Here is a 141,713-nt window from a genome sequence, read left to right on the forward strand (position 1 = left end):
GTCATAAAAATTTGTTTGGAAGGGATCTCTGGAGATCATCTGGGCAAAACGCCGACTTAAAGCAAGAATATCACCAGCGTTGCAATGGTGAATGGAAGCACCAGCTGTCTCAACTTCAGTTTATTTGTGTGTGAAATTGGGAAGCTGAGTAACTGTTCAGTGATGTATCTCGAGATCTGTAGGTGAAAAGTATTGCTTTAGCGTGAAGGACTTCTTAGACCATGCGATACTGCTTTGTGCCAAGGGTAGGGTTTTTCCTGGCCTTTGTGTAGGCTTTGTGATATATGGACTAAAGTTTTAGGTACAGTGCTAAGTTTGTTTGAATATTAAGGTTTCATAAGCAAGGCACATGAAAAAAATACAACAGTATGTCATTGAAGAAGGGATGATGCACAGACCCATCTGTTTCTCAGGAGGCTTAAAGATAGTGGGTTGCCTGGAAGCTGCTCCTGATGTGCTCATGGCTGTCATGTTTGTCTACCTAAACACAGTGATGTCAGAACAGAGGCACCTTCATTGCTCCTTTACAGTAGCTGCTTCAGACTGGATTGGTTGTAATCAGTTCCTTTAAAAAATATTTGCTTTTCAACAGAGGTTTATGTAACATGTTCTCCGTGTTTCGGCATAGTTTAAAACATGAGAGATGGAAAAGAAGTTAATGAACAACATTTCAGTCAACAGCAAAGTGCTTTCTTTCTTTAGTAAATACCCATCATGTTATGATGCAACCATAAGAAGTTCATGGCCAACCACTTTCAGTTCACTCTTCAGTACATTTTTGAGACCACATACAAAAATCCTGCACTGCCCATGAAAGAGTTAACTGGAGACAGGGAGCATTGGTACATATATATATACTTTAGGACGACCTTGATCTTATTATAGAGGTCTGGGGAAGAATTACATTAGGATATTAAAAATAAGTGAAAATGAGGGAGAGCCTTTGAATCCTCTCTGGAGGAAGAGCCTGGTGACAGTGAGGTTCTTGTGAAAAAGGACTTCCAAGCTGGCAAGAAAGCAGAAGGGGGTGGATAAGTAAGAAATACTAGAAGGCTGAGGATGCTGAGTCCAAACTGGAGCCTGCTGGCTGGTTTGAGGACTTCTCAATTGGCTGAGCAGCTGAGTATGAGTTAACAAGGGGACTGAGTTCAGAAAAGAGCTAGGTTTTCATAGACATGCACAAGGAATCTGTGGTCCCTGCAAGGGACAGTCTGTGTCAGCCTGCTTTGAGTGATGCATCTTTTCACTATACCAGAATATGTAGCCTTGCTTTGACTGCAACAGGAATTAACAGCAAACAGCCTACATTTCCCTTCCCTGAAGAATATGAAAGCTGTTGGCAGAGGTGGAAAAGAGAAATTATCACAGCAAAACCTGGAGAGCTCTGTGCACTTTCATGGGGGGAGCTGGGATTTAAGGGTGAGGTACTTTTGACCCTGAACTCTTAAGAGACTGAACACGTGAAGTTCTTTATCCCAGGCATATCTAAGTAATGAGCAAATGGGATACCACACTGTGATTGGAGAACAGCAAATAAAAATGAGCTATGTTTAAGAGTAGTAACTATGGGGCTGCTCAACTTGTACCAGTAGCATGTAAGGCTTATGAATAAATTTAAGAGGAAAGAATAGTATGAAAGTGGGAGGGAAGGAGAGAGAAGTGAAATGCAACAAATTTTTATCAATGCTGGGTCTTTTCACACTTATTTTTAAGACTCACCATTTTCCTAGCCAAGGAAAATGTGGCACATCTCCTAGGTTTTATTAATGTATCTGATATCTGCTACATGGGGAACTACTAAAAATGTTACTCACATGTGACAGCTCTGCTGGCTCAATGAAAGACAAAACTGTGTACCATAGAAAGGAAAAATATCAGCTTGCAGGAAAGCTAATAGTGAAGTTTCTCCTACATCTTAGGTTATTCTTAAAACAGATCCTGCTCTAATATATTCATTAATGTCCTCAGCAATCAAGTGGGGATTTCAGCAAGTCACTGGTAACTTTCAGAGGGCACGATGGTAGGGGAGGATTGGAATATTCTACATAATGGGCCAGGTGACCTTGACAAGGAGAGTAACAGAATAAAAACAAAGAAATAAAAAAGCTGAGCCATGTGGCTGGGGAGTTGGTGCAGGAAGCTCATCAGAAGCATAAATGACTGGACAGAAAAATCTGAGCATTTGGTCTGGATTCAGGATGGTTAGATTGTCAGCAGAAGGCATCTGAAAAAGAAATTCAGTGTCTGATCATGTCTTGAGGAGCAGCAGACAGGGAGGTGTCTGTTGGTAGTGAGTTGCAGTTAAGGGGGGTGTAGGGAAAGGCTTCTGAGATGAGCAGAGCCCCTTATACACAGACAGACCAGGGAAATATTTGCTTCTTGCAAAATGAAGGAGGAGCACAAGCAGCAACAAGGAACGCTTTAAAATATATGTATACATATGTATCCTTTCAGACATTATTAGTCACTGAAAGCTGGACAGACTGTCTGTCTAAAATGAAGTGGTTCATCCCTACTTCCTCAGCCCATGTTTGCATTGTGCAGTGATGGGGAAGCTGGAGGTGCAGGCCAGTCCCTGCAGGCCCAGCAGCAGCCATGGTTGTAGCAAAGGCAGTTCTGATCAGACCTACCTTTAAAAAAAATAAAGAAAAACAGCAGAGATAGGGAGCAGCAATGTGATAATTCCATCTCCCCTGTGTGGAAGGCCAGCACACAGTGACTGCAGAGCTATTACAGATTTGCCTATGCATCCTTTAAAAAGGAGACTTGGAGGATGCTGATAAAATAGCTTAAACTTGAGATCTATTGCAAAGGCTTGTTCGAGATCTGCCATCACAGATGGAAAAAACCAATGGATGTAAAGTGATATGAATGTATGCCCTATGCAGATCCTATGGCAAGGCAGTTTGACACAGCTGTGTCTGTACAGTTATGTACCTAAGTCAGATGGAATTGCAGGAGGAAGGCTGGGTTGCAGTCTCCATTTTGCAAATGTGAGTCTGGAGTGGCTGCCGGTGTCAGTGAGGTTATACCAGTTGGCTTCCAGCCCAGCACTTTGGTTTGCTTGACCAACTGTCTTTTCACCTTTGCTCACAAACAGCAGCAGATAAAAGTTGGCCTCCTATGCGCTCTCGTTGGTGACTTAATCCCCAGCACGGGCTCACTTATCAGCCCTCTGTACACAAGGCAGAGTTAATTGGCTCAGATCCACCCGAGCGGAGGTCCCTCGAGCTATGCTGATTTTTACCAGAGAAATGCTGTGACCTCGCCGCTCCACTTCTGTATGTGAAAAGAGCTCGTCAGATTTTTCAGTGAACTTAAATTAGTGATAAAAGATCTTTCCTCTGCTCATCGGTGGGGAACGCATTTGCTGTTCTGAGTACTTGCTGGGGAGGGGAGAAGTTGTTCCCCAAGCAGCCCAACACGTTTGCTCCACCTCCCCTGCTCTCAGCCCAGGCTCACACGGTGTGTTCACGTGCAAATTCCTGCGTGTTGATGTCACAGCCTCTGCTTAAGTGGCCTCTATTTGTATTAATCCTGCCCTACAAGGTAAATAAATAATCTGGAAAAATAAATAAGCAGCCCAAAAAGCACGAAAAATTGCTGAAGGTGCAGTACTGACTTACCAACGGTAGATGGTACTAATACATCTCGGTAACATTTTTCTGGTGCATTTTAAAGGGCAAAAGAGGCTTAGGTCTGAATCCGCTAAAAATCCTAGAAGCCAAAGGCTGTAGAATATCATCTCCTCAACATCAGAGGCTGTTTAGCAGCCCAGTCACGGCCATATGTCAGTCTGTTGAGCTTTGCTGAGTTCTCAGCTGAAAAACGACCATTCCGGAGAGTGGCAGGAAGCAGACCGGTTGTTAGGAGACTTTGTGAATTTTAAATCCATTTTCAGGAGTTCATAAAAAATTCTCTCTGGCCTGCACTGGGAAGCACTCTGAAAAATTATTGCAAAGATCTGAAAGGCCAGAGTGGAAGGCTTCTGAGATGCAGCAGCGTAGGTTTTTACTCCTTACTTAAACTCTTCTTACCCTAATGATGTTTCTGTTCTGTATCTTAATTATCACTGAAGGAAATCCTAATCTTTCCTTCCTATGCTTATAGGATCCTGCAAATGTCATTATGTCACAATGTTTCGCTGCACTAGGGAGCCCAGGGAGCATTTCTGCCATCCTTATGCATGTGATTAGCACAGATTTTTGCAATGGGTAGCAGCTCACCTGGGCTGGTTTCCATGGTGCCGTTAAGCTGCAAGTGTGGGATCTGGCACTCATTTGCTAAGAGCTGATGAGGAGTTGAAAGGGATTTTTCCCTTTGACCTCTTCGTTCAATGTCAGTAGTGCTAATCAGTTTCCTTATTGGATTTCAAGCATTCAGGTACTCTTCTTTGATACACCCTCTGCAATTTGCAGTAAGGACTGATTCAAAGGATATAATCAGTTTTGCAATATAATGATTTCTTCCAGCAGCCGCTGATACTTGCTAACCTGTATGAACCACTGCTTCCTTACTGACAAGGTGAGCTGTGTTGTATTCCTACCAGCTAATGATGCTCATGGACAGTATAAATAGAAAGGGTTGAAGATACTACAGCACAGGTTTGTTTTTGGCCAGGAATGGTTTCAGTACAGCTGTTCCAGCCTTTGGGCAGGGACCTTATTTCAGATTCTCTCTTATAGCCTATTTTATAAGTTTTATAATAACCTTCAACTGTTCATTAAAACATGAGACATGCAAAATCTGCTCGTACTTACTGTGGCAGTGATAGGAACAAAAGGCATATTTTGTTAGTCTATCACTGCAGGCTAATAAAGTTCTGCACTGTGAAAAGGTGCCCTGCTCACGTGCACAGTAATTGTCAGAGATATGGTAAAGTCAGTTTGCCATTGCCTGCTGACTGCTGTTCTGAGCACGTTTTTGTATTGCCCTTCAAGCTGAGATGGCAGAGCACTTACAGCATGGGTTCCTAGCTTAAACACCTGTCCAGGTATGAGTGGCTAAAAGTGTTAGTGCTCTAAATCAAAGCTAGCTATCAATCCAGATCCCAGTGAAACCAACGAATGGTTTCTGTAGATTGTACGAAAGAACAGGTTTGACTTGTACAGTCTGAGCAGATACCATTGAAATCAATGCAAGGATGCTTATCCACTTCAGTGGGTGAACACAGTCAGGCTCTGTGTTTTCTCTGTGCATACACCCTCACCTCTGCACCCACATGTATGTACATGCACACACAGAACTACAGAAGACAGATCCCTGAAATCTATTCAAAAAGATTTTTGAGGTTAAGATTCGTCTTCAAGGAGTTTTATTTCCTCCTAGAACAGCCAAAATTAATAAACTTTTTGTCTAAGAACATATACCAGATTTCAGTTTAGAGGTATCTGTCAGAAACAAATGCATTTCATTAGGAATTTGGGTTCTTTTTTTTTCCAGATCACTGTGAAATAAATAATGTAAATATCCTCACTTCCAGACAGGCAAAACATATTTAAGAAATGGTTAAATATACCCGTGAGAGAGCTACCAATCAACACTTTTTTTACTAGTTTTGTTTTGCATTCTTTTCTGACTAGTGTATTCATGACCAGCTGTTTTTAGAGCTAGTAAAAATTCTCAAGCTCACATTAGGAAGGGTTTCAGTTACATGATCTGTAGCTACAGTTGTTAGAACACTTGGCATGGCATTTAAAAATGGAAAAATTGTTTTTGTTGAGTAAAGCACCAAAGCTCTGAAACAATATTTCAGTGGACTTACAGCAAATGTTTTTGAACTTTGCCACTAATGACCAAGTGACAGGCAATTTGGTAGGCAGGGAGTTTCCAAATGTGACTTGAAGTAATGTCCACTTAATTTTTGTGAGCATTAGAAATTTCAGCGCACTTTCATGGGAAGGACTTGCACCAAATTGCCCTTATCCACATTAACATGCTGGCTCTTTTCTCCCAAGAGTTGCCTTCATATCGGTGGTCATGCAGCAACAATCTCCTTTGTGTTCGAGGGTCACTTTAAATGGAGAAACTAGAAAAGTTCAGTCAAATTCTACCAATTTTTGCTCTTAAATGTGCACTGGCTAATAATATTTCTTTTTTCTGGGCAGAAAGTACCTATCTTGTGTACCATCAGTCTCTGGCTGGCAGCTTGCACAAACCCCCGTCTCCATTACAGAAGCGAGCACAATAAGAAGCAGGTTTGGACTGCGCTGATAGAGGAACTGGGGCTTATAATGGGGCAGCAGCTTGGTGCTCTCTCAGATTACTTCAGACTCCAGAGGGAAAATAAATACTGAGAGTTAAAAGAATGTATGAAATTCAGAAAGGCTACAGGAAAAACCAGCCTGCCATTCTCAGAGCAGCAAAACTAATGAAATAAGGATGGATGATTGTATCTACCTCTGAAATTCATTAAGCAGGATCACGTCAGGACTCCTGATACAGGATGGAGGACACAACTGCCAGTGTTGTGTGCCACTGTTTCCCTGGGGAGGGGCTGGAAAAGGAGGGAAGGAGGAGGCAGGAGTGACCTTTCCCATTTGAGGGCGAGGATGTGTGGGAAGGCCCTCTGTGCATGCAGCCAAAGCACACTGCTTGTGCCCACAGCCCTGCTCTTCAGCCTGCAGCTACTCTAGCACTGGGTCATTCCTACCCTTCAATCCCAGAACTTGCTCCCCAGCCTGCTGCCTGAACTGCTGGCTGCTCGCAGACCAGGCCCTTCTTGCTGGTGTTCCAATCCCCATCTTCCCATCCTTAGACCCAGCACTCCACAAGCACTAGCAGTTTTTGGAGTGATGCTTGCCCCTGGGTGGGCTGGCGAAGCTCCAGCTGCAGTGCAGCCAAGGGGCTGGGAGACACTGACAGCATGGAGAAGGGCAGCTCTGCAGAGCTGCTGTTTGCTGGCTTGCTGGCCCTGGGATTAAATCTAAGCCCCAATATTTGCTCCTTTAAATGATTCCTGGTTTTATTCCGCAGTCACTGCCTCCATATCAAAATTTAGAAAATAAAGCTGTAGAGCCAAAGCAGATCAGCTTGAGTAGTGTCAAAGAATCTGAATGGAGGTTTTATTTTTAGGGTAGAAGTGGTCATTGCTCTGCACATGAGTGAACAGAGGATGCAAAATCCATAAGGAAACCAAACATTTGGCTTCACATTCAGACATCACACTGTGTCTCTTAAGCAGTATTGCAACTAAAGGCATCGAGGAAGTTAAACACTGGTAGGGCTGGGTGAGATTTTTTTGTGGTTGTGTAATGAGAATTATGGCATATTTCTGCTTTTTTGAAGGGAGATTGAGCTGGAGTCTAAGTAACATTTGTCATGGTACCACCAGTCAAGTTCAATATGCTGGAGTGGAACTGGGGGTGGGGGTGGGTGGGGAAGCAGGAGGAATAATTCAGTCCTACAGCTATTACTTATGGGCTGGAAGCAGGACAGCATGGGGACGTGACAGTTCCCTGACAGTTGCTTTTGTCCTACCCCAGACTGTTGTAACAATTACACTTACACTTAATTACTGCACTTAGATTGTGGTAGGCTAAAGCATTCAGTAGCATAGGAGGTGTAAAGAAGCAGAATGCATTTTAAATTTAGAAAATCCCCTTGAGAAATATCCTTATTTCACACTTATTATTAGTAAAGCCAGCTTTAGAGAGAACATTTTTGCTTCCATGACTGGAACCAGTGTCTTCAGCAAGAAGCAGGTGTACAGAAATCTCTCGTATGGGGACAGCGATGCTCCATCTGTTCTGAAAATCTAGTAGCTGCTGAGTCATCTCCCATGCTGTGTGTATTTGACATATTTTTTAAAGGTTATTAATACTGGGGCACTGAATGCCTAACTGATATGTATGTTTTTTACATTTTGTTTCATTTTCCTGTGAGCCTGAATGTAAATACTTGTCTGATCCTGCCACTGTTACACTCAATGACTGAACTCCTTGTTTGTTCCAGTGGTGGAGATTTAATGTTGCAGCGTATATAATTGAAATAAGTGACCCACAGTGATACAAGGCTCAGGTCCAACAGACAGGGCATTTTCTTCTTAAGCTGTTTATAGGTGTGAATTAAGATGCCTATGAAAAATGCTTTACCATTTCTTCCAGATTCATCCTTGTAGCAGAATACATGCAGAGCAAGCAGAGTTTGTAGGGGGAGGACTGGAGCAAAAAATTACAGCCTGCATCTCGTGCTGCTCACAGCCTTGGTTGGGGCTGTCAGCACCCAGCAATGTCTGTGCTGCTGCTTATGGCCGAGTTGTCAGTTTCCTGTGCTCGTGGTGCACCTTGTGTGCTGGGTGTCTTTGGAAATGTGGGTACTTGTTTTGCTGCCTAATTGGAAGCAGAACTCATTTGAAAATGTATTTCTTTCCCTCCAGGGATGGTACTATACCAAAATACAGAGTATGCTTTGGCTTAATTTAATAAGTCATAATCTCTTCTCATATTTTATTACATTTTAGTGAGAGGTGATTTTTTCCAGAGATGACTCAAAATAATACAAAAGAAACAACCTTGTCCTGTGAACAAAGCATGAATTATGGCTGATAAAATCAAGATAGTTTGAAGGCTTGCCAGCACAAAGAATGAACTCCCTTGGATTCCTAACGTACAGAGTAATGTCAGCAAGCCCAGATTTCCTGAGTAATTTTGAAGTTTAAAGGAACCTTAAGGACACTCAAAGGAAATCAGTAGAAAGAAAAAGTTTCATATTAACACGGAAAAGAATTACTGTGAAATGAGGAAAGGAACGAGCTGATTTCTGCTGTTCTGATGAAGACCCACAGCCTGCAATGCTCTATGACACACTTAGCTGGTGCCTTCTGGATGTGGATGTTGTGCTCATTGTGAACTGCCATCTCGAGGAAGTATGTAATGCTGTGTGTGAAAGGGGCAGCATCAGCAGAACGAGGTGTTCGCTTGCTTTTGTGAGTCTGTTCCACACGGGATATTGGACTGAAGCTCCATTGCCTGTGTTATCTCACAGCTCCTTGCCAGGTGCAGTTCAAGACATGAGCTTTGGCTTTTAGTGCCATTTATGGGTGGAATACAGCATATTGTACTGGCTCAGACAGGAGGTGTAAATCCAGCAGGTAGCTATAACTGAACCTTCAGAGATTTGCGTTGTGAATCTCATATATTTGGTAACCTGGTGGAGCTGCTGTTTATTTTTATGTTGGAGAGCATCTTTCTGTCAGGCTTTTCTACAAAAGGAAGTGGAGCTGATTCAAAGAATGAATATATGGGCTTTTACGATATACTGAGCTCATGTTTAAGGTTCCCAATAAATTCATAAAAATTCATCCTATAAAGACCCATAGAAGAGTCTCTCATCAGCTTCTCTGTAGCAGAATGCAAGAAATCAACTGGCTTCAGTGGAGAGTATATCTCGTATGCTAAAATCAGCCTCAGCTCAGCAAAGAACAAAATAATGTATGTGAACATTTTTACACTGGGGACGTGCTTCCAGGTTTTGGATGCAGGTAGATGTGTGCCTGCATTTTTCTCAGTGAGTGTAGGTATGAAAGAGCTGATTGCACAAAGCATGAGAGACTGTCTCACGTCTCACACTTCAGTGTGGTCTGAGGAACTTTGTCTCTCACTGAATGAGCACACGGGATGTATGGTCTTGGTGTTTCTGGAATGACAAATAATGCAAAAGGCTGCTCTTACAGCATGGCAAATCATTCATTTTCCTACACAAGAGTTTTCAGAAGGCATCCACCAACTGTGAACCTCAGTGCTGTGTGCACTGTTTGAGATTTGTAATCACAGTGCTTCTCTGCTTCGTGCTTAGGAGTTGTGTTCCTGAATGTTCCCCACCGCTCTGATCTCAGTGGTTTTTGGTTTTATGGTACTTTCTAGAGAAGGACCTCTTCAAAACTGTACTTCTCAGAAATTAGACATGTTATGCCAACGGCGCTATTTAAAAACAATGCCTGAAGATCATATCCCAGGTTTTTCCAATCTTTTTTCAATCCTGGTAAAAGATCTCGTTCTGTGCATCTGTGCATTAAGCTCATCTGGACTGGCATCGGTGTTAGGAAGATAGCAAAGGTTTCTAAAACCTCTACGTGGGTTATAATTTGCTTTGCTTGTAAGTTGTTACCAATAGATTGATACTTCTTCTATGGCACAGTGAGAACCAAAGCTAGACCTGTGTCTGGGTGTGCTTATCAATGCTGCTTTTGTGATGGAAGTCAGTACCATTTGTTACAGAATACATGGTGTCGACAGGCTAAGTAAAGCTCTGTCTATGTGGGAATTAAACTGATGCACACATTTAAAGATAGATGAAAATTAGTTTGAACATACTTGTTCTGCTGTATGAGAGGAGTTCAGCTTAAAGTGGGATTCAGAGAGACATCACCTCCAGGTATTCTTCCACCCTGCAAAATTACTGAGTTAACTATGCTTTCTCTGCTTACTGTTCCAAAATTGTGGACCTGGTGTGAGGTCCACAAGGGGTGTGCACTTACCTAAGGGCAGTAAGTGCTCTTTTCCTGTCTGAGACTTTGCTTGCCCAATTGACTCCGGCTATCTGCTGTGATAAGCCATGATCAGACACCTGATTCTGAATACAGTTGTGCTGAAAAAGCCCAAGGGTTGTCTCCCAATCCTTCCTCCCCTCGCTGACCCCTCCCAGTGGTTTCTCACTGTCTCCTGCCAGATGTTATCACATCCTCAGATTGTTTGCAGAGATGTTCAGAAGAGTGCCTTTAAGATGCTTCTGCCCAAATCCTCTGGGTTAGTGAAGAGCTATTACTTAAGCCTTTTTAAGTAAACCTGTCTTGTTTTGATTGATAGGGATTGGGACTGCTTAAGTGATCCGCTTAAAGGCTGTCCTTAGTGCCTGCTGCTCTGGTGGCAGGGCCGTGACAGGTAACAGGACACAGTGAGCACTCCATGTTTGCAGACCACAGCTGCCCAGCATCCCAAGAAACCCCTCAGCCTCAGTGACACCCACCGTTGTGGAGTCAACCACTCCTGACTGCTGGCACTGCAGCCCCGCACACGGACTGTCCGTGCCTCTGTTCCTGCATGCGTTCACAGCCATCTTCACGTGAGAGTTCACTGCAGAGCCGTTTGATCTCCTCGGTGCTGGGTTACGGGCAACTCGTGCTACTTCTGCACTTCGTACAAGTTACTTTTTTTTCTTTCTCGTGTCTCAAGTAAATGAGAAGGGAAATTTGTATTCACAATGGGAAGCTATACTTCACTTTGAAGGATGTTGTTTATGCCGATGACTCACTATTGGGATAGCTGCTCTGTTAAGTGGCCCAGCAAGGAATCCTCCTTCTCAGCCCTCCTCAGAACAAGCACACAATTCCCACAAACAATGTGTCAAACTACTTTCTGTCCATACAGAGGGCTAAAATCTGTTGTCTAGGTGTTCTAAGCCTGTAATGTGGTCTAAGTAACTCTTCCAGAGGAACAGTGAGAAGTAGAATACTGCTTCTCTGGCTGGAAGGATCCAGAACTGAGCCCTTAAAATGAAAATTAACGGTTCCTTGGCGATGTGGCAGAGGTCAGCGTGCAAAGTGAGTGATTTGGTAATACTGTTAGAGCCCAGGAATTAAAAATCTATTTTAAACCAAGTAGCCTTCCAGAAAATTCTCACTCTTCAAATTATTTTAAGATGCCTTTGGTTCTCTCAGGATGACATGATGGATGGTGAGAAAAGCAAATTAAACATACTGAGTTTAAGCTGGTTTACTGCTTTACTGTGTCCTTCACTGGGTTTACTGTTTTTTATTTTAAGCTGCAAAAGAGTTATTACCATCTTAAAGCTTGGGAGCTGCAGTCTCCAAATCCGTATAACATCATGCAAAAGTAAATGGGACAGTTAACTGACAGCCACTGACATGACTTACTGCTGGAAGCTCACACAAGCTTCTGACATGAAAATCCTGCCCGTGAAGGCACAGAACCGAATCCTGTCACCACCTGAGGCAAGCACAGCTCCAGCACAGCAGCTTCGGGTGCAGCTGTGCCCACAGCACCGAGCAGAGGAACAGGGCCTGCCCTTCCCTGCATCCTCATGGAGCTCAGTGGGCTACCAACAGCTGGGACGCCGTGGGCCCAGGGCTGCTCCTTCTCCAGCAGGGTGGAGCCAGGGATGGGAGCCGGGGCAGGGAGGGCAGCACGAGGGGCCTTTCCCTGCTCCTCTTGCTTTTCTGACACATTGCTCCTTGCTCCCTACAAAGGCTCATTTTCTCAGGCTGATTTCAGAAGCAGTGGGAGATGCCGATGTGAAGCCAGTGCTGTGAAAGCGTGCAGAAACCTAGCTTAGACTTGGAGCCTGGCCTAGCCAGATCAGCAGTAAAATTTTCAAAAGAAAAGAGGAAAAAAGCTATTTCCCATCACAGGAGCAGTGGGGTGTTTTCCATGGGAACAATGATGTTCTGGTTAAGTTCTAAGAACTTTTCTAATTATTAGGCCAAACCAATGTGAAAGCTGATGTCAGCAGGAAGAGCTGATGGGAGGAATTATAATTCTGTCTGGGGCCATATGAAAGCATTATACCATGTCTTGCTCCAGACTTTGCATGACTCATTTTCCTCCTGGTCAGGATCTTGTATTGAAGTGCAGACTGGCAGTTCTCTGGATCTTTCCTTGTGCCAAAACTGCTGTGAAGCTGAATTTGTTTTGTTGTTTTCTTTTCCAGTGCCACTGTGAGAAGTACCATCAATAGAATTTCTTTGCTGTGGAGGGAGCATCAAGCAAAGCATCACACTGTGTGGGGCAGTAATTGCAACACTCGCTGCTGATTTATTGTCAGCACATTCTCTTGTGGAAGGAGTCCTTCCTCTGTTCCATCTGTAAAACTCCACTGATTTCAGGAGCAATTATGGCTGTGTGCCGCTTCTCAGTATCTGCCTCTGAGCATTTAGATCTTTATTGTGTGTAGATTTTCTCTAGGAATCTATTTGCTGCTGAGACTCACATTAGACACCGCACTGCACAACTCTTTGAAATTAAACTGTAATCTTCCAGCTGTAAAACGGAGATTTTGCCCCTTGATTAGAAAGCATTTTTCAGAAGCAGGTCCACTGAGTGATCTATCTCTTTCCTCCCCTTTCAGCTCATCCCAGCGCTCACTGCTGTCACTGGAGAAGTACCAGCAGGTACAGTTAGACTGGATTCCAAGATACTCTGAGGAGACTGTCTCCACCTTTTTAATGATGCTGTCAGTAGGTGAAGCAGGTTATAGGACTGTAAGGCTATGTTTTGCAGAAAGCAACAAAGCAAGGAATTGCATCATAGAAAATGGGCAAAACCTGAAAATGATCAAGTCTTCAAATCAGAGAGGAAACCTTCTCAGCTGCCTTGAGATCTGTGCCACTTGTGTCCACCTGGTGAATGAAGGCACCGTGCCAGCAGCAGCCACATTCATTCACAGGTGTATGGCACTTCATCCTTGGGCAGTCTTTCTGGTGTGTAACCTGGAAGGCTTTGTTATATGTCAAGCCTGCATAAATGTTCACATGGTTAAAACATTCAAATGCTTCTGTCACACCCAAAGAGCACTGGCAGAGCTTCCCTTCCCTGACCCTCTCCTAGGTGGCTGTGGTCAGAGGTGTGACTTCTCAGCCAAGGTGGGCATTCAGTGCCTGCCCTGCCCATCCGTGCTCAGCTCTGCTATGAGGTCTCCATTCACACTTGAGAACAGATTTTCCCAGATTCAGACACGTGGATACTCAGAACTTCTCAGTTTATGCATGTGAGAATAAATAATTGCACACAATCCACTGGCTTTGCACAGGATTTGAAATACAATTGCTTTTTATTCAGTAGGACAAAAATATGGAGCAACAAACAAAAATAACCCACACCTACTGTATACCTATGATTCCCACTTCTATTTCTTTACTGCCATGGGTGTTATTCAGAGTCCTGTAAGTTGATCAGGTTTTCTTTGCAATTCATCATATGCCTTTTGAATCTGCAATCTCTTTCTGCTCTGCCATTTGGTTTCTACCTCAGCTAAATCAGAATGTGTACAGTGCAAAAGCATTTCTTTCTTCTTCCTCTTCTTCTTCTCCAAATCTTCTGTGTGCTGCTGCAAGTCTGTTTCTATTTCCCAGAGACTGGTATATCTTGATTTATGTGTTTGGTTTTGATAATTTTTTGTGCTGCAAACAGCAGTCCTCTGCACAAGAGCTGGAAGAAATGACTTCTCCTGCTCCGTCTTATCTTCTCCTGACGATGCCTCCTCAAACAGATAAGACTCTTTCCATCACTCCTTCCCTGTTTTCTGATGCAAATTCATAAAACTGGAATTAAAATTCATCCTGCTGCAGCATGTGGTGGTTTCCCTCTCGACAGTTTTCTGAGTGAGAGCAGCAAGTGTGAAGGTGTTGAAAAGCAGCCTGCAGTGCGCCATGTCAGCTGTAGCTCTCTAGCAGGAAACACTGCCGTAGTGAGATCAAAACCTGATATTAGCATGGTGTCCCGGGTAATGCTGCTGTTCTTTTTTGTTCTCTTACAGAGCACGCTATTTTCTTGCTTCACTGCATCTGCAGCACTCTGGCCGTGGCAACTGTCATTATTCAGGGATGGTCTATCATGCTTTTCAGTGGAAAATTGGATTCTTGACAAAATCATTTTACTTAAGTTTTGTCTTTGGTAGGAAATCTTCACTTTTTTATCAACAGCCTTTCAAAAAGGATGTTGCTTTTTGTTGTTGTTTTTTCTTTTACCTGGAACTTCTAGAATTTTTTGTCCTTAATTTATTGTTGTTAATTTTTCTGGAACATAGGGACAGATGTGTTTATATTTTCTGTCTGTTTTTCATGGCTTATAATAGCACTGACTCTTGTGGTTCTTCAGAATTCTGCTTAAGCGCCAAGGAAGGAACAGAGGGCCAGTATCTATTTCACACTTTTAACAGGGTAAATCCACGCTAGCGCCACTGGAGCCGAGGGAGTTTCTCTGTGTATGTGTCAGTCTGTCCACAGGGCTTCTCGACTGATGGTGCAGTGGGTCAGAGCTCCCTGGTGGAGACACGGCTTATATTGGCAGGAGAACAGTAATCTTTCGCCAATAGACTTCAAACTAGTTTCTGGTACTGCATAAACTATGTCTGGATGAAAACTAGTTTCTGCTGACACTGCTTTTCTCAGAAGAAGTATAATTTCCATCTTCTGATGGGGACAGACAGTCCAAGGAGCAGATGTGAGCTCAGATGCGGTTGCTGGTCCTGCATGTCTCTGGATGGCCCTGCAAAGAGGTTTTTGCTCTTGTTGCTCAGTTGTGGCAAAAGCAGGTAATTCCTTACCTCCCATTGCTCACCCCGGGGGTACTGGGAGGAAAACTGTGAAGGAGCAAGAAGATTTGGTAGGGAAAGCGTTTCCTCCTGCTAGCCTAGTGGACGTCTGTGTTCATCGCTGTGACCCATCAACAGTCTGTCCTCTGGGCAATAAGCCACCGGGCCCTGAGGTGCTCCTGGCACCTCCCGAAGGGCAATCTAAGGTACGTGTCAGCACTGATTAAATGGAAGCTTTATAGCAGGCGGTTTGGGCCTTGATTATTTCAGAAGCACCAGTAGTCAGGGAGCTGTCAGCTGCGTGATTTAGTGCGATTCCTATAGGGAGTAATGAAGGTTGTGATAAACTGCAGTGTAAGAAGCCGGTAAATAACTTTTATGGTAAGAATGTATTTGGAAACACTGAATAATGGTGACCGGTGTCACAGATCTTATTGAAAGGTGCTTTCCAGAGTTATGTATTTAAATGGATACAGTGGGCCTAAGCCATCTCCTGGAGCTCAGCTGAAATCGATAGAATGACTCCAGGGTTGATTTAAAAAAGGAAAATGCCATCTGTAACGTTACGTTTTTATTGATAGCACAAAGCAATTAACTCCATTGGAGAAGTGGAGTACATGTGTTTATATTAATACTGATTTATTACTTTATTATTTCTCTAACACAAAACAAAACTTCCAAACCCTGGCATACACTTGTTTCTCTATCTTGGCCTGTTTATCATTTCTTTTTATCATGAAGCCCACACAAATGAAGAGAGACATTTATTGCGTTCCTTTATTTTGCAGTGCATAATTCAAATCTGGAAACACTGCTTTCCAGAAGAAAAGCACATTTATTTTTAATACTTTTCTACATTTGTATTTTCAATGGCTTATTTTAAGAAATGGACACATTTGGGTTTTTATTTTTATTGTTTTTAAATTCAGCAAACTCTGTAAAGCGCAGTGAAAAACTGAATCTTAGGTTCTTGTGCTAGGTATAATTACATCAATGGATTCTTCCTAAAAATAACACACGAGCCCTTTTATGATTTCAAGTGGCTTCCAGTCAACATTCTTAGCTTTTCTAGCAATATTTTCATGGTAAATAACTGAAGTCACTCTGCAGTGCTATTTGCTTTTGGCATGTTGAGCCATGGATGCCATACATGGGACAGGCGCTGGTATTGACTGCAATTAGAGTTCGGTTTGATGACACTCAAAGCGTCTGCCCATGTGGAGCTGATGTCCTCAGAACTTCTCTGCAAAGGTCACAGTGCTCTTTTCTCTGCTTCCTGTGCTTCAGGCGCTTACAGAGCACAGCAAGCTGGCTTTCTGGTTGGTTGGTACCTGCACTGACTGTGATGTGTGACTCGGGCACACTGACAGATGAAAAATTAGGAAAAATCCTCATCTGTCAAAATTGAAATGATTCATAAAGTGGGATTCTTTTCCACCACTCTCCTAATTCAGCCAGAGCACACAGCTGCTTTTTTGGAATTCACATGACAGGATGTTTTGACATTTTTGAAACAGAAATCTTCATATTTTCACTTCAATTGAAACTGCTTTCTACTGCGAGGTTTTAGAAAATGGAAACCAGAAGTTTTAAATGAAAGAAATAAAATAAAATAGGAACAAAAAGTTAAACAAAGCAAACCAACAAAACACCCTGAGTGGCCCAACCTGAATGCTGCTTTCAGCTTTCAGTTTGCTGGATTTCTACGTCTTCTTTCCTTCACTGCAACACAGAATGCAAAGGATTGACAAAGCAGGGTCCTTCGATTAATGCAGAGGCTCCTCTTGCTCTACAGCACACTTGTGAAGCTGTGATGAGGCAAATCACTAGGGCTCAGATTGTCGTCTGGGCTGTGTTCTGACATTTCCAACTGCTCTGTGAAATTGCAAGTTTTTCCTTTCTGTGCCTCCCTTGCAATGCTGCAAATTATATCTTTCAATCAAATTAGCAAAAGGCTTTTTGTACGTGCACAAAGGGGTTCAGATAGTGATAGTGTATTTATAATGCATGTAAAAAGATAAGAGTTTAAGAGCAGATTAGCAGATTGGCAATCACAGTCCTAATGCTCTTCATCCGTTCCTTCCCTAGGAACTGGCTGAGGACTCCTCTGCCATGTCAGAAGTGCTGGTGCTGCCCATGCAGGCAGCCCCGTGCCCGACCAGCTGTGAGTTTCTGAGCTCCTACATGGCTGAGCTGCCATGTGGAGGGCTGATGTCCCGGCACAAGGACATGCTGCTCTTCCTGGGGTGGATGCAATTGCCAGCCCCAGAAAACCTGTACACAGGTAAGGTAATGCAGCTATCCACTACTGTGGGTTATGCTGTCATTCTGTATTAAGACAAATTAGTGTACTCGGAAGCAATCAGAAGTAATTACTCTTGAAGAAACAATAGGCATCACTCTGTGGCTTCTGTCTGACAGCTAAAGAACTCAGCTTCCTGTGAAAAACCCATACAGCTTAATCTTCATGTGTCGGATCATATTTCTCTGTCTTCTCTTGGTAAATGTTTACATTGCTGCAGCAAAAGGGGCACTGTGTGATCTTGACTAACAGGGGACTTGTGTGCTTAGAGATAGTAATGGGATCCAGTATCTGCGTGCTATCTCTCCCAAGATGAACACAAAGGTACAAAAGGTACTGAATAGTACCACTGCAGGGACTTGAGGGATCCCACTCAGGACTAAATCCTGGATCCATGAAACCACCTCCTGCTTCTACATGAGCTGACACTGCAATAAAACAATGATAGGAAATGAAACAACAATGAATGAGCACAGAGACCTGGCTGTTCTTTTGCTCTTTGGGTAAGAACATGAATGATGTTTCAGCTGGTTCACTTGAGGAGTGTAAATATTTGCACTGAATCCCGCTTCTGCCACCCACCCCCACTGCTGCATTTTCATGCCCATCACCCGCCTGACATTTTTAGATGTTCTCTTAAAGATCAAACCCTTTCTGAAGGCTCCAGTGGAATCTTTGAAATGTTACAGAAATCTGAAGTCAGTGTGTGTGAGTAGAGCCTGTTTTATATTCTCTGGGAGGAAGTATGGGATTCATCTCAATGAAGACTGTGCAAAATAGCAGCAGACTGAGATGCAGGTGAGCTCCATACTTGTAGTGCTTATCAAGCATGCCTCTTTCTCAGGTTGTAGAGAGAATCTAAATTTCAGATCGTGGAAAATCTGTTACCTCTCTACTTCCTTTTAATTTTGTTTTCATCACTGGTGCTGCCCACAGAGGGTTGTTCCAGCCTTTTACAACTTACATTTGTGCTAGGCTGTGGAAATGGGAGACTAAGTAACAACAAAGTGATCTTGTGTTTAACACAGTCAAGCAGTGTATAGGAAATCTGCGTTCAGTTCCTGGCTTTGTTTCGGATGTCCTGTGTAACTGAATATGCAGTTTCTTTTCACTTCAGTTCTCCTTCCATCATATATTACCATCAGTCTGATTGTGAGGATGTAGTCACTGATGAGAGATTGAAACATTCCACGTTACTGGGTATTTGGAGACAAAATAGCAGTAGGACAGTTAAATACTGTTCTGTAATTGGGTTTTGCTGTATCTGTGAGAGCTGACAATGAGACGTGACTGTCAGGATGGGTCTCTTTCATCAGACTACACTTTGGTTGACCTTAGTTAGTCTTCAGGAGATAGTACAACTCTCCATAAACTGTTTTTCTTGTTTTCTTCGTGATGAGAGTGGTGTAGCATTGGAACACCCAGAGAGTCTGTGAAAGCTCCATCCGTGGGCATTTTAAAGATGTGGCTGTGCCAAGCCGTGGTGGACCCAACCTGGTGCTGGCAGTAATTCTTTACTGAAGGGGAGGCTGGGAATCTCTGGAAGTCTCCTCCAAACAGTGGTTCTGTGATTCCATGGTTTCCATAAGATTTGCCTTACATGGAAACATCAAGGTTATTTTAGGAAATATCTGCAGATGTGAGCAGTGAAAGCAAACAAAATAGGAGTTTATTGTCATTTAGTACTCGTATTAAATAAGAATTCTAAAAAAGACAAACACTCAAATAGCCTTGCGTTCTGTTTCTCACAAAGTAATACTAACGATAGGTGTTAGGAAGTCATATCCTCTTTTTATGTTAGAGCTACTGGTTACGTGTATCACTTCATACTTAATTTGATAGGTCCATACTTTTGTCACTTCTGTATAATAATACTGAGACAAAAAATGGCCAGGCATTAACTTTACAATCATGCTGCAAAATGCAGCTCAAGTAAGTTTCTTATGAGGATAGTTGAGGCTGAAATATCTTCCTTACCTACAGAAATTCCAAAATAACACATAAATGCTGTTATTATTCCACTAATAGGAGATATTTGCTCTCTCTTATGTTAAAGTTAAATCATTATTCCTTATTTCTGTCTTAAGCTCAAGGTCCAAGTAGTCCTCTCTGTGTAACAGAAACCAGCAGAACTTCATCAGTCCTCTCAAAACTCCGAGTGCTTTGTGCATAACGCCCTGCAGCTATTAGCACTGAAAGCTCCCATAAAGAACAAAACCTGTACTGTGGTAATGACACCAGGTTCTCATTTTATATTTTTGTGTTTACTACTTGTTACTATTTCATGTACACGACATGATATAAAAAGATAATGTACATGCATATTTACAAGGATGCGCAATATCATGGATTCAAAATGTTCTATTAATGAGATTTTAAATCCTGGTTTTGACTGTGAAGGGAAAGCACTGCATTTTCATCCGTTATGTCGTCCTCATCCATATATGAAAAGAAAATGAATGACAGGAATTAGGGAAATGAAAGACAGAGAAACTCAAAACACCAAGTGGACATTTCTTATTCCTTATGTTATCTTGCAAGTGCTGTATTGTACCCATAGTAACTACCTGAATTTCCCATTAGTACAGTGTCTGTCCTGAGAGAGAAAAATAACTGTATTATAGTGTAATTATTTTCCTTTGATGTTAATATGTTAATCTCTTGTTCCTTTAAAGCTGCCTTGTTACTCTGCATGTGTGTGTGATGGGAGGAGGTGGAAGGAACATCTCCAGTTCCTCCTGGGTACTGACAGGGGATGTCAGGGCTGGCAGAGAAAAGGAGCAATAACAAGAGCATTTGGGCTGATATTCTGGGAGCTCCAGAGCTGACTGTAGGACCTGCCATAGCATGAGCTCCAGCCCAACACTCTCAAGTGGAACTGCAGTAGATTTGTTTCATCTGTACTCTGGATTAGTAAAGCACACTGCCCAGGGGATCCCATTATCAGCTCTTCCCTCAGCCTCCAGAAATTTTGAAATGCAGGCAGTTACACACTGCTGTCCTGTGAGGTACCCAAATTCAGCAGACTGATCCCAGCTTGGAGAGGCAGCAGCAGGGGAAAGTACTGTTCCTGCCAGAGCTGCTTGGGCTGACTCTGGAGTGACACCTGAACATAGAAACCCGTGTTGCTCTGCTTGGTAGAGGTCCTTGCACTGTGCTTTTTGCCACAGCATCCAAAGGCAGTGGTTTCAGCAGCAGAGTTAACAGCTGTCTTCTGTCATTTGCTGTCTTGTTCTCTGCCCAGGCAGGCAGTAGAGCAGCTTGTTTCAGCAGGAATTGTCTGTCTAACTGTGTACTCTGCTTGTGTTCATGTTGGAAAAAGAAAGATCAAAGTGTGCTTTGAGTTAAAAATGGAAGCTGTGTGATTAGGGACTTCATCGTATCACCGTCACATGTGTGTGCACATGTATGTACATGGATGAACCCGATGCTCCCCCATCACCACTGGAACCTGGGGTTGGAGAACATTCCCTTAGATGGCCATCAGAGGTCAGGGCTGCCACTGAGGGGAAGTGGACTTCGCCTTATCTGTGACTAATTAGTTTTCTGTTTGCAATGAAGAGAGACTCAAGATCAGGTGATGATAGTGATGCTGTTGAGTCAGAACAAAGCCCTGCCCAGCCTGGTGTCCTGCCGCTGAGTGCCACGCTGGGAGGATAAGAAAAGAGCATAAAAGAGAACACAAAGACAGGAATTCTTGCTCTGGTGTATATTTCCACCTTCTGGTGCTCTGCATGGAGGCAATTCCTGAGCTCCAGACTGCAGCTGGACTGCTGTATTTAATGGCTGTCAGTGGATTGCCACGAATTTATCTAAATTTTTGAACCCATCTGTTCCTTTGGACTTTGTCCACTTGCACATCAGTGGCCTCCACATTCAGCTACCCATTGGGCAAATAGCCTTTCCTTTTTTAGGCACTCTGATAATTTCATTGACTGTTACAAGGATCAAAGAGTAATTATTCTGTTTCCTTTCTCCGTTCTCTTCCTTGTTAAATATCTCAATTACACCCAAGTTTAGCTGTCTGTTTGATAAATGTTTGAATCCTTGCCGATGACATCTCTTCAGTTACAGAAGTCATTTGGTACCTCTGACATTCTTGCTGCCTCTTTTAACTCTGCTCACCTCTCTGAGATGGCGTGACCAGCATTGCATGCAGCACTCAAGACATGGGGACACCAGGGATTGATAAAATTGCAGAGTGATGTTTTCCATTTTGTCATCTCTTCCTTTCCCATTTGTCCTTAGCATTGTGTGAGCGTTAACAAGCAGCTCTATTGTTAGCAGAGCCCATAGGGAGAGCCTCGCAGGCTCCTCCTGGAGGAAGGATGCGGGTAACAGGACATGATTTATCTGTTTAATTTATGTTGAACTGTTTGATTTTGCAAAATTAACTTCCTCCCTGAAGAAAGATGTCAGATGAGATTTTCAGTTGAAAGGTGCAAGGGGAGGGTGAGAGATTAGTGTTCAGAGCAGTGCAAAGCTGTGTGCTTTGATCCTTCTTCATACTTGCTGCTCTGCTTCACTGTGTCTCTTGCTACAGTAGAAAATTTAGGGGCAGGACTGGGGAGACCACCTTATCCAGAAACTGCCAGCCAGATTGTTTCCCTTGGATCAGGCCCTATCGCAGCAGTTATGTCCTTGGCTTTTCACATACAAAAGAAGCACTTTATTAAAATAAACAGGATACTTCCCAGAGTCTGACAGCTTGCATTTTGAACTATCACCCCTAACAAGGGACCTTAAAACTGACCCCAAGACGTTAATTTAACCATTACAATTCCATTAGTCTAATTTGTCATGAAACATCTTTAACTAATTACCTGCATTTGTAAGTTAGTCCACATGTCATGAGATAAGAAGTCAAGCATAGTCATAGGTCACTGCTCTCAGCTGCCATCACATAACACAGACCCTACATGAAAGGGAATTCAGAGTTGATAGAAGGAATCTAAGTGACAGCTGCTCAGTCAGTACAAGGCACTCAAGGCTGTGGTGCAAAAATTGGACCACTGTTTTAAGAAATAGTGTTTTGGAAAGGAGGGGCATGCCCTCATTAGCAGAGTAAAGTCTAGGCATCCCTATAAGTATTTGTCTTGAAGGTGGCAATTTGATAAATACGGATCCCCACTAAAGCCATTTGCTAAATTTGGCAGACAATAGTATCAAATGTTTATGACTGAATTTAAAACTGTCCCTTTTCAAAGAGACCTGATTATGTCCTAAACGTTGCTTTGGAAAGCTCGTTTGGGAACTGCTGCAGGTTTTCTTATATGACAAATGCTGAAAAAGAGGGAAAGACCAATTAGGAGTCTGATTAAAGGGTGTTCCAGCCTTTCACTGAGTAGTATGTTTGGATTCAGCTCTCTGTTACTGTTGGAAATCTGCCCGTGAATTTATAGCAGGAGCTGCAACATGCTGCGTGCCACAAACACTTTTCTCTCTTAGATTTAGGCAGCTGTAAACTTCCCTTCATTCCTCAGTTCCCATGGCTGTAACACTCCCCTAGAGACCAGGCGAGGAGAAGGATGTGGTATGTGACTAAGGCAAGACAAAGCATGCCGAAGATTTCCTCTTTCTTGTTTCTGTTTCCTTTTTCACTCGAGAGGAGGTGCAGAGGGAGGTGGCTGACAGGGATTCTCCCCACCAGGGTACTGAGTGTCATCACCACATTTCTGTCTTCGTGTGCTGGGTGTGAGGGGTAATTAAATCCCTGCCTCCTCCCACCCCTGCCCCTTAGCCCATCCTTACAGGCAGTAAATGCAGTTGAATTCTTTGATTCCATCACTCATTTGATCAATACAAAGGGCTAGCAATGACACAGCCCTACTGGTCGGGCCAGCCCTACCTTTGTAGTCCCTAAGTACAGGCTCTGTCCAAGCTATAAATCACAGCTTCTCCAAATTACAGAGGCTGCCAACACATCAGAGGGGTGGAGCGGGAGCTCCCAGTGATCACAGCAGGGAGGAGAGGGTAAGAAAGGCTCTGACCACGCTGTCTTTGCTGTAGTCAGGAGCTTTATTCAGACAGCAGGGAACAGAGTGGGCCTAGGAGTCCCCGTGCTTCTCTTGCAGGCATAAACCTGCTGCAGTGGCTTAGCAGTCTTTGGGTATTACCTGCTGTCCTCAGGAAAAACTAAAATCCTCTTTCTACAGGCTCTTTGCAGTCACTGAGATTAAGAGGAAACTTCCCCTGCTGGTTTATTACCGCCGACTTCACACCTTCCTACAGATATCCTTTCCTGGCATCCCTGTGGGGCGTGGGGGCTGGCTGGTTTGTGTCTGCTTGCACTGCATGTGCTCAGCCCACAGCGAGGAGCAGCTGCATCCTCAGCCCCTGCCCATGGCAGCAACAGCGTGGTGGTATGAACACTGTGGCACTTCTTTCCCGTGTGGAAGTTCCCCCGTTGTTTTCCTACCGGTATTCCTCCAAATCTTAAAACAAAAATGAACCTTCAGGCCTTCAGATATGCCTGTGATGGGCATAAGGTATCTACCAGTCTGCAGTGAAAAATCGCAGACAATCCATCCTTTCGATCTCTTGCTTTTATCCCAAGCTGATAAGGGAGGCCCTTCTGCGCTTGTCAGCTTTGCATTCTTGGTGTGTGCTGCATAGCTGTGTATTGCAGATTAAAGGTGAAGAGTTGAACATGGAAAAAAAGCAGGAGTGAAGCAACTGCTTAATGAGATAGAGAGGCTTTCCTCTTGAAAACCGCTTATCTATATCCTGTCTGTTGGTAATTACAGAGAGTATTTTATTTATGAAGCAAGTTAGGGCTGTTTGCACAATTTAATATATTTTACCCTTTTGCGGGATCATCTTTTCACATTGGTAGCATTAAATCATTCTTTACAAAGATTTAAGCTACCCACTATGTGTTTTTTCAAGCTACTTAGTTCTGCCCTGTGCCTCTTTTGTCTTAGATTTACAACAAAATTCATATGCACTGAGGAGTCAAAACCTGGATGGTCTCAGCCTGCTCCTGAGTGTGAGCCCATGCAGCTCCAGGCTTGGGAACTCATTTTCACCCAAGCCTGTCTCAGGCTGTAACATAACATCTAACGTTACAAATCCAGATATCATGGACCTGACTTATAATACTAGGATGTGCTATGCTGACACAACCAAACCCTGGAAAGATTAGCTTTTTGGCAGCTGTTTTAGCTTTGTCATCTCGCTGTCTTTCTGCTGGAGTTATTTTCATTTTTGCAAACTTCTCCCTGTTCCTTGCTCTGCTTTTAGGTAGATCCTTCTCTTCCCTCAAGTGGGACAACTTTGCCACTGTATCCCACAGTTCCATTCATGTCACCACTTGCTGGAATTCACCTCCAGAAAGAGACCTAAAAGTCCATCATTAAAAAATGTGCATAACCGCATGGGAGCCAGAACATTTAAGTAAGATGACTGGAAAATTGTTAATGTATGTATGCTGTTGCTGCCCATGCTGCTCTCTGTGTTGGTCTCTGGAGAGGTGCTGGGAGAGTAACTGTTGCTGACAGTGAGAAGCAAGAGAAAAGAAAGGATGCATCTGTCAGGAAGAGATGTAGTCATGGCTCTGGCTTAGCATGATAAACAGCATGTGCCGCTCAGAGATCTGACTGCAGACAGGCCAAATTCCCCTGATCTCTCCCCAGCTTCCTTTTGGATTCCTCTGTGATTGATATGAATGAGTGAACATGGTTCTGTGCGTCACCTCCACACAACTGGGATCTGCCTGATTGCAGACCAGCTTTGAAGCAGGGACAGGATTGGGAAGAGACTGGTAAAGATACCGGGTTTGAGATCTGGAACAGGAGAGAGAGAGAATCTGTCTCCCAAGGACTGAAGGAACTTATGAGGGGGATATTCATGCGGGTGTCCCTCTCTCATCCTGTGCGTGAGACATGAAACTGCATGTGACAGTCTCAGTTCTGCTGAGGGAAACATGGCAGCTTTGTTTTCCATCTCACCTTCACCTCCCTGCCTTTTCACTCGTCCGTACAGTATTGCATACCCTATGGCATCATATAGTTAAAATAGATGATTATGCAGATGTGAATGGATCCCTAAAGAAGCCTAGTACATAGACAAAACACCACAGGCAAGATCTAACTGATTATGTAGCTATCAAAAAGTTTCTTCTTTTTAAAATTAAGTGGTTTTTGTTTGTTTGTTTTGTTTTTAATGGTAAAAACTGAACATTTTCCTCTCCAGGTAAAATCTGAAATGGAAGAAAGGGAGCTGAGACTGAACACAGAGCACCTTATGGAAGTGCAGGCTGCAGCTTTCTGGGCTCCAGAGAGCACAAAATCTTTCTTCCTATTTGCAAAACCCCTCTCCAGCACAGGCAGGCTCTGTATGTTTGGCTTCCATATCTGTGACACCCATTCTCCTTTTTAACACTGTGAATTTTCTCCCTTTCAAACACAGATTCCATCTCTCCTAACCTCCAAAAACATTTTGGCACTGCAAGTGCCCAGGATTTTTTTATTAACGTGGAAGCTCCTTCTTTCATTCTATTTCTGCACTGGTACCCTCAGTTCATGATTTCTGTTCCCTTGCTCTCCCTGCTAACACATGCTGTGCCTTGAATGGAGCTGTTTTCTCTGCAGTTTCAATGGAACACAGCTGTGTGCTGCTGACACAGATAAGGATGTTGGAGGGACTTCAGCCTTCTTGCAATACTGTTTATTGTTATGTAGTGAAGAGGTACCAATTCTTCCCTCTCCATCATCAACCTGATTTAATTTAACCTGATTAATTTGCTGTTACCACTGAGTAATGCCAGCACTACCAATGTTACCTTGTCCCAGGGCTTGATGGATACATTCAGTGCCCACATTTCTCCATTCTCTGTAGAACATCTATGATAATATTGTCTTTCCAAGCCACAGCTGATCTTAGGAGACTTCACACCAGTCAGTTCAGCCTCTTTTGGCTTCTTTCCCAAAGGTGTAGCATTCTAAAAGGGGAAAACTTATTGAGTTGATATTTTCTATTGCTATCAGTGGATTCAGAATTTTTTCCTTCCTTATTTACAGGGCTGCCCATTCCTTCTCCAATGCTTTCAGCAGAGAGGGCCAAATTCTGCTTGCAGAATATAACTGTCATTTTTAACACAAGTAAGAAAGAAAATAAAGAATCTGAAGCAAATCTCAAAGTACAAATCAGTGGTGCTGCCCTAGCACTTGTGCTGCCAATTAAAGGGCAGCGTGTTATGTAAAGAGGAATACATAGACTTCTCTAAGATCATCTTGCACTGTAGCATTACTATTGTGTGTGGAAGGACCAAGGATCAACTGATGCCTGAAGCAGAGACTGTGCATACAGCATCTTTGACAGCCTTCCTCAGGGCAGCATCAAGAAATCTGGCAGACCATGGCAGAACTTTTCTGCCTCATTATGTGCTGAAAAGCAACTGGTTTCTACTCATTAGACAGTAATCAAGGTCACCCCTTTGTTGCTGAGTGCTCTGCATTCACTACACTGTTGGCAGGAGGGCTTGCTCTGCTCCTGTGTGATCAGCAAAAAAAGCAAACCAAACCAAAACAAAAAACACACAACACAAAACCAAATAAAACAAAAGGACACAAAATCCTTTCGCCAACCATCTGTTGGAGCACAGGCCGTGGGTACAGTGCAGATCCCAACGCCTGGCTGCATTCTGCAGGTGTGCCCTGTGACCCATCTTTCCATGGAGGAATTCAGTGGGAAAACAGATTGCATGAGGCTACTCCTGCAACCGCAGTTAATCGCCTCATTTCTCTATTACTGCTACAGGATTAACACAACCGTTGCTCCTTATTTTCAGGCTTATCAAAGGCAGCAGCACATCTCTCTAATCTCCTGTTTCCCTGCTCTCTTTAAAGTATTTAAATGAATGCAGTGCTGATGAGCAGGGATGTGGTGCCAGCCAGCAGGGATGCTGCCATTTAATGCCTCACTATTTATGCCATTTAATGCCTGTGTGGCTTTATGTGTCGTGAGTGACTTGCTAAACATCTGGTACCCTCCACCCTTTCCCAGGACAGACGGAGGTGTACACAGCATCTCTTTGTCTCCAGTCCAGAGAATGACCAGCAACAATAAACTGCAATAACAGTGCAGTTCTGATGTGCCTGTTCCAGCACAGCCTGCATCTGCTGTCACTGAAAGATGGAGCTTGGAGGCCGAGGCTTGGTGACCCCTGATAGTAGGCAGTTGGGATATGGGTGAACTATGGGCACATAGCTATGTTGAATTGGTTGGCTGCAACCTGGTATGCAACCTGGAGTTTTCTTCCAGCTGTCAGAGGCCTGACAGTATCTGATCTGCAGTAGCACCTGTTTGTGCACAGTTCACTTGTCAAAAGGTTTCAGAGAAGCTGGAATCAGCAGAACTGTGTGCATCGCATCGGCTTGTCCTAAGAGCCCTACAGCTGGATTTGCTGTATCATTGAATTGCAGCCTGAAGCTTTAGCTTTATGACTTCACTAATCACAAATAGTTGGGTTGTGTTCTCCAGTCTGCTAGGAAGTGGGCCGAGATCCACCCTACTGCTTTCACACCACTGTCAGCTGGCATTTGACTTTCAGTCATTTTCTCCTTGGATGCCAGATTGAAATCAGTGACCTAGAAGTAGAAACCCTGCATTTTGTTAGCAGGCAGTCCCTGGAGTTGGGCAGGCTAAGTTGGCATGTTCTCCAGCTAGCTCTTTTGTATGTCTCACTGTGGTGATTGTACTGTAATTAGCAACAAGCCTCTTTGGTGGCACAATTTATTAATTCCTTTCCACTTTCTCCTATGCACTTCTCCTTGAATCACAGCGAATTAAGGACTTCCTTTAGTTTTTGAGGAATCACAATCTCCTGCTGTAAAGCATTCATTTCCCAAAATGACATTTTCAAAGATTATATTACAGCTTCAGTGATATTTTGCAAGGAGAGTGCACTGGAATCAGCGTGTTTGGCACTTGCTGCACTGTCTGTCAGCAGTACAGCTGTGGGACCTGACCCTGAAAGTGCTGAAGCCTGTGAGAGTATTCGCAGAAGTAAGGACTAGTCATGTGCAGAGCATTTTCACAATCAGCCTTCATGCCTATGGGATCACTTGTGGACAGTGCTGACAGTCTGCTGGGAGGTGCTGGCTGCCCTTTTCGGTGATATTGCTGAAGGTTCATTTTATTCAGCATTTTATGGAAGTGCCCAGTTCACAGTGCGGCTTTAATGGAGGCTGTTAATATGAATATCACCGTGGGTTGATTTTTTTGTGCATTGAGATTCAAGGTCAGATCCAGCTAGCCACTTTATGGCAGTACCTAATGAATTGCCAGCATCTCAGGAAGTATACAATTTGAGATTAGAAGCAGCACCACCTTATTACCGTGACAGTCAATTGCGAGTGAAAGTACAGTGGAAATAAGGCCAAGGTAATGTAACATGTGAGTGGAACTGCACTCAATCTGTGTATTATGAAATTGTCATTCCCTGCCACTCGTCAGCGTAAATGGACTAATCTGCAGTTTGAAAATGAGGAGAGCTTGACTGTTAAAGAATAGGTCATTTGGCTTCTGGCAACAGTAGAAGATGCTGTAATATTAGCTCTAAGAACTTGTGCATTCTTGGTGAGGAGATAAAAATGATTAAATTGCACCGCTTGCTTCTCTGTCTTCTGAAGTAATTCATATTTGGTGCTGGATTCATCTAAGCATTTGCATAATTCCTAAGGCCATTCAGACATGCATTTCAACTTGTGCTTAAACTTAAGCAAGTGCTGAAGTTTTGTTCAGTTTCTGGGGTTTAAGTTTTGCTGAACAAGGTCTTGGCCGATACCTTAAAATGTTTCAGTAACTTCTGAGATTGCTGTGCTGTAGCATATGGAAGCTTGCTGCATTTGTTGTATTACAGGCTGGATATTCTTTCATGACTCAGTAAGGTTAACGGTGAACATCCTGGGGCCCTGGGGAGGATCATTTTCAATAGAGTCCTCTGTTAGAAATCCAAGAGCGAGAGAACTGGGGTCATGACTCCCAAGAGTTTCATGGGTTGTGCAAAACTGGCAGTCACACTGGCTGCCTTCCTTCCGCTGGGTTCTTCCTCAAAAGGAATGAGCAGAGCCAAGGAGAAGGTTTTTGGGGCTCTTTGGGACATGGAGATCTTCAGGCCAAATTCTGTTCTGAATTATGTTTTATTATTTCAGAGTAACTTAACTTTGGTAGGGCCAAGCCAGGTGGTAGCCATTGTCGACACAAATTGCAGTACTGTTAAATTTTTGTTTGAAAAATTCCAATATTTTCAAAGAATCATAAAATATCCTGAGTTGGAAGGGACTCACAAGGGCCATTGAGCCCAACTCCTGGCTCCATACAGGACTACCCAAAAAGCAGACCATATGTCTGAAAGCATCATTCAAACACTTCTTGAACTCTGGCAAGCTCGGTGCTCTGGAACTTCTCAGGGGAGCTATTCCAGTGCCCCAAACTTGGGAGAGGATGAGGAGAAGAACATTGAGATGCTGATTTTTTTTTCTTGTGTGGGTATGGAAAGTTCAGTACATACTGCCCAGCATTATCGAGCTAGTATGTGTCAGTTGAGTTTAGCATCAGAGCACATCAGGGATACAGCTCAATTACTTCATGAGGACGTGTGGGAACTGAAAATTTTAAACTAGGGTTGACCCCAATTGAAAATGAAATGTTTGGTTGCGGCTTACAAAAAAAAAAAAAATAATACAATGAAACAATTGACTTTTTACTTTTCTGTTGGAAAAAGTCATTTTCTAACATTTGGTAGAAAACCCTCTACAGAATAGACTTACGGCCTGAAGTCTCATTCACAATGAAACTGGTGGGAATTTTGCTGTTAACTTTCACAGAGCCAGGATTTCACTGAGGTTTCTGCTGTAGCAGGAGGGGCTGTGTGGCCCTTCATTTGGAGGTATTAATTGAGCTTCAAAGCCTCTTGGCTCACTTAAGAAATAGAGTTCTTATGTATCTCATTGATTTGTCAGTGCTTGCTCCATTGAACGTAACAAGGTTTTGTTTCTATTACAGAGAGCTCTGCCTGTATTTGCTAAAAAGGAGACCAGTAACGTGTTCTTCTAACACAGCAGCAGCAGAAGAGAGGGCAGATGTCCAGGCTAGCGCTTCGCTGGGCTGTGTTCAGAACATGGCTGTGAAATGTTCGTTCTCTGAAGGGGAATCACTGCAGGTTCCAGATGTAGGTGTTTTCAGTGGGACCATATTTCTGTTTTAATGTAGTGCTGTGCATCACGCTGTCTCTGTTTGCTTGGTCCCTGTGTGCAAGATGATTCACCTGCTGCAGAGTTTCTCTGTCTGTATAGCTGATTTTATTAACCCACGGAGAGGCCTATTTGGAAGCTGATTTTTCATGCCAGACTGGGATCCCTCGATTAATAATGTTTGTGAGTCAGGAGTAGTTCGTGCCATTGCTTTGTTACTTTTTAACCTGAGACAAAGTCTCAGCAGTAGTGAGAGAAGGAAGAGAAAGTACTGGAAGAGTCAGAGAAACGGAGGAAACAAATGTTTCTAAGCAAAAAGGAGTTTATTTTTGTAAGCAATTCTCATTTGGAGATTTGCTAAAATGTGTTTGCAGTGCTTTTTGTAAGCAACATTAAATGAAAGTACAGTTAATGGTTTACTTAATCCGCCCCACTTATCGTTGGATTTAAGGCTCACTCAGAGTAATTTTCCAGTTTTGCACTTCAAACCCATCTCTACCTGTTTTGCCAACAGGTTTCGCTGCACTGAGGACAGACACAGCAGACACAAAAAGCAGTGCTTTTCATGGAAGATGTGGTTCCATGGTTTGAAAAGCACAGTGTTCTAAAGAAGGGCCTAGTTTTTCCAAAGGGCTGAACACCAGGCACTCCTGCTGAGACAGATGGCTGGGTATTTCAAAAGATTGTGCCATAAAAGCTGGCTGGAAATTGTCTATTCTCTTGTTTTTGACAGGAACTTGGGTCTTCTATGAAAAATAATAATAGAGCAGAATGGGCAGATTTCCTTTCAGCCTTCTATTTTTTATACGGTCTTCTGGTCAGAGAAACTCTCACTCCTGTGATACATTACTTTGCAACTTGCTGTGCTAGAAGAGCCGTGTGACAGCAGCCCTGTGGAGAAGGGCTTGGGGATCCCATCCCTGCAAGTCTTCAAGGCCAGGTTGGATGGAGCCCTGTACAGTCTGACCTGGTGGGTGGCTGGCACCACTGAGGGTCGGGAGCGCTCAGCCCTCTGGATGCTGAACTGTGTTAGTATGGAGCTGGGGACACAAAAATGGGTCCAGGAACTTGAGGCTGTTTCACAGAAATGTGTGCATTAAGGTTTCCATGGTTTAACTCTCCCATCAGTAAAGTGAAAGCAATTCTTCATCTGCAGCAAAGGACTTATAAATTTCAGTGTTTATGCACGCAGTTTTAGAGAAGCAGAAATTAAAAAAAAAAATCCTTCTTTTCCATCTGAATGTCTCAGAGCTCTTTTAAACTGTTAATTAATTGAGCAATCATAATGATGTGCCTGTGGGGATGAAGGGGGAGGAATAATTTACAGGTGGGAGAAATGAGGCATGAATGACTTCCAGCCTTACCTGTGCCATGCTGTTAGTCTGTGTCAGATCCAGACAAATACCTTCTGTCCTGTCTCCTTTTGCATCTGTGATAAGTGGCTGGGAACATCAGCTTCCTCCCCCCTTCCTCCTCTTCTGCAGAGAACTTGTTTCCTTACTTGCAATCTGCTGCTTCATTGTACATGCAAGGAGTCCACGTGGCCCACATCTTCTGGGGAGCAGGCTTGGAAGCTGGGACATTTCTCCAACTCCCAAGTGCCAACCTCTGGGTGGGACAGGGCCAAGAGTCATTTCTACTGCACAGGAGAAAGGGAGTCAAGAAATGGAGCTCCTGAGTGCTCTTACAACAACCTCCCCTTCTGCTCTGTCTCCCTTCTCCTGACCCTATGTGCAGCTGGGTTATAACCTATCATCCTCCCACAGTAATTTGGGTTTTATATTTGCTGCTCTTTCTATCTTTGCTGAGTTTGTGGGAAGGGTGCGGTAAAATACTGCTTAGGAAAAGGTCCTCCACAGTTTCACCGTCAGTTTGGCTGGGAATCCTGTTTAAATGTAGTTTTTAAACACAGCTGTGAAACTCATGAAGATGTCACGTTGGTTGCTCACACAGCAACCTTTATGTCCCCCTGGGAAGGCAATACAAACAGCAATAGTGAGCAGTAACAGGCTGCTTTGCCTCATTCTTCTGGCTGCTCCTTGTCATGCTCCCGCAACTCAAGACATGAAGTTCTTCTAGCCAACCTGATTCCAGACTGTATCTCCCTGTCAGTTATTCTTATGTGTAGAGGAAAAGAAAAATACAGATATAATTTGCTGCTCCTTGGAACACCAGGCTTTTTATCTAAATGACAAGGCTTGCAGTTACCTTCAGCCATAGCTTTTTGAAGCATTTTTGCTGGACAGCAGTGATAAACCCTCTGGGAAAAAACAGTGGTAAGTGTTGGCTCATGATATACGTTTTGTACTCTTCTTTATAGTAGTGTTTGCTATTCCTTTTTATTTTATGTATCTTGTGAAAAATGTCTTGTAAAGCTCCTGCTCCATATGTGGTGAATTTATGAGACACTATTGATAGACATATTAATATGTCTATTGATTTCTAGCTTTCCTAATTGCATTTTACAGACCTCTACCACATCTGGGACCAGCGCTTGAAAAGTCCTTTTTAGTGCAATGGATTGTCTTCCACAGGTCACTGACACGCTATATTCTGCTTCATCTAAGCGAGCCAACCTCCGGTATTCTCTGATCTAATCCCAAAAGTAAAGGGTGTGTTATCTGCAGATGTAATGCTTACACATAAATTTCCCATTGAGCAGTTCCTGGGAAAGGAGATGAAAGCAGGTAGAGCTTGACCCTGCAGTTCAGCACACATGCTGTCAGGGACTCGGTGCCTGCTAACAGCTGGCTTTTGTGCACCTCGGCAGGTGATGGAGTTCCCACCAGTTCAGGAGCCCACTGCCAATGGTTATCGCATGCTGTTGTGAGAATTCCCATCAGTCAAAAGTGTCTCATAAATAATTTAGAGGAAAGCAATTAGCACACACAGCTGTAGCTGTTTGCAAAGTCACAGTCATACCTGCCAGGGCAATCTGGAAATGGAAATTTCAAAACCATTTTTTTAAGCAGCTAGAACAGGCGAGCTAAGAGCGAGGGTTGGTGGGTAGTTGTTGATGAGTAAGGGATAATTGCACTTTCATGTCTTTTTATGAGTAACGAAATCCAGGATAGAGAATTTTAGACTGATTTGCATATTGGGAAAGGAATCAAAGTGATGCATAGTTTGAAAAACTCCATCAGTCAAGGCCTTATCCTTTCAGAGGCTCTGCAACTCACTCAGCTTCAGAGGAAAGAGGATAAGTTTTACTAGAGACTTGAACATGTGTTTTAAAGGCATCATCTGGTTAATGCTAGTTTAGATGTATCGGCTGTCCAGGAAGGATAGGCAGGAGGAAAAGGAAGAAGGTATAGCGTGACATCTCTCATCTGAAATGCTTGCCTTGTCAAATTGATGGGAGTAAATTGTTGAACTTCTGAGTCAGGATAAAAGGGTTGCTCTTGAAGAATCCCAAGCACCTACAAAGAATGTGTGACTACAAGGTTTGTTTGAGCAGGTGAGCTGCAGGAAGAGGATATCCACATTAAATCTAGAGATAGCAACAGAGTGAGGAGGGAACATGTAAATTTGTGTTTGGATGGGGTTAGAAGTCAAAATCATCATGACAAACTGATCTTTGTAATTCAAAAGGGGCTGGTTGGTAGCAGTCAGAGGAAAACAATAAAAAGCTTTAGAAAACAGGAGTTGCAAAATAAGCTTAGGTTGTTTAGACTGAATAGAAAAGGCCAAAGAATGGTAGAGGTCTTCCACTAGGTAAAAGGTGGCTTCAGGGAGGGTGGGAATAAGTTGTTCTCCAATCTGATTGAACTACGCTAAAGTTAAAGCAGGGGAGATTTATACATTGGTAAAATCTTTCCAATAGAAAGGCTAAGTAGCTCCTGAAGTAGTCTGCCAATGCAGTCTGGGGAATCTCCACTGTTAGGTGGTCAGGAATCTTGTAGGTGTTACTGATCCCACTCTGAGACGAGGAGATGAACCAAATAACACTGCAAGCTCTGCTGATAGCTGTATATTGTCATGTCTTTTCTAGTTGAGGGCCCAGAACATTTTTATTTTTACAGGATCCTGACCTTGGGTAGGGAATTATTATTCCAATTTTACAAAATGGGAACTACGTCACAGGATGTTGCCAAACAAGGATGTCCCAATCCCAGACTCTGAGGTTCCTTCCTCTTCCTAATAGGAACTTTGGCATTGAGATTCCTTCCTCTTCCTAGGAGGAAGTTTGGCAGTGTGTTGTTAAAAATGCATTCAAATGCTTTTTGTTCATTTCATGAATGCTGCAGAACAGTTCAACCCATGCTCAAAGACCAGCTGAATTACAAAAGTTGGGAGTTACAATTTCTAGCAGTGGCACATAGAGAACATTATTTTTCTCTGTGCTTCCCCTGTGCAAAGGTATGCCATAATTCCTGCTGTTTCCTGCACCTCCTCAATCAGGATGCCAAGATGTCCTCAATCAGGGTGCCAAGAAACTGGTATAGAAGCCTGAGGATCTGATTGCAGCTTCCCAGTGATCACGGCCTCCAGTGAAGACTTTCACTGGTGTGGCTCAGACAGTCGCCAGAATCTGTTCACAAACTACATGCTGGACAAAGAGCCCTGCAGTCAATCCAAAGGCTGCTCCTACAGCTTTTCTCCTCGGCGTTTCAGAGGGAAATAAAACCTCCTGTAAGTGATATTAATTGCAATCTACTTGGAAATCCCATACAGCAGATTTTGTTAGACTGCAGTGAGAACTTTCTCCAGCATATTATTGAGAACATTATGGCTGTGCACATATCTGAACTACACAGTGAGCAGCCATCTCGTCTTTTGTTAAGATACTCAAGTCTTTCATTTTCTTATTTATTTGGTTTACTTATACTAATTAAGTTTTCTGGAACAGCAGATGGATAATTATTCACCTGCCAGAACTACAGTAACTTCAAAAATCTTTACCAAGCAGATATTCAGTCCCCAGGTCACTGGGATATTTGGATTTTGTCTTCTTATTTGTTAATCCAACTTCATTCCAACTTAACATCAACTAGCTGTGATCGGTGTTTGCCTCTTCTTAAGCCAATCCTGACCAAATTAACACATTTTAAAAGATTCTGGATTGCATTATGTGACGGATCACAACAAAGTGTCCGAGAAATGTGAGTCACTTTTAAATAAATTACTAGTTTTAGGTAACTGCTTAGTTAAATGAACATCTTTCTGACCTGTCCAGAGATGAGCAGTGAGTGCTAAAGTTAGATCACTATCAGTGGAAGTCCCCAGCAATGTTTACGGTTACCCTTTTTGAGCCCTGATCTTTGTAACATTATTCCAGGTATGGACTGGCAGTACTGCAGTGCAGAAATGTCAGAAACAACTCAAAATCCCAACTAGGTCAAATAAGAATGAGTCAAGATTTTGTCTGGAACAATACGCACAGTGTTTTCTTAAGGCAAGAAAATATTTACTGTGCAGGAGAGAAATGAACCTGTGCTCTTGGAAGGGGCTTGTCTGGCTACAAGGCTCGGCTGGGCTCGGCCAGCAGCTGTGCTCAGCGTGAGGGTTAGACATCATCCTTCTGGATCCAGAGGTCTCCACCTGCAGTCTCTTATCACATCCCCCTCTGGGAGCTGTTGCATTAGGGGTCTCTCCATTGTCCTTTACGATATGTTAGTCAAGGAAAAAACTGTTCTTCACTTATTAATTTCTCTCAACTTCTTGGAGCTGCCTGGGTCCATCTAGTGAATGGAGAAATAACGACTTCTCCAGCTACAGATTCCTCTTTAAACTAGATAGGATGCCTTGCCACTGGCGGGGTATGTACTTTACAGTTCACTTCAGAAGTCTGGGCAGCAAGCTTGCTTCCTACATTGCCAGTTTGGTCAGTCCCACAACAAATTTCAGTAGGATCTCTGATGTAACTCCAGAAATACTGCACAGGTTTTGTTTTGGTCAAGTTTTTGTGTTTCTATGTATGTTCAAAGATACAATGGAGTCCTTTAAAGAACGCAGTTTTCCATTTCAATGCATTAGCAACAATCTATGCACTTAAACTTTTAACATTTATCAGTTTGAAGTTCAAGTGTTTACAGTCATTAATAATGGGCCAGCCATAGTGGATACCTTTCAAATGCCAGCAGCTGATGCTTCAAGCTAATAAGGTTGGTTACTCACCTGGGGCTCAGCCCTGCACAGGAATTTCTCATTTGACATTAGCAATGTGTGAGAATTTACATTTGTTTTGAAGGTACTCATTATACAGAAGGCTTTTCCGTTAAGAGATTTAGCTCCTTTGCAGCGAGATATGGCTTTATCTGTAACTTCTCCAGGGACTGGAAGGGATAAGAGGTTGTTCCTGAACACTTTTCCATCCCTCCATGTGGTCAGAATGCTGTCTGCCTGGGTTTGAAAACAGTTGAAGGATACATATGAACTGATGTCTCTGAAGCAGGGAGGATACCAAGTACTGCTCTTCTGCTGTATCTTTTGAAATTCCCAGATCAAACCATGCCCGTCTCTGTGACACAAAGGTTCCCAAACTGGAGCAGCCCCTACTTTGGGCTGAAGTATTTCCCCTTTCACTTGTGACTCCAACTCAGAAAACAGAATAATGTCTCAATAACAAATTCGTCATCTCAAATACTTTCTGTAAGCACCAAGTCTCCTACTAAATTGCCTGCATTTTCTTTCCTTAGAGTAATTTCTGAGTAGAGATAAGTCAGCTATTTTGTTTGTCAGTACTAATTTGAAATGGCAAAGTTCATTATGTTTTAAGCCTCAGTTAGAACAGACTGGCTCCAGATGACATTGCGTCAATGTCTTGCTGGTACACTGGGAAAGACTGATATCCTTGCAGATTTCCATTTGAACTCCCTATTTCATCTTATTCTCTCCTAGTTGTTTAAAATTCTTTCAGGCTAAGAAAAATGTATAAACACCATTCCCTTCCGCTGACCTGAAAATATGTAGAAATGCCTCTATAGCATTTTCCTTTCTCTTTGAAGATGATCTCAGTTTCTCCAGCCTCTCCCGATAATGAAGATTTTCACTGATGGAAAGATCCTTATTTCTTTTCTACACTACATGTTCTTCATGGGCAATTCCAGCGCTGCAATGACTGTCGCTATATGCTGCTATACAAAGAGTTTGGCAATTACAATAGCAGTCCCATTTGGGAAGGTGATTATCGAGTCTCTGCTGCAGGAGGTTTTTGCCTCTTTTTCTTTCAGCTCTTAACAAATGCAGTGACAGCTTTGTCTTGCTCCTTGTTTATTCCTTATTCCATTTCACTCTTTTGTTCCCGAGGAGACAACCGCTCACAGTCCGATGTAAGTGAAAGGCAACACGGCATCAAAAGGAAGTCCCACGTTTGGCTGCTAAGCAAAAGACAGAATGTACTAGTAGGATGCTGTGCATCAGCTTCCAGATCCTGCCCTCCGTGTGTCACTGTTAGAGAGAACACAACCAACATGTTTCAGTGAAGAATATTGACAGGTGGCTGGAAGAGACCACATTTATTCTTTCTGTAAAACAATTTGCACTGACGTAATTTCTGCATTTTAAAGGGTGGTTGGATTCCTGCCTTACCCCTCCAGCCTTGACCATTTCTACCTGCTCCTGCCCCAGTGGCCCCTGTGCAGCTCCAGAGGAAAACTTTTTGAGTATTGCTGCTTTTTTCCCCCCTTTCTTTCTTTCTTTCTTTCTTTCTTTCTTTTTTTTTTCTTTCCATGTAGATCAAGCATTCATTTGCTAGTGAGCTTCACAGTCAGTAGTATTGGCATACCCTGAGGGAAGGCGGAGGAGAGCAGAGAAACAGGAGTGAAAAAGAGTGACTGGAGGCTAGAAATTTCCCCAGCTGGTTCCCTTGCCTAACTAAACATGTGGAAGTGTACATGGAACCAGCTTTTAATTAGCTGGCTGAGCAGCAGCCCTGGTGAGCTGCAGAGCAGTGTAGACACCTGCCTGTTTTCTGTTTCACAAGTGGGCTTTGCCTGGTGCCATGACAACACTGCCCATGGTACCTGGAATAGCAAGTTTAAATAGAGTTTGTACACGGACACAGTGAGCTCTGGTCTGTGCAGTGCAGACATACAGCAAGATACATTTACAGAAGTATTCACATCCAAAGCTAAACGCTGTTAAGGGCACCTTCCTTTCACTGCAGTCCCTTTTACAGTTCAGTATGGGGCCTTTTGACTTCAATCCGCTTGCTTTCAAAACATACCTGCAGGGCAGGGAAGCAGCCTTGTCTGTGTCCTGCAGAGCGAGATCTGAGAAGCACCAGGTGTGGGAACTCATTCCCTCTGTGAGCATCAAGAAATGTTTGCATCTCAGCTGCTCCCACCTGTTTGAGGGCAGCCATCAGTGGCACAGCTGAGCTCCCAGGCTGTGGTTTGACATCGCTCAGCACAGTGCTGAGCATCTTCACTTCAGCCACTGGCAGAAGAAGCCTAGGCTATTCTGACTTGCATGCTATGTGGACTGGGAACAGAAATCTTTTCTGCTCTGCAATCTGGAAAAGGATTTTGGAGGGAAGGACAGTTGGTGAAACCCTTATCAGTGTTATAACTCTGATAGTATGGATATTTACAATTTAATTGAGTAAATGTGCAAGCAGGAGTGGTTTTGTACATTAAAAGTTGACCATTTGTATAATTGGGTTATGATCATAGAGCTGGAAAACTCACTCTGCAGTGATGGAAATAGAGATCCCCATCCAAACCCACACCTCTGCCTGAAGTTCCCTAGAATGAATTGTGCAGGACGCAGAGCACACTCTGAGATTTATGCCAGCTATGACAAGCCTGCTCTGAAAAGTGTTTGTTTTGTTTTCACTTTTTGTTTTTAAACAAGGTCACTGGAGATCCTATGCACAGTTTGCTGCATGTGTTTGTTACATGGCGAGCCCTTGAGCTAACCAGGATGCAGTGAGATGAGCAGCTGGAAATTTCACAACCTCTTCAGTGAGGTTTGCAGCTATTGAACAACAACATAGGATCACAGCTGAAGCCCTCTTGCTGTTTCAGAACTGCTTTGTAATACAGTAAGCCAGTGCAGTACATGACTGTAGTGATATAAGGCTTAATCTGTATCAAGTCTGTTGAATTGAAAGTGTAAGCAGTGCTTTTGTTAACTGAAGATACAAGTCAGCACTTAAATTTTAGGATTCACCTCTGAGATATGATCTTTTTTTTTATCAAGAGCTGCTGTGCACTCATCCTTGGCACACAGGGCAGCTGAGCAGGGCAGCACAGGGCAGAACTGCTCTGACCACTCCAGGTTCTCTGCCTCAGCTGGGCAGGGCTGGAGACATGGGGACTGTGTTGTGCTGGGAGAAGGCTTCCTCACAGAGCACTCGGAGTATTTCTGGTGCAGTATTACTTCCTTCACACTCCTTATGTTGCCCTGTTCTCAGATCAACCTCATGAAACTTCAGCCTTGCTGAGTATGGCCCAAAGAGTAGCCAACGCTCTGTTGTCCACAGCTGCATTCAACTTAGAGTTCACTTGGTGTATCTTTTTAAAAGCTTTTTTGCTTCATTGCAATTTAAAACAATCCTTCCAATGTCTTTAGTGGCAAGTATGTGCTGAGATGTACGGATGTTTCTGCCAGTGCAGGCTTTCCATCACAACTCGAAGCTATGGAATGTGCTTTGGAGTAGTCCTTAATTTTATTTCTATTCAGACAGAGAAAAGTAGGCAGTGTCAACAAAGAAAAAAAAAAAAATTCCTTCTTAAGCCCCACCAGTTTAATAATCTTTTGCTGAGTTTCCTGATGTGGCTGTTTGCGTTCTTTGGTGAATTCAGACCGACTGTGAGCAGCCTCCAAATAAAACATAGTCATATGAAGATTTACCTTGGCTGTACTGGTGCTTGGCTGCACGAGACATGGAGCAGCCAACTGGTTCAGCTCAAGCTGCGTGTCCTCTTCCAGCAACTGCTTCCCATCGAGCGCACCGCTGCCCGAATTAGCAGGGCTGTTGCTTCAGCTCACGATTTAGTTCTGGTGTTTGTGTCGATGATCAATGAAGTCAGGAAGCTGCATTTACAGAGTGTTCAAAAGCCCTTTTATTCTGCAAGAATCAAATCCAGGCTTCCGTTAAATGCACTAAGTCTCCCATCATTAAAACACTGAGGCTGCAAGTTTGGCCACAAAAATGTTACAGCCATGCAGTTGGTATTCAGTCCTTTCTGCCTGCATTGCCAAGTCTGGCTTTTACTTATTTATTAAATTTTACACGTCTCATGTCTTTCATGCATTCCATAAAGCCTCCGTGCTTACAGGCATCTTATTCACCCGCAAATTTCAGCTTGCAGTTGTTAAGGCCCTGCTACCAGCCCTCCGGACAGAGGAAGCATAAATGTGCAATAAGGCCGATCCTCACAGGCAAAGCCAAAGGCTCGTAAAAACCCACATTTCAAAAGTCAAATCGTGATTTTTTAAGAGGATCTCATGAACTCGGGCTCCCATTTATGCGTCCCAAGTGCCCGGAGCAGACAGCAGCGATGACCGCCTGGGCCAGGCTGTGCTAAGAGCAGAGAGCGCTGCAATGGCACAGGGAGGAGCCCGCCTTCCAGTTACCGCGCTCTGCTGTCGCAGCCCGAGCCCTGCGCCACGCGCCCCCATCCACTGCGTGCAGGACTCGTCCTGCTGCCCTGGGAGCGCTCGGCCCCTCTCGGCGTGCAGAAGAGCTCATGGCTGCTTAGGAAAGCACGTGTTTAACCAGAGCGCTGGCCTGGACGTTTCTCCAACAAACAAATGAAAGCCAGCGGCTCTGCGTGGCACTGATAGCTCTGCGTTACTGCATCGTCTTTTGTTGTTTCCTTGTCACGGCGTTTCACAACGGTGCGATCACCGAGCGCTTCCCCTGATGCCAAGCTAGAGCAAAACCGACACATCGCGGCCGCTTCCCAACCTTTCTGCTTCGCCGCCCTTTTTTTATTTGGAGGAATTCCCCGCAACGAAGGGAAGCGCGATCCCCCAACCCCTCCCCCGCTCCCAAGGCTCGGCCGCAGGCACAGCCCGTTCCGTCCCTCAGCAGAGGGCGTGCAGGACGTGGCGGCAGGCCGGCCGGCGGCACGCAGCCCGAGCCCCGTGCGGCCCCGCTCGGCCCGGCGCAGGCGCGCTGCCGGTTCCGCTCGCGCCCCCCGCCCCGTCGCAGTTCTGACGCGGCAGCGCCGGCGCGGCGCGCCCGGGCCCAGCGTGTGGCGGCGGCGGCGGCGGAGGAGGCCGGGAGCGGCCGAGGTGAGGCGGAGGGCGGCCGTCCGGGCGCTGCCCCTCGCGTTCCGCCCGCTGCGGGCTGGGGGCGGCGGGGCGGCGGGGTTTCTCGATCGCAGCGCGTTTGTTTGTTCCGCCCCGCGGCTCTCGGCCCTCCTGCCGCCCCCGGGGCTGCGATCTCCGCTCGGCCCCGTCCCGTCCCGGCCGGCTCTCCCTGCCTGTGCTGCCGTGCGGGAAGAGCCGCGTTTGTGCCCTGAGCGGCGGCCTCGAGCCGCTTCTGCTTGCAGGGTGTTTGGAGGCCGGGCGCAGCGCGAGAGGCGCTTCGTAAAGTCAGTCTGAGCACTGGAAGCTGAAGCGCGCTTATGTCCTCGTGCCCACGGCACTCAAGCAGCTCGGTCTTCTTAATCTCGGCTTTTTCATCACTTCCATCACTCTGACTTTTGGTAGCATTTCTCATTCGCGCTGTTTAATCTGATGCACTGATCTAGTTTTGCCTAAAGGAGGCTGTTGCCATAGGCAAGTCATTAAAAAAGTGCCAGCGATGAATTGAACAGACGTGCAGCCTGCTGGGTGAGATCGGGGCTGGTTCCTGACAGCAGGAGCAGGGAAGAGGCCCAGCCGAGAGCCTGAAGTTGCTGGTGTGTGCTGTGATAACCCGTGTCAGCGTGGACTTTGGCAGTTTCTGCACGGCCTGGTGTTAATGTGTTGTCAGAATGTATTTCCCCGCAGTTTGTTTCACCTCGGGACAGAGCTGAGTGTTTGTTTGGTGAACGGCTCCCAGAAATGTGCTGAGTGGGTCAGAAAAAAGAGTGGAGGCAGTTCCCAGTGCTTGGGCCTTCTGCGTTACTTCTGCATATGGCAGCTGGGTTGTTTCAGACCTCCTGACCTTATCAGGTTAGTTATGGCCGTGCCATGGTTTCGAGAGAGACACCAGCCTGACTTCCTCTTTCCCTTTCTGATTTTGGACTCTGGTGTCAGTGTGCAGGGCCTGTCCCAGCCCTGTGCCCTGCCTGTGGCTGAGGCCTGATGGGAACGGCTGGGCTCATTGCCTGTGCGCAGGAGCTGCTGCCTCCCACGGGAGTAGGTGATGTGTGTATTGCTGGTGTCCATGGAAAGCAACACACCCAAGGCTGTTTGTGTTGGTTACCTTACCGATGCTCTTCAATACAAGTGTCATCTACGTTTTTAATAGCAACACCAAAACCTGTGCAGTCTGGGAACGATGCTAGGAGTTAGCAAGCAGCTGTAACTGTGTCTGTCTGGAGGTGCTGACTGCCCAGCTGGGCCCAGCACAGCAGTGGTGTGGTGGGAGGTAGCCGTGCTGCTGTGGAGTCCTGGCGGCACTGGGTGTGCTCAGGGAGTGGGATAGAAAGTGCCCATGCTCAGGTGCTTTGGGTATCAGAAGCCTTTGGCAGTGTATTGTCAGCGGTGTTGCCTTTTCAGTTTGTGTGTTTTAGATCTCTCAAGCTGGTAAAAATACGTGGGACTGCCAAAGGTGAAGTAGGAGTAGAACCATAGCAGGTTTAAAACTGATGAAAGAAGTGAATACATTATATTTTTTCCAATATATGATTTCACTTGAAACTGCAACCATGTATGCTTTCAGGTAAGCTGCAACTACAGGAATTGCAAGCAGAGTGCTGGCAGTTGCTCTTATGAAGTCACACGTGTACCTGCGCTGTGTTCATTGCTGACTGCAGGGTCAGGGGCCTTCCATTCCGATTTGTGCAGGCGCTCAGTTTTAGGCTGGTTTTATGCCATGTTAACATGTTGGTGAGTTACAAGAGCTCTTGGGATAATTCTCTGTTTTGGAAATGGAAGTGGTGAGCAGCTCCCAGAGAATACTTTTGTCCAAAGCAAATTGGTAACCAGAGTCCACTATTGGTACAAAGTTGAAATGTTCAGGGCTGTCTTTGTCCAGTGCAAAAGAGATTGTGCCTTTTAATATTGGATTGTTGGCAGGTGGCATGTCAAACACAGCTGGAATGGTGAGGACTAATGATGGTAAATTTCTTTCAGGTGTGATCTGTGGAAGGTATTCAACTGGGGCTTTTCCTAAGATCTTGCTGGCACGACTCCTGGCAGCGTTCATGTGTAGAAAGTGTATGGCTCGTACAAGCCCAGTGATTCCTAGCGGTGAAAGCATCCTGACTTCTACAGTTTTCCATCTGTGCTGATGTATTAGGCTGAGAAGTGAGTTTTTCTTCAGGTCCTTAAACTTTGGCTTGCTTTGTTTCTGCATTGTTCATTTCAGTTCCTTTCCTAGCAGCACATGCTTAAGCCACACCTTTGCCTTGCTGATTTATGTTGCCAGGTAAAACCAGTAATACTCCAGTAGAACTGAGGGAAAGTAAGTTCTTCAAGCAGCATCTTCTAATGAAATATTTGCATATGGATTATCTTTTGTCACTTCAAGTAATGCAGCTATTAGAAAGGGAAACTGTTTCAGCTCCTCAGCCTGGCGTTAACTGCTTTCTTGGAGGCCTTTGCTCGAAACAGATCCAGACTTAAAACTGATTGTGTTTGGAAAGGGAGAAGGGAGGGCAGGAAAGGTTTGCTTGGATTAAATAGTTTTGTGAGACCTTTTTTCTTCTTTTTAAGCAGAAACTTTCACACAGAAAAACTTCTAGTGTGGAACAGTTAGTGTGCGTGCCACGGACAAACGTGAAGTAGTTTTAGTCATCCAAGTGGTAATGTCTTAATGATCTAATTTATAATGTAAAGCAGAAGAACAAGTGGGCAGAGCAGCTTTACTAATGTCTCCCCTTGCTGCAGCTTAGGCAGCTGGATTTTATGACACCTGTGTACAAATGAGCTCTGTCAATTGCTTTTGCAATCGATTGCTCTGAAACTGTGGCTCTTCTCTTGCTCTCAATTCCAGTTTGCCTCAGGTTCTTTTTGTTGTCAGGACCTTCCTTTGCTAGCCTCTATCTCGGTATTTTTCCCACTGTGACCATTAGTGGGTATAGCTGTGGACATTCCAGCTCCTGTGCAACTTCCAGCTGTTCAGAACAGCGGCAGCTGCTCTGCCTGCTTGGTGTCTGAGGCAGGAGATGCATCATGTTGGGCTCTGCTATGAGAGAGGATAGAAACGAGGACTGGTCAGGGCTGGTCAAGGGCATGTGGGTATGAGACCCTGTTACTGAGAAGTGGTGACACTGACACTTGATGAGCTGTGCTCTTCCTGCAGTGCTGGAGACCAGCAGCCCAGCAGCAGTGCCGTGTGCATGTGGCTCTGCTGAGAACACAGCAGTTTGCTGGGTTGTTTGTTTTGCTGGATGGAAGCGTGGCTGGAAGACGCTGTCCTAGCAGCAGTGTGGTTTGGCTGCTGCTCACTGGGGCCGCTCGAGGAATGTTTTGGAGGTAGCATACATCAACAGACAGACAAGTAGAGGCTGCAGTGTAAGAGCAAGCATAAGCTGGAGATAATGCTGTGTAGCGCGTAAATGTTAGAGGAGCAAGTATGAGCAAATTGGCTTGAAGAGATGCTGAGACCACACTTCTTATGGTAACTAAGTTGTGCTGTGATCAGCAGAGGGTTACAAAAGATCCAGGCCCCGCTCAGCATTTATACTGTAAAGCTGTATGGTTTTGTGCATCTCTGTTGGTGGAAGTAGCCCAGTTCCATTCTGTGTTGGCTGGTTTGTGTGGTGGGAATACCTTACCCGAGTGCTCGGTGATGTTCTTTATCCTCTCAGCGTTTCTGTTCCCTGTCACCACCAAAAGACAAAGTCAAAAATTGCCTCCTCTTGTTTGCACGTGAGATTAGCAGTGAAAAATATAGAAGAGCTTCTCAAGTTTGACTTCAAATACCTGGTTCTGTAGGTGCCTAGCATTTTTGTTTGCCTTTAAAGTCAGTTGATAATACTTTTTCAGCTAGATGATGCAGGCTTGTTGTTCTTGAGTTGGATGTGGCCATGAAAAACTTGTGATGTTAGTCTGTAAGTCAGTATCAGCTGGTTAGGAGAGAGGGGGACAGAGTCCATTCTGAACTTGAGACAAATACAAAGCATTCAGAAATACAGTGTGTGCTTGGTTAGGCTAGAACAATTTGCATGAACCATCCCGCCTGGCCGCCTTCCCCTTGTGCTCTGGGTACTTCTGCCTTTGAGCTGATGACTCCATAACTGTGAGCTGTGCCACGAGGATGGATGGATATTGCCAGGCAGGCTTTACACTCTTGTGTAGTCTGAGTTATATCCTAGTGCTTGCTTTGAGGTGCAGGTTTTAGAGGGAAAAGGTAGTTTAAGGTGATTAACTGGCGTTCTGCTTTGTCTTTGCTTTGTTAATGCAAAGATAAACACTGATTATAGCAGCTGATGGCTTCGCTTCATGGAGTGAGCTGTTAATGTAAATACAGAGGAACCACTTCACAGAGTAAGTAAGCTGTGTCATGCTTTATAGAGTCAGAACATCAGAATTTCTTCTGTGGCAGTACATTGCTGGTCCCTTAAGGAGAAAGATTTGTGTGAGCATGTGAAGCTCCTTTGGAGTGCTGCTAACATTTATTGCCCAGGAATAAGTGTTCTCTTTGTACAGCCGTGGTGGAATCAGGTATGTGCACTCACTTGTTGGCTAACTTGGGCTTCAGAGTCCTGTTCTGAAGAAGCCTTTAGAAGCAAGTTAGTTAACCACCCTTGCTCTGCAGCATGGGTATTGAACAAGGTTTAACCTAAGGCCAGAGAGTCAGAAGTTACGTATATGGAGCGTGGGCTGCATGGGGATTGCCTGTTTGTGGCTGTGCCTCAGGGGGAGGTAAATGAGATGAGCCTGTTTACACACCAAGCCATTGCAACCGTTGCCCTCTCCCCTCCCTCCCCCTTTCTTTTTTTCTTTTGGTGTTTGAGAGCATGTCCTGGGGGATTGTGTTTGGAGGGTAGGTGGAATTTTACATATATTGCCTGGGGAATGTGTGCCTGGGTGTTCTGCTGTTACATCACAGTACAGATAACTCTGAAATCATTTCCTTTATTCTTTCAGCTGATTTGCGAGATCAAGATGAAGCAGAAATATGAAAAAAACATAGAAGGGATTTGCGTTTGAAAAGAAGTCAGTTGCTGGCCCTGTCTGGAAGATGGACCGCTGGATTTGGGGAGCTTGGGAAATGCTGCTTCCAAAAGCAGTTCTTCCTAGCTAAGAGGAAAAGACAGCGCTCAGCTCTGCGAGCTTAAATCCCAACAAACTGTTCAGAAGTCTGCAGTGCAGAAGGAGGGCACTTGAGCTCCAGAGCAGGTGGGCTCCTGATGTGCAGCTAAATGCAGAAACTTATCAAAAACCTACTGTTGAACCGTAGAGCTTTCCTTACAAAAATACGGAGGGCAAAAAGTTCCTGTCCCAGTCTCGACGCTGAAAGCCCATCTGGAGAAGCAGTAAGAAAACTCAACAATGAATCCTTTCAGAGTGAAGATCCCTTGGACAAAGAATTAGAAACTGGCGCTCCTCTTAATAGCATCTCTGGCAACGGTCACTGTGTCTCATGTGGTACACAGCATGGTGCTGCGTTACCTGTAAAGAAAGGTGGTTTTGTATATGGTGGGAAGGAGAGCAATAATGGTGTGGGCAACGCAGTCCTGGTAGTTTTAAACAACTATAAAAGGAAATGCTGTTGCAAAAGGAGTGGAATGGAACTTGTGGCCCCTTGACAACTGTAAAGAGGTCCAAATTTAGCCATAATAATGTAAAAAAGAGATCTTTATTTATGATGCATAAGAAACTTTCTATGGTTAAGTTTCGGTATAGAATTATAAAATCCTCAGAACTTCGAGCAAGAGGCAAAACCTGCAAATTCAGAAAAATCAAGCCAAGGTGGGTGCAGAAAGTGACGAGGGACCATCGAGAGACGCTCCGGCGGGATTTGGAAAGTGGATTGTGTAGTTGGTTTTCCTGCTGGAAATCTGAAAGTAACTGTCTTTGGAATCAGTACAGCTTATCAGATATGAACAATAACACACCCAAGTCTTCGGGTGAGGAGAACGAAGTGCCCGCATCTGAGGGTGACCGTGTGCAGGATGCGGTGCTGCGTGCTGAGCTGCTTTCCGAGGAGCCAGGAGCTGGGGGGCAGGAAGGCAGCGCTGGCACCATCCCACCAGAACTGAGAGCTGGAGCTTCTCTGCAGGCAGAGGCTGGGCATGAGGTGGAGATCGGCGAGGCTCCGGCAGAGGATTGCGGCTCTGATGTTCTGATCTGTATGATAGCAAAAGATACTGGGGTTTCAGGTCAAGATGATGCAGAACCGTATGAGGTTATGGGTGTGGATGGAATGGTACTGTTACAATCCTCCTTGCAGGGTTCTGATGTCAATGATGATTTTGCAAATGGACCTTTATCCATGGAGCTGGCACAAAATGAGGACAGCTCTAACCAAATGGAGGTGGAGGGCTCCTTGAACCTGGACATTTTTAGTGCAAAGCTACTCGATCACCCTTACTGTAAGAGTCCTCTTGAGGAGCCTTCACCAGAAAGCACAGAACTGAAATCAGGAACTCGGAAGGGAGGCAAAAAGAATGGTCAGAAAGCTTCCCGGGTGGCTGACGAGCAGTTGGCAGCGTGGCTTTGTGGTATATCTTTTACACATCTTAGGGCTTGCTTCCGAGAGTTCCTGAAAACTGCTGGATGTATCATGGAGTTTAATGTTGTTTTAATTCCTTTGTTAAAATGGATTCTTGTTTTGAGTTGTAAGAGGTGCTGAGTGTAACGCTTAATGGAACGAGGCTTTAGAGAGGAGAGCTGTGTGAATGAAGGCCAAACTAATGCTCAGCTGGCAAGCTGTTTCAAGGGGTGGTTGTATAGTGCCTCTGATTGTAGAGAATGCAATGTTATTTGATTGGAATCTTTGTGAAAAAATGTTGGTAGACGTTTTAAAAGTCTTTTTTCACACGGTTCTTAAACCCAATGATATGAGGTTAAAATTTCCAGTTTTTTAATGGTTGTAAATTACTACTCCCAACTTGGACTAACTCAGGGTTCTGATACTTCTTTCCAGTCTTATTCACTCATCTTTTGCTCTGTCGTGTACTGGAACTAAATCACGTAATTTCATTACCACAGGTTTTACATTCATGGAGGTTTTCTCCATGTGAAGGAGGTTTAATGAATCTTCTTCAGTCTTCTTCTACGATGGTACTTTAAAAAGGCAGAACTACTCTTTCAGGAGTGCAGGTTTAGCAAAAAGGTTTAGGGATTTTTTTTTAGTCAGTGCTGAGCATGCAGTATCTGATAGCATCTAATGTGGACCATACTAAAAATAGTGATCAGTGTCTCATTTATATATACCAGCATACTACACCCATAATAAGAGTACTGAGTTGGTATGTTATGCTACCTGGTGCCAATGATAAGATGTCCAGTTCTGGTAACTGAAGTCTTCCTTTGGAGGAATTGGCCTCATGAGTTCCCATAAAGCTGAAGCTGGTGTCAGATAGTGTTAGAGAGATAGTTTGATGTGCTGTCTTTTCTGTCCTGCTTTTTTGCCTCATCTAGATTCTCTCTTGCCTCCTGGAAACTTGCAATTGAATCCCTAAAGCAAAATGTGTAGGACAAGTTGGACCTCAAAAGATGACTTAGCTTTTCATATCTGCAAGTTAATGTGGGATGTGTTTCTCTGTGACTGACTTGATGTAATCCAGCAGGAACCAGGCATTGAAATTGAGAGAAACTACTGTACCACAATGAGCAGAGCACTTCTGCAATGGAGTTTTAAAGCTTGTCCAGCAGAAGAAAAGTGATGTGGTCCTTTTCTAACAGCCAAGGACCAAGACTGGGGCAATAGTTAAAGCTTTGGAGTCTGGTAGGCCATCATGTACCTGTCCTGAACAGCTTCAGAAAAAGAAAAGCCAGTAAATGGACTGAAGTTTTTCACACTTGACAATTTTAAGGGAGATCTTGCCTAGCTTCTCAATAAAAGTAGGTGGGACTGCTTTGTGTTTTCCACGTGGCTCAGGGCTCTTGTCTGAGGGCTGATGCCAGGTGTGCTTTACATATACATTCACACTGAGTTCTTAGGAGCTTCGTTAACAATTTCCTGCACCCTTGAAAGATACTGCTGACCTGGCAAGAGTTTTAGGATAGATGCATGAAGGAGATGTGTCAGGATGCTCTTGAGTTTTGAATGTCTGTGTAACAGCTGGCTGTGGATGCTAATGAGCAACGCTATTCACTGCTTTCTGATAGGAGCAGGGCTCTAACTCCTCTCTGTTGTGGTTGTGTGATCTTAAATCAGATCTAAGATACAAGGGATAGAAGTTGTAGGTGAGCACGTGGCAGAGTTGCCAGGAAGGACATCTCCTCAGGAAGGATGCATCCTTGCTGCGGGGTCTCCCTCCACAAGCCTCCCCTCCTTCTATCACACAGCCAGGTGTATTTCTTGCTGCATCCTCACTGCTCCTCTTGTCTCTGGGTTTTGTTCTTGTTCTCCCTCCTTTCCTTCTTGTTCTTTGCTTAGTGCTCTTCTCCAGGCACTTCATCCTGTTGGATTTTTCTCATCTTGCTTTTTCCCTCCTGATCTTTGAAAGGTTCCAAACGATGTTGCTAGCTGTTAGATGCCTCATTAAGCAGTGAACTGGATGTGTATTGCAGTCCAGTGATGCCCTCTCCCATCGCACCCAGGCCTGAGACGAGCACTGCAGTTAGGGTTAGTGCAGTGGCCCTGGGCTGTGTTCTCAGATCCAGCTTTCCTTCTGTACATAGCACACGTCTTCTGCTGCATTTGAAAATTTGTCTGCAGAAAGCTGGAGAATTTGGTCTTTTTTTTTTTTTCCTGCTAAGTGTTGAAATTGTGTTTTCTATTTTCTTTCACTCTCAGAGTAGTTTTGGATGCTCGGGTGAGATTTGTGCCTCCACTATTCTAGTCTGGGCTCTGAGGAAAAAAATATGTTTACTTCCTAGTTTGGGGATTTTCTTTTTTTAGTTGATTTTTTTTTTAATTCCTCCACTATTCACCCCTCCATTGATTTCCTGTTAATATCTTTTACTTCTACTGCTGTAGTTGTCTGGTGCTTTCCAAGACAAGGGCAAGCTGACATGGCTGTCTGTGGCCTTAAATGCCATCCCTGGGATACAGGGTAAATGAGTTAACCTTGCTGAGAGACTGGCATTCTTTCCAATGGCAGTGGTGGCAGTGGAGGAGCTGAACAGACTGCAGACACTGCTGATGAGGGCATGTTCTGCATACCATAAGGAGAAGATATTGGCTTTTCAGTGAAAACTGTTGCATGTAAATGATAGCCTTTCATGTTGTGGTAAAATTACTTAGGATGCTAATCGAAACAGACAGTGGGCTGGATTTTCCTCATGGTGCTGATATAATTAGTTTGATGTAGATATGCATGTATGTGGTGAGAATGGGGTCTGATCTCTTCCTGTAAGGCTGAACGATCAGATTTCTGCCTCTTCATTTTTATCTTCCTCCCCTCACCCCCTCTTTTATTTAATGTTGCCAATTTAGGATTAGGGGTTTTTTTGTATATGAATGCCATGTGTGGTGCTGTGTGTTGGGTGCAGAATGACTGCTGCTCATGCTTGGAAGAAATGACTGTTTTGTTGGGCTCGTGAACTCAGAGGGTTTCTTACATGTTTGCACTTACGTTTTTCTGGTATGTTTAAAGGATTCCTAGATGAAGTTATGAAGAAATATGGCAGTTTAGTTCCACTCTGTGAAAAAGATGTCATGGGAAGATTAAAAGAAGTCTTTAATGAAGATTTCTCCCATAGGTGTGTAGCAGTATCACGTTGTGGACTTTCTAAAGGACACATTGCTTGCATTGCTACCGTGTGCTCCATGTCTTAACACCTAAAGCATTAGAACTTCTTGTGGTGTGACCTTGACATCGACTGACTTTTTTCTGCTTCTTCGATCTTGTTTTAGAAAACCTTTTATCACCAGGGAAATCATGAAGTATCGGGAAAAACATCCAAAAACCTCCACTTGCAATTTCCGAGTCTTCTATAATAAGCACATGCTAGATATGGACGATTTAGCTACACTGGAGGGCCAGAACTGGCTGAATGACCAGGTCAGAGATGCTTGGTGTGTGTGTGGTTCCTTCCCGTTTTTAGCTCTCTTTATGTCAGAGTATCTAACAGCTGCTCACTTTCTGCTGCATTATAGATAGCCTGCCCGTAGTTGAGTACGTTGAGTGGCTTTTACAAAGGCAGGTGGAACAGTAGTGGAAGAAAGGAGGAGTCCCGACTGAGCTGCTTCCTTTTGAGGAAGAGGTGTTTTACTGTTTTGAGAAAACAGCAGCTACCCATATATGTTTGAGTGTCTCCTCACGAGCTCGGTGCCAGAAAAGCAGAATACAAGAGCAGCAGAGTGAAACAGCAGGCCTTGGCCCCCAGCCAAGAACCAGGAAGGCTGCAGAGCCGAGGGCATGCACTGGTACACTTAAATTGAATTAAACTGCATTTCAGATTGGAGCAGGCTTCAAGCAGCCAGTTACACAGCCTCTCTCAGGGCAGGCTGCTATTAGTTCCAGAGTGCTTGTCCTTCAGACTACAGCAAAATGTTTCTGTAATTGCTCACCTCCTTGTTGCTGCTGTAAGTGTGAAAGGTCTTGGTTTTTGGAGAGCTTGTGGACTTGAGCCTTACAAAATTATTCTGTACTTACTAAAATATTTGCTAACTCTTGCAGATAATTAACATGTATGGTGAACTCATCATGGATGCAGTCCCTGAAAAGGTGGGAGTCTCTGTTTTCATATGAGCGTACATAATGAGGGATTGAGACGGAGGGGTGTAGCACTGAATATTTCAGACTCAGCTGTAAGGTTTTGCTCAGTGATGTTCTGCGTGGTTCGATTACAATTTATTGCTGTCTGTTGCTCAAATTTTCCTCCTTTCCTGCACTGAAATATGGTCCTTGGTCCTGTTATTTGTTTCAAGAATCTGTTGCATTAGCTCTGCAGGTGGTTTCCGTACTAGCCTGATTTACTGACCTACCTGTGGAAGTTGGCTGCCCTATTTTCTCCCATCCCACAGTCCCTTCTCTCCCAGAGCTTTCTGTCCCCATCCTGTCTGCTTCTAAAGTGCTTTAGCCATGCCCTTGCTCACCAGTCCAGTATTTTAGCTGAAGTTTCCACTGGAGGCGGATTCCTGCTGAGATGGCAGACCATGAATGGCAGCATCTGAACCATGCTCACGTGCTGCTTGTGCTCATTCACCCTGCAGCTGCTCAGAGAGCTTCAGCTGTGTGCCTGCTGAGTGGGAATGGACGCAGCAGTGACTGCAGCACTCTGCTTTGTGCATCCTCAGCACAGTGTTTGCCTCTTTCCAATTGCGGCGTGGCACTTATAAAACTAAAAAAAAATCAAGAAAACAACCCGTGACAAAATTTATAGCAGTGGCAATTATGAAAAGCCATCTGTTTACTGTAGAGCTGAACAATTTCAGGTGAGACCACAAAGGAAGAACCAAACAAAGCCATTTTTAGATGAGCTCTGCAGAACCTCACTCTTAAAATCTTCACGCTCAGAAGAAAGAGCGTTGTTGCTTTGATTGGTGATGATGGTGATTCTTCATTAGTATTCTCTGTACTTCCTGAGCATGTGCTAGGGTTGTGGTGTTGGAGATTGTATCTGTTTGCTTGTGTCTGCTTTTTCTTCATAGTGCATAATTGAAATCCTCATGGGAGACTTTGTGCTGGTACCTCAGAATGTGGTTTTGAAGTCTGCTGGCATAGCTAATGGCTGTTAGCCTGCGTTTTCAGATGCTGAATTTTCTAACTTTAAGTAATAACTCGAGCCATCTACCACCTCTACACTAGCAGAATTATTAAAAACAGATGTTGCAGGTTTGCACTGGTATTATTCTGTTCCTGTAATTGCAAGAAGCTAAGCACAAGGGATAATAGTGTTAACCTGGAGCTAAATAATTGTTTTTAACATAAGTCTGCATTTTTTCCCCCATAAATGCAGGTTTTCAGTTACTCAGAAAACAGATGTGGTATAACTTAGAAATGCTTTTAAATAACAGAATATTTGTTTCTGTGTCAAGTCCGGAGCTGGTCATAGTAGTTGAATACAAATGACTCTTGTTGGATTGCATCTTGTAACTGTTTTGATGAAATTTATTTTGATTCATTTTTTGTGTCTCTGAGCTTCCATCAGCCAGAAGCCAAAGTTACTCCCTCTTGCCCCATCCCTGCTTTGCTAATCCAATGATCTCTTCCTTAATCCCTTTAAAGAATAGCAAAAACCGTATCCTGGTGTTTTTCTCCCGGACCCATCCCCTCCAAAAATCTGAACATGTTATGCCTGGAGATACCAGAGAGTCGATACAAATGCAGCATTGACTCGCACCATGTATTATGTGGAAAAAGGGCTTGCTTTTTGTTGTTTGCTGAAGAACAGCAATAGTTTAGACTTGGCAAAGTCTCTGTCCCTTCTGGGGTTCTGTTACAAAAGCCTGCATTAAATAACGCCTCGTTATGAGTTGTTCTGTATAAATTATCCTGGAGGCAGAGGAATGACTGTGCATGAGGGTTTTGGTGCTCACTTCTCTCTCTCTCTCTTTTAGGTTCATTTCTTCAACAGCTTTTTTCATAGACAGCTTGTAACCAAAGGATATAACGGGGTGAAGCGGTGGACTAAAAAGGTACTTTTAATCTGTGTTTCCATGCTGTGGTTCTTTGGGGCTGAGTCGAGTCACTAACTTGAAACTGGGTGCAGCGGTTTATCTGCAGAGGGCAGGTTTGCAAAGGAGCTGTACAAAGTGAGCTGTGGTTAGCAAGAGCAGTAGGGTGATGTTATTCAGGTTACCTTGCTTATGTTGCAAAAGTGTGCTTTGAGTGGCTTTGCCGGTGGCGGTAGGTTATCTCTGGGTATGTTCGTGCAAGCTCTTCATTTAGCTGCAAGAAACTTCTCTTACTGCTCATGGCTGTGCCAGGTACACTAATCTGTGGGAGAGCAGAGTTAATGCTGCTGCTTCCCTTTATCTCAAACTGGGATTGTTTGATGAAATCAAACTGCTGCTCCTGAGGAACACGGGCCAGTGCTAGCGAGCAGAAATTAAGAGTCCAGCAGTTAATAAGCTACACTGTTGTTTTCGTGACAAGGACAGAATTCACCTTGCTTTCCAGAACCCGCGTTGCATCGTGGGCTGTGATATTTCCTGGGGTAGCAAGTGCAAAGAACAGCGTTCTGTTTTCAGTGAACATTTGTCCTTTCTAACGTGGTAGATGAGGCAAGACTAATCAAGGGCCACGCTTGGATGTATGATCGTTCTGCAGGAGCTCTTAAATAGCACACATCTGTGAAATGCAAGAGATGAGCTCATTATCCGAATATAAAATCTATTCATATAATTTATTAAAATCTCTTTAAAGAGACCCAGAATATCGGTGCTTGATATTACAGGATTTTAAAAAAGTTTTCTCTGGCAGTCCAAGTTTTGCAAAAACTCAGAAAGAGAAAGTAGGTTCTGAAAGTGCAACCTGTGTTCATGTTGCAGCTGAGGAGGAAACAGATTTTCACTTTGATTTCTGAAGAATCTCTAAAGCGAGGACAAGAGCTAAAGAGTTTCCATTTGGAGGATTCATGTAGACTGCTTCATTCTGCAATAGGCAATTAAGGGCAGCTCATTTCTATTTTTTAAGCACGCCGTAGCATTGTGCTCAGTGTTGTAAATGTGCTGTTCAGAGTCCACATGGCTGAAGCCCAGAGGGTTTGCTGCTCAGCCCTGTCCTGCTCTTGTCAGCCCCATGGCTCTGCGCTGTCCTGCTGCCATGAATCCAGATTCCCACCATCTTTGCTGTACATCATCTCTTAATTACAGACTCTTCCAGCTTGTGGCTGCCTTTTCCTACTCTTCTCCAGGTCTGCACACCTGTAGCAATCCCACAGCGAGGGCCACACGAGGGCCCTTGGGTTCGCCAGGCTCTGCTGCTGCTGCTGTACATCGCAGGAGGGGCAGTTCATTTATCTTACTCCTGCTCTCCTTTGCGGGCTGGCCTTGCTGCTGGCTGACATCTCCTTGCTTCTCTGTGAGAATGATGGATCGCTGCGTGCCGAGTGTGCTGTAATCCACTTGGGCAGCGGTTTTTGCAGGAGGGGGGAGGGATTGGAGATGCTCGTGACAGTCAAAATGGTGTTGTGAGCGAGGCGAGGCTGATAGCTGCTGTGAGTGCTCAGACCTTTCTGTGCCTTCAGCTTCCTGCTGATATTCAAAAAACACTTTTCCTTCCGACAAACGACCTGCCTTGTACCAGCAGTGCAGCAATTATGGACTGTTCAAATTGCACAGTACTTTTTTTTTTTTCTTCTTTTTTTAAAGAAAAAAGCAATGTAGAAATCTTCCCACAGGATGAGTTCATTTTGTTCAGCATTCTATTTCTTCTCATTTTCTGGACTGTACCACCAAAACCCCAGCAATTAGACAATCCTTTGGAGAGGAGTGAAGATCACGAAAGGCCTGGCTTGACTCTTCCCAAAGCGTAAGGCTCATCTGCCACACAGGCTGCAGGCCTGTTGCATCTCATCAACTTCTTCTGTACTTGGAGACTTTCTCCCTTGTCTGCCTGCCTCTATGGCCACAGTGCATCTGCTGCAGCACAAAGCTCAAGGAAGGAAGCGTACATCTGCATTGCATTGCCCCTTCCCTGCTGGCTGGAGCACCGTGCAGCCCGGCTGCCTTCCATCTTACAGCAGGGGGAGTTGGGCTCCACTGCCTGCTGGCTCTGGAGGCTTTGCCATGGCTGCTCCGTGCATCACCTGCCTGTGACATGGCTCGGGTGGAAGTTAGCAGTGCTCATACTGCAGGAGTAGCACTCCTGAAGAGTCATAGTTAACTCACATTGAGTCTCAGTTGTATTCCCATCGTTACTCAGGAGACCCCTTGGGTGCGGGTGCTGAAGCACAGTGTGGGCAGGCTTTTGCCACAGAAGCTGTGGTGACTAGCTGTGGTGCTGCGTGATGCTCCTTAGCTGCTGTCAGTGCTGTAGATGTACTTCTGTGCCTGCTTGTAAGCTGCGTGTGAGAGGCATGTAAGGAATGTGTTGGAAGAGTGGGGGGCATAAAAGGCCACTTCAGTGAGGGGTTTTTGGAGGGAGCACTGGGATATGGTTTAGTCTTATGGTTTTCTGTGCATTGTTCCTCTAATCCTCTAATGATTATTGTTCTTGCCAGGTGGACTTGTTCAGAAAGACTCTCTTGTTGATCCCTATTCACCTGGAAGTCCACTGGTCCCTCATTACTGTGAACATCCCCAACCGAATCATTTCGTTTTATGATTCCCAAGGCATTCATTTTAAGTTTTGTGTAGAGGTAAGAGTGACAAGCTTTGAACTGGTTCTTTAAAGAAATAACCCCTCGTCCTGTTTGTCCTTAAGCTTTAAAAAGCAGCGTGTCTGCTGTTGACCTGGAGGGTCCCGGGGTGAACCCACACCAGGAAGCCGAGGTCAGATTGCACGTTCCCTAAATAGTCTGGGTGTGCCTCGGCACACCTCTTCTTGCTCTGCCTTGTCACTTTCACAAAGAGCAGGGGCTCAGAGCCACAGCTGTAGGTAAGAAGATAGTCTGAGAGTGAGAGCAGGTCTTTAAACTGCTACAGGACGTGGCTTCAGGAGCTGACAAATTGCAGTGCTTTGTGGGGAGGTTGCCAAGGTGAGAGAACAGGGCTGAAGGTGCTGTAGTGCTGCCCAGTGGGGTTTATTTGTTACTCTGCTATTAGTAGCATGTTGCTTTTTTCCTCTGCACGAGTATGGAGTGAGCCCCTCCGATTGTAAACCAGCTACCTTCTGAAATTGTTACCTGAACACTGGAGTGAAAATATCAGTCCTTCTTGTGAAGAACAGTCAGGAAGTTTTTGTTGGGACTAGCAAATTGCAGTGACCTCTTACAAAAGCTAATTTTGTCAACTTAATTGCTTGTTTGATGTAGCAGTCCTCTACTTTAAACTGTGCATAGTTGTTGGCTTACAGCAGAGCAGTAATTACTGTACCCGGGAGGGTTCCCAGCCAGCACTTCTGAATGAAGATAGTGGCTTCCTTCTGGCATTTGCTGAAGGTGAAGCCAGTGTTTGTTCTGGGAGCAAGAGACCTCGTGCTCTCTGGCTTCTGAACCTGCTGCATAAACTAGGGGTCCCTCTGCAGCCCCACAGTCTCTCCTGCAGCTTCCAATGCCTCTTAATTGTCTCATGAACGTAAAGTATTTCTATTTTTGCCCTTTCTTGGGGGGTAGGAGGCCAATACTCAAAAATCTCCTGTGGTCTACCCATTAAGTTGTATGTTAGTGTGCTGAAGTGTGTTTAAATTGTGCTATAAACCACCAGCCTGTTTACAGAGAAGTAGGATTTACTTAACCCAAGACCAGAGGCTCATTTATCTTGCTTCCTTCTCTTGTGTTGGGTTATTTTTTCCTGTATGTCACTAAAATGCTCCCTCGAGCTTTGTTGATTAGCTGCAGTACTCAGTGTTTTTCATTGGAATTCAGGCAGGAAAAGGCTATCATCCTGAATGCCACGGTGTCAGCTGAGTGAGAGCCCAGGTGCTGAAGCTGTGCGGTGTGTCATATGGCTGAGAGCACTGTGACATTGTGTACAAGGGCCGCAGTATGCAGTGGGGCTGAGGAGCTTTAGAGCCTCTCTTGATAGACCAAAAGGAGCCCGGGTGGTGTGGAAGGAGTTGGTCTCTACCTGTAGATCTGAGCTCAGCTCCTAATACTTAATGCTTACCTGAAACTTGTCCTCGTCAAAGAGATGTCAGCGAAGATGGCAGTGGCTCTCTCCTGTTCCTTTGCTGGTGAATAATACTGTTTTTGTTTTCTCATCTTTCCTTTTAAAGAACATTCGAAAGTATTTGCTGACTGAAGCAAAAGAGAAGAATCGCCCCGAGTTCCTTCAGGGTTGGCAAACTGCTGTGACAAAGGTAAATGGCAGCTTCCTGCGTCCTGCAGGATGACTTTCTGGCAGATTTTAGGAGGTTGCTTCTAAACCTGTATATTTTTTATAAGCAGTGAACTGTTTCATGCTGACTATGAGGAAAGCAGTAGGAGCTACAGGTGGTTACACGTGGGAATTAAAGCTCTGTCATTCACCCACCCCCCTCCAGGTCTTTAATACTTTCTGCATGTAACTTGGTGACCTGAGCCTGATCTCTGATCAATTAAATATCCAAGCAGCAAAAGTTGTATCTGATGCCCAAGTTGGCACAAGCTCATGGACAGGGTGAGCTGGGGACTCTGCTTTCTAACTTCTTCCAAAAGGACTCTTCAGAACTGTGCTGGGAGGAGACAGATGAGTGCTGCTGCTGCTGCCTGCATTTTGTATTTGGGATGGATAGGCAGCTTGAGTCTCTGGGGCTGTTTGTAGCACATTACATTTGATCACAAGTAAACAAAGTCTGGCAGCAATAAAAGGCAGTAACTTGTCTGTAGTGTAAATGAAGGAATAGGAGACTTGTGTAGCCATCCCACAATGGCTCCAAAGATTAAAAAACAAAAAAACAAAACCAAAAACCAGGTCATTGCACTCCAGGCACTCCCAACAACTCCCTCATTGCACAGGATTATTTTTAGATGACACTACAATGGTAGAATGATTCCCTTCCATGCTTATGCACACTGTGCAGTCAGAGTTCATCTTCCTATATTGTGTTAGGTAGGGGATTTGGGAGATGAGAAATAATAATTTTCAAATGCAGCAGATGCAGTGTATCAAAGTATGGAGAAGCAACAAAGGTTGAAAGTCACCATTTGAGGATGCTTGGTCAGTGCTGCTGCCTGACCACTTGTCACTTTTTGTGTTCCTTCAGAATCTGTGGTGTGGCTGGGAGAGAAAAGCCACTGCTTGTTGCATAGGTGCTGAGAATTATCTTCCTCTAGACCTGAGTGACTTTGCTTATACAGTTTGGTGCTGTGTAAAGCTGATAGTGCTGCACAGACATTTATTTTAACTAATTGAGGAGCTGTTCTGCTTAGGTCACTAAAAGAAAATAAACTTGAAAGAAAGATTTGTAATTTGTTTTCAGGCCAATAGTATATATTTTTCTGAATGTAAGGTGCTGTTCTAGCTAGGTGTTGAGAGTCACCTTGTGAAAGTTGGGATGGGAATATGTAATTGCAACTGCAGTTACTGGTGCTGCAGAACAGTTGTGTCTGGGAACAGGATACCTAATAGTTGTGCAGAATCTCTTTAGATTTGAAGCAGGACTTACAGAAAGAAAGAATGGGTAAAGTTCTAATGTGTCTCTTCTTGTTTGTTTTCCTTCTAGTGCATTCCACAACAGAAAAATGACAGTGACTGTGGGGTTTTTGTGCTCCAGGTAAGAGCTTTTTACAAGCAATCAGTGGCTTATATTGTCTGTGTTGTAAATGTCCTGTTTCAATTGAGCCTTTTCCTTTTCTTCAGTACTGCAAGTGCCTCGCCTTAGACCAGCCTTTTCAGTTCTCCCAGGAAGATATGCCCCGAGTGAGAAAAAGGATTTACAAGGAGCTGTGTGAACGCCAGCTAATAGACTAATAAAATGCAGCCAACCTAATTTCTCTGGCATTTCTGACAAGTTGCAGCTGGTGTTTGTTTACTTGAATTTCTGGAAACTTCCCGTGAATTTTGAGCAATTCTCAGCTGAGTGGTGTGGCCACTGTTGTTACCTCAATTTTCTGACAAGCTCTGTAACTGGCAGAATATAACAGAGTTGCCGTAAAATATTCCTAATGTCAGTTTGGTTCTCTTTTGTTCTTTCCTGTATTTAATATTTATTATCTCAGCATGCATATAGGCAAAGCATGCAACTAAAATCATAAAGCTGTAGATTTGGTGCACCTTTGAGATGTAGCTAGAAATGACAAATACAGGTGAATTTGTCTGGAAACAAAAAGATGCATGATATGTTTTCTAATGCAATAATGCTTTGAATGTATCAAAAAACCCCCCACACAACTCAATGCCATAAAGAGAACAGCTAGAACCTGTTTGATTATTCTGTTGTCCCTGGTGTGGCTGAATAGTACAGAATTGCCACTTGTTAGGGTGGCTAAATTCACCCACAGAGTTCATTTGCGGAGCCCCCTTTTTCAAATAGCTGAAGTTGCTAATCGAGTTTGTTCTGCTAACACTTACCTGGCTGTCGTTGGTCAGCCTGTCCCTTAGATAAAAAGCAGCCTTTGCACAGAAAGGAGGTTTCACCATTTGTCTGTGTAATAAAAAGCTCGAAGATGTGCAGTCAGTCAGATTGATGGCGCGTTCCTCCGCTCTGCAGAAGTCTCCATGGTGTGCGTATTAAGGAGGAGAATTGTAAACCTGGCTCTGAAGAGTCACGGTTCAGATGCTAAGATAAAATCCTTGGCTGTAACTGTTTAAATCTCAGATGGCTTTGAGTCGTTTTTCCACAATATGAAATGAAATGAAATGTACCATTTCTGCATCTCTCCCTTCAGCTCTGTCTTTAAATGAATTCCCTTCTAGCTTGTTGTCTTTAACCTCCCATTGGCTTTTGCCTTCATTCAAATATAAATTAACTTGTTTCTGCTGCATCTGCTATTTGATTGTCTCCAAGCATCCCTAGTTTTGTTTGCGTTCAGCAGCACTGATGGGACTGGTTGGGAATAACAGCACTTGTGGTGGGTGCTGTACAAACACACAAAAAAATCATGGTTCTGCTCCAGAGGGGCAGGAGGCTGTAAATCCAGCACTAAACTTTGCAGTATTGTACTGAGCAGGGATAAATGAGAGTGGTAGATCTTGAGACTTCAGTTTTTCTGCCTTGATCTCTAAACTGTGATGTGTTTTTTGATCAAGGAAACCAGTTCTGTTTGAAGAGACTGTTGTATGGGACTGCTACAGCAGCAGAAGTCTTTGCTGTATTTTTCTGCCAGTTAGGAGAGTGAGCCCAGAGGAAAACTGTTCTCAGTACTACACATCATCTGTTGCACAGCTTTGCTTTGACTCTGTGTCTGTCCATGGCCCTGACTTGTGACAGAAGAAAACCACTCTGACTTTGCTGTCTTGCAAATTAACTCAGGCTTGAGTCGAGCCAGGTGTAAATCCCTCCTGGATTATCAGAGGGAGCTGGGGGAAAAGAGGGAGTGCCAAGTGCAGTCAGGCTAGGAGATGGAAGCGTGCGCATGCTGAGCTGTGCTAGAGGAGGAGGTTCTGCAGTAGCCTGGTGTGTTCCCACTTTGCCTTGTTGGCAGCTGGCAAGGGCTGGCTTAATTAAGCAAGATAAGGAGGGCCTGAAGCACTTGGCTAGATAATTTAAATAGGAAACTTAGTGAATCAAAAAGAACCTTAAGACCCAGAGCGACTGAGCGTAGATTTGCTGGTCATATGGTGCAGAGGACCCCACAGCACATGGCTTTCCTTTGTCTTTCCCAAAAGTATTGCTGACACGAACAGCAGCACCTTGGGGTGAGTGACTGTGAGCAGTGGAGGGTGACTTCCATGGGAACTGAAGCTTGGGGATGCAGTTTCTCAGGGGCTAGGCCAGAGCATTTTAGCTAGTGCTGCCATTCTCATCTCTGCACACTGCTATTGTGTCAGCGGCATGAATGCTGATCCTGCCGTGTGGTGAGACCAGTTCAGCTGATGTGGGTTAGAATTAACCCAGCCAGACTGCCACTCTTAACTCAGAGGACGGAGGAGTTCTCACGAAAGCAGTGCCAGCTTTGGATGCGTGCAAGTGAAGCCATGTCCTCAGGCAAGACTCCCTGCGAAGGGAATGAAATACAGAAAGGAAACTGTAGAAGCAAGTTGAATTTATATCCAGAACTTAAGATGTTGCTAAGGAAGCTTGGAAGATGTGGTGGTGTACCAGCAGAGGAGATGCTGATTTTGAAGGAAGATGGTGTGTTTGTGCAGGAACTGAAGCGCAGCTTCCTTTGCCAACCCTTTGGTGCCCACAAGCGATGGGGAGGAATCTGTCTTTTCTGTATGAGAGGCTGGCAGGAGTCTTGAATCCTGATCTCTTTATCGGTGGCGTCAATAAAAGGACAGTATTTGTGTGAACTTTGTGTATAACAGCAACGTCGATGCTTTGAAGCAAGTGCATATGTACACCAGATCGTGGGAGGGGAGGGGGCTCACGTCTGAGTTGCTGCCTGGTGAGCTGGGGAACAGGGTGGGGAAAGATGCATGTTGGAAAGTACTTCTTGTGAGCTTCCTTGTCATCTAGAGGTTTGCTGACAAGTGTTCCAGTTGGTTATGGGGCAGTACAGAGAAGCTGAACTCAAGTCTCCAACTGTGAGTACAGCAGTGAGAGGCCTCTGAAAAAAAGAAGGGGAAATTGAAAACAGAGCTAATGTAAGCAAAGTCTGTTGGTGCGGGGTGGAAATTAATCACAGGCCGTCAGAATCTCAGACTCTGTAATGTTGTATCTTGTGAAACTGGACTAATTAACTCCTCCTTGGGAATGTCTTTGATGCCTTAAAGGAGATGGACTCCATAATCTGTAGCCGTTTTACCATTTCTTAAACATTTGGGACTACGTAGAGTGTTTTTATTATGAGAGGCACATTTATGTGGCTGTAGTTATGGCTGTTAGCAATTCCATTAATGTGATATTCAGAATTTCATAAATCACTCTGAACAGGTTTGGCTGATGCTTAAATTTCATGACTTGTTCTGAAGAGATTGTCTCGCCATGCTGAATTATACAAATAGGCCCAGAACTGGTAAAGCCCCCGTCTCACGCGTGACAAATTCAAGCTAGCTGAGTTGTGATAAACCTTCAGCACAATTGGAAATAAATGATTTGTTTCCATTTTGTTTGCTTTAATCTGTAGTTCAGAATGACTGTGCAGCTGATCTAAGTGAAAAGAAAAACAACAGAAGTGGTTCTGCAGGGCATAGGAACACCCACTGCCGAGCCCCGAGTGGAGGTGAGGATGGACCTTGGTTCCGTGGTGCCATCGCGCTGTTCTGAGCTGGGTGTGCAGGTGATACCTGCGAGTTTTGGTTGCTGAGGCAGGCTGATGTGAGGAGCTGATGGCTGGTAGCTTCTGCGGTGTGGTGGTGTTTCAGCTGTCCTTACTTTCTCAGAGTTTTGATTGGCATTATCTGCTGTGACGTTTGTTCAAGTGAACATGAAGATTTAAACCCTGGGAAGTGGTGTAGATTTAACTCCACTGAGCAGTAACAGTGTTTTGTGGGTGTGTTCTTGCATCAAACGAAGCTCATGTTCCTGTGAAGTAATAAAACGAAGTTTTACCATAAACCCTATTTTCTTTCAGCAGTTTGGTTTCATTTTAATTTTAAAAGCAACTGATGTGATGGTAGGGGGAATGTTTGTAGCAGCTTGTTCTGGAGCCCATGTCATTAGGAGAAGCCTCCCCAGCTGATGAGTTCAATACCTCTGAACTGTACACTAATGATGCTCTCTGTTCCGTAGCATTGCCAGGATAGAGCTCACTGTGGTTTGAGCCGTGACAGCATACAAGATTGGAGGTGTCACACATTGCATAAATAAGGGCGGAAATCTTGCGTTAGACACTTTGTACTAAGGTGGCATTTAAAAAAACACAGATCTGTCAACAGAACAGGTAGGACTTAAATTGCTTCACTGGATCATACCGAACTAATGTCCTTCTGATAGTGCTTGTTGATGTAGCTGTGTAACCAGAGTTAAATCTTGTCTCTGCTGAACTTTGCAAAGCCGTACAGCTTGTGAATTTGTAATAATGGGAGGAATGAAGGCTTGGTGAATGACTCTTTAAGCTATTAATCAGGAGACTGGCAACATCATTGTCTTTATTGCATTCATAATTTAAAAATCCTATCATGGAGGAGGAAACATGGATGCTTGTTAAATATATTATTTCATTGGAAAGTGCTAAGAAATCAGGCCATTAAGGTACAAAATCATAAGAGGTGCTAGAACCTTGCCAGGAACAATAACTACTATTTATGTGTAATAGGCATCTGGAGGGAAAGAGATGGGTCTGGTTTGCTTGAGCCTGAACCTAATGGATTTTACAAGTAACCAACTAGAAGGATTTGGGGATTGAATTTAGTTTTCAGAGCATGTAATGTGACAAACCATAGCACTGAATCTGTTGCAAGCTGAGTAAAATATCTTCAAATAAACTGATTTGTTTTTTCTGCACGCAAGTAAGCGGAATGTGTGCGAAGCAGCTCCTGCCTGACGTTCTGAGGGGTTCTTAGTTGTTGTGTTTGACTTCCGCTTTGCTGGTCACTCATCTCCCTAACGGTGCTTTCCTGAGGCTCCAACCTTACCTAATGCTTCCTTCCAGGCAGCTTTGGGGAGAGGCTGGGAGGAAAGGGGATCGAGGACCTGCACTGCGTTGTGTTAAACGTGTCACGGAGCGAAGGGCAGGAGGGAAACTGAGCTTTAAATAAGATGTGTTTAACTGGATAATGTAGGTCAGGTCATGTTTATGGTATATGAGCTTGATACAGACAAGGAGCTGCCTTGTTAATGGAAACCTTTGGGATTAGCAAGAGAGAAACCTGGGGAAGAGATGCCTTCTGCAGGGCTCACTGCCATGCTCCGCACGCAGGGGTGTTGTCTTGCTTCAAGTCCATGCATTTTAGGTCAACAGAATGCAGGCAGCAACTGCAGCTAAAGAGGAGGCTCCCAGCACAGCATTCAGCTGAGCATCACGTTTGTTCAGGACGGTTGCGGCTTGACGATTTATCCTCAGCATCTCTGACAGCTCCAGCCTATTGAGAAGCAGACAGGCGTGCTCCTGCTCCGCTGCCAGCACTGCCTGCAGGCTCGTACAGACGGTGCTGATTCCAGCTCACCTTTCAGCTGCTGGCTTCCTTGGCTTTTCTGTTTTGTTTGTTGTGAAACAAAGTCTGGGCTGCAGGGAAGTTTCAAAGCGTACCTTCAATGAGCATATTCCTGTCTTGTTCGGGAGCCCTGACTTTGTAGATCTGCTTTCAGTTTTGCATGCTCAAATGCTGCTGCTTCTCACGCAATTAGTATAAGAAGGCAATCTTTAAACGCTGCTATGAAAGGGCAGGGAGCAGGCTTCAGGGCTTCGTTTTTGGCAGAGCTTGGGGTTTTGTCCTCTGCTGGATCGCACTTCAGATGAATGTTTTTTTCCCACTTTAGAGCCTAAATGTAGCTAAAAAGTTTTTTAAAAGCTCTGGGCTAATGAAACGCAACGCCTTGGATTTATGGCCACCTAGCATTCTTTGAGACGCCCCGTTGTCCCTAGCCAGGATGCCTCCATTTCTAGAGGGACGGACTTGGAGAGGATCGCCGCTATTTAGAAAGCAGGGAGCGCACCCCGTCAGCTCCCCGAGCCGCCGTTTGATTACTTTAGCAGATCGTTTTACACCAGAGCGCACGGATCCTGCTGAGGCTCCTGGCGGGGCTGCCGCCTGTTCCTGCAGCCCGGAGGTGCCCGGCTGCGGGCTGAGCCCTCTGCCCGCCCCGGCTGCTGTGCGGCCGCCAGATGTCACGCACGCGCCGTCCCAGCTCCCCGGCCCAGCGCCGTGTCCCCTGCCACGTCGGTTGTGCTCTCGCACGTTTCCCAGCAAAATCTGCACCGCACTCGCAGAAGGAATGTGTGCGTTAAACCGAACGCCGCCCTTCCATCCACCCTCCATCAAATCCGCTGAAAATCCTTCTGTATCAAACATGTAAGTGTTTGGCTCCGGCACGATTACTCCGGAGTCCCATCAATTTTACAAATTGACCGAAACATTTTTTGGTAGAGAAGTCTTGCATACCAGAAGTCTTTAGTCTGATCAAACTGCTGCCTCGCTATAGATCATGACTGTTATTTTTATAGCTCTGTATTACCATGGCAAATGCTGGTGGTAGAAGGGGGAGAAACCACATCAGTAGCTACTTCTGTCTGATTTGTGGTCACACGCTCGCAACTTGACATGGTTTTGCAAATAACTAAACAAAACCAGGAATTCGTTTAGGGGGGAAAAAGGGGGAAAAAACGCCCCCAAAACTGCTGCATCAAATATCTTGTGTGGAGAGTCTGACTTGCTCACGGTTTGGATCTTTTAATGGAAAATGGTTCTGAGCAGGAATGGGAAGCAGTTGCCCTCCTTGAGGCTGCGCTGTGGCTGTCGGCCGCTGCTGAACGCTGTGACAGCCCCCGGGCCATGAATTTTTTGGAGTTCTGATTTAATTGCCAGTGTCTGCTTGGGCTTTAGCCTAAATTTAGTAATGTTCAGGGCTGCTTTTTCTCTATAATACCTTTATAAATTCCTGTATAATCTGATCTCTAATTTTAAAGCCATCTGTCATTTTTGAGCAGTAGAGTTTCTGGCTTTAAAAGATCCTGCTGAAGGAAAATTTAAATTCAAGGCCTACAGAAAACGCATTTTTCTTTAAATTATTTATCAGCAAAAATGTCTTTGAATGTGTGTTTCTGCAGCTGACGAGAGTAGGAGCATGGATGTGTTGGGATTGGATGGCTTGTGTTGGGTTGGGATGGGATGCCAGGGTTTGTGCTGGCACCAGAGCCCAGGACAGCAGTGGGACCTGGCTGTACTCCTCACCCCACCGTCAGTGGCCCTCCGGGATGTCCCCTGCCTGGCACGTGCCGTCCTGCTCCTCTTCACTAGGTGGCATTGCTTCCTAGTCTAAAAGTTTCCAAATACTTCATTAATTATGCTAATCCACGCAGTGGACAGAAAGTGAACTGCAACGGCTTTGCCCTTGGATCCTTTTTATCCCATCTCCTTCACCAGTGGGATTTCTCAGGTTGACAGAGGTCTGCAGCATCCTCCCCCCAGCTGTGGGAGTTCTGGGTCTGGGGAAGGCTTTGACTTGGGAGATTTCAGCAGCACACTGGGATGATGCAGCATGCTCTGGCCTTGCTGTCCATAGCCAGCTCTGCTCTGTGGTCCCAAACACATAGGTTAGTGTTCTCCTGAGTTATTCTTCACTACAAAGCCTGAGAGAACTCGCCGTGGGGTGGCTGCAGAGGGGAAGCCCTGCTGTGCTCAGGCAGGTGTTGGCATGGGGACCCTTTCCAACACTTGGCCAACCGAGGGCAGCGGGAGAGCTGGGCTCAGGGCTGCTGGGTTGGCTGCCTGTTTCCCAGGTAGCCCTGGCGTTCTGCATTCTTCAGCCCTTCCCTGCTCCTTTCTCTCCCTCCTCCTTGCCTTAATGATACATCAGTCAATTAAGGGCTGAAGCACAGTGGATTCAAGATGCCTATCTGTTGCCAGCGGGAATTAATTGGAGCTTTTGGTAGGCTTTAAAGCAAGGAGAGGAATTTTGGCTTCAGGGGCCCATTTTAGTACCAGGAATACTTGGTCTGCCCGTAGAACACATCACAAGGGAAGACAGCATGGCCTCTGCAGGGTGGGGATGCCAGCTCCATTCCTTCCACCCGGCCTTACCGGCTGCTTCTCAGCCTGAGATGCTGATGCTCAGATATTGCTCTGCTCTGCTCTGATGGAAAGATGAGACAAAGTAGGTTTGGAACATGACTTCTCATGAATGAGCAAGATAAAAATAAATGTAAATTGAAGATCCTGTTTCTCATGTGTATTTTATTAAAAACTACAGAGTTGTTCATTCTTGCTGTGTAGTATAATTGCTAAAATATGATTTGTAACCAAATATAGCTGCTTGCATTAAATATGGCACTGCTTCGTACTGGGGAGGATGATACGGGAAAGGAATGCTCATTTAAACAATTACATAGCTCCATTTTTTAATTCAAAACCTCCGCTCTTTCACTTTCAAAAAAGTGAATGCAGCATTGAGACGTTCTTTAACCTGAATTTTGTTGAGTGGCAGTTGGATGAAGATTGGCATGCAATTAAAAAACAGAGAATACTTTTGAATCTGTCTAAATACGGAGATGAAGCTTGTCAAAGCGTGTTCTGCATTTCCAAGTGATTGAGGAGAAGGTGATGAGTGTGACGGGTCCTGCTCTCAGCAGGGCACGCTTCGTCGGCTGTCCGGGGACTCCGGAGCTGTGAAGAGGGTTTCCAAAAGATCTCATGGGAGACCAGAGGTGTGCATTTACTGGTTTGGTACATGAGGAGTGGTGGTGCAGGGAGATGAGCTTTCTGCATTACAAAGTGTGCAAATGCTTCCGTTAAAGTATATACGTTCATCCTTTGTTCCAGTCCAGAGGCGCTGACTGCAAGCTGTATGTGAAAGTTAAGGATGCTTGCTTGCTTTCTGATTATGCAGCCCATTAAAAACCCCACATCCCTGACACCGTGAAGGCTGAGTGAAGGCAGCATATCTCAGTTTGTGTAGGTAATAGATTACACCTAGGTTCTTGCTTCAGTGCGTTCTGTTGCACTCATAGTTAGAAGCAAGTTATATTAAAAAAAATGACATGCGGATGTTGGGTTGGAATCAGCTCATTAGCCTTTTGTTCTGTAGAAGAACTATCTGGTTGGTGGTGACCCGAGAGAAGGCTGCGAGCCGTTGCTGTTGTGCTGTGCATGGCACAATTCCTGAGGTCTCTTTGCTTCTGCCTTAAATATTTGCTGGCTGAAGCTCGATGCTGATTAGAAAGTCAGCGTGTTGTGGCAGTCCTCGAGTGCAGGAAAATGCCTTTTCAAACCTCTGGTGTTTCCCAGGGACTTCAAGAGCGAGTCTCATGTCCGTATCTTTAATTCCTGAGGACCCCTCTTGTGAGCACTAGATATAAGCTGCTGGAGAGATGTGTCTAAAAATCAATAGTCCTGGAAAAGAGTAAACAAGTTCGCTCTGATCTGAGATGAATGTCTTGCAGGGCCCTGGGGAGCCCCATCCAACCGCCCTCACCGCCGCCCCGGTGCCGCAGCTCTCATCTGGGGGAAGAGAACAATTGCATTTAATTGGGAGAGCTTTGAGGGAACGGTAACTCTTCCATTAGAGCTTTTTGGGTCGTTGGGTACTCTTATATAATTCCAACCTTAGCTAAACAAAAACATTGCCTTTGGTGAGGTGTCTCTGAAGCCGTGCTTCTCAAAGCTCGTTCAACAAAATGTTTAAAGAATTTTATTCCTGTTTCAAAGGTGGAAAAAAAAATGACTTCAGAGTGTCACAAACGCTGCTGCCTGATGAGCTGAGGTCATGAATCAACGATGGGTGCTGTAACAAGTGTTTGCACTGCTGCCTTTTGAAATACGTGTGCGATGCTCAGGCTGCTGAACAAAGAGCGTGCCATTTGGAAGTGGAGGAGCAGCAGTGGGAAGCAGGAATCCTCGGGCTGCTCCTCCTCCTTTCTTCCAAAATTGATTTTTGTTGGTTTAGGATCTTGTGGTGTAAATAATGCTAATGAAAAGGAGAAAATTGCTGGGTAGAGTTTATAATCTGATATATATATATACATATGGGCTTTGATGGCTTGTAGCAGAGGAGCACGAGGTGTGCTGTGGCTGTGGGATGCTGCCTGGAGCCGGGTCCTGCCCACAGCCCTGCGTAGTTCAGAGGGGCTGCCCGTGCCTCCCTCTGGCTGCTAACACGCTGTCTCCTCCTGACAGCAGCGCTTTTGCCTTCCCGCTTTGTAAACTGGAGGCTGGGCAGCCTCCCATTCCCTTGGCAAAGCTCGTGCTTCATCCTCCCCGTGTTGTTTTCTCAAAAATGTGATCCTGAGAGATGGGGGGGGTCCATCTCACAGAATGCCCGAGCGCTTCAGGGCTGCCTCAGGGAGGTGGTGGAGTCTTCTTCTCTGGAGATGTTCAAGACCTGCCTGGACGCCTACCTGTGCGACCTACTGTAGGGAACCTGCTTTGGCAGGGGGGTTGGACTCGATGATCTCTGGAGGTCCCTTCCAACCCCTACAGTTCTGTGATTCTGTGATTATGTGCGTCGCACAGCGTTTGCATTTGGCCTTCAGTTCTGTCCGCCTGCGGTGCAGCTTTCTGCCAGTGCTGTGTGCAGCCGTGCTCTTGGTGCTCTCAGAGTGATGCCCTTCGCCGACCCTCTGCCCCACCATGCAGGTGCAGCCCGGCGCTGTGTGGGTCGCAGAGCCATCCTGGGGCCATCCGTGTGCCACCAGCAGGACAGGAGGCACCTCGGGGCCTGGCTGCCGCAGCAGGAACCTCCGCAGGCTGCAGCGGCGTTCGAGGGGCCCGTAATGCTTTGCAGACCCATTTTCTCTCTGTTATTGTTTCAAACTCCCCGTTAGCCGTTCCCGCTTCCCAGGTTTCCGTGTGTTTCAAATTATTTTCCCCAGAGGCATCGGCAGCATTTTTCCAAATTGAATCTCATTTATTTTCTACCCAGGTTTCCAATCTCTCTGGGGCCCTTTGTATTATTTCGCAGTCCGCACTGCCACGTACAATATATCCCAATTTAGTGTCGTCTGTGAATTATATTAACGTGCCCTTTAGTTCCTCCTGTATGTAATGAAGATATTTCCAGCATTAAAAAAAAAAAAAAAAAAAACCTCTCCAAAATATGTTTTATTAAAACACAAAGGTAGAGACTTAAAAACTCCTCCTTGGGTTCCCAACGTGAATTGTGCTGGGAAAAAAAAAAAAAATAATGAAATCTTCGACATATTTTTTTTTAAGGAGAAATTAAAACCTTCAAAACGTGCAAGTTGGGGGTATGGCAGTAATTGGTGTCACAGTGAGCGCTGTGCAGTGAGCCTGCATGCTGCGGCCCCTGGGGGTGATGGAGGCATCGCCTGTGTTTCTGCAGCACCGCTGCCTTGAGCCCATGGTTGAATTTCTCCATACGTTTGCTCGCTTTCCCTCCATGACCTCTTTGGGTTTCTTTTCTGTGGCTGCTCCAGCAAGCATGTACACTGGCAGGAGTGATGCTGAAGCAGCATGTTTTAATGCAAACGGTGCCGGCTTATTCATAGGAAGCGACTTTCAAATTCATGATCATGAATATTTGCACGGTAAGGCTGATTCTGTTGTGAGCTTTTATTTATAAGCTGAGCAGCAGTGCCTGGTGGTGCCTCTGTGTCAGGGAGTGTCCTAGCAGAGCAGCTCCGGTTTCCAACTGTGAAGGGAGAGCAGTGCTGGCAGCAGGCAATTTGCTGGGGATGCGTGTGCTGAAGTATTCGCTGCATAATTTCTAGCAAGGAGAAATTTCGTGGAGGCTATGATCTGCTTGTGAACAGAAATAAGGTGTGAATGGGATCTGTAAATTGTTCTCTGCAAATGGTTTGCGAGCTCAAGAGGACTTTTTGAGAAGCACTGCCGTCTTTCCTCTGTGTGCTGATGCTCAGCTCGTGGGTGCAAATGGATGCTGGGGAGAGCTGCCCCAAGTGTCTTTCTTCCAGCACATGCTGACTGCTGGCCCCCAAACTGAGGGCTTCACCGCCTGTGTCTCTCTGTCCCCCTTCTGTCAGTATAGCCATCTTTCAGCATCACAACATGAGCCTTTTCCCCTCCCTTGGGCTGTGGCATGGGGCTGTGCCAGGGACATCCCTACTGTCTCTCAGGGTGGGTTGGTGACACTGCAGGTGCTGCTGTGCTGGTGTGCAGCAGCTGTAGGAAATTAGAGGAGCCATGGAGCTGTTTTGGGAAACACCAGGGGAGATGCCTGAGGTTTCCAGACCACAGTCTCCCACAGGCACGGGGTCCAGCAGGAGTGATGCCACTGGGAATACTGGGAGCAGTGATGGGCTCGGTGCTCAGAAACTGCCAGGTAGGTCCTCACTTGTTGCTGCCTGATGGCCGGGTTGGTGGCAGGGCTGTGGGGCATTGCTTACTCCTATGCCAGAGATGCAGCATAGCTGCTGCAATGCCTCGCAGGTTTTCTGAAGCACTAAAGATGAAGGCTTGCCCTCTTCAGCATTACTTTGTGGAAAGCTGAGGCCTTCAGGACTTGCTCTGTTTCTGGCTTGTGCCCACAGAAAGGTGCCTGGCTTGTAGAATACTTGCTCCTCCTATGAACGGGGGCACAGTTCCCTTTGGTTTCACCTGAGCAGATGAGAGCCTGATTGCTCGTCCCCAGATGCTGCTTCCCATCTTTCATGGAACTAAAACCTTCCAGAAAGAGTGTCTAAAAGCCATGTCACGTGAAGCGGTAATGTTTGCACTGGGACTCATACATTAGCACAGGCAGATGTGCAAAAAGCTGGGCCCAACAATCAGCTTAGCAATCTCAGGTCTGATGAAGCTGTGCTTCATTTGTTCTACCTGAAGGCTGGATCCACTTCTTGCCACCCAAACCACCTTTCCTTTAGGTCTTTGTCGTGAAGACTCCAACTGTGGAGGTATTGTGTCCTGTGCCCCATGGGCCTGCCTGCAGCCACCCAAGCATGGGGTGAATTCCCTGTGCTGCTTTAGCTTGTCCCCCGTTTTGAAGCAGCCCCAGCCCTGGGGGCTCTGTGGGGAGATGTCTCCCTATGAGATGCACGGCCTGCAATCACCACAAGCTGTGGGAAACCACTGGTGTCCTCTGCCCGGTGTGGGTCAGGCCCATCCTCAGCTGTCCCCCGGGGACAGATCTGGAGCTGCGTTGTTCTGCACCGTGGGCCAAATACTGCGTTTTCTGACCCAACGTCCTTCCTCCCCTTTATCAGTAATTTTAATCATTTTAATAACGTCCCCTCGCACGGATAGGATTACAATTAGGGAAAGTCAGAGCCTTGTTATCATCTAATTAGAGTCACATTTCAGCCAAAGAGAAAGGCAGATCTTCAGGCACTGCTTTGTGCAGTGCAATGGGAAGAACGCGGTGATGCAAACCAGCTGCAGGCCGGGCACTGGGTGCCACTTGCAGCCCTCTGAAGCCATGGGTGCAAAGTGCTCCTGGGCGGCTCTGGCACGGCAAAGAGCTGTGGTGTGTTCCATCACGAACAGTGCCACTGTCCGGCCCCAGCAGCCAAGGGAGTCAGTGAAGCAACACAACCCAAACCAAAATAAACACCGCTATGCGCTGCCAGAATGCCTTTATTGTTCTGTGGGGGAAGAGGGAGACATTTTGGGGCTGGGAGGCAGAGCCATTCCCCTCCATGAGCTGCGATGGGCAGAAATGGAGGAGGAGGAGGAGGAGAAGGAGGAGGAGGGCTGGGCTTCTTTTTTTCCCAGATCAGTGTAATCCAAATGCTTTCCAGAGCTGGGAGAAAGAGAGCAGGGTTTCTTTAATGGAAATGAAAACCATCTCTGATTTCCTTTTAAAGCGCGCTAAAACGTTTCATTCGACCTGATGCGAAGCGTTGCGTTTCATTTTGAGTTTTAATTAATTTTGTGATCCTTTCATTAAGCTAATTTCAAAGGAGAAATGTTTCTCTTAAAACTGGAAGTCAGAACATTTTGAAGATCATCTCTGCCTCTAAAATGCCGCTTTAAAGCATCGACTGCTTTGCTCTCTGTCTAGAAACCCAGGTTAACTCCCGCCTTTGCAGAGTCTCCAAGTGCTTTGGGAGTTAGAACTAAAGAAAGGGCCACGTTCCTCACCGAGTGAGTGCTGCTGCCTGTGATCCTGGGAGGAAAGGAGACGGTCTCACCTCAGCCATCCCTGCTGCTGGAAGCACTCGAGTGCTGGGAGGCAGAGAGGCAGCCCCAGGTCAGCACTGGGGTACAGCATGGAGCACAGAGCGACTTCCTGCTGAAGGGCTGAGAGTGTGGAGAGAGCCGAACGTCTTGTTCGGCTGCTGTGTGCGTTAGCATGAGCACAAGCAGGGAGCTTTGGCTCCTGTCTGCATCTGCATTAAGCACTGCTGGCACCATGGGCGCTCGAGACCCTGTGATGATTGCCCAGGTTTTATGCTTTCACGCTTTGCTTTTTTCAGTCAATTAAAAGAAAACAATGATGGGTTTGAAGGTATACAAATGTTTACATGATATTGCGGCCAGTAAATCCCACTTTCTGGTCCCACGGGTTTCCCTGAGCCATCTGGGCACATCTGAGCTCAACGCATTCCTATGGGTAGAGGCAAAACAAAATTGGAAGAAAAGCATTAAAATTTCACGAGGCTGCACCATGGTCTCAGGAGACGGGTGCTTGGCTGCTGCTCTTCTGCTTTCTCTTGGCACTGAGAAATCACTGACACCAGTGTGAAGGGGCCTTCAGCCTTTGCTGAGCCTTAACTGACCTCACGTGTCTGCTGGGGCACAGCAGGAATGCACCACAAAAGCCCCCTGCCCGTGTTGGCAGGCTCCACCAGATCCAACCTCCAGCTCCACAGTGTCCATAGTTCCCAGTTAAAAGGCTGTGGGTGATGGCAAGAAGGTTCTGTGCTGTGCTGGGGAGGAGAGCTGGCTGGCAATGAACCCATTGGATGAAGCAGGACTGCGTGGGGCTCAAATCATTTTGGAACTTAGCTCCCAGAGTGAAAACTGGCAAGGTAGGCTGTTACTTTTTCTAGATCTCTGGTGCTTTCTGTACACAAAGTTTGGGTTATAACAGAATTGCTGGGTGTCAGTCGAACCATGGGGTCACAGGGAGGCAGCAGGGGAGCGCTGGCACTGTTACACACTGATCTCCTGGGGTATTCCTTTTGCTGACTTCCTCTTCTCCATGCTGAATTTGGGGCTCCATGCTCTGATCTCAGCAAACTGTATCCAGCCTGATGGGCTTTGGTGAGACCCGGCTCAAACTGCAGTGCTGGGCAGACAGCTGCAATTCCTGTCCCGCTGTCCCTGGTTCTTGGGAACTCTGGTGGCAGGCAGGCAGGCAGGCAGGCAGGCAGCAATCTCTGTGAGTCATGCTGAAGGAAGCCAGCCCCACTTCAGCCCAGCAGCATCTTTGGACTGGTAAGAGGCTGGCAGGGGAGCTGAGAGGTCCCTGTGCCTGAGCCAGGCTGCATGCTCTGTTTCCCTGCCACGTCACTCTCCTGCTTGCTGCCACTGCCTAGGAGTGAACGCACAGTGCTGGGGGCAGCTTGAACCCTGCCTGGGATGGGATGAGGTGGGGGCTGCTCCCAGCCCTGCTCTCCCCATAGGGCTGGACTTGGCCCCATTCCTTTATAACCCAGCCCCGTGTGGCCCTCATTCTGCTGCACATCAATTTTGTGGCTGGATGCTGGGCTCTCTTTGCCTGCAAATCCACAGCAGTGTGAGCTGGGCACCCAGACACATGGGTGAGGTGGGGAATTGCATCCGCTCACACCTGCATCTGTGCGTACACGCTGCTACGTGCTCAGAAATGCCAGCTTTTATCAGCTGTGCCTACTTCTGGAGCTGCCTGGTTAATTTATCAGCAGAGAGACTCCAAGTCGCTAAAAGTCTCATTTCCATATTCTTTCCAGATGGTCAAGATGCCACTGAGACAGCTGGGAAGTAAATAACTTCTTAGCACAGCCGACCACCGGCCTCTCCAATGGCTGCAGTGCCTGTGCCAGTTGGGGATGCACACGGAGCTGCACGGGTAATGGCAACAGCACAGCCCCTCTGCAAGTGATGGAGGCACGGGGTGAGGCTCAGCTCCTGCGCAGCGCCGCTCTCTTCCATCACGAGTTCAAACCGAAAGGTTAAAAGCGTCTAATTATGCTGATGCTTTCCCCCCTGGATTAAACAAGAGGATAAATAGAGTACAGCGTGTTTCCTTGGGTTTGATTTTGTCTCTGAACCAGGCGGAGGATCCCTGGCAGCTGTCACGTCCTGTGTTTGATGGTGTCAGCGCTGCTGTTCGGAGGTGTTCCTCTCGCTGCTGTCAGCATTTTCCGGAGGAGGATGAATGCATCCATACAGTCTGTTTGCTGTCCACATATTCACAGTTCATGTGTTACATTTTACATAAAGTAAACTTAGCAAGGGGAAAACTAATTCTGCAATTCTTCAAAGCTAATGCAGAGTAAATATATTCTGACACTGACAGGTATTTCTTATTAAATAGCTCTGAACGGCGGCACTAGGTTTTGCTTAAGTGGCATTATTCTCCCCGAGCAAAGACAGTTCATTTATTAGTCATTCTGAAAACCAAATAACAAATATTATTCTCCAAGCAAACTAAACAAACCATTTAAAAGGGGTCTGTCTGAAATGATTAAAGTACAGTGTCTGAAAAGCAGCTGACATTTCAGTGCCAAAATACCATATGGAGATTCAACCGCTTTATTAGTGTGCTCCGACCCGAGCTGCAAACCCTGCTGACACCTCAAAGTGGCCCTCCCATGCACGGGGCGAAGCTTTCTGCCTCTTCTTAGGATGTCATTTTGGCAGCACGGTGCAGTAATTGCAGGGCTGGATGCGAGCGGAGCTCTCGAGTTCTGCCAGAGATATGCTGTGAAATAATGCAGCGAAGCCAAACGCTTGGGCTTTCCATTTACACCATAAAAAATAAATATATAGTGTTTGCCTTGCCTTCTTACAGCACTCCCCTTCTCCTAACTAAATATTTCCTTTCTTCTGAGCATCAGACGTTATTTCTAGCTTTCAGGCATGCAAAAGAAAGGAGCGCGCACACTTGTCGCTGTTTATTTATGGTCTGTGTGGGGCTGTGCTCCTGTGTCAGTGGATCCCCAGCTCAGCAAGGAGGAGTTCTGTTGTGAACAGAACAGCTCTGTACCACAGGGCTCCTGCTCCTGGAGGATCTGTGGGTGTGGGAGACAAAGCAGGATGGAGCAGGCAGGGTGAGGGGCTGGGGGCCAGCTGGTCCCAGCACGGTCGGTGTGAGCGATGCTGCATCAGCCCTGGGTTCTCCTTCTGCTTTAAACGTTTTCACGATTCATAAAAATTCATCAGATATTGCAAGCAGATAAATAGGCTTTAGCCTGGGGTTTGTTGGAAATGTGTCCTCTCTTGCTGTCTCTGAAGCAGGACAGATCCAGTTGGCAAGGATGGATATAACGTAGGAGTGATGCAGGGAATTTAATAAAGGCGAGCAGGTACTGAGTTCCGTGCCTTATTAGCCTGCTTCTCTGGGATTAGGGCTGGGCAAATGAGCAGGGATGGGTCCAGCTCTGCTTCTCTTCATGTCATCCCAGTGGCAGCAGATTACTTGACACTGGGGATTAGCTGATGCCATTACATCGCCAGGTAATGGTGGATATGCTGATGTCATTCTGGATGTGCAGCTGTGAGCGGGTCGTCCCCTCACCAGTGCCCTACAAGGAGCCCTTCCCTGCCTGCAGCAAGTCCTGGAACTATGGGAAGTGCTCAAAGTGCCTCTCCGGGCAGACGGAGTGGTTCGATGCAATGCTTTAAATAGCTCCTCCTTGGAGAGAGGGTCAGAAGGCGGGTGGGCACTGTGCTCTGCAGTGCTGCCAACAGTGGATGCATTTTGTGCTTTCAAAGGCGCTGCTGAAGGCAGGCAATGTGAAGGCGGGCGCATTGCTACAGCTCGGTTCCTACTGTAACACCCATCCGTGTCCCTGGGGCAGCCGGGGATATGCTGCCACCCCGGGCACGGCTTTGTCTGCCTCCAGCCGGGCAGGAGGACACCGGGGTTGGAGAGGGAACAGCTCCTTTCATCTGACATCCAGACCCAGGGCTGCTAATGAGGAGCCCGGGCTGTGGTTCCTATGGCAACTTGTGTTCCTGAAGATACAAAACAAAAGGCGAGAAGGGCCCATCCTGCTCTCTGCTCCGCTCCTACCTGGTGTGCCATGCTGGGAGTGTGGGATGCAAGGAGAGAAGTGCATAAAACCCATGAGCAGAACTGAAGGCTCGGGGAGTTCTTCCTCTTCAGACTGCTCCCCACAGCCTGATCTGCTCCCAAAAAGCTGCTCCCAGAAAGCTGCCCTCCCCATGCAGCCCAACACATGGCAGAGGCATCACTTTGGCTGCAGCCCCACACCACCTCATGCAAGTGCAAGTGGCATTCCCTGCTTGCTCCTTGGATAGTGTCTCCAGGGCCAGCCAAGGTCTCTGCAAACTTTTATAGAAAATATAAAATGACATCTGGAAGCCAATGGCAGTGAGGCTTTCATTCCTCCTGTGAGCAGGGAAGAGCATTGCTCTCTCTTAAATTCCCCACAAATGTTATTGTCAAGCTCAATGGAGAGAACAGAATTGGTAATTGGGTAACGGGGCTTCTGGAAGCTCTTCCTGCTCCAGCCCTCAATTGCTGTATGGATTTCAGGAGACCAAACAAACTTGAGCCTGCTCAGCAGCCCCAGAGCTGTTTGCAGCCCCACGTGCAGGTATGGCAGCACTGCTGATGGTGTTGATCAACCAAGGCAAGGCAGTGGGGGAAACCTAGGAGGGAACAGAGGTGCTAGACAAGGGAGGGAAGAGAAAAGGCAACTAGTAAAGTGTAGTAAAGCAAGACAGGCAGAAACCTACGCAGCTTTTCAGCTGGAGTGAGGCTTAGAAGGGAGATGTGTTAGCAGCTAAAATAAAAAATACACACCAAGACTGTGATCCAGAACCATTCCCAGAGGCACTGCAGGAAGGAGGCTCGGCGCTGCCACGTTTGTGCTGTGCTCAGGACAGAGGCCATGCTCCATGGGCAGCAGGAGCAGGGAGGGCTGTGGGGTGCAGAGCAACCTGGTTCCCCTCCCCCCAACCCTGCTCCCACCTCTCTGGCAGTTATAAGCTTCAGGAGCCCAGCCCTAGTGGAATGGCTTCAGTTTTCAAGTCTTTTCCAATTTGATGAAGTCAGGGTGTTGGAAGGCCTCGAGGGCTGCCTCAAAGGAAGTGCTAGCTTTATGTGCAGAACAGGGCGAAAATGAATAATCTCATTTCACTCTCTTTAAAGCATGAATGATCCCCTCCTGCTTCTCCTGCCCTCCGTCCCCCTCAGCTGGGGCAGAGAATAAGGCGTTCCACAACAAATTCACAGAGCCTGCAGCCATCCCCTGCTGCTGGGTACCCCTGGGCTCCCCATTCCCATACGTGCAAGCAAGGTGCCTCTGCTGGGAGAAACACCCCAGCCTGGCTCAGGGCTCCCACTGCACATCGATCCCGAGTGCAGGTTTCACGCAGGCCTCCAGGAGCTGACAGCTCTCAAGTACATCCCAAGGATGAATAAAAAGTGACGGAGCGGGGAGCGATACCCGCAATCAGCCGGAGGCTCTGGGAAGAAGGTGGCAAAGCCTTGGCGGCCAGCGGACGGCTGTCACGGCCACTTGACCTGGAGGCAGATGGTTCCTGTCCACCCGACGCGCTGTCTGCAGGGCCTGATAGGCGCTGCTGAAACGCAGAAAGACAGAGAACTCGTGGTGGGGGCAGGAGGAGCGCTTGGCAGCGGAATGCCAGGGCCGTGCCATAGGGTCGCGCTGTCTGAGCGTGCGCCCTTTGCTGGGGGCGGCCCCCATCTGCACTGTGCCAGTGCCGGGCAGGGTCAGAGGGGCTGCAGAGCACGGGGAGCATGTCATGGGGTGATGTCACTGCCTGTGATGTCACCGCTGTCTTCTTCACTGGAGCACTTCCAGTGATAGCAGAGGTTCTGCAGTCTGTCTGCCAGCCTGGCACTCTCTGTACAGCGTAATTAAGCAAATGTATTAATAGAATAGAAGTCCAGGCCTGGGTAATGTTCTTCTGTCACAGACAAATGCAGAGACAAAGCAGACACTTTCTTCAGAAGTATGGCAGGATGCTATTAGTGGGCACAAACTCACATCCCATTAGTGCCATCGCTGTTAGGCAAAGCTGAGTCATTTGCATTTTAAACGAAGCTCCCAGACCAGAGTCAGCTCTGGGAGATGTATGAGGTGTGCATGGGGTAGCCCGGGGGTGCAGCTGCTGCACCACAAAGCTGCCCCATGGTGCTGGCACCATGCAGTGACCCAGCAGGACCCCGGCTGCAGGAGCAGCTCCCACACATCGGCACTGCTCATAGGAAGGAGGTGCTCCTGTACCACCCATCAACAGTAAAAGTGCTCTGCAAGCTCTAGAACGGGCAGCTTCCCATCCTTGCCGTCAGCGATGATGCTGAGGAGGCCCCCCGTGCCACAGCCCTCACCTGCACCCAGCCCAGCCCACAGCCTGCTGTTCATGTTAACCCCAAATCCTTAATGAAGCGCTGCTCGGTCTGTCCTAACAAGGGCCTAACGGAGCGGGGGGGCTGAGGCAGCCACACCGACAGCACTGACACTGAACAACAGTTAGAAGAGAATTATTTTAATGAATACATTTCCTTTCAATTGTGCGTGAATAGCGAGATCCCATTAGAATGGGGAAGCAATTAGAGCTAATAAAGATGAACGCGCGGCACCGGGCGCATGTGGAATAACAAACAGTGAACAAAGGATCCAGGAGAGAGCCGACTCTAATCCAAACAAACGAGCGGCGATGAAAGGAGCGCGGCCGGGCTCCCTGACTGCGCGCCACGCGGCCCCACCGCCAGCGCTCGTTGTTGGTCCTGGAGACAACGGGACCAACGTGCGGAGCGTGGAGCACAGGGCACGGAGCGTGGGGCAGCTGGCAGGGCTGAGCTGCGGGCGGATCTCGTGGTGACGGCTGGCATTGCCCCTGCCAGGAGGTGCCTCGACGGCAATGGGCACTGAGCAGCCAGAGCGCGCTGCCGGCACTGCGGCGAGGTGGAACGGGGAGGGAGTAATGCCCTCTTCACAATGGAGTGTTTACACAGTAGGCTCGCGGGAAAAGTAGGTAAACCGATAATTACCCGAGGATATTATTGGCTTTGGCAGAGTTAATAACAATTAGTGCTCTTCCTTTTCCAGACTTCTTACAGGAGAGACCTGTTGTAATCCGCAGTGTACAAAAGACCCAAACCACCAAGAACTGCTTCCATGTGTGCCTTGGGGGACAAAGCCAAGCAGCCCCCTGGGCCTCCTGCTGATGGGAGAGTCGCCCAAAGACGGCGGGAAGCCGGGCTGAGAAGTGATGAGAGTTGTGCTAGCAACAATAACGATAAACAATTGGAAGTGCTTAAAAATGCTTGGAAAAACAGTCTGCTGTACTTGCTCCTGCCCTCTCCAGCTTGGCTGGAGTGTGGTGTCAACGTTGGAAGGTTGGGTTGGTTGGGGTGAGGTTGGGTGGAGATGTGCAGGAGGAGTCCCACCTGCGTGGGGGAGAAGGGGACGCGGGGTGCAGCAACCCAACATCTGCACTGCAGCCCCTGATGCTGGGAGGGGGCTGAGGATGGAGCCTGATCTCTTATAGGAGCATGGCACAGCTGCCTGGCTGCCATCCATCTCCGCCCCACATTGTGTCTAAACATCTCCTCGCACACCTCCAACACGCAGCTCTGCCTCTCACCCCCGCTGCACAGGGAGATGCTCCTCCTCTCCTCTTCCTCGTCCCATTCCCACACACCCACAGCCCCCACCCCGTCATGGAGGCTGTGGCTCTGTCCCGCGATGGACAGCCTTCAAAGGATCCCAACTCACAAGCACCCCCCCCCCTCCCCGCCCCAAGCTGGCCCATAAATCACAGCATTGTAAAAATAAAGCAGCTCTGTGCGTGCACGCACATTTCAGGTTGCCTTTTAAAACCTGAACTTGCTTCTCGCACGTTGGCAGAAGAACAGAGGGGAGTCGGAGTCAAAAGGCGAGCTCGAAAAATAAACGCATACTTCTCTCTCGCTGCTTGTGAAGGGCTCCCATAGGAAAACAGCGAGAACCAGGGCAGGAAGAGGCCCCTGAGGGGTCGGTGTGCCCTTCTCCCCAAGCAGCTGCTCCCTGCAGGCGTGCTCATGCCCATGGCTGCGGGGATGGGGATACCCAGTGGGCACCCAGTGGTCCCTTGTGTCCATTGCCCTCCTGATTTTCCCATTTCTCCCTTTTTGCCATCATTTCTCCATCGAAGGGATGCCGGGCTGCCCCGTCCCTGCCATGTGTGCACCACCCGAGGATGAGGCTGGAAGTTGCACCGTCTTAAGCCACAGTTTAACATAATTAGACATCCTGGCTTGAGGGCAGTAATTACTTTTATAGTCCTTAAACATATTTAAAAAAATAATAATAATTGCCTCCCTATTCAATGCCTTTCAAAAATCCTTTCAAATGGCACTGCCTTCTTCAAACAGAACTCAGCCAACAGTAATTACAATGAATTATTCCATGTTCTTAAGAACATGTATGTAGGAATTAGTCAATGAGCACTAAGAGCCACCCGGCTGTTTACCCCTCTGTGTCAACCAGGTGCTGCCTGGCCCCATGGGTCGTAGGATGGTAGGATCATTGAGATTGAAAAAGACCAACCTTAATGATGGTCTTGTCCAACCGTTGGCCTCCTACCACCACCATGCCCACAGGAGCCGCTCACGGCAGGGCTCTGAGCCGCTGGGTGATGGTGATACAAGCGGGGCCGCTGCGTTTCATCCCCAGCTGGGATAAATGAGGCATAATTCTGCTCCAGTCAAAGGAGAGACCGTGATTCACAGCAGCTGAGGATCTGGCCAACAGTGTCAGCATCACGACAATAGCGTAATGTTTTCATTATGCATTGTTTTTTGTCCAAATGCTTAAAAAATTATCTAGGAATTACTCACACATCCCGTAATAGTTACCAGTCTGGGTGCTCAGGGAAGGCTTTCTGGAGGCAACGCACAGCTCAGCCGTCGGCGCTCCCGCGCCGTGCACAGCGCCCATCACTTCTGCTCTCCTCCTCCCCGCGAACACAGAGCAGTAACCTCTCCCTGACAGTCTCCAGATCCTCAAAATTGCTCGCTTGGAATTTTGGAGTAAATAGAAAATTGCTTTGCTTCCTTCTCTCAGGACAGCACGGAAAACAGATCCAAATGCAAAAGCAAGCAGCATGGCTCTGGAAGACATAACTAGGGAATGAAATTCTGCTTTCTGCCCTGTTTCAGAGTGAACGACCTTGGAACCAAGGAAAGAACTGGGGCCCACAACCTGGAGAACGGGCACATGGACACACATGGCCCCACCGGTGGGAACAGGACAAAGGGAAGGGGCGCACAGCTCCAGGATGGTGCTGGTGGGCTCTGCCCCAGCTCCCTTCTGCCCTCCACCTGGGGACACGTAACCAGCGGAGAGCCAGGAGTGTGTACATGGGCACAGCGGTGTGCTACAAAGCGCTCTGTCATTAATGAGCTGTGTTTTATTTCCCTGAGAACTGTTCAATCTGAGCTTTGGGGAGCCAGCTTTCCCTGCAAAAAGCAGTGAAATGAGGGGGAAAAAAAAAAAAGGAAAAGCAAAGCCCACCTGTTTCCTGTTTTTATTTCCCCCACCCCCTGCCTTGCTTTATTTTTTTAGCATTCCCCAGTTATTTGGTAGCTCCTGCAACTTGTCCAGAAATACCTCTGCTGGCTCAGTGGCCTTTGGGAGCCCAGGAATTTAAGGAGGGCCTAAAAATTCCTAACCCAGCTTTAAACCCATGTGCTATGCGGTGCCCCCATCCCCACTCCCACCAGGGGATGCTGCCCTGGGCTCTCCCTCTCCCATTTGGTGCACACCTGCGACTGCTCCTGCACAAAGCCCCCTCATGCTGGAGGGCTGTGCAGCTGGGAGAGGTGAAGCCGTGGCTGCGTGTGGCTGCAGGACTGGAGGGGGAAGCCGCCAGCTGGGAGATAGAGTTCAACCCAATTTCTGTCGTGCCCTTCAGATGGTGCCTCGGTGCCCATTGCACACTGCCAGCAGCTCTTCTTTTGGAAGGGGAGAAAGAGCCAAAGTTCCCCACTGGAAGGAGTCCATGAGAAAGCGGTCACAATGGAAACCCACCCCTCTAAGCTGGCATCACCTTCCTGCCCCGCAGCCCAAAAGATGCTTTGGCGACGCCACGCCGCTCCCTAGGAACCAGCACGCATCTCCGATATGATCTGCACCGCTCTGCCTCACAATAAACCAATACATTTTAACTCTGACCCGCGATGTTGCAAAGGAACCTTTTGAGTGAGGCTCTTTGGTGCAGTACAGATACGTCAGGGCTGATTGTTATTGTACATGTCAGCGCTGCTGAAGCGCGGGATAAAGAAGTCCATTGTGCACCCATGGAGGGACGGGGCGGATGATTAATGACTGCTCCCCCGATGCTCAGAGTAGAGATGGAGGCAGGATAAGGGCTCTGCTTCAGGAGGGGCCGTCACCAGAGGATATCCGCCCCTCACGGCCCCGGCGGGCGCTGGGCACGGTGGGGCACGGCCCCAAGGGCGCGCTGCCGCTCCTGCCTCCGGGCTCCATTCTGATCCTGGCTCTCCCCACGGAGATCCCCCTGTGCCCTCTGTGCCCGGAGGCCAGCAGAGCACGGGTGATTGCCCATTGAATGAGACGAATGGCAGAAAATCAGGGAAATTGCAAATTGATCTTTGCCTAACACACACGGCGACTTTGTTACCTATTTCTTGAGCCTCCACGCAAATACCTCCCAGACTAATTCGAAGGCGTGCCAAAGTAAATTACATTTCGTTTGCCTTAAATAAACAATGACTCTTCCAGGAAAGGTTTGTCTCTTCTGGGCACTTGCATCATTTATCATTGCTCCACTGTTTTGAGTTGGCTGCCCTTTTAGGGTGAGATGTCTCTTGGTTTTAGTGTGTGCGCAACCATAGAAAGGACAAGGTCTTACCCCAAGAAAAATGTACTGAGAAGATGTCATTAAAGCTAATGAGAGTCCAGGCAGCTGCAGCTCATTAGAGATTGCCCGGGGCCAGTTGTAACTGAGACCTTTAAATATACATCATAGTCAAATAAACAACATCATATTCGATCTGCAAAGTCTCTATCAGTTCCTGCACAGCCCTTATCGCTCAGCCTTACTTTTTGCTGAGAAAACGTTCCCTGTTCAATAACAAACTCAGGAGCCAAGGGCCGATCGCACTCAGGAATGATGCACTGAGGGTGGGAGGGGGATCCCTCTTCTGAAAGCACCGTATGAAATTAATTAATTGATCTCAGCGGTGGGAGGCAGCCGGGCTCGAGGGCACTGCCCTGCTCCAAGGACCAAGCAGTGCAAGAGCCTGCAACCATACCCAAAATGGGATTTTTAAGCAGCAATTGAGCAATATTTCTGTTGTCGTTCCTCTCTTCACGTTCTGGATGTGACTTGCCACAAAAGAAAATGAGGATTTTCTGACAGCACTTCCCATTTGCTGCCATTACGAAGTGTGTAGTGAGGATCTGGGGATTTATGAGTGCGGGGGATTCCTCCCCCATCACAGAGCTTCCATCTCTGGGAGCACTTTGGGGTGGGCAGGCAGCATCCCTGCATCCTTGCCCCGACTGCTCAGCGTGTGACTATTGGGCTCTTATCTCCATAAGGAGTCACTGACACCGGGCTGCTTTCCAGGGAACGCTGTTCCCTTAATAGGCCATTATAGCTCTGTAATAAGGGCTAAACTCTTCTGGGGGCATTTAGTCGTAAATTAAGTAAAATAACACCGCTGATCCCTCCCTGCTCTCCATCCCAGTGGGGAGGGGTGGGGGGTGGATTTCTGGTGCTGCCCTCTTCTCTGTCTGCTCCGAGATGACACTGGGATGCTTTGGGCACATCCTGATGCCACCAGGTCTATGCCTGGGCACCCGTAAACAGTGCAGAGCAACAAAACAAATCAGAGAGAGATGAGGCTGGGCTCCTTTCTTCCTGTCTGCGCTCTGGTTCCTGCTTGGCATCTACCCTAGGCAGGTTGGGGCACCCTAAGCCCAAAACCCCATCCAAGAGCTGGGCACCCCACATTGCCCTGAGTCCCACCAGCCCTAATTAGGGGCAGCCACAGCTGTGCTGGTGGAGGAGCGGAAGCTGCATGGCCCCAGCTAGATGAAAGCGGACCCAGTGAGTGCAGTGCAAACCCTTCCACCGAGACCCTCCCCGCCACCAAGAGCCAGGTATATTGATTTAATTTGCACCTGTGCGTTTCTTGGCACCAGCCGGCCTGCTGCAAGCCAGGAGTAAACTCACTTAGGAGGCTTCTGGCACAAAGCTGCCCCAGCTGAGCACAACCAGAGTGAAACAAAGAGAGATCCGTGCGCTCGGCTCTGCTTCCAGCCCCAGGCTGAGCCATGTCTTCAGCCCTACCTGAACCAGGACAGCAGAAAAGGAGGTGCTTGGGGTGAAGGATGCTGCATGCAATCCGCGACTCCTTTTAGCAACTGTTCCCAAAGCAGGGAATGCCTTGAAGAAGCCCTGGCCCTCTCCTGCCCCCAGACCCATCATTCAGAGCCCCAAAGCCGTAGGAGCCCCAGCTGTGACCTCCACCCAAATGCTGCGCAGGATACTGGGGTTCTGTGCTCAGTTCCTCTCTGATCCCAATTTTCAATTCTTCGTAACTTATGTCATTAGGGCTGGAATTTTCCAGATGCGAGCTCCCTGCAAAGGTGACTCTTTCCTTTTTTTTTTTTAACCAAATGAAAGCATTCAGCCAAATGGTCTGGCTGTGTCCGTTTTCTTCTATGTTTTTCCTTTTTTTTTTAGAGAGTACACATCAAACACAGATTTTTCCCATTACATATTAAATATAGAGAGAGCATCACCTTTCCTGGCTGGGGAGAGGGCTCCTGGCTGAGCGCCACAGAGCTGGCAGGGCAGTGGGTGGGGATGGAGATGGGGATGGGGATGGAGTTGGGGTTGGGGGTGACAATGAGAATGGGGATGGAGATGCTCTGCTTCCCCAGCGCTGACACTTTGGTTGCCCAGCGATCTTGTCCAGAGCACGGACTGCAATCTCCCAAGCAAGGCAACTTTCCCAAGTGCAGAGCAATCAGCATTTCTCCTTTATTAGTTGTTTTCTTAGCCAAAGTGGAGCAGTAGGGTGGGCTGGATGCTATTGAGATTCAGTTCAGCATAGGTACAACTTCCAAATCCCTTTTACCAAGTTTTGTGCCACCCCCAGCCATGAAGTACCCCTGAATTTCTCTTGCTTCTCCCTTCTGACACCTGATAGGAGCCTGAAGCAGACAGTGGGGTAGGAACATCCAGTCACATTGTCCAGGTGTGGGTTCAGCCCCAGGTGCAGTGCTTTGGCTCCAAAGATGAGCATGGGGCATCAGTGCTGCACCTCACCTCGACTCCATCCGGCCTCTGCACTGCCACTGGTAGCTGTGGGGTGGCCCCAAAAAAGCCCCTTCCCGCAGCCTTCTCTCCTCCACAGAGAACCACGCACAAAGGAGGATCCTGCATTTCTCCAATTAATGTAATTAAGAGAATTAAACTTTCGGAGAGAGGGAGAGAGAGAGTTTTTCATTTTCTTTTTATTTGATTAGGGAAATTCCCACTGCGTGCTTTGTGCAAATGAAAGCCAGGTTCCTTTCCATTGTTCAGCAGCCCGGGGAGGACGCGTTACCTTTCAATCTCGCACGCTAATGTGTTTAGAGTTAAAATATCCCCTGCCCCGGGCGGCCACAGGAAGGATCCCGAAGCCTTGATTAAAGCACGGCCGCGTGGAGCCCACGCAGATGGCCGAGACAGCACCGCTGCTGGAGGTGCCCGGCATCCTGGGGCCTCCTCACCTGGGGATGCTCCACAGGGGATGGGGCGCTGGGAAAAGGGAAAGCCCCGGGGTTGGGCAGAGAGCTGAGCTGAGAGCTGCCCCACTGCCCTGGCGATGGGGAGCTCTGCGCAGCCCAGTGCGGATGGTTTGCCCCACGATGCTGGGAAGTAATTATTTCTGTCGGCCTGAATATTAAAATCGTTTCTCCACGAGGCTGGGTTTAGCTATCAAGGTTACTAAAAAATAAAACACGCGGAAAAGCCTTTGTAAAATCCTATCATGAGGCCTCGGGAACTTTATGCCATCCCACAAGCGCTCAGAAATTACGAGCCAGGTCCCTAAAATGAGATAGGCTTAAAAATCAATAAGAATAAAAAATACATTATGACTTTTAATTTTTCTGCCGCTTTCTGAGCTTTCTAGGCACACGGGGGACATGTTACACGTTAATGAAAGCCGCTATTCTCATCTAAACACAATTTCAGATGGTGGTAACTTGGAAACCACGGGAGATGTCACTGCGGCGTGAGCAGGGCCCCGTGGCACACACCTCACTGCAGCACAGGGGACGGGGGCTGGGGTTTTCCAGTTCATCCCAATGAAGACGGCCAGTCTGGGGGCTGGGAGCTCTGCTGGGAGGTGAGAGAGCTGCAGTCAGGGAGCACTGTGGGGTTGGGTTCCCAGCAGGAACTGCTTCCCTCAGCCAGCAGCTCAATGCAAGGATTTAAAACCCATCAGTTCCTGGGCTCACACCTGATTATATCGCTTTTTAATTAGGCAACGTATTTTTCTCTGTTAATCCCTAATTCCTCCGACTTTCCTCAGGGTCACTTGCAGAAAGGCAGCAGTGGGAGGGGACGGGTTGGGCGATGCCACGTCAACATCACCAACATTCCACCAGCACACCGGGCACGCCGGGGTGCTCCCATGGCCCTTCTGAGCCTAGCATCGTGGAAGGGCAAACTTCCCAGTGTAACATCCGCAGCCTCTTCAGTCAGTGGGCTTTAATATTTCACTCAAGTGTTCTAGCCTTAATATATAAAATCTTTTTTAATTCTTGCATCGTGCTGTGGAAAGCCCTCCCTGGACCCCTTCCCTCGCTCCCTGAGGTTGCTGCCTGGATCACTTCCCTTGCCCGTGCTCTGCGAGTTGCAGCAGGGGCTGCCCACAGAGGACACAGGGCGGTGCCCAGAGGTCCCAAATTGGGTCTGGAAAGCAAAACTCCATGGGTTTCCTTTGCTGATTGGTTTATTTTTTAAAATGAGCAAGGAGAGGAGAGCATCTTCATAACGAACCCCAAAGTGCTCCCACAGGTGGAGCTTTTTGCTGTATCAGGATGGAGCAAACTGCTCCCACTCAGTGCAAAACTCACTTTCTAACAGGCAGCCCCACATGATGGGCCCTGCAGCCCACATCTGTGTCTCCCAACCAGTCCCAGCTGTGCCTTTTTAAGGCTCAGGGCTGGACAGGATGGCTTTCCCCAGTGGCAGTGTGAAATGGAGGAGCAATATGGGGTCTGAGCTTTTTGTGCTAGCAGCTTTCAGTCTCAGTGCTGCTCAGCTGACTGCGTGGAGATTCTTGAGCAGAGACTTCCAGTTTTGGATGCTTAGCTTCCAGCTGTGCACTGCAGCCCTGTCAATAAACATTCAACTTGAGAACGAGCGTTCCTTCCCTGCAGATCTCCTGGGGAGGCTGAAGGTGATGGATGTCAGTGGCAGACGCACCACAAGTGCTGGTAAGCAGCAGGAGGATGGGGTCAGGGCTCTGTGTGTGCTTGGGCATAGGGATGGATGCTTGGGAAGGGCTGTGCCCACAACATTGCTCTGGCCTGGCCCTCCCCCCACCTGGCATGTGGGTCCGTGTTAACCTGGTGTCCTCAGTGCCTTCACCTGTGAGGACCCCCAGCTCCTGGGGCCCCGCCAGCCCCATGCGGTGCTTCCCAGTGCCTGTGGTCAGGCTGTGTGTCAGCAGGATTAATGATAAAGGCTTTAGGAGATCTGGCTCTCATTTAAAACCAAAACAACACATGGAAATTTAGGGGGGGGGGGAATTGTTGTCCTGAGGCGAGGCTGGGATGTGGCTCATCGCAGAGCCTGTCGTGCAGTAACATGTGCCAGGGCCTTCAGAGAAGGTACGAGCAAACACCTGGTACACAGGAAAAACCCAGCCTCCCAGGAGTGCTTTCTTCTTTGTCTTCTGCTATTAGTCATTAGCTCATGCTCCAGAGCACATGGCCTCACCTCCCCTCCAGGCACCTTCTCTTTACCTGCCTTGACTCACTGAGCTGCAGGAACTTTTATTAGCTGCAGAAATGTCGGTTCTTCTTCATAAATCTCACAAAAATCTCTGCCCTGCTGTATCTTAGGGCAGCGGGTCCCATGCATCCCTCTCATGGTTGCGTAAAAGTGAATTTCTCACCAGTTTTCTGTCTTTGGATTCAGCTTCAGCCCTGAAGTGGGGACAGGAGGTGCCTGCCCCTGCAGGATGTGGGGCCCTCTGGGTGCCAGGATGAGTTCCAGCTCTCCGGTAATGAGCTTAAAGGGGGGACCGGGGCAGCCTGACGGCGATCTGCCTGTTGCGAAAACTTCCTTGCTGGCGGCACTGGGGCTGAAGCGGTCTCCCAGGGCAAAGCTTGGGGTGGTGCCAGGCAGGGAGAGGTGGGGGTTTGGGAACGGGCCCAGCAGAGGGGGGGGTGTGGAACAGGGGAGCGTTTGTCTTGATTTAATCTGACACTTCAACTGGAAGGGGTGATTTGTAGCTGCACGCGTTTAAAAACCTCCTCGAGACAGGGAAGTGGAGGCAATAGTAGGCTTGGGTGCCAGATCAGATAAGATGCTGTGGGTAATGCCTCTACCTTCCTCCTTTTTATCCAGCTTTATCTCCTAAAAATTCTGATGGCTCAAAGTTCTCCCCTCCTGGCTCCATCTCCAACATCCCACATGGAGCAAGGCAACCAAACCCCACGGGATGTGCTTCGCTGCGTCAGGGCTCCCAGCAACGCGCACCCTGTGCCCACGATGAGCATGGAGAGGTGTGTGGTGACACCTCAGTGGGTGACCCATACCCTCACAGGACAAACTGGGGATGTGGGAGGAGCCAGTGTCCTGCAACCGGCCCTTGGTGGGCACTGGGGTGGCCCTGGGGAGGCTCCGGGAAGCGCTGGCTGGAATGAATGTGTTTTGGCACCAGCCCTAATCCTTTCCTGCCAACACGCTGATTGGAATTGAATTTCCAATAGGAACAGTTGTGGGGCTCCTATCTGCAAGCCAGAGGGGAGAGATAGAGATTTTTATCATGCTTCACAGTTATTCCTTTCATTTAAATAGAAAGGAGCAGCCGCTAACAGCACTCCAGCTCTGTGGCTCTGCCCCATGGCCACGTTCTGGATGTGACGGGCTGGAGCTGACGTGAGCATAGTGTGTGTATTTTGTGGGGGGGGGGAGAAGGGGGGTGGTGGTGCTCCCCATCCCCTTCCAGCTCCACACAAAAAGATGTGATGGCTTCAGCCCGGCCCCAACTGCTCCTGGTGGGGCTCTGCTGTACCTCCTCCCCCCTCTGGGTTGGGGGCTTCAGGGCTCTTCACAGCAGAACTGCGATTTTGCTCAGTGCAGTTCCTCCTGCAGCAGCCCCCCCTCCGTGGGCTGGATGGCCTCTGCAGATGGATGGGGGTTTGCCAGAACCCTGGCACCTCTCCCCACCCTTGGCCACGCTCTCGCTGTTTATTTCCCACCTCCTCTATGTGACGGTGACCAAATCAGGGCATGTTCCCCACTGAGACCGGCGCTGGGGAGGGTGCTGGAGGCGAGATGCTGTTTTTGTAGCTCAGAACAATGCTCCTTTTTTAATCATTCTTTTTTTTTTTTTTTTTTTTTTTTTTTTTTTTTTCCTGCTGCAGTGCAGTGCTCCTGCCTTCGTTACAGCCCCCAGCCCTGGTCTGCAGACAGCTGCCTTGCCAGCTCTCCCTGCGTTTGTTTAGGCATTTCCCCATCACCCCCAGCGTTCACTGGCTTGAACCTCGTGCACACTCTGTTGAACACCCTCCCGTTTTTCCTGGCTCCATCTCTGCTTTATCAGGGCCGCTTTGAGCTCCGACCCTGCCTTCCCATGCAGTGGTGGAGCCACGGCAGCTCTCCCGCAGGTGGGGAGGTGGATTGTGGCCATTCGGAGCTGTGCACAGATTCGGGATGGAGCCGGGGACGCTTGTCCCACTGCCCCTTCCTCTGACGCTTCCCATCCTCAGTCCTTAACAAATTGAGGCAGTTCCACTTGAGGTGAATGCCCAGGGAGTGCCGCTGCCTGAAGATAAAAAGCAGGCAAACAGGGTCGCCAGCGTGCCCAGGGGAAAGAAAACATCCCTGAGAGTCGGGGGGAAGCGGCACGGTGTGGCTCTGCACTGCCCTCCCCCCCGTGCTATTGTTGTTGCCGTTCCCTCTTTTGACCTGAGCAGTTTGCAAATATTTTCAGTCCTGCCGGTTGTTTCCATTAGTAAGAAAAATCAATGACACAGCCACAGAGCTGTGGCAGAGCGGCTCTTCACTAAAAACAGGCAGAGCACCGCTTCCCTAAACGCGGCTCCGCCTGTTCCCAACCCGAAGCTCCTCAAAGCCACCCCAAAATCCCCCTCGTGGAGCTGGTGCTGTGGGCGCCCAGCCTGCCCTGCAGCTCCGACGGCGATCCTCCTCCTTCCCAGCGCCGTGCCCCACAGCTCGCACCCGGCCACGGCTCGGCGCTTCCCGCTAATGGGGAAGGCTGCTATCATTTCATCCAGTCGCCGGATAATTTGCCAGGAATGCCTATTGATTTCCTCCACTCCTCTGCGCGGGTAGGGGGAAATAAGAGCCATTCGTCATTGCATTATGTAACGGTAATTAAAAATTACTAGTTAACCTCAACCAAAAATTGAATAATTTGAAATAAAATTAAATAATTCTAGGTAATCAGTACTAAATGAGACCATTATTTTACTTATCAGTAACTAAAAATTACCCGGCGTTTCTCCTTGTTTGGATGCTCTTCCTCCCCCTCTGTGTCAGTAGAGCCTTTCTAATTTGTTTTAATTGTTAATTTTAATGAGTAGTGTTTTTCTGATAACATTTTACTGTGCTTTTTGTTGTTGTTTCTTTTTGAGATGGCTTTCGCTGTGCTGCACAAAGCCTGGAGCACCTCAATGTGGGAGCAATTTGGAAGCTAAATTATTATTATTTATTTAAATGAAGCCCTCCAGCCTCTGTAACCATTTGGCTGGTGTTGTAATTGCTGTGCCAGTGTGATGGAAGCACTCGGTACTCACCTCTCTCAGCCATGGGGCTGACTTAGGAGCGCCTGGATGCTCTTCCTCACCTGGTGTTATCCTGCATGGCGCGTCCTCTGCCACCAGTCCTGGGCTGGTTTTGGATGCAAAGCTGTTCCTTCACCTGGTTTTGTGCTCGAGGTGTGTGGTGATGGCCTGGGGTGCTGTCATTTTGGGTGAGAGCGTTTTGCCCACTTTTGGTGGTGGTGAGCTGGGTGCTGACGTGGTCATGGTGCTGACCTTGCCAAAGCTCAGGAAGCATGTGGACAATTCTCTGAGACGTATGGTCTGATTATTTTGGGTGGTCCTGTGTGGAGCCAGGAATTGGGCTCAGTGATCTGCATGGGTCCCTTGAGATGTTCTGTGATAGGTTATTTTGGAAAGGGAGGTGTTTCTTGGATGGGAACCCACCAAAGTGCTTTGCTAAGTGGTGCCTATGAAGCTCTTCCAGCTTCTGCTGCTGTCCTGTTTTTCTCTTTGCTGGTGGGCCCTTGTGGGTTCTCCATGCAGCTCAACCCCACGAGCTACCCCATAGTGGCCACAGCCTGTGTTTGCTCAACGATCCTCAAGTGAGCCCAGCGTGCCATGGCCTCTCCTCTTTCCCAGCCCCTCTGTTGCTTCCCACGACACTTTGGGTCATGGCTACCAGCTGGGACAGCAGGCGGGGAGCACCTTCCTTCCCACAGGGAATTGCTGGGATCTGCTTCCCCTCTGCTCTGCACAAGGGTTGTCACCTCCCCGCTCTGTGGCACGGCGCAGTGTGCGCTCAGCCGGGGATGATGCTGAATTCCTTGCTGCTGCTGGATTGCATTACAGCTCCTGTCTGCAGCAATTTGCTATGCGCCATCGCCCTGGGGGCACAGCGGGCTGCTCTGCTCGCTGGGTTTCTTCTTGGGAGCTGCAGAGATGCCTTCCATCCAAGGGGCAACACATGGAGAAGCCCTGGGGGTGCTAATGGGGCTGGAGCACCCTGGGGAGCCTCAAGGCTTCTGCTGGCCCTTTAGAAAGGGATCTGGAAATCTCCTGTCCCTGGTTGTTTCCCATGCCCTGCTGGGTGTCTCTGCAGAGGATGGAGCCTATAAAACGTCCTTACAGCATACACTTAGCAGGGAGCAGCCCTCAGCCTGCGATAGCTCATGCTGCATGAGCTGACCAAATAGGAGAGCAGATGGAACGAGCGAATCATCTGAGGGTTTTTGGTTTTTCTCTGTTTTAATGAGACCCTCTTCTCTTCTTCCCTTCCCCGGAGCTCTGGGAGAGAACAGCCTGGGAAGCTCGGCCGGGTGCCAGAGCTGCCTCCGCACCCGGTGCTGCTCTGCTTAACCCTGGAGCAGCTCCAGTCAGAGGGGCTGGGGTGGGAGCTGGGGGGGCATCCCCAGGATGTGCTCAGGCAGCCCAAATATGTAGGGCTAGCTCATTCCTGCAAGCTCCTCTCCTCTCCATGTGCGTGATGCCCCAGCTTCCAAAATCCAAGTGTCCCCATAAAACCTGTTTGGTGCTGGGGGGTGATTCTTGGCACAAGCTGCTGTTCACCACACCCCCCCCAGACCACCACCTCTTCCACTCTGCCACCCTGATGGCCCCACTCACTGGCTCTGTGGCCAGCCCCTGCCCTCTGCTGCTGAGAGCTGGAATTCCAAGCTGAGGCTAAGCAGCCCCAGATCATGGGGCGCACACGGAGACATGCCAGGCATTGAGGTTCAGCCGTTGTGGGGCCCGCGTGGCCCCATAAGGCTCCTCCCCACCTCGCACCTCTCACGCCCAGCAATGCTTTTGTGTATGCACTTGGCATTCATTTCCCTTTGCTTAATTTCATCCCATTTAGAGCTAGTAAAACTACTCCCTGCAAGCAATTTATTCGACAAATGTAGCTGGCACTTGCTGTTGCTGAGTTGTCCAGGAAGAGACCACAATTTTTAATGATTTTTTTCCATTCAGTGAATGCTCTTTATGACTGTAGCTAAGCTCAGGGTTGTTCATGAATGGCAATGGCAGCACAGTAAAGAAAATATCCAGTGAAGTATTTGAGCTGCGGAGCCTCAGTGCCCAGAGATATGGTGGATGCCCCATCCCTGGAGACACTCAAGGTTAGTTTGTATGGGGCTCTCAGCACCTGATGGAGCTGTAGGTGTCCCTGTTCAGTGCAAGGAGTTGGATCAGATGGCCTGTAAGTGTTCCTTCTGACTTAATGGTTCTGTGGTTCTGTGAACTGCAGCACAAAGCTGGGCACCTCGTAGCACTGTGCATTGCTTCTCTGCCCTCAGTGGAAGGCCTCAACCACCTCCACTTCCACCCAGAACCGAACTCATTCAGTCATTCCATAAATGCGTCTGCTTGAAGAAAGGAATCCATGGTTGGCCCTGGGCCATTGACAGCACCCAGCCATGCTCCCAGTCCCTGGAGGTGCCCAAGGACCCCATGCCAATTGCTTGATTCTGAGCACTTAGGCCTTTTCTTGGAAATCAGCCCCCGAGCCCTATAATCCAATGGAGTTTCTCTTTATTCTGATTGTGACAGACGTTTGGGAACACTCCTTGTTGCTTGCTGGGGGAGGGGTTGGCCAAAACCTTCCTCTTCTGGAGCAGTTTTATGGGAAATGCATGATGAGGAAAAGATGGTGAGGGCTCACCGTTCTAATTAGGGTTGGTTCTGTCTTGCAAGAGGGATTGGAGGGCAGTATTTATGAATACGAGTCGGTTCAGAAAAATTCTTAGCGCCATCTGTTTGAGAGAGAACAGGAAGAATTTCAATATGCTTTAGACCTTGAAGAGTGATGTTTGTATAACAGGCTCATAAAATCAATTTCTAATAGTTACAGGTACCCCCTCAGGAATTTAAATAGTCTGTTAACAAAGTTATTCCATCTGCCAAGCAAATGCATTAAATATGCACGCACCGCGCTGTACGGTGGGCTGCGCGCTCCTCTCTCCGCATGCTCCCTGCAGGCACTGTGCTGATAGCCCTGTTTGAATGGGAGCTCCCTCACCTGCCTTTGGCTTAGCAGAAAAATCATTTTTATGGCCACCTCGTCCCTGAGAGCCAAGCACGGAGCTGCTCCATTGCTCCGTGTGCTCAGTGCAGGACTGAGGGCTGCGGGGTGGCAGCAGGGGGTACGCATGGTCAGGCTGTCAACATGTCACCTGCTAATTCGACTCTGCATTGAGTGCTGCCTGTGGAGCTGCACAACACCTCACCAACGCCGCCAGGATTGCAATCTGCACGCGATCAAGGGTGATTTATAGCAAGGGTTAGGTCGTGCATCCAGAATATCGATGGAGGAGTTTGCTGCCTGTTGTTCTTAATGGCTGTTGCATCGTCGCACCGATTGCTCCCTGTTGGCCCCTGGGAATGGGCTCTGCTGGGGGTTCTGCAGCACTGGGGTGGCCGTGGTGCATGCCCAGGTGGCAGCTCCGGGTGGGCAACCTGCGGTGTGCTGCCCGTGAGTGGCTGGCCCGTGCCTGTGTCATCCCGTGGTAAAGTTTCCTTTATGCTCTCCCAGTGACAATCCCTTTGTGCTGGGCGGTTTCTCTTTCTTTTTTAATTTAAAAATCTGCATTCCCACTTCCACATAGCTCGTTATCTCAGGCCGTGTGATGAGGTGTCCGGGCTCCATCCCGGCAGAGATGATGCAGAACACATTCGCTCCGGCTGTGCGATTGGACCCCCCCCCCTCCCGTGGGGAGCGGGTGGTTTTCATTTCAGCCTCTTCCATTAGAAGCTCTAAGGGGAGCACCATCTATTAACCAAGAACTGCAGGCCTGTAAATTTTGGCAAGGAAAGGCACTTGGAAGCCAATCATCTGTATTTTCTCAGGCCTGATGTCCCCCTCCCGGCGCACGGCCCCGGCCGGCAGGAGGCAGGTACGGCTGCTCCGCTCCGTGCAGATTGATGGTGTCTGCTCTGGAGCCCGCGCCGTCTTCCCTCTCCCTCCCTCCCTCCCTCCTTCTCTTTCTGTTTTGTTCCTTTCCTTTTGAGCTGTTTCTGCTTCATTTGGGAGACTCCTTCGGCTGCCAAGTCCTGATGTGTATCTGTTCATTTCCTAGGGCAAACACATTGATCTGTGATTTCTGTTATGATACTGCAGATTCTTACTCCCTTTTTTCTTTTTTTCTCTCTTAACTTTATCCTGCCATCCAGGAGGTGGTTTCCGTGCTAAGAAGAGCAGTGTTTCTAGAAAACGCTCGTTTCCCTGACTCATAGCTGTGCCTAATTGTGTACAGAGCCGGCGTCCATCCCTCTTAGTTCCAGTGTAATTGTTTGTGGTGTGCTCCTTTGTGATTGTGTTATTCCAGTAATAACAGGCAGCCTCCTTCCAGATATTTATTCTTTTCATGAACATCAGCATCCTGGCAAAAGGCTGGGCTCTTTTCCATCTCAGCGCTCTACTTCATAGCTCGAATCTGGGATTAATGCTTTGGGGATCTCAGCAAAGACTTTCCTCCTTTCCGCTCCCTCCTTCCAGAAGCGCCGTCTTTCTGTGCTGGGATTTGGGGCTGTTGGACACACGGTGCTGCTGCTGGGGATGCTGCCCGCTGCTCTGCTCACTGTGTTCACTGCGGCGTTCTGCTCTTTCATTTTGTTGTTCTGCCTCTTCGGCAATAGGGCTTAGCGCTGGTAATGCAATGAAGGGTGGATAATTTGGGGGGCAGAGAGCAGCCCCATCCTCTCTAATTCACCACCGCACCTCTAAGCATGAGGCATCAGTCTTGCAAGACCTCATTTTTCATTCTGGGTCAGTTTTACAGCACACCGGTGTGTGCTCAGCAATTTATGACACAGGCAGAAGGATGAGATCCACATGGCTGAATGCGCCCTGTGTTAAATCCTGACAACTTACTGGGGGAACTGGTGGCAGGACCCTGTCCTCTCCATGGCAGACGTCCTCCTGTGCTGGCAGAGTGCACACTGCAGCTCTGTGGCTGTGTCGCAGGTGGCGGTGAGGAGGTTATAAAACCTGTAGCTCCCAGATGCAAACTGCTGAGCTGCGTGGCACCAGGGCTGCTTCCCAGCCTGGTTCAACCACCTGCGAGCAAAGGGAAAACATTGGTGGTGGGTGCCCAAAACCTCAGCTGTGCCCCAGTGTGGTTCAGTTTTCCATGCCCTGCTGGTGGATGGCTGGGTTCTGGCAGCATCCTGACCCCAAACCCAGGCAACCTGCCACGCTCAGCTCCTGCATCCCTGCCCTGGGGCTGCCCACCCTCAGCACGGGTCGTGGCAAGCAGGCGATGGGCCCCCCGCTCTGCCACAGCCCCGGGCGCTGCCGTCACCCTCCCTCACTGCGTGGGAACCGCTCCCAGGGTCGGAGCATGCCGAATTTCACTTTTCAAATGGGGCTCCTGGCACCCCGCCAAGCTGCTCTTCGTGTTGTCAAATATTTTGGCAAACTGTGTCTCTGCTTCAGCCTGAAAGTGCCTTTCGCTAGGGAAACCGCGCTGAGGCGAGCAGTGAGCAGAGCCGGGAGGGGAGCGCAATTGGATGGGATGGATGGTTGGCTTGGATTTGGCTGGAATGGGATGGGATGAAATGGATTGGCATGGTACTGGGGACGGGACGGGACAGAGAGTTGGGTTGGATTTGGTTGGGATGAGATGGACAGTTAGGTTGAATGTGGCTGAGGAGAGATGGCATGAGATGGGTTGGCATAGTGATGGGATGATGTGGGATGAGATGGAATGGGATGGGACAGAAGGGTGTCTTGCTGCCAGCTTCATCCTGCACAAGAAGTGCCACCCTGGTGCCACTGCATCCATCCCAGCCAAGGCACAGCCGGGCAGAGTGGCCACAGCCAGCAGGGAAGAGGCCAAAAAGTCTCCCGAGGTGACTGCAGTGATTGGTGCCATCAGGCTGAGCGGGGCAAATTGTATTGACAGGAATAAGGAAACACTAAAAACTGGTTTTCAAGTTGCTCTTTTGGCTTTTTGTTCTGAAATTGCTCTGTATTAAAAAGGGAATGAAAGAAGAGGGGAAAAAAAAGAAAAAACAGGCTCTAAGTAAACTAGAAATAAGGGGACTGTATTTTTTTACCAGCTCATTGGAAAAATGAAACATATTTGTTCTGGGTCAGACCAAAATGAGCAAAGCAATCAGTTATCCACAGCGCCGCAGTGCAGCCTGCCTCCCTTCTGCTCGCTCTCCTGGGCATCTTTGAGTGAATATCCAATACCTTTTTATGATGGCTGAAAGAAAGCATCTCCTGGGAGGAAAAAGCGAGGTGTGATCCCAAAAACTCGGCCGGAGCCGTCCCCCCTTGCCGCTGGCCAAGGCTTCTTCCCATCACGTTGTGCGGTGAGCGCGCACGTACCCGCGGCCCCGACTCCGCGAGAGGTTTTGAAAGCCTGAGAAATCTTCCTGAAGCCTGGTTTCCGGCCAAAAACCCGAGGTTATGCAAACATATGCCGAGCTCGCAACCAGGCTGCGTGTGTTGGATGGAGAGCAGCTTTGCGAGGCAGGTGTGAGATGATGCGGGAAGAGCTGCTTTCGGCAGCTGCGCTGCACGAGGAGTGAGCGTTAGTCTGCAGGACAAACACAGACCTCACCCCATACGCTGCAAACACAGCCCTGGGCCTCCCAGCCTGAGGTTCTGCCCCCCAACCCCTATGGAAGTTGCTCAAAAAAAGGGACTTTGGGAGCACGCTCACCTTCGTGCTCCCTGGAGGTTCCCAAAATGCAGCAAATGGGTGATGGCCAATGCTGGACCAGGGTGGGAGGCTCCGTGGAGATGGGGGCCAGGAGAAGAACGAGCTTTGGGGGATGTCTGGGGACAGCAGCTGGGAGCTGCGTCCCGCATGGGGCAGAGCAGTGGTATTGCTGGCATGCCGAGCACCTTGTTTGTTAGACCGGGGGCATGTCGCAACAGTGCTGCATTGTGCAATGGTGCTTCCAGCTTGCGGGGCTGCATTGCTGGGCTTTGCTTTCTGCTCGAGGTCCTGCTCCTTCCTCCCATTCTCTGTGCTCCCATACAGTTTTCCTTTTCCTTCACCTTTACCCAGGATGGGAGGGCACAACCTCAGGCATGCGCCCGGTTTGAGGAACAGCCCACTCCCCATATCCTCTGAGACCTCAGTGAACAAACACAAGCTCAGCACAGATTTCTCAGAAGCTTAAAACGTTGCACAACTTGGAAGAATTACCGGTGGGAAAATTGCTGCGGCACCCCAGGGAAATGCAGCGCGCTGCCACAAACAGAGGCATCTGAGCTGCTCCTCAAAACGTCTGCAAGAGTTTCTCCATTTGGCTGCCTTCAGTTTCTGCAAATCGGCTGAAATCTGCCCTGCCTGAGTCGTGCCCCCACTGCTCCAGGCGATTTTAGTGTTACATTGGCACAGCTATTAGGAACCAAAGGAAGGATTTTAAAATGGAAAACATTGGGCAAGCCCAAATTTTGTGCGAGCGTGCAGCATGGTGAGGAGTGCCCCCCTCCTTGTTGGGGATGGGAGAATGCTCCTGTACCAGAGCACAGCAAACAGAGGGGTGCAGGCACCACAGCCCTCTTCATGGGTTCCTCTGCAGCATCTCAAGCATTGTGTTGCCTCGCATTGCATCGCATTGCGTTGCAATTCATTGCATTTGTTTTCCACTTTGCTGCAATGCACAGGATCCTCGTGTGCCCCGGCTGCACCACGTCCCCACGGTGAGGTCCCCTCCATACTTCCCCTGCGGGGAATGCAGTACCTTGGGAGCTGTTGGCCTCTGGAAGCAATTTAGCAGGGGACGTGGCTATTAATTTAAATAGATTACAGAAATTTGAACTAAGCTGCGTATAAATCTTCTGAGCGGCTCTTTAGGCTTCACTCTCAGTTGTTTACACATTTTTGTTTTAAAGAAGCACTTATTGATTTCTGAAGCTCAGAAGCTCTGCTCAGAGCTCACCTCTCCAGGCGCAGTGGCAGCGCTTTGCTCCTGCACACGTATCACCTTTCAGAGCTACTGTGAGCGAGACGCAGATGTTGTTGGGTCTCAGGTAAAGCCATCAAAGGTGGACGCTCAATCAAGTTTGACATCATCTCCAACCTGAAGGCAAACGGCTTGGTTTTGATTAGCAGCCCGCGGGGCCGAGCTGAGCCCGTATCAGCGCTGCTGCTGCTACTCTACCTGAGTTGCAAAACCACAGATGGTAATTATAACGATAAGTGCTTACAGATTTCCTAACAACAAAGATAATTTGTTTGCTCCATGCCTTGTTAGAAGGGGAATTTTGTTCTGGTGGCTGGGTGGTTCGGGGATCAGCCATTGCCCTTTCACCCCTCTGTCCCCGACGTGGCCACTCCCCTCCGCGCGCCGATGAAATGCTGATCCCGTGCGAGGAGTGCCGGCCCACGTAGAGGGGATGCCCTGAGCAGAGGAGCGCTGCCAAAGCCACAGCTTTCCTCCCACCTGAAGGTGAGCCCACGGGCAGCCCCGCGTGGAATCCGCCTGATGAAGTTCCCGTGGACGGCACTGAACGGGGCACTCAGGACGCAGCCTCACTTTCTGGCTCCCTTTAATGACCCTGGAAGGCCGCGGCTTGTTAAGTGCCCGCTTTGCTTTCCAGAGATCCCTTCCGGCTGCCAAGTGTGCTCGGCAAACAAAAGCATTCCTCTCTGCTCCGGGGCCGCGGCGGCCGCCCGTATGGTGAGCAGACGGAGGCGATTAGCGCACACAAGGGCTGCCCGGCTCCGGTCCTTGTGCACAGCCCGAGACCCCGGGGAGAAACTGCTGCTGCGGTAGGGACCCCTCCTGAAGTGCCCTTGTACCTCCGCACGAGCTCGCATTAGCTCTGCGCAGGCACAGTACCTGTGGGGTCCTGTTCTTGTTTCCCCTCTTTCCCAGCTTGGATCAGATGTTTTTCTCCAGGCCAGCAGTGCTTGGGGTAACTTGGGAAGGTGATATCGATCTTGTCCGTATTTGTTGCTGTAATGAGTCACAAGTTCTGTCTGTGAGCAGAAATGCTTTGGTGGTGCCGGGCAGCTAACCTGCATGTCTGGAAGTGTAGGAATTCCAACAGAATTGGGGAACCAGTGTTTTCTTGGATTCCTCAAGGAAATTACACTAATTGCATCAAGCCTCGGGTCTCTGCAGGGTGCAGATGCAATAGGATGTCCCCAGGGCTTGTCCCTGGCACCGTGGGGATCCAGCAGACTCAAGCCTTTGTGCTGCTGCAAGACGGAACCATCAGTGCGCTGTCTCATGGCATTGCTATGGGCAGCGAATGGGGCTGAGCAGAGTCCTGAGCTCGTGGCATAGCTGGGACGTGTGCCCTTGACCACAGCAGTCAGATTGCGGCTATGGGCACTGCTTCACTGTTATTATTACTATTATTATTACTATGATTATTTTGAACCGGTTTTAGTATTTGGGCTCTCCCAAGTGCCTACGCCAACATCTGCACGCAGGCGCAGCGTGTGGTGTCACAGCAGAATGAATAGGCCTGCTCCACAGGATAGCCCTAAACAATGGTCCCACGTTAATCAGCTTAATGTTAATCAGCTTTCTGCACTGCTCGGATGTAAGGGAGCTCCAGAGCGGGACGCGCTTCCATGGAACAACGCTGGAAGCAGGACAGCGTGCGGCCTGCGATGCTCCACGATGGGCTTCATTTATCCATTAACTCCCAATTTGCCTCCAGGCTCAGAGCATGGAAAAAATTAGAGCAAAAAAAGAGAATTTTTCCGGAAGCTCTAAGTGAGGAAAGGAAGGTTGTAATAGAAATAGTTTTTAACCTTAATTATGGCTTCTAATGGAAGGAGTTGTGCAGGCTCAGCAGTGGGGCTGGTGAGCAGCTGGGGGTATCAGAGAGCAATGCCGTGACCCCCAGCCCAGCTATGCCAGTTTAAACCATGCAGGTATGCAAGCACTGAGCTGGCATTAGGCAGTGGTGGGAGCGGGAGGGATTAACTGCTGCATGGGAAGCACATTGCCTTCGAGGTCAGGTCAGACCTCCTTGCTCTGGAAACCTGCTCTTGTTATTGCTGCTCTCACCCAGGGATGGGTCACTTGGCACCGCTTGGGAGCAATCGTGTTTGGGGTTAACGTGGTCTGGAAGGCTCTGCTTGGGGCAGGAAGGGATGCTGTCCTTGGGGGAGGGCTGCAGAGCCCTGATTCATACCCTCACCCTGTGCCATGGGGCTGATGGAAGGCTCACCTCGTGCCACCTTCGTGCCTCCTGCTCTCAGCTCCCAGGAGCATGCAGGAGCCTGACTGCTCTTCTGGGTCCTCAAATGCGTTAGGAAACCCCAGTGCTGCTGGGGGTGGGGCTGCTCGGAAAATTCTGGTTTCCTGCTGGAGATGCAAACACGTTAGTTCCCCTCCATTGCCTGTGCCTCCGTGTAGGCTGCGGAAATACTGCAAATGTTCCACACACAGACACTTAACCCTTTGGAGCTTCCATATATAGCGTTAAATATTGCAAAGAATCAGCCCTTGCATTTTGCCAGTTACTGTTTTAAAGTTCTTATCACATCTATTTCGCCTTATACTAAGGTTTTTGCAGTGTGTGGGGGAGATCCATCTCCCTCCCTGCCTAGTTTATCTATAATTCAGGACATTTTTACACTTAGGTTATAATTGACTTTTCCACGCTGCAGCGACTCAAACAATAACTATTAATATTCAGCAGTCTACAGCGATAAAGATTTCCATTTACTCTCTTTTACTTAACCGCGTGAGTATACGGCATCCTATCTCGCACGGTTAACACTGAATTCATTCATATTTATCCTTCATTTTCCAGTGTAACAATATTGAAAGAATGAACAGCACGTTGGGCAGCCCCGCGTCCCAGGGATCCTGACCTCAAAAACTGATGCTTGGGGCTGAGGGCAGTGCGTGAGGATGGGGCGCACTCATACATCACTTCGGCACTGGCTTGCCCTCCCCACTCCTTCTTCCTGGCCTGGGACCAGCAGTGCTGCCGGCTATTAGCCCGCCTGCTGCTCGCTGCCCTGGGAGCCATCTCAGGGTGAATGAATGAATAAACACAACGGCATTTAGCGAGATCTGAAAGGAGATGTGATGATAATTTCTTCCCTGCAAATTGTACGCGCTCATGTTTTCAGCGGGCTGAAGGCAATTAGGGCAGAGCGGAGAGCTGGCAAGATGAGGGGCGACGCTGAAGAAGCTGCAACCATGGAGCCATAATAACAATTTAGATTCTATTTAGATACAAGTGGCTACAAGTCGCGTCTCAATATTGACTCAATTGGCACAGACAAATGGCTTAATACTGAGACATTTGTTTGAGGGGAAGGAGAGTGAGCAGCCTTTAGAGACTGCCAGGTGGGGCGGATGGGCAGATGGGTAGAGGGACAGGTGGATGGTTGGATGTATGGGTGGATGAAAGGGCAGGTGGGTAGTTCGGTGGATGGTTGGATGGTCAGGTGGATGAAAGGACAGGTGGATGGCTGAGTGACTGTACAGAGGGGACAGTGGGTGAACGGATAGGTGGACAGGTGGATGGTGGGTGGCTGGATAGGATGGGTGGTTGGGTGAGCGGTTGGGTGGATGGTTGGATGGATGGATGGGTGGCTGGATAGATGGGATGTTGGGTGGATGGCTGGATAGATAGGATGTACGGACAGATGATTGGATGGGTGGATGTATGAGATGAGCCCTGAGCACTGGGAGGAGCAATCCTACGGGAAACAAATTGCTTTTCTTGTAGCTTTCAGCATTCTGGGATGGCTTACGCTAGGCATCGATTGGAGAGGTATTTTTAGAGGCAGTCTGGTATTTGTTAACCTTCTCATGCAGAGTGGAGCTTTCTTCTCCAAAGCATGTGTGCGCGCACGCGTGTGGAAGGCAGGGAGAGATCCTTCCTGAGATAAGGCGCAAGAAGCCGACCCCAGCGCAGCGCCGCGCGCAGCTGTACAAACACGCGGCTGCCCCGCGCCCTGCCTCCTCCTGGCGAGCGGGATTGGTGACACTGGAGAATGCTTTGCTGTCATTAGCTAATTGAGCTGCTGATGTTAAGAAAAGGTTATGTATTTCTCCTGGTAGTTTTTCTTTGTAAAACTCTGACATGGATCTCTTGCTATAGCAGTAATAATGCCCCAGCTGGGGAGTTGGAGCAAATGTTCCCTTTGGTGGGGATTTTTCATTTCCCCCCTCTTTTCCTTTTTCCCTTCCAAGCAGGGAGCCCAGAGCCAGACGCTGACCACTGTAAGCGATACCTCCCACTGCTGCCCCGCGTGGGACCACCAGCAAAGCGGCCCCAGGAACCGAGTCCCAACCACTACAAAATGGCCCAAGGGAGGATGCACCATGCGCAGCCATGGGGAGCTGTTTGCTGTTGTGTGGATGCACACATGCTTTGTGACCACTTGCACTGTGTGTTGCCAGATGCTTGTGGGGATGCTACACTACTTCTGCATTGATCCGTTATTACCCAGGTGCTGGTGGCTGCTCAGACATGGGGAAAGACTGAGCCCCACCAGGTGAGTGGCAGCACATCGAGTGTGCAGGGCTTCACCTGCATGTCTCCTATGCTGACACCGTGCCAGTGAAGCACATCTTGCTGTGTTTCTGCTTATCCAGCCACTTCCCGCCTCCACTATTTGGCATTCCTACTGACTCTGCCTCCCTCCATCTTCTTTTATATTCCCCAGCCTCATTCATTTTTGGCACAGTCAATTCCTTGCAGCCCACAGCACTGTGCCTGCTTGGTGCCAGACATCCCCACAGCACTGCTTGGGGAAAGGTACAGCAGAGTTCCATGGCACCGACCATGATCCTCAGCAGCCACCAGGTCACAACCCAGCTGGTGGTGACCGTGGCCACAGAGGTCAGCGACCCCAGCCAGTCACCCAGCCCCTCTGCCAGCACAGCACACACTGCCTGCTCCTTAATTAATCCCAGGCAAAATTAATCAGCTGACATCCGACAGCTGGGGAGCGGCTGGAGGGCACCGGGGCTGCAGCCAGGGCTGGCCCGGGGGCACGGCATTAGGGCTGTCCACACCAGGACCTCTTTCCGCTCCTTCTGCATGGCTGCAGGTCACAGGAGCCCCCCCGCCTTGCACAGAAGCAAAATGAAAGGACAGTTGTGATGGGTTAAGTCCCTAGCAAAGGTGACAGCGAGATGGCTCCAGCGCATCAGGACGGCCCCAGTTGGTGCCATGAGTGGGGCATGAGGCTCAGCCTACCCTTTCCACACCCATCGCACCCTCCTTGTACAGCACGTGGGAGAAGTGTGACACAGCATCTCATCCAGGCAGCACGTGGCACTTACCGGGAGTCTCCTCCTGGAGTTCTGCAGGGTGGTGGGCAGTGTTTCCGCCTATACCGCCAATGGGGTTTTTCTCTCAGCATGGCCAGGATACAGATGCCATTCCCCAGGGCTGTCCCTGCTGGCTGTCCCTCACAGCTGAAAGATGCTTTCCTGTATCTGCAGAGCAAATCCATGCTGGGACCGGACCGCAGCACGGCCGTTGTGTTGGCCCTCGGCACGGTGATGGTGCCTTTCCTAACCCTGCTCTCACTGCTCTCCCTCCTGCTGCCGGCTCCCCACTCAGGCTGAGCCTTTAATCCATCCCTGGCAGCGCTGCCGCCTGCAGTGCTGATTGCAGGAGGGGGTGCCGGAGCTAACGATCCGATCCCATCGATCCGTGAATCTGTAATGAGACTCCGGTTCAGATTAATCAGTCATTAGGCCAAAATGCCAGCAGAGTGCCTGGAAACTATTTGTCTTTGCTGCTGCGTTTTATTTATTTCACTCAGTGTGACTCTAAAGGGCTCCATCCTTCCCTCATGGAAAGCACCAGCCCTAGTGCTGGTGACCCCATTCCTGCAGAGGATATTGGAAAGCAGTAATAGGATCAGGAGCGAGCTGAGGTGCACTGGGCTGAGCTGCCAGAACTGCTTACCGTGAGAAATGGAAGGATCCCCATCGGCCGATCAAAGGGGAGGAGACCTGAGCTGCACCGGGGGAAGATATCTGATAGCAGAGGCTCCTCCAGCTCAGCAGGTAAAGCAGGATGCCACAGCTGGAGGTTTCAAAGGGGAGAAAAAATGAATTCAGACTCAAATATGTGGTTGGGAGAGGAGTTAACCACTGCAGCAAGGAGATGCTGCAGGTCTGAGGATGGGGTCCTCCGGGGATGGGGTCCTCCTGGGCTGGGCCCCTGATTCTACAGGTGTTGCTTGGGCACTGGGATAAGCTCTGTTTCCCTGTGGCTGATGGAGGTCGCCATCCGCCACCCTGCGCAAGGCAGTGCTGATGATACGTAAAGCTTATCTCTACTCTGAGCAATGGATAAAACCAAAGCAGTTGGGGATGGGGTGTATGAGGAGCAGGGTGAAGATACCGATAGAGCAGCCATGTCCCTCCACTCAGAGTGAGAGGTGCTGGGAGCTGGTTGGGGCTCCTCGCTGGAGGAGGGGAGTTTATTGGAAAACACCTGGAATCTATTAGGGCTGGAAGATGGAGTCAAGGTTTTGCCGCCTGCAGGCAGCTAAAGTATAAATAGCGGCAAAGGGTTTGTTTTGACTACTTTAAATTGTGCAGGTTTCGTGCCCTGAGAATTGGGAGTTTGAAGCTGCTCCTAACGTAATAATCCTCTCGCTTCCCCCTCCCGCCTGACTGGCCAGGAATCCGCACCTTGTTCTCTTCTCCTTCTCATTCCTCTCTTTGTTTGACTATTTTCCCCACTTCCCATCTGTTTATCACAAACCTCCCTCTTCCTGGAGCCTTTGGGAGTCTCTGAGCAGGGGAGGGTTGGAGATGTTGTTGCACACAGGGAAGTGGAGGGGAAAGTTTGGAGCTTTACAATGAAAACCAGAGATCTCTGGACAAAAATAATGAGAAAACAAACCCAAATGCTGAGATGCTGGGACAGACCCTGTGTGTGTGATGGGGTGATACCAAGTCCCAGCTGCGGACCAGTGGGGTCTGTTGGTGGGGAGCATCCTCTCCTGCTCCCATGGATGCTGCAGGTGCTAATGCCATGGTAATAGAGCAGTGTGGGGTTCCTAATGGAAATGCTACATCACTGCTGGTGTGGACTGCCCTTGGTTCCAAGTGCTAGTGATTATTGCTCCTTTCTAGTGCTGATGCCACTGCCCAAGTGAGTGATGGTTGTGGGCAAAGACAGATGCATGCCCTGCTCTGAGGAGGTTCTGCTGCAAATTAGGCCAAAATAGAGGAGGAGGAGAAAGAGAAAGGATGGGAGTGAGCAAGAGGTGAATGTAGCCACCAAACCCCCCAGCCTTCCCTGTGCCCCCCAGCTCTACCTGCCCTGGAGAGTAATGTTTCAGCACTGCTGGGTGCAAACCAAGCTGCCCAAGGATGCAGCATGCTGCAGGGGTGCAGTGCTTGATGCATTGTGGTGGGAAATATGAACCCCAGGGCTGCAGCATGGCCCCAACCCCTTTGCATCAGCACGGCGGGGGGCTGGAGCTGCCCCCTGCGGAGGACAGTGGTTCTTCCCCAACCATCTGTGCTGGAGACCTGCGAGTCAAACCCCGCTGACGAGCCATCTGGGGTGTCCAAAAGACTGCACATGGTGCCATTTATTTTCCTATTTTTCCTTTTAATCATTGCTTTATTTCATCTGCCCGGTGAGCAAAAAGCCCTATAAAGCAAAGGGTTGATGAGCTGGAAGGAGGCTACCCTGTGAGTGCAGGTGTTTGCTCCATGTCCTGTGGTGGATAGCTGATGTCATGCCTGGAGGCTGTGGGACAGGAGGCAAGAAGTGGGGTCAGGCAGCCTGCAGACAGCAGCCAAAGGCTCATCCACAGAAATAATCCAGGCTGCAGCCACCCAGCAGCATCACATAGCCTGTTAGGGGGGGCTGAACGTGTGCTGGGATCAGTGGGAATGGGAATGGGGGCTGTCATGGCAAAGTGTCCTGCCATGGGCTCATAGGGGACTTCCCATGCTCCCCCTTGAGTATCCCTTACTGGAGCTATAACTGTGGAGCAGCAATGCCACGCTCCAGCCCAGGCACATCTAGAAGGCAGCTTAGGGGACATGTAGCCAAAGCAGCAGTGTCACTTTGGTGTGACAGTGTCATTTTTTGGTACTGGGGGAGGCTGCCCATGTTGCACAGCTTGGCTTGGGGGCTGTATCCTGTGGAAGGACACAGGGTATCATCAGCCTCACCATCACCTTGCTCACCCGCCTCTTCCTGAAACAAGAAAAGCTCAGCAGCTCCTCTGAGAGCTGCTCACAAGGACGTGCTTCTGCTCTTCATGCTTTTTTCTTTTAATCCAGTTGAAGGAACAGAAGGGATGAAAGCAGCTTGGCTATCAGCTGCAAGGAGGGATGCTCAGCCTCGGGGCCGGGTGTAGGGCATCTGCCACCATGGGGCCGTGGCTGTGTGTCCCAATGCTGGCGTGTCCCAGATGTGACCGGGCCACCGCAGAGCGGGGGACGCACGGCGAGCTGATGTCCTGCACCCGCGGTGACTGCACACGTGCTCAATCTTGCCTCCTTTCACGTGGAATGAGAGTGACACAATTAGATGGAGTTATTTACTTAAAAGGAAGGCTGGGGCCGGACGCGGGGTGGTGGCAGCCCGGCGTTTCACACATCATTATGTTCCCCTCGCGGCTTTGAAGTGGCGGGCCGGGGCAGCTCTGGTTCCCCATGGGCTCCCCATGCCCCAGTGCAGGCAGCGGTGGCAGACTGGGAGCAGCACCCACCAACGCACACTTGGGTACCCATACCTATGGTGCGTCACTGACACATGGCAGCAGGGAAGGGACCTCCAAGCCTCAGGCTGCCTGATGTCCCTAACCCACTGGGGACCCCCAGCAGGTTCCTCAGCCCGGCCCCAGCCCCACCGGACACGCTGCGGGTTTCCGCCAGCCGCCGTGTCTCAGTTGCTGCTGCCAAAAACTGGGGGAGCGGAGCCAAGTCAGGCAGGCGGGAGATAAATCTGAGTGCTCCTTGGCTGCGCCAGCCTTTGCTCCTTGATTAATTGGAGGCAGCAGTTCTCCTCGGGCTTCGTTCCCCCTCCGAGGGCCGGGCAGGACAGGGAACCACCTAGTGCAGCATTTGTCCTTATGAGGAGCATCCTCATGTTTGCAGCAGAAGAAAGGTCGGGTGTTGGCTGCTAGTGGAGGCAATGGGGATAAATGCAGGGCTGAGCCTCTGCCCTGTGAGCGGAGCAGCCTCACACAGTGAAATATTCAGAGGCTGTTGCAAGAGGCTGTTAGATCCGACCGCTCGCGGGATTGCTTTCTTCCTTGACAAAAGCCTGGCGTCCACCTCAGGTTAAAGCTAATCTAAACAGTAGGGAAAAATAAACACACAGGATGTGAAAGGGGAATGATAGCTCCAGCACTAAAAAGGCAGGGAAGTGGGAACTGGTGGCTGCTGTTTTATTAGCCGCGAAGCACCAAAAACCTCCTGCGAGATGCACAGTCACAAGTCAGATGTTGGGAAAAATGTCTTCTCAGAAAGAGTAGTGGTGCAGTGGCACCGGCACCATTCAAGCGCCATGGAGATGTGGTGCTGAGGAACGTGGTCAGTGGGCATGGAGGGGATGGGTTGGGGTTGGACTTGGTGATCTTAGAGGTTCTTTCCATCCTTCTGTGATTCCATGAAGACACGGACCCTGAGCAGCAGCAGCCCTGGGGGAAGATGGCACCAAAGGGCTGGCTGTGCCCACTGGCCCATAGCCTCTGACTTCCACCCGGAACAGGGAACTGGGCAGGCAGAATCCACCTTTTGGGCACACTGAACTAATGCCAGGAAAGAAGAAAGAGAGAGATTCAGAGCTATGGTTGTTGTTGGAGAGATTTATTTTTGTTTTGCGATGTCTGTGTCTCTGTTGTAAAACGTATGAGCTGCAAAGGAACGTAAATCTTTATGTTTGCAATATTAACTTCCCATTTCCAGGCTGAAGTAGTTATGGTTCTTTCTAATTCTCTTGGAAATATTCTGTGTGTTTATCCTTTTCCCCAGATGTTTATGTAACTTCCTCTAGAAACTTCACTTTTTAGTTAATTAACTTTGTGTCCAGACGTTTCTGTGCTTGGTTCCCTTGTTAATATCCCATTAATACAGTGGAGCAGCCCCAGCGGTGCTCGGCATGGGGATTTCAGAGAGGCTGCAGCAGGACAGAGCAGCGGGTACTGCCTGCTTTTCCCCATCAGACAGGGATCTGGAAGCACAGTAGTATGCATCAATCTGCTGTGAGGACTCAAAGATTTCCAGGTCTCAAACAAACCTACCATGAAGTGGCCTGTCCAAATCCCCTCCCAGACCCGTGCAGCCAAGAGGCACTTGTTCACACCTGAAACCTTAATTTGGATGCTGGTCATTCCCTCTCCGAGATAATTAATTGGAGGTCTTAGAAGAACCCTTCCCAATGCTTTCTGTGACAAGGCTCATAGCCGAACCAATCAGAATTAACTTTTGAAGCACCATGTCACCAGACGGATGCACTATTGCAGGCTTTGCTAGGAATTGGATCCTCTGGGTTCATTAGGATGCATCCAGCTGCTGCCCCCTCCCTACGAATTCTGCCTTTCAATCCAAAGACAAAATGCCAAAGCAGTCTAAACTGGCAGGTCTGTGGGTTTTAAGCCCCTACAGTGCTGTATTTTGGGGATGCAGTGATGCCTCTTGCATCCCACAGGGGAGATGGATGGCACAGCAACCCGACTTCCATCGCCCTGTGCGTTGCATTTCAATGGAGCCTTCTCTGTCTCCTTAACAAGAATGACACCTCTTTGCTTATTGTCTATTAACTTGAGAGGTGAGCACATCAGCCAGCAGAATCAGAAACATTTACCATGAAAAGTAAAAGCTGAAATCCCATTTTCTACTGCAGCTGGATGGGAAGTGCTCTATCAAGGCCAGGCAGCACCACGGGCAGATGTGCCTGTGTCAATACATTGCAGCCCACCAGTAGCACTGTCCTCCAGCCCTGGGACAGAACAGCATTTTGGCAGCACTGGAATCAAAGGCCAAAACCCATTTCTTCCCCGGTGGAATGCTGGGAAGGTCCCACCAGCACCCTGGGATGGGGGCACAGGGAGACCCATTCCTGCCCTCCCAGCACGGCCCTTTAGTTCTGGGGATTTGAGTTTCCATTAGTGCCCTTTCTCCTTTACATCAGCATTTCCACGGCTGCTTAACTTCGGTGCATTTCATTAGCACAGAGGTTTCTGTCGATATTAGGAAGTCACTGTAATCATCAGAGGGATTTGCATGGCTGTTAGGTCAGGAGCGTCGCTACTTGGTAGTGATTTTGGAAGCATTTTTGTACAACTATCTTCAACACACACCCTGATGGCAGGGACTTTGTACCTCCGTGTCCCCAGGGCACTTCAGCATGGTTCTGGTGGAGCAAAGGCAGCATCAGCCCCACCCTGGAGCTGTCTGTGCCCACCAGGATACCTGTACTCATTGGGATGCTCATGGCCATCAGGATTCCTTTGGCCACCAGCACATCTGTACCCATTAGGATGCCCATGCCCCCAGGATACCTATACCCACTGAGATAACCAAAGCCATTGGGTTACCCATGGCCACCAGGCCACCCATACCCATTGGGATGCCCATGCACATTACAATACCCAAGCCCATTGGGATGCCCGCACCCACCAGCACACTCATGCCCACTGGGATGCCTGTACCCAACAATTGCCACCTGGTAGTGCCATGGAGAGGGAACCCAATCAGTGAAAACAGCTGTCACGTCCCTGCCATCGGGCACACGGTGTGCCAACATCTCACTGTCACCTGTCTTCCCCAGCACCCTTCCTCACCCCCACTCGCCCTTTGCTGGCATATCCCATGCAGGAGGGGCAGCAGAGGCAGTACAGGGAGGTTGGGCTATGGAGATGGCTGCCTGCCTCTTCCCACTTCCCCAGCACACTTCAGGGCCAGTGAGCCTTCTGTGGACAGTGCAGTTCTGTTTTGCATCACCGCTTTGAAAAACCCTTGGAGAGAGCAGTGATTTATGAGAGGTTTCTCGTACGAGGGGAAATAAACCTCTGACCAGACCTGACTGAAATCCACACTGCTTAATTTTCTGTGGAATCAGGATTTTACCCCTATCTGAGGATTTTGCTTCTTTCCAAGAAAAACAAGCGGTGCCGCTCTCACAGGCAGCCGCGTTCTCTCCGGCGCGGTGCAGGGCCGGCTGGGCACGGCTCCCTCCTCCGCCCCATCCCAACCCCACGGGTCACAAATCACAGCAGTTCCTACCGGCGCTGAAGCGAGAACATCTGCTAGGAAAGTCAACAGCCATTAATTAGCTTTTAACTGGGAGATAGAGAAGCGGGAGAGAGGCACGGACCCCTTTAATGAGAATAAAAGGTGTTTAAGCTTAGAGGAGCGCAGGAGCACCGTAGTTACTTTGTAATACGAGAAGGGGCTGGGAATTTAAACCAGCAACTGAGGGCTCTGTGGGGGCATTTTGGGTGCAGGAGCACATCCCGTGGCCATGAATCCTAGGAGGGAGCAGTGCTGGATAGCTGCAATGCCTATGGCTGGAGGTGGGAGCAAGGAGAATATATCCCAGGTGTGCCCAGCAGGGAGCTGAGCCAGGTGCTGCTGGGTTAGGGTGGGAGGAGTGAAAAGGTGGTGGCACCCGGGTCAGCATCCCAGCACATGTGGGACAGCTGGTCCCCATCAGAGCAGGTGGGCTGGGAAAGGTGAGCCTATAAAAAAAGGCAGAAGGGGAAACCAAGCAACAGGTAGCAGAGGAAAGGGGATGGTGGATGGGTCCTGTGCTTGCACTGCTCTCCCTCTGTAAGCCTGACTGTGGGTAATGTGATTCCGAACAGTGAGAAAGCAGCACTGACAGCCCCAGAGGAAAGGAGGAAGGCTGCTTATTGGAGGGCAATCCACTGACAGCAGCTGTAGGTATATAATTACCACTATGATACGTTAAGAGTTAGTGTGCGTACCCTCTGCAAATGGGTGGCTCTGAATCTGCGAGGGAAGGGCTGGTGTAAGAAGACACTCAGTTAATTAGTTAATTGAGACTCCTTAGGAAATGTTTCTTCAACTGGCTTTTTTTCTCTCCTCCTCTATTTCTGTAACCATCAGCTCAGTTTCTGCTCATCCTTAAAGCAAAATCCTACCCTAAATGGATGCACAGTGTGTGTCTGAGCAGGGGCTGCTCTGCACGAAGCCAAAGAAGCTGGTAACAAATCCCTGCTGAGGGGAGATGATCACCTGGTGGATGCTGATTTCTTTGTATGGCCTGATTTCTGTGGTGTAGTGTAAAATGAAGCATGGTGGCTCTCTGTATTTAAACTCTCACACCCCTCTCTAGGGTTTGTGCTCTCAGCCTCCAGCACTGCCCTGCTAAGGGAGCAGAGGAGAGCATCCCCAGCTCTTTGCATGGGCAAAAAGGTAGAATTGGAGTTGTTTGGATTTAAAAATTGAAATAATTTGGGTTTATCTGGGAAAGTTCACACAGTGTCAGTTTCCATTGGATGGATGAGAAGCAGTGGTGCCCAGCTGCAGAGCTCTGACAGCTCTTCTAGATAGCAGCCACCCGTGGGGCTGTTTGAGTTGGAAGGGCCCATTAAAGGACATCTGGTCCAACCACCCTGCAATGAACAGGGACACCTATAGCTCCATCAGCTGCTCAGAGCCCTGTCCAAACTGACCTTGAGCTTCTCCAGGGATGGGGCATCCGCCACCTCTCTGGGTCATCTGTGCCAGTTGTTCCACCTTTCCCTTAGTCTCCAATTCTTGTGCCATTCTTTGCCTGATGGAGGAGAAGAATTTCCTGGTTACCACACGTCATGTTAATTTTGCTTTGTATTTATTTCCTCTCTTGCAGCCCCCTGAGCCCCCTGTTGATTTGTTCTGCCAGCGCTGAATCAATCCAACTGCGATTTCATTCTGTTGGTGAGTTTTTAAGTGGTGGTGTCTCACAAGTTCGTTAGTGAATTCCCTTAATAACCCGCAGCGTATGCTGCTCTGCCCGGCTGCTTTGCGTGCGCTGGGTTTGCCGAGCGCTCCCCTACGTGCTTTTTATCAGTAAGTGTATTTACAAGGTCTTCATTACTTCCTAATTGACCATGCCTCTTCTCTTTAGTTATCGCCTTAAAGAGCAATTTAAAAAAGCAATTCAGCAACAGCCATTCCAGAGCTCTTCATCCCTCCCAGCCCCTTTCTCATTTATTATCATCCTTCTGTCTCACTAGCATTTCTTTTCCCTCATGTCTATAAGCCATACATATTCCCCAAAATGTTTTATCAGCGCTCCATTCCTACCCTTCGGCTGCCATTGGTCCTGGCAGTCTGTTGGGGCTCTCCTTGCAACCTATGCTAAAAAATGCCAATTTAATCTTTGTGTTTTGGGGTTTATTGCCCCCCACTCCTCCCGCTGTTGCCCCACACAGCAGACGCTCACTCAGCCACAAGAAGGGCGTTCCAAATCCCTTCCAAATCACTGTCACTGTACCCAGCAGAGAGGGAAACAGCTCTGGGTCTGGTGGAGATCTCAGGGCGCCCCACGGTTTAATGTCTTCCTTCTCCTTCCCCTTTGAAAAACAGCCTTTTTTCCCTGTGTTTTGTCTTCTGTGTCTTATGTTGCTTGACATGTCGGCTGGTTTTGATCTTTTCCTTTCTGCATTACAAAATTGTCAGCTGTGTAACCTAGAAACGGGGCTGGCTGAATGATATGTTTGCAAATAATAATTGTTAGAAGTTTTCCTCCCTCTCTGCCATGAGCCGTGCCTGCCCCATTGGGGGATGTGCCCTCAGGGAGCAGCGGGCTCTGCCATCCTCAGCCCCGCGATGGGGATGGTCCCAGGTGTTCCTGCCGAAGCTGGAGTGCCTCCGCGTCCATCCTCGTTTAATTTAAACACTGACAAATTCTCCCAGCCGCGGCGTTCATCCATCTCCTAAGCTGTCCGATCTGCACAGCCACTTCACAACTCTCCTGGCTGTGTGGTTAATGTGTCCCTGGGCTGGCTGAGTTTCAGAGCTGGCTGCTTTTATTTATTTCCTCGCAGCTGGCTCTGGTTTTCCAAGCAGATATCCACCTGTGCCTGCTGCCTCAGAGCAGCCTTTGGCTGCCCCTCTGGGTACGTGGCCAGTTCCTAACCACAACCAGCACCTCAAGGATTTGGACATACTGTGGGCAAGGCAATGTGAGTGGTAGGAACCGACAGGCTGAGCTGTGGCTGCCCTTGGTACAGGGCAGGGCTCCTTGCTGGGGTTCTCCATCAGGGATTTGGAGAGCATGGCGGTGGCAGGTCAGCGGTTGGGCTGGAGGATCTTAGTTGCATTTTCCCACCCCAGTGATTCCAAGTGGAGCTACTGCTCCATCACACATCCTGGACTCACTGCGGGGAAACCACTGGTGCTGGTGGTCCCTTTGCATCCGCTCACATGGTTGTGATGCTCCATGGGGTGCATACTCCTACCCCAAATGCTCAGCCCCTCTCTGCGTCAGCTTATATGGGCTGCATGGGTAAAGCTCACATCTCGGTCAGCACCTCATCCATCAAGTGCTCACCCTTTGCTTGTTGGAGCCTGTTCACCTTGGCAATTAGATCTTGCTCTGCTGCAATTTTCAAGCAAGCTCTACCTTTCCCAAATCCCTGTAAGACCCCCTCAGAGCATGTTCCTGTGCTGTTACAGCTGCTTGTTCCCCCTCCAGCCACCCACCAGGACCAGATGTGGATGGGGGTGTTGCACCTTGCCCCTGACATTACTTTCTGCCCATGCTCTCGTGTCCTGTTGGGAAAATGGGAGAAGCAAATGTCTCCTTTATGTCTGCACAGCCTGGAGGCCTGATAAAGATTCAGGGTGAGCTATCACTGGAGTGAGGAGCAGGGAGAAGTCTGAGCTGCATAATTAGGTACTTTGGGGACTGTATCAAAATGTGGCTGACTATAGATTTCCACGTGCTACGTGCTGTTGTCATCTACTTTTCTCACTGGTGTGTGGGAGGTGGTACAGTCCAGCATGGCCCCGTGGGCCGAGCGTGGTGCTGAGCTCTGGCACCGTGTGGGATATATGGCCTTGGGAAGCAACATGGATCAGAGGGTTCATGGCAGGGCTGCATGGGGTTGCCACCCCCCAGCAGGACCAGCTCCCCAAATTGGTTAAAAACACATAAACATTCACACCAGTCAAAAATTGCAGTGTGCTTTCCCTCTCAAATCAAGACTAAGTAGAAATATAGAAGATGTTCACTGAATGGCAACAGCAACAACAAAAAAGATTAAGAAATATCAGGCTCTGCTGTCGATGTTTCTGATGGAAATACTTTGACATTCGTGAAGTCAAACGTTTAGTTTGTCAAACCAAAATGGAGCTGTCATACCAAGCCTGGGTGAAGCGTTAATTTTCTGGTTCCAGGGTGATGTGATGCTGATGGTGGGGATGGCCCTGCTGGTGGCACTGGGTGGGTACAGCCTCTGGGATCTCCTCATAGGAATGCTGTTTGTGGGAACTGGGAGGGCACGGAGTGTTCAGCATTAGGACACTAATCCAGGAGGTGGGAACCCACCTCCCCATGCGTGCTATGCTACAGAACATGCTGTGAATTCAGGCAAACCACTTAACTGCTGCTCCATGTTCACCCTGTGTAAGCAGGAGGAATAGTCCTTCCCTGCCTCAACCAGCATTTGTGGGCTTAAATCCATTAACGTTTGAGGAGTGCTCGGATGTCAGGGTAGTGGGAGCCCTGTAAGACCCAGAGAGAGCCTCTCTGCCTGTTTGTAGATGGCATCTCGCGATACGCAGCAGAGGGCTGAGTGCAGATGGTGCAGCAGTAAAACCTTACGGTGGGAACAGCATCTGAAGCACAGAGCGAAATAAGGAGCGAAAACATGTGGTGTGTTGGGGGCTGCGGGCCTGATCTGGAGCAGCCAACTGGGCACCCTCAGGGTCCTGCCTGTATCCTACTGAGTGCAACTCTGGGGCTCCCAGATCTCGCATAACGTCAGAGTTAGGTAAAGATGTTGTTATTCACTGAAGTTCTGTAGGAGAAAGGTCTTGATGTGGAGCACAATCCATGGGAAACCCAGCTAGAGCTGGGACTTGGACACCCCACTGCCACCTCCTAGGTGGTGTCTGACCTTCTGTTATGCTGACTGATGGAGGTATTTGATGGGAAAAAGGCAAAAAAATGTGTTTGAACTGTGAACAGAAACGCCTCTTGGAGAAGAAGTCTGCAGAAGTTCTTTTTGTACAGTGTTTTGTTATTGTGAAAAATTGCCTGTGCTTTTATCTACTCCATGCTGGACTGAAACCTGGAGGTGAGACGTGGTTCACTTCTCAACAAACCTCTCTTACTCTTGCTTTATGGACCGAAACTATGGGACAGCCTCCAGCAAAGCTGTTGCCTCTCTCCTGCCCATACAGAGCAGTACCTCCGCAGTTTCCATTAGCAATGGCTTTCTGCTGCTGGGTTTTCCTCCCTATAATTACTGAGAAATTTGGAACAGTTAAGGCTTCGGATAACAGCAGGGCAGTGACCTCTCCAGCAGCTCCGCTCTGAGCAGAGGTGGCCTGGGATGCTCGGTCCCCATTGCGGTGTGTGGTGTCTCGTGGCTGTTATTAATGCCTCTGCTTTGCTTACCCAAGTGCTTAGCTGGTTCAATACATTTTCAGACCTGTCCTTACACTATTGTTGGGAAAGATTCATTAGGACTTTGGCTGGAAATTATAGTGACAGGTAGAGCAGGGTAATTTATGGCTTTTCTTGAGGGTTGCGCAATTATTCAATAAGTGTCTTTCCTTCCTCTACCCCCCGCCAGCCACTTGTTGGAAATAAATATTGGATTTGTATGCGGAAAAGTGGGAAACAGCAGAGCCAGGAGTGGCCAGGGGAGCCCAGCTGGGCTCTTTAGGTAACTCTGCTCATGTTCCTGTGGCACCGATGGGTCCTTTCCCAAGTTCTGCCTCCTTGGCACTGCTACCTTTGTCTCCTGGCTGTGCCATGCTTGGTTTGGCCTTATGGCCTCTGTCCCCTGTCTGTAGCAGAGACTTCTCCTTTGTATCTCAATTCTTTCAAGAATGAAAGCCAAAAGAACCCCATGGGGCTGCTGGCATCTACCTCAGAGCACCCCCTTCATACCACTGCCCCCAATATCTGCATCCTCCAGGAAGGCACTGAAGATGCTGATAGTTTCCAAAGCGTCTGTTAATGCTGACAGAGTGCAGCCCAGCTCTTCCCATCTTGTGCAAGGATCTGGGGAGCAATGCAATCCCTCTATGAGCAGCATCCTTCCCAGAGGAGGTGACCCACAGCACAAACCAGTGTGTTCCGCTGGGGGTTGGCACTGCCTGGGGCTTCCCAGCCAGCAGCCCGGGGATGGTGAATCCCCAGACAGAGATGTGGGATTCTCAGACCTCAAATCAGGGTTTTGCTCTGCAGTTGCACTGGAGGAGATGCTTGGTCTTGGGGACTTTCTCAGTCTTCATAACTGCCCATGCTGGGTCCTTTTCCCATGTTCCTGCTGGGCACAGCAGGGCTCAGTGTAGTGCCATACAAGCAGAGGCTCAAGGCAAAGGAGCTGGGCCGGGCGCAGTGTTGGTGGCGGTGGTGGCAGAATGTCAGTCGAGGTATTGGCACTGCAGCATTCCCACTGCTTATCTATCCTGCTCCTTATGCGTTTTCACATTTTGTTTGAATTAGTTGGGATTGTTCCTCGCAGCGTGCATGGCTCTGCATTTGTCTACTTTGGATTTCATCTGCCATTGACTGGCCCATTCATCAAGCTCTCCTCGGTCCTTTTGAAGTTCCCTGTAGTCTTCTCTTGTTCTGAATACTCCATGTAATTTGGGTCCTCTGCCAGATTTTCTCATGACATTTTTCATTCTCCTTTTCCAAATCATTAATGCATCCCTTTAACCAGTGGTTTGAGCACAAAAACTCGGGGAGGCTCCCTTTAGTACCGCAGCCCTCTGGAAGGCGGTCGTTATTAACACAAGTTGTTTTCTCTCTTTGTCTCCAACGCTTCAACTTACTTTTCTCCATTTGCTCTACAAATGTTTAATTTCCTTAATAGCCTCTCGTAAGGGACCTTGTCAAAGGGCTTTGAAACCCCAAACACATTATGTCAAGTAGTTCCCCTTACTTCACTGTTCTGACGATGGGAGAAAGCGTCCTGGTAGATCAGAGGCATGTAGCTCCTTTCAGGAACTGGGGCACATCTCGGTTAATTTACGCTTTTTAGAATCCAGCTTCTCACGAAAACCTTCATCTCCAACTGCCGATCCCATCCTGGCAGCCTCAAAAAGAGCCACGTCCACGCATCTGCTGGAGTGAAAGCAATTTCCATCGCCAGCTCTTTGTTAGCAACCGGGTCGAGAGCTGCCGGAGCTTTGGGTGTTTCCCTTTGAACTCCAGCAGCTTTGTGCTGGGCAGCCCGCTGCCATTTTTACTCTTTTCTTTTTATTTTTTTGGCATTTTCCTTTGTAGAAACGCTTCGTTGTTATCACCTGGAAACAATGGGGCTCTCTGCTGTCCCTGAGAGCTGCAGCCAGTTGGAAAGCATCCTCAGTGCTCCTATAGCCTGCTGTAGTGTGGGCAGGTCACGTCACGCCACGCGATAAGATCCGAACACAGCCATGCTGTGCAGAAACTGCTCCACCCGCCGGGTGATGGATGCTGCTTCCTGCCCGTGAATCATGCTCATGGTTGTGTAAGGTTTGTGCTGTATTTCTGCGGCCCTTATAAAGTTCTGCACAATTTATATGCACCACTCCTGCGTCAAGCCATTCATGCTTCTTCTTCGAGGCACTGGGATTTACTCTCCCCGTGCCGCAGCCCAGGGAAATTGCAGTGCTGATGGAATGATCCCAGGGCCGTGGCACTATTTATTGTTATCAAAAACAATCCCACCACGTGGTGACTTCTGACCACAAAAAAAAAAGGGGGGAAAATGCTGCGTTATCTCCAACACCAATACCCATGAATCTTTAAAGAGAAGGAAGTGTTTCCCCAACCAGCGAGCACTTGTGAAGACATTTAACTCTAAGAGTATGTGACAGCTCATCAGCAGAGGAAGCAAAATGGGTTTTAGGATACGGAGGAAGCAGCAGGCACTCGAGGAGCCCAGGCAGGGCAATGGGCCCCAAGGCACTATCTCCCAGTGGGGTCCCCACCTCCATCGTGGGGTCCCAGCCCCAACACCCTGCACTGTGCCCTGCCCAGGCTGGAGCCTCGCTGGCGACTTGCAGGCAGAGTTCTGGCACCGCGTTACCTGTCTAGCTGGGATCTTATCTCAGCGTTTATCACTGCCGCCTCTCGCTGTCAGCACTGTTTATAGGCAGGGGAACCGAAACCCTATGCTAAGAAATTTCCTCCTCCTCCTCTTTTCTTTCAAATCTGCATCTGTTCCAGACTCCCTTTCATTAGAGACCACATGAAAGCCAAAACAATCCCAGGCTATCAGACACAGAAACCTTCACAAGGTAACCTCCTCTCTGCATGCGCTGGGGTAAATAAGGCGCACCTTGGCCAGGGGGGTTGTTTGGGTCCTGTCCCCCTTGTGTGGATGCCCGTGAGACCTACCTCACCCCCAGGGCAGTGTGCAGGGTCAGGGATGCAGGGTGTGAAGGATCTCGAGGTCACCATCCCGCGTGTCCCATTTGTTGCCTGGATGGTTCCCAACCCTTGGGAGGCTTTGTGACATGGGGTACGTGCTTGGTGCATTTTTACCTGTTGTAAAACATTTGTGGAGTTACTCCATGAAGAGTGGGGAGCGAGGTAAGGGGCTGATAGCGATTAGGCAGGAAATGGCTCAGCGTGGATGGCATCCATATGGGGGAGCTGAGAGATTTGGCGTCTCGCAGGCACCACTTGATGGATCCACTGATAACCTGGCAACAGAACAGACCTGGGCTCTCTGATTCCTTGCCAGCGGCTCCACCAAAGCCGGCTGGGTCGGCCTTCGTTAACACCTTTCTGGGCTGGGAACCCGCTGAGATGCGTAATGATGGCCATAAAGCTGCCTGAGGTTATGGCCCATTCAATGGCCAAAATACTGTCCCCAAAAGCCCCATGGGTCGTTGGCTGGGTTAGATGCAAGGCAAGCTGTGTGCTACATTGGGCTCGGGTTTGTAATTTCCCTGCGGTTATTTCCAAGATAACTTATTTCAGATTTTTATGATGCTTACAAATTGAGCAACATCTTAAAAACATAATTCAGGCTCCAACGGGTTTTTAACGTGTGTGTTTTTACAGGGAAGCATCAAATATTTTCAAGTGTTGGTAAATTTTGGGGATGGGAGTTGGGAGCAGGAGACAAGGGGGGGATGGTCCTGGCCCCAAAAGGCTTTGAGGGCACTCCTCTCAGATGACTTTTCCCAGTTCCTGCTGGGGCCATCCTATCTCCTCAGGACACCGACATCCCGCACCGTGCAGGAGAGGAGTGCGGGGCCAGAGCTGCTGGCGTGCCATAAGGAAGCGATTGAAGCTTTCACAATCTGTTTAACCAGTGACATATGTTTCCTGCAGGCACGGCGGTGTGCTGCGTGCCGAGGTACGGCCACGCATCCCCACCAGTCCCTGCATGTTGCTTCCGTTGGGCTGCTCAGGGGGAAACACCAAGAAAAGCCCCTGGAGAGGCAAACCTATCTCAGAACATCATGTCCTCACTGGGATGGGGACAGCTGGATACCAGGTGGCTGGAAGCGCTGGGAATGCTGTGAGCTGGGCAGGCTGGATTAAACCCTACAGCAGCAGGGTTTAAGAGTTATTTGGGGTTTGGAAACATTGTAGAGGTGGAGCAGCTCCTCATGGTGCTGTGCAAGGGGAATTGTCAGGTCACTGTTGGGGGCAACAGGAAAGCAGTGCTGCAGCATCCTTCCCCACGTTGGTCATTCCAACCGTGCAGAAGATGCAAGACCCAGGGTGAGCAGTGTGGGGGCCCTGAAGGCTGTTGGGGCTTCCCCTGCCCCATACAGCTTGGACTCCAGCCAAGATGAGCCCCGGGGTGGTTTGGAGATAGAAGTTGTAAACTTGGTGTGAGAACACAGGGAGGAGAATGGAGTGGAGGTTTTACAGATGAGCCAAAAGCCCAGGACCTCCTCTGTCATTCTGCAGGGCCAGGGTTTCCTTCCCACTAGCATCCTGCAAAGCCCACAGGAAAGGGGGAGATGGGAACGGGGCTTCCCGACCTTTAATGGGAATTTTGGCTCTGTGCTCCCAGACAGCTTCCATGCACATGGGGACATGGCAGCACTGGGTCACTAGAGCTTGGTTTGGTGTAACAGATATCCCATTGTTGTGCTCATGAGCAGATAGCCAGGTTTACCATGCCTTACTCCTCTGCTTCTTTCCAGACACAGATCTCCTTTGTGCACTGCAAATCAGCACTGCTCTCTCTGAGGTTTTGGCCTCAGCCAGGTGCCTGGAGCACGTTGCACTGAAGCTGCGCAAGGGGGGAGGTATGGGGCTGGAGCAGGTGATCATCATCTCCAGAAAAAAAGTTCTGGCTCCTGAGCAGGGCAGCAGCAGCTTCCTGTGCACAGAACTGCACCACTGCCACCTGGAAGGGGTCTGGAGCGGAAGCACCGCCAGGCAGATTTGGCAGTGAGCTGTGCAGATCATTTCCTTTGATATACTTTCTTTTCTTTTTCTCCTTTTTTTTTTTTTTTTTTCCCTTTCCATGTCAACTTTCCTGCCTCAGGCTTCATACAATGTGATGGCCTCCTGTTACCTGGAACTGACTGTGCGGTGACAGCATGATGGGCAGAGGGGCTGGGAGCATGGGTCTCAACTCTGCTCTTTGCTTTCCACCAGGGCAGTGGGAGCAGTCCCTGTGCCTGACCCTATAGGAACCCTGTACCCACAGATGTGACAGGACTTCTGTTTTGCTGTTGTGTCCCCATCTACTTGTCCATCCCTGATGTACTGCAGGGCAGGGGGCAGGTGAGGCCGGGACTGACCCTCCATGATTCCAGGTGAGCACTGAGCTTTGGGTGCAATGGGGACAGAAGCTTGTGCCCCAGTGCTGAGCTGCTGCTGGTGCATCCCCAGCAAGCCCTGCTTGTTACTCTATTAAATTTCCATTTTGATGTGAAAACAGCTGGTTTCATGGTACCTCTGACTGTGTTATTTACACAGTCATGCACACAATCCCTGCTGAAAATCGCATTACTCACTGCTTCAGCAGCCCTTTGTCTGCAGGTATCGCCTGGAGGTGACACCGGCCCCTAGGCCGAGCAGTGGCACCCAACCAGAATCAGGCAGAGAGCCACCTACAAAGCTGCTCACCTTCCCAGATCCCAGCTGGGCGATCAGGGCTGGCAAACCCATCCTGAAGTGCCCCAGCTCCGGGTGACCCCATCTCCCCCTGCACACCCTACTGCGGAGCCCCCAGGGTGTGGTGGCTGATGCACATTGCAGGGCAGAGGCAACCGTTGGCCACACTCAATGGTGCTTTGTTCTCAGCCTAGGAAGCAATGAAAATCCTCCTGCTTTGAAGCCTGAGGAGGCCTTTTTATTACATCCAGGGCTCCTGGAACAGGGAACCGTGAGTGCTTCCCCATAGCGCAAAGAAAATCTCTCCTGCCTGAGACCACAGCAACTCGTTACACGTGGTGAGGTCAGCGAGCACTGCCATGCACACAGCTGGGATGCGGAAGAGCCATGGTACAATGCTGTTGACCTCGCACCCTCTGTGCCTGCAGAAAACCATCCCATTTTTGGGGCTGAGAAGCTCCTCAGCAGCAAGGCGGCCCTAATAATTCCACTTAATCTTCCCCCATAAATCATCCCTCCCCTCCCCTGCAGTCTATTGGCATCATCTGGAGCCATTAGCTAATTTCAAGCCGAGAGTTCACACGTTGCCTGGTCCCATCCCGTTTCCCTGCAGTACTAAGTATGCACTCCTGGAGGAAGGCTGCCTGAAGACACCCTCCTCATCCTCCTCTGGTGGGGAAGAGGTGACAGCACACCCCCATCAGTCCAGCAGGGCATAGAGCTTTCTGCTCCTGCCTGGTGCCTCATCCTGGGATTTACAGCTCCAGTAGGGATTAACTCTGAAACCTGATGACAACACCTGACGCGTCTGCAGTGCCCGTGTCCCTGCTGCTCACCCCCATTTTGCTAATTAGCTTTGCTCGATGGTGCAAGATTTGTCCTTAAGAGCAACTCTGGGGGATCGAGAGGTAAGTGTTTAAAGATGCAAAGGGGATAACGATGTGTGGTTTTCCCACAGGCGTTCTGAGTGCTTTCCTCAAAGCCCCCAACCCCACTGAGCTGCTGGGGAGTGCAGCCATGGCAGTGGGTCCTCTCCAGCCCCCGAGGACAGGTCCTGATAGGAAGACCAGGACACAGCGATGTCACACTCTGAGGCAGGTTGGGTTTTGTCTGCCATTTTTTTTAAATCATTTTGAGGCAGGACTAATAAATGCTAAAGATGCGCTCGGAATTTGAATATGAATGATAAGAACAGCTGTGTATATCTATTATGAACGAATATAAACAGAAATGTATAAACTGAGATTTTGGGGGCTTTGGGAAGAATTAGTGCCTTTGTTCCTGGATTTTTTTCCTATCAGAGTTTGAACCAAAGCCCATTAGCCCGGACTTTCCCGCAGCCGCCCCAGCCAGGAGCTTCATTTCGTGCTGGCTCCCAGCCATGCTGAATTCTCCTCAACAGCTCAGTGAGCCCTAATCCTAACAAATTTACCCAGAGAAGTGGTTCTCTTATTACACTGCCTAATTTGAATGCTTTCCAAGGTTAATTTCTGCTCCCTCTCCCTCCGAACGCGCCTGCCCCCCCGCTCCCCGTTAGCGCCAGCCCGGGGGGAGCAGCCCCAGACCTTCCCCTCCCGGCCACGATTGGTTTTAAATGAGAAAATAATGCGATGTTCGTCCCCGGGTGCGGGGTCTGCCCGCAGGGTTTCCTAATGCTAAGCCACTTCCTTTGCAAATTAATTGCAACTTTTGCTGGGCAAAAATAGCCCTGGAAGCCCATTCCCCACGGGCTCTTCTGCGTGTAATACTACTCTGTTCATAATCTGATTGCTGCGACTCTCATTTCTTCTTTTCTCCTCTCCATCCTGGGTGTAACAGAGCCTGCAAGGGCTTTGCGGTATCTGTGGGGTATCCCGGTTGTAGCACTGGGATATCCCTGAGGTATCTCTGGATCACCCCTACGGTATCTATGGGATATCCCAGAGGCACCCTATGGGGCATCCCTATAGTATCTGCCCTTACCTCTACATCATAGGAACGCTGCTGCCACTGGGACTGTCCTCAGCCCTTCTGACAGCCCAGCTCCTCCCCGGCCCTGCCTCCCCCTTCAAAGCAATGTGACTTTTATAGCAATTACTTCTGAACCCTGGCGCTGGGGCCGTGCCAAGGAAAGCAGCAGAAAACAATGTGATGGGCCTCGGCAGGCGCGGAAACTCCACCGGCGGAGACCGGCCCTAAAATAACTTTCATGCAATGGTTATTTATTCTGGGAGAAAGTTGGTTCATTCACAATTCGGAGGGAAGAGACATCATTGCACAGGGGCAGTGCGAGGGTGCTGCGAGCTCACACCCTGCTGCCGTGGCTCTGGGGTTGTTTGAAGGGTACTGGAGTTGCGATGTCCAAAATCAGGAGGAGGAGGTCCTGTGGGGCAGCTTCCTCCCCACAGCCTAGGTTTGGTTGACAGTTCAGTGGGCTCAGAATTTACCAATTGGTGATGTGATGCAGTGACCCTTCATTATTTCCTTTAAAATATACATGCGTAGGTTTGTGTTTTTTGCAGTTATGAATGTCATTCCCCAATCCACTCAGGAGCCAGCAATTTTCTGGCCGAGGTGGGAAGCTGCCGACACCATGTGATACATGGAGAGATTGATTGTATTTACTTACCCTTTAACCTAATAAAGAAAAATAATGTTCCTTCATCTCACTAATTCTCTATAAACTTGAGTGTTGCTTTAAATCAGCTGGAAGAGCAGGCGCTGAACCTTAGCATAGATGGGGCAGAGGTATAGAGAATCCCGTCTGCCTGGAAGTGCAGCCTGCAGACCCAAAACCCAAGGTACTTTCCATTCTTTAAGCATTTTTTTAAGCTTCCTTATTGAATTTGTTGCCCTAAAGTTCCACTTGGTGCCCACTGCTCCTATGGCAAGGAAGAATGCTGCAGAGGAAGGGGAAGGATGCTCCATTGGACCGAACTTGGGCCCATTCTCTAGCAGAGATACCCAGGTGACCTTGAGCACTGCTCTTGCTGTGTTGTGAGCCATCAAGAAATGGCTGTCCAGGCTCTCCTGCCGTCTGCTCTCCTCCATCTGGGCTGTGCCATCCTTCATGCCATCCCCTCCATCCCCCCTTCCTGGCTGGCTCCACAGGGATGGCCCTCTCTGGAGGCAAGGGATTAGGCAGACAGCGATGTCACTAAAACAGTCACTAAAGCTCGGTTCCCCTCAATTACCTGCCCACCCCTGGGGGAAGCACTGTGCCTGGATTGCTCTTACTCAACACATTGTTCCTCATTCATTCTTGCTGCAGGGCTGCACCGCTCAGCATCACTCTGCAACAGAGTCCCTGTGCTTTTCCAAATGCAGGCAGCCTTTCTCCTCTGCTGCCCTCCCCTCCAACTTTATGGGAAAATCCCCTTCTGCCTAAAATCCTCCAGATGTGCTTTACAGCTTGAGGGGAGTTTGTGGGAAAAACACGCAGTTGGTTGGATGGGACATTTCCTGAGATGCAGGGCCGTGCATTGGTTCCATTTTGCAGCAGACCCACATTGCCCAGCACCGTGATGTCTTAGATAGCCTGGATGGGTTTTATCCTTTAAGAAGAACCTGAAAATGAAGGCTTTTTTCCTTTTGTCTTTAATTCACACTGTGTGTTTGGGAAGGGAAGCACAGTATGTGCTACCCAACACGACACAGCCTGTGGCCCCATGGTTACCCCAAGGAGCTGGCACAGCCCCAACCCCAGAACACTCCCTGCACCTTTGGGAACAAAACTTAGGGCCAAGCAGTGCCAAGTGCCCCATTGCCACCCAGGAGCAACAAGGTCCTCCCCAAGGACTGAGCCCAGGGCAGCCTCCAAGAAATTAATTAGTTGTTAGTGGCGACGACCCAGTGGTCGGTGCAGGATGCTGGGTAGAGGCTTGATGTAAATCGTAGCAATTTGCTGGCTCTGCCACTCTAAATCCCATCTAATTATACCGAGGGAAGCATCTGACATTAATTTGTTACGGTATTTGTGTGCAGAGCGCTAGACGTTTTGGGGACAAATGGAAGAGCAGCCTTCAGATCTTTGCCCTTGCGAGCTGCAAGCGATGGAACGCAGCCTTCTGCTTACCTGTCCATGTTGGAAAATCACTTATTTTGGAGCCCTACATACTATCATTTCTAAGTGCCATCATTTCAGGGCTGCAGATTTAGAGGCTGCACTCAAAATTCTTTGGGGAAAAGGAAAAAAAGAGGGGGGGGTTTGGTCCTGTGTGAAAAATGAGATGGACAGCAGCATCCCAGTGCTGGCAGCAGAGTGTAGGGTATGGAGGTGCCCAGACCAGGCTGGGCACAGTGCAGTGTCAGGTGCACAGGCAGCACATCGCAGCTCTTTGAGGATATTGCTGCTTTGCTAGATAAGAGAAATTCAAGGGATGTGCTATACTTAGAGTTTCAAAACACTCTTGGCATCGTCATAGATCAAAGAGGAATGGTGCAGGCAGAATCCCGGAATAGAAGGCAAAAAGAAGGAAAAAGATTTGGAGTTTACTGGGGGAAAAAGAAAGAAAGAAAGAAAGAAAGAAAGAAAAAGGAAGAAAGAAAGAAAATACACTGCAACCAACAGCACAGGGCTGCTGGACTAAAAATAGCAAAGAAGGTATTAGTGTGGCAGTGAGTGCACAGAGCTCTGCGTTTGGGGAGAGCCTCCTGAAAGAGGGGAGATGTGCAGCACGGGACGTGGAGCACCACCACAAGACCGGGGTGAGGCATTCACACTGCACCTCTGTTCCTATTGCCATGAAGCAGTAAAGGTAACTTGATTGCAGGGAGACCGGAGGGCTTGGAGCCATTCCATGGCACTGCCATTAAAGAGCTCGGAATAGGAGTTATTAAATTACTGCCAGGTACTGTGGGCTTCTCCTAACAGGGAGACTTCAGCTTGGCTCGGAAACTTCAGCTCTGATTCGTTCAGGTTAATTAAAAGAGTGCTGGACATCTTCCAGGGCTGATGGCCCTCTCCCTTCCATGACTGTGCCATGTCACTGTGCCGTGTCACTGGGCACCAGGTGGTGTGCCCCAAATGCCTAGGTCATAAGGGATGGCAGAGCATGGGGACCAGGGCTCGTCCACACAGTGGCGTCTTGAATGTTGCCCACAGTGCCTCTGTGCCATCTGCCACGGGATGCTCTGGCCCAGGGCTCTGACCAGCTGGGAACCCCCTGTCCTAAATACTCACATGGTGGAAGGCATTTGGGGTCAGCCTCCAAGCAGGATGGGGGGCTGTGCCCAAGATTAAGTGCCACAGCAGGGTCCGGGGGTGCTGTCCCCATGCCCTCCCCCAACGGGGTCTTGGGCCCCATGTGTATAAATACTGCTCGCAGATCCCTTAGTGACTCAACTCCCCAAAACACTTTTTGGACTCGTTTTCCCAGAGAGAGTTTAATGGGGTTTGTCGTGCCAAAACCCCAAGCTATGCCTCACTTTCATCCCCTAATGCAAGCCATATATCAAGAGACACTAAGGGAGCGGGGAGGCTTTCTGACAGGGGGATCCTGGGAACAATCAGCCGATACCCCCCCTCCCACAGCCCCCACCCCTTTCTCTTGCATTCCTGGTAATGTAAATAGAGAGGAGAGCATTCGCAGCCCTCCTCGGACCCAGGAGTGCGTCAGGGGACGGCGCCAGCGGCTCGCAGGCAGTCTGCTTTGTTTGAAGTGTCCGAGTGTCAGCGTCCCCAGGGCCACCCGTGTCCCCAGAGCATCCCATGCCCATAGCATCGATAGGGGGCAGCAAGCGAGGAGGGGTGGCTTGGATTCTGGCTGTGCACAGCGAGTTTCAGCTCTGCTGGTGTATGTAGGTGATGTAGGGCACCATGCTATCCTTTGGCACTGCTGTCCTTGTCCCCAGGCAACAGGGACAGAGTGCCAGGTGGGTGATGGGGCTGCTCCTCTCCATTGCCCCCAGCAGTGTAAGGCTGGGTGGGGGACATCTAAACTGGGAAGGTTCTTGCTTGCCCCTTCGGTCTCTACTAGGGGTTGAAAGGAGGACTGCAGCATCCCAGTAGAGACCTTTCCAAGGCTGCAATGCAGAGCAGGGAATGTCACTGAACTAACTTTTCCTGAATGAAATCTGCCTTAGGAAATTCATCCCGGTCCCACACAGGTGGTTAGGGGCACTTTATCCCCATGGTCACATCAGCTTTGCGTCAGGACCAGCCCCTTGCCACCACGTGGCACTGCCCCAGGTGCCCCTTGGGAGGCCCTGCAATGGAGAGGGTGACACTGGGGGCCCTGGGGGACCTTGGGGAGCACACGGAGGCTGAGGGCATCTGTAGGTTTTATGTATTGGGCCCAGCCCCGGGGGTTTACGAGACAGCCAGTGCAGCCATAAACCTCACCGGGGGGTCAGAGGTGAGTGCAAGAACTCTTAAGTAGGCGAAAACAGTGGTCTGGGCTGGAAACTGAACTTCTTGTGCCATAATCAGAACCAGCGAGGTTAAATTCCTACGGCTGAAGAGCACGGCTGTAGCCTAAACATCTCTCCTATGCCGCTGGGGCCGCCCCAAACAGGATCCCAGGGATGGAGCACAGGCTGCTGCGCTCAGTGTGGGGCTGAGGCAGACCCACCAAGCAAGCGTTCCCTAGGCTGTAGGAAGATTCCATAAAAAATGGCATTAAGGACATGGAGATGTGGCTATGCACCCAGATATCTGCATGCAGACTGCTTTGGTCCGCCCATTCATGTCTGGGTTTGGCATCAATGTGGTTCATTATGCTCATTAATGATGTGGAGAAGGTAGCATTTTAGCAAAACTGTGATATATTTGGGATGGGGAAGGCTGGAAGACCTTGCTGCTGTGGGGATGGATCACACAGAGGTATATGGCATCCACCATAGCCCGTGTGAGATGATGCATCTTGGACTAATCAACATAATTCACAGATATTGTCCTAAATTAATTATAGGCACTCAGTACAAGCCCTGTGTGTCAGTGCAGACAGCTCAATTAAGTGCTCTTATTCAACGTATGCGAATGGTCAAAAGAGCAAAGGGAAGATTACTGTGTGCTGAGTTGGGAACAAGGCAGTGGGGCTGTGGCAGTGCTCAAATCAGTGCAGCACCACAGCATGTGGAGTGGGGAAGGTGGGCACACGGCAGGGAGAGCCACCAGCAGGTCCTGGCCTGGCCCTGTCCTCCTGGGGTCCTGTCCTGCAGTGGTGGGTGCCATGCTCAGTGTGACACGTCTCACTCCGAGCCCAAGGGTTGTGGTGGGAAATCCTCAGGCTGATCTCCCTCCCACAAGACTGCGGCCAGCATCATGCAATCTGTTTTCATTCCTATTTCATGAGATGTGAATAATTGATGAGGAACACAATGCGGGGAGGATAAAATGAATACATATCTATGTATGCACACACAAACACACACAAATAGCATCAGGAAGAACTAAGGCACAGTGCTCAGTGCTGTGGAACACAGAGCAGGGGCACGGCGCTGCCTGTGCTGTGTGTGGGGGCTATAGGGGCTGGGATGGAGGTGCTGGCTCCTATGGAGTGGGCACACGCAGGCTGCCCTGGGGGACCCCAATTTGTGCCCGTTGGGAAGGGGTGCCCATGGGTGTGGGACCAGCCCGTGCTGCCTTACAGCCATGGGTCAGCTTTTCCCGCTTCCCAGATCTGATTTATCGCTTTTTTAATAAATGGGCCATTTCCCATCCACGTCCCACAGACAATTGCTAAGGGCCCTGGCACCGCGCCACAAACTCCTTTCAACTTCGCAGCGAGTTCATCAAAGGCCTGGGACACCATTTCCCCAAATAGTAAAAGTGTCAGAGCAGCGGGCGTGTGGGGAAGCCTCGGTGACAGCCAAGTGCTTAATTAGCGGTAATGCAGAGTTTATGGCCCCCACACACACCCACACCCCTGCCTGGTTGCGGGTAGGGCGCAAGAGGTGAGCCAGGTCCTGGTGACCCACAGTGTCCCCAGTGCTGTGATGCTGGAAGGATGGGGACATCCCATGGTGCTGCTGTGGGACAACAAGGAGGAGGCACCCTGTGTGGCAGCAGCTGTCCCCAAGTTGTACTCACATTCCTTTTGGAAGCACATCACCCAGAGCTGAGCGTGGTGACTTCAGCACTCAGAGGCAGACCATAGGCATGAATGGAGCTAATGTCATTTATTCATTCATTTTTCGCACCTCTCACCCAACGCCACCTAAAATCCACTGGGCTTTTTAACCACAGCGATGCACAAAGCAGCTCCCCACTGTCCCTAACCCAAACCCAACAGGTGGGTGCCATATTCCATCAGCAGCACCTACACCAGCAAGGCCAGAATGGAAAACCCAGTGACTGGGAGGCTGCTGGCTTTGTGGCATCTCCACCAGGTGGGATGGTGGGTGGCAGTTGGCACAGCCCCATTGCCACTGGAGCAGGGGACGTGGGGACATGGTGCTCACGGCTGAGCATAGCGGGGCTGCCCCACCTGGCCCCTTGCTTCCTGCGTTCCCCCCGCCACCCTCCTCGGCACGGCTGGGGCCTCGCAGCCCCAACCAGGAAACTATAAAACTTTACAGAGTGCGGCTGGAGAGAAACAGGAATTGCTCCGGTAACTGCCAGAAGGGCCAGCGTTAGATTCACAAGATTTTCCAGGGCTCGGACTCGCCAGGAAGGGATTTATCCACCTACAAGGAGTTGTAAAAACTAAAATTAAATTCTTCATCTTAGAAAGGGAGGGGTGGAGAAAGGAGAACACGGTTGACCTCCCCTCCTGAATGCTCTGCTGGAGGCTGGAGGGGATACAGGGCACCTGCTGCACCGCAGCGTTCTGCCCCATATATCCCAAGTGAGTGCTGTATGTCTGCATGCTGTCCGCTCCAGCCCAGTGTTCACCTTCAGGACATTGTTTTGGGGCTCTACGCACCAAGTCCCATCCCAACAGCCTCCTATTGGGAAAAAGTCCTGCCCAGCAACTGAGAATCCATAGTACTGCTCCCAGTGTATGGAGGACCAATGTGCCAGGTTCAATTTGCATTATTTTCCTTTTATCCGAATTTTTTTCCCCCAACTGCCTGGCTGCACTAGGGCACTGCTGAGAGAGTGTGTCTGGGGGAAATGTGCTAATGTCTCTCATTCTGCTTTCCTTTCTGTTTTTTGTTTTTTTTTTTTTTTTTTTTTTTTCCCATTAGCACCAGTGCAGCTCTTAAAATAACTGCCTGCTTTAACCCGTGTCCCTTGCCCTGACCCCGGGCAGCAGGGGAAGGGCCACGGTGAGGGATGCTGGACCCACTCCCCATGGGGATGCGGTGGGAGGGGGATCCCTGCAGCCAGGGGTGCGCCCATCCATGTGCTGCCAGCGGGACGGCCTCCATCGCCCGCGGGGCGCCGGGGCTGGGCCAGAGCCCAGCTTGGAAGTGCGAAGTCGGAGGCTCTTGCCGTGCCCGGGCACGTCTCGGCTTTGTTTATTCCTTTGCCTTATTATTTGGTTCAACTATTTATTCCTGGCTGCCTTTTTCTCACGGTTGCAGTGTTTATTTAGTGCCACTCGCCCGCAGCCCTCTGGGTTCTCGTGCTGATGACAAATGCAGCCTTAACCCCGGTGCAGTGCCGTGCTGACATTTCCCCACACTGTGACTTTGTGGGGTGGACAGCATTTCAAAAGGACGTTGGGCTGGGGACAGCAGCACACAAGGCAGTGGCCGTCCATGCTCTGTGCATACTGCCAGCGTGCACCCACATCCGAGGGCCTTGTCACTTGCCCATGAGGACTCTGCACTGAGTAGAGAAGCCCTTGGAGGAAGGAGAGAAGTTGGAAAAGTGTGAAGGTGACCAGAGTGTGATGCCACCACCCTGATGCTCCCTGGGGACCCCAACCCCGCCAGCCCCCCAAGCACTCACACGGTCACAAAGCCCCTTCCTCCCAAGGTGTCAGCAATACACCAGCATGCCCTCAGCCTGTCCCCAGCTCAACCCTCAGCTCCCAGCCCCGCAGCTCATCCCTCGGTGGTGGTATCCCCTTGGGGACCCCAAACGTCAGGTCCTCCCTGCGCTGAGGATGCGCTGCGGCTGGGGGCCGGGGAGCCATGGCAACCCGGCAAGGATGGGGGTTGCCATGGAGACGGGAGGCACAGCATCCTGAGCCGGCTTTGGGTGAGGGATGCTCCAGGTGGGGTGGGAGCAGGATCGGGGTCTCAAGGGGCTGTGGGGGCAACACCTTAACTTAACCTCCTCCCCTCGAGGTTCCCACCCCGGAGCACCAGCACAGCATGCATCGGTCTTTTCCCCATGCAGAAAACGTGGCTGTGAGCAGGTGCCAGCAAACGGAGAGCAATTCCACCCCGCAGATTGCGGCCGGGCTTTATATCCTGAGCCTGCTTCAAACTTTGCACTGGGAGAGAAGTGATTTGTCTGCAAATGTTATGCGGTTAAAATAAATGCGGAGAATTTTAATCCTGGGAATTTGGAAAGGAGGAGATTTAAAATAACAAAACCCTTTCATATAAGGCACTTGCTCCGAAATTAGCCGGATATTCAGATTTTGTATCAGGGGGTGACAGTTCCTCATCCATCCTCTGCTTGGTATGGGGTGGTGGCACCTTGGGGTGCTGGATATGGGGTGGGGGCACAGAGCTGGGTGTTGGGGAGCGAGTGCACTCCTCTTTGTTGACATGGAATGGATCTCCCACAGCTACTTAAGGTTTTAATTGCCCTGTGATTAAAGTTTTCATTACTAAGCAATTAGCACCTGAAATTTTAAGTGCTGAAGTGTTTAACTGCATCCTACAGCTTGCCAGAGTGCGGGGCGGTGGATGTGGGTGGGATGGGAGAGGGTTTGGGAGTGGGGATGAAGAGAGATAGGAGCCAGCTTCCTTATAGGGCACTGCCAGCCACCCCATGCAGGGGGTTCAACGAGCATCCTCCCCCAGCTCATGCCCCCAAATCCCTGTTCTAGTTTTTCATTTTTTTCTTAAGTAAATTCCTCATGGCTGAAATGTACCAGGCGTGGCTTGGCTCCAAGGGGAATTCTTGAGGAAAGTTGAAGTCAAATGGGTTCAGCCATTTTTAAGTTACTCAGATGTGAATAAGCAATTTGTGCTCCTCTCGGAAGTCCTGTGACTGGATAACTCAGACCTCTGTGTCCCAGAACAGGAGAGGTTTCTGAATGGGATGGTGCAGATGCAAGCATTTCCCAGGAGCAGCTTTGCAGGTAGGCCAATATCAGCTCTGTGTTTGAGTTTCAGTGGCATGAGGCTGGGGCTGCAGGTGTTTCTGGGGCAGGTTTCTGGGGCAGGGAGTGGAGTTGTGCTGCCTGCAGATGGTTCCAAGCAGCCCAGATGGCTGTGCCACAGGGACAAAGCTGCTTGGAGGGGATGCATCCAGCTGGCACCCTGCATCCAGTAGCTCCATACCATCCTAGGGATTGGAAGCATCAAAATGCCCCCACATCAGGGATTTAGGGGATTTTGCATGTCCTATATCCATCACTGTAGGGGTGTGCCAGCTCCAGCCATGGGGAAAGCAAGAGGATTCTGGTACCCAGGCTGGGGCCCAGGACTGCATGCAGGGGAGCTGGCACCATCACCTACGTGGAAGGTGGGAGTGTGAATTTGGGCATCCCTTTAGGGCTCTCTATGTGTGCATGCAACTCTGGTTGGGATCCCAGCCTTAGACCTGACACTGGGATGGGAGTCATGGTGTGATGGGGAAGGGACTGAGTGGGGACAGAAAGAACTGAGGTGGATCAGAGGATGGGATGAGGAGTAATGGATGCATAGTGGAATGGAAGTACATGAGGCAGGATGGAGCAGGTGGAGTGCAATGGGATGGGACAGGACTGTAGAGGGTGGATGGAATGGAATGGAACAAGGCTGTAGGAAGTGGAATGGAATGCAAGGGAATGGGATGGTAATGCAGAGGATGGGATGGAACTGTAATGGATAAGATGGAATGTAATGGAACGAATGGAACAGAATGGAATGGGGTGGGATGGAGTGAGACAGGACTGTGGGATGGAATGGGACGGAATGGAATGGGAGTGCAGAAGATGGGATGGGATGGGACTGAAAGAACAGGATAGAAAGGAATTGAATGGAATGAGATTGGATGGAATGGGATGGAAAAGAAATGTAGAGGATGGGATGGGATAGAACTGGGTGGTATTGAGTGGAATAATGAAGTGGGATGGGACTGCAGAGAATGGAATGGAATGAGACAAGATGGGACTGTAGAAGATGGGATGGGAGACACTGGCCATCCTGCGTGGCGCACAGCGGGATTGCATGCCCACCCTATCACACACCGACCCCCACTGGGGTGGGGGCAGGGCCCGTTGCCGCGCTCCCTCTCGGCTGTCCGGGGCCGCTTCCCCTTTAAGAGCCCAATTCCGCGGGTGACCGCTGGGTGGGGCGCGCTCCCCGCCCTGCACCTCCCGCTCTGAGGGGCGGGACCTCGGGGGGACGCGCCTCACAGCGCCCGCCCCTTCCAATTCATCTTTCCGCCGAGGCCCCGCCCCTCTCCGTATTGCCGTCCAATGAGCGCCGCGCTCTCCGTCGCCAGGGGCGCCGGGTTGCCAGGGGGCGGAGCTGATTGGCTGTCGGGCCCCGCCCCGCGCGGCTGAGCGGCGGCGGCGGCGGCGGCGGCGCCAGAGCGCGAGCGTGGCGTGGCGGCGAGAGGAGCCGCGCGTGGCGCCGAGCTCGGGACTGCCCGGCGGGGCCGCCCGCACCGCCCCCCGCCATGGCCGCGGCCCGTCCGGGGGCCGCCCCGCCGCCGCCGCCGCTGCTTCCCCTCCTGCTGCTCCTGCTGCTGCCCGGTGGCCGCCGCGCCCTCGAGGGTGAGTACCGGCCGGGCGTGCCCGCCGCACCGAGCCCGGGTACGGGCACACACACGCCTACGGGTGCTGCGTGCTCCGAGTTCGGGAGGGCTGCGGCGTTCGTATCGCTTTCAGGAGGAGTCGGCGCTGCGGGGCCGCCGGAGGAGTGTCCGTGCGCGGTGTCCGGCTCCATCCCTTCCCCGGTGGTTTAACCCCCCCGGTCCCGGCGTGGGGCCACGCGTGCCGCAGCCTCACGATAGGAGGAGGGATCCCCCCTCGTTCCTGGTCGATTCTGTTTGTTTCCTTTCGGAGGCTCGTATCTCGCTACCCGCGGCTTTGCGGCCCCGCTCCGCGGTGTAGGAAGAGGGGCCCGGCTGGGTTTTGTCTCGGCACGAAGTGTGCGCGGCGTCGGGTAAACGGCCCCGCTCCCGGAGGAGGGGAGGCAGAGGGAAACCCCCGGGAAGGAGCGTTCCTCAGCGCCCCGGCAGTGCGCGGCGATCGCTGCCCGGTGGAGGGGCCGCCGCTTTTGTTTGTTCGGAGGCGTCTCTGCGCGTTCGGAGGCTCCGCTGTCCTCGGTGCGGTGTTGGGGCTGCAGGAGCCGGAGCCGTTCGCACTGCGATTCTGGAGGGAGCATTTCCCCCACGTTTGTGCTTTCTACAAAGTTTTGGGGGCGACTGTTCGCTGCGTTGCCTCTCCCCCTCCCCTCTCTCTCTGTACCCAGTAGTTTTTTTTTTTCTTCTTCTTTATTTTGGCAGAAGGGTGGGGAAAAAGGAGAGGAAAAAGGAGAGGAAAAAAAAAAAATAACAACATCCTCCTTTGTAGGCTGTGGGAAGGCGAGCTGGGATTCATGGCCTGCTCAGGCTGGGAAGCAGGAGTCGGGGTGAGGAGAAACCAGTCTGTGCCCAGCTTGCCTGGCATGGGGGCTGCAGGCACCAAATGGGCATCTCCGTGCCCCCAGCCCCTCAGACCCCATTTCCTATTGGTGGTTTGGGAATTGGAAGGAGCGGCGTGATGCGAGCATCTCCCAGTGCTGTCTGACCCGCTGGGGCTCAGCCTCTGCCCTGCTGCCTAGGGGAGACGAGTCTAGGGGAGATGGAGGGCGAACAACCAACTCATGCTAATGGGCTCACGGGTCTTCTCTGCTTCCCAAATGTGCAAAAGGGTCAGGGAGCAAACGCACTGCCCCAGGAGGTCAGGGCCTGTCCCAGGTGGACTGCTTTGGGGCCTGGCTGGTACTGCACAGCATTTTTGGGGCTGGCCTTGAGTCCCTTGTGACTTTTTTTTTCCTTCCCCCTCTCCCCCCATATTTTCCTCCTCCTTTTTGCTGTTGTCTGAGCTATAGGGGAAGTTGTCGTGGTTCCCATCCCCGCTGCTCATCTCTGGGTCAGCCAGCTCCAGCACTTTGGCTGCACTGGGGCGTTCCCAGCCGCTCACAACACTGCTTCCTGACGGACGCAGAGCTCTGGAGCATGCACGTTCGGTTGGATATTTTAGTGCTGACCATAAATCTGGCATGGCTGTAAATCTGCACTCATGTCTTACAGGCGACGGCAGCCCTTGGGTCCTGGCTGTTCTCCCCCAAGAGGTGACAGGCCGCTGCCTGGCCAGGGGAGCATGGTCCCGGCGGTACAGAGCTGGATCTGCTCCATCCTCGGGGGCACAGCATGGCATTGGGTTTCTTTACGAGGCCCCACAGGGGTGGGGGGAGCAGTGCTCGGCTGTGGCTCAGTGAGGGCTTTGTGCTGCTGAGGAGAAAATGGTTTCTCTCCAGATCCCGTAAGTGCGCTGGGTTTGTTTGAAGTCACAATGTGTTTTTCTTCTCCGGTTCAGCAGTCCCCGGGCCGGCTGCAGAAGGAATGCTCTGTCCGGGGGCAACAGCGGATCCTTTCTCCCGTGCGGAGTCTGGAGTTGAGGAGTTGTCTCAGCAGGGCTGCGGGGTGATCGAGGCCATCACCATCCATATAGGTTAAAGCCCTGACAGGAGGGAGCTGGGAGCCATTGGGGTAGCTCTGCCCATCCCCATTGGGATGTGGGTGGACTAGGACCACTTTTGGAGGAACGTACCCCTCCTGCACGAGCTGACTCTCTGGTCACAGAGCTCCATCTTCACTGAGTTTCTGTGTGCTCTTTCACCAGCCCCAGCACAGAGGCTATGTGCAGCCTGCAGGCTGTAGCAGAGCACCCAAACCAGGAGGATTTATGGGCTTTTCCTCCTTTGACCCCATCCCTGCCTTGCTCCTAGGCACCTCACAGGCTGGCCACGCGTCGGGAGCTGGAACCACCAGGTATTTTCTTGGCAGGGACGTTAGCTTTTCCTTTAATTACTTTATCGGTGGGGTGATCCAGGGAAGCCAGTCCCGCTGTTTTATTGATGCTCAGGGTAGGGCTGCGAGAAAAGCAGGTTGCATGGCTCCGTCACACTTGCTGGATTAATTCAATCCCTCGTTCCTCACAAAAAGCTCTGTTTGTGGGAGCTGTGCTCCGAGTCGGGGAGGAGAAGGGCTCTCCTTTGTGTCAAGCAGAGCATGCGGCCAGTCGGGAGAGAGGGAACTCCGCAACCCCGCATTGTCTGCAGCTCTGCCGTGGGCGCCCGGCTGTGCTCCGGGGCTGTGTCCATCCACCCAGGCTTGGCGACGGGGAATAGCGGCCTCTGGTTTTTAAGGAATGAACCGAAACTCCTTGTTTTGTTGTGATGACTTACTGCCAGAGATATTCGGGGAAACCAGTTGGTTGCATTTTCTTTCCGTGAGCCGTTTGCTGCTGCCTGCTCCAGGAGCAGAGGAGCTTGGTGTTTAATTAAAACAGCCCCAGCAACCTGAATCACAGACTCGCATGTTTTTAAAATTGTAGCTGTTCCTGTTGTGCTGAGTCAAACTGGTTTGTCGGGATCCAGCGTCTCCGCCTGGGAGCTGTGCTGGGGGAGGGTGTGGGGCTGCCAGCCGGGATCCCCCCTTGGTGCATGAGGAAGCGGCAGGATGGGTGCAACATGGGTCACAGGGACCTGTCCCTGTCCCCAGGGTTGTGCTGGAGCTGGTGGCTGCCATGACTCCCCGCTTCTCCAGCGTGGGACCCATGGGGAGCTGGTGTCGCTGTGGAGCAGGCGTCTTCCCAAGCAGAGCGTTTTGGGAAGAGGGGAGCATCCGTGAGGTGACCCCACGATGGGGATCAGGCCCCGTGCAGGAGCTGGCTGTGGCCCTGGGGATGGGCTGCCATCTTGGAGGCTGCTTGCTGCAGTGCCGTTCCCACCCTGGCGGGTTGGTCCCATTCAAGTTCTCGCTTTGCCTTTTGTTGTTGTTGTTTTATGTATATCACCGTCATTACTGTTGCACAAAATCCAGGCCCGGGCTGGGGCTGGGCTCGCCCTGTGGCGGTGCCAGCCCGTCAGAGCTGGTGTCGGGCGTGGGCCGTCCTCCCTCATCCACAGAGCCCCACAGAGCCCGCCAGCAGCGCGGGGCAGGACGGGAGCCATTTTGTAGGCCTCGAGGCCTCGTGCTCCCTCCCCTGGCTTCCAGCATTGCCCACCCTTGTTGGGGCCTTGTGGGGCTGAGCGCGGGGTCTTCATCCCCTTCCCATCCACAGAGCTGAAGAGCCCGGAGACTGCTTCCCCGGGAGCCTGCTTTCCCCTTGGCAAGGCGGGACGGAGCGCGGCTCCGCATGGCTGCCCCTCTGAGAAGGAAGGGGAGCCATCTTGGGAAGAGGCCGGAGCTGCGCGCCGCAGCCCTGCTCCCCGCACGTGTGGCAGCCGGGGGTCCGGGCAGGGGGTTGCTGTGGGACTTTTGTTGTATTTTTTATTTTATTTTATTTGTGCGTGTCGCTAAGCCCTGCACGTCCCAGGCCTGGCGTTTCTCATCCTGTTGACAAACACCTGTTTCCCAGCCCCCTCCCCAGGAATGCTCCGGGCATGGGGGCCCTGCGGGGGTTGCAGTGCCTCTTGGGGGGCCACCGTCCCTGCTGTCCCTCCGTCCCACAGGGCCATCCCAGGAGGGATTTTCCCACCAGCATCAGCTGTGGGGGATATTTGGGCCTCCCTGTCCCTCTCCAAGGTGGGGCTCGGGGGCCTCCTCAGGACAAGCCGTGTCCTGGGGAGGGCATGTGCCCCCCTTCCTCGTCCCCGGGGTGCCCAGCAAGGACTGGGGAGCAGGAGGGACCCCACGGGCTGGGGAGCAGGGAGGGGGCTCGCGGCATGCAAGCACACACGGCGTGCGATCCAAGGCCTTTTTTATTAATGAGAAAAATGTGCAGGGCTTGAACGATCGCCAGGAACAGATTTATTCTAGTTCCCCAGAAATTAAACTGAAATGAAGGAGCGAGTCAGCCCGGCCCGGCACCCCCTCCTGACTCTGTGCTTGTTTTAACTCTGGAAGAATCTGACTTCGGGGTGGGGGAGGCGGGGGGGAGGATATTTGGGTTTAAGCAGTTCCAGATGGGCTCGGTGCTCAAGGAAGCGAGCGGAGAGCAGCGTGGAGATTTGGGTAACTGCCCCAGGCAGGAGAGAGGAGGGAAATCTTGGCAGGAACCCCTGCTCCGCGCTGCCTGGATGGGATGCAGCTTGGCAGCCGAGCCGCCCCGTCTGTGGGGCGAACCTTTGTGTGTGCAATGAGTAACCTTTTTTGGGGAGGGGGTGTTTTTTAAAT

General features: G+C 49.1%; 2 protein-coding genes and 1 long non-coding RNA gene across 8 annotated transcripts in view; all 3 read left to right on the plus strand.

Moving 5' to 3' along the window:
* Positions 1-41,893: 41,893 nt before the first annotated feature.
* SENP5 (SUMO specific peptidase 5) lies at positions 41,894-61,219 on the plus strand. Of its 4 annotated transcripts, none has more exons than XM_042881068.1 (11): positions 41,894-41,952; positions 43,945-44,118; positions 46,906-48,482; positions 51,528-51,633; positions 51,788-51,935; positions 52,554-52,601; positions 54,437-54,514; positions 57,043-57,180; positions 58,698-58,781; positions 60,126-60,176; positions 60,263-61,219. In XM_042881068.1, the coding sequence occupies exons 3-11, from the start codon at positions 47,525-47,527 to the stop codon at positions 60,371-60,373; spliced, it is 1,722 nt and encodes a 573-aa protein (XP_042737002.1). In that variant the 5' UTR covers positions 41,894-41,952; positions 43,945-44,118; positions 46,906-47,524; the 3' UTR covers positions 60,374-61,219. The 4 variants fall into 4 exon arrangements, with proteins under 4 accessions (XP_042737002.1, XP_042737006.1, XP_042737004.1 ...); XM_042881069.1 differs by lacking the exon at positions 41,894-41,952 and adding an exon at positions 42,281-42,819; XM_042881070.1 differs by lacking the exon at positions 43,945-44,118 and having other exon boundaries at positions 41,911-41,952.
* A 9,334-nt stretch (positions 61,220-70,553) lies between these two features.
* Positions 70,554-76,234, plus strand: LOC122185486. The gene is made up of 2 exons (XR_006180882.1): positions 70,554-74,270; positions 75,955-76,234. It is a non-coding gene; the product is annotated as an uncharacterized LOC122185486 (long non-coding RNA).
* Positions 76,235-114,976: 38,742 nt separating this feature from the next.
* Positions 114,977-141,713, plus strand: part of EPHB3 (EPH receptor B3) — a 44,168-nt gene continuing 17,431 nt past the window's right edge. For 2 of the 3 annotated variants that reach the window (XM_042881182.1, XM_042881185.1), the window contains exon 1: positions 137,046-137,100. The gene's annotated coding sequence lies outside the window, so the exon portion shown is untranslated. Of the gene's footprint in view, positions 115,024-137,045; positions 137,101-141,713 lie in introns of those variants that run through there. The other variant, XM_042881184.1, reaches the window with a different exon arrangement.

The sequence above is a fragment of the Lagopus leucura genome, unplaced genomic scaffold, assembly GCF_019238085.1.
Source record: "Lagopus leucura isolate 7727_CA_CO unplaced genomic scaffold, USGS_WTPT01 Super-Scaffold_100029, whole genome shotgun sequence".
NCBI classification, from domain to species: Eukaryota; Metazoa; Chordata; class Aves; order Galliformes; family Phasianidae; genus Lagopus; species Lagopus leucura.

Coding starts and splice junctions, on each gene's coding strand:
- SENP5 (XM_042881068.1), top strand. CDS start 47,525: ATGCTGTTGCAAAAGGAGTGGAATGGAACTTGTGGCCCCTTGACAACT. Junction 48,483..51,527: donor GTTGGCAGCGTGGCTTTGTG/GTATATCTTTTA, acceptor GTATGTTTAAAG/GATTCCTAGATGAAGTTATG. Junction 60,177..60,262: donor GTGGGGTTTTTGTGCTCCAG/GTAAGAGCTTTT, acceptor CCTTTTCTTCAG/TACTGCAAGTGCCTCGCCTT.